The following is a 144,179-nucleotide window of genomic DNA, read 5'->3' on the forward strand; positions in this document are numbered from 1 at the left end:
AACTTTCCCGAGGTATGCGAATGAGGCATTGATTACCTTGATCCCGAAACCCGCAAAATCGCCCACTGATATCGAATCTTATAGACCAATTTCACTGTTGAATGTTGACTTAAAAATTTTAGCACGTCTTATGGCAGATAGGCTGGCGGCCCTGTTGCCCTCCATCATTGTCCCGGAGCAAGTTGGTTTTGTACGTTCCCGTCAATCGGTAATTAATGTGCGCCGGGTGCTCTTAGCTTACTCTCGAGCTCAACAGGTCAAGTCCCCGGGACTGCTGGTTGGGTTGGACGCGGCAAAAGCCTTTGATAAGGTTTTGTGGCATTATCTATTCCAGGTTTTATCCCATATGGGATTTCCGGATAGTTATATGGCGTGGCTTCGCGCGCTTTATGCTGAGCCTAAAGCATATGTATTGGTTAATGGTGTGCGTTCTACTTCTTTTCCGGTGGGCAGGGGGACGCGTCAGGGATGTCCATTGTCGCCTCTTCTTTTTTTACTGTATTTAGACCCTTTATTGCGGACGTTACAAAAGGATGATGAACTTGTAGGGCTCCCTGAGGGAACATCCCAACTGAGAGTGTTGGCATTTGCGGACGATCTTTTGTTAACGTTGGGCTCTCCTCAACGTTCTCTGCCCCGAGCCCTGGAGCTGCTAGATGAATTTCATTTATATTCTGGATTGGTGCTTAATAAACAGAAGTCCATGGCGTTGCCCACATTGCCTGTGGTACGTCTTGACTGGCAGGGGGACTTTCCTTTACAGTGGGCTTCGTCGCAGCTAACATATTTGGGGGTGGTGATTCCTCAGGACCTGGGCAGGTTGTACTCCATTAATATCACACCCCTGCTTCTTCGTACAAAGACTACGCTGGCGGGTTGGAAGAGCCTTCCATTGTCCCTCTCTGGTAGAATAGCATTATACAATATGATATTATTGCCGCAATGGCTCTATAGATTACAAATGTTACCCATTATGTTAACAAGAATGCACCTCTCGCAACTAAATTCTTACCTTTCCGCATTTTTATGGCAAGGTAAGAGGGCTAGGATAGCCTTGTCTAAATTGATGTTGCCAAAGTATCGAGGGGGGTGGGGTTTAATGGATATCTCACGATTTGCCCTTGCGTGCCAATTAAGACATATTCATGATTGGTTTTGCAGTACTACTTGGTTTTCTTTGCCTGAGATTGAATGTTTTGCATTTAAACCTTATCATTTTAGTTACCTGTTACATGTTAAGCATTTGCCTGATTTGCCCCCACTGCGTTCACACCCCTTTTTGCAGGTAATGCGCATGGCTTGGAAAAGGTTATGTAAGTTGCTTAACATCTCCTCTGAGACTACACCGTATCTCCCTGTGGTTGGCAACGGGGACTTTCCTCCCGGCTTGGACTCTGCAACTTTCAGACGTTGGAAGTCTTTGGGATTACATTACGTATCCCAGGTGGTGCAGGATACGGGTATGCCGACATCATTTGCTGAACTCCAAACACAGTTCCACGTGCCACCTGGGGACTGGTTTGCCTTTCGACAACTTTGTCACTACGTACATACTTTGACCCCGGTGTCCTTGAAAGAGGAAGTACATTCTGGCCTCCGGGAAGCGCTCGATCTTACTGCTCAAGACCATGTCCCGTTGAAATTTTTTCATAGGTGCTTACGGGACCTATCCGGAGAACTGGACTTGCTTGCTCTTGCTCAAAAATGGTCGGCTGATCTTCAAGTGCCTATCTCTGATGATGTCCTCCGTAGGGGCCTTCGGGTGGGGAACGACCCTACGCTATCCGCAATTGAGAAGGAGCGAAATTACAAATTTTTATTGAGAGCGTTTTACCCCCCCAAGAGAGCTATGACTATGGGGATTAGCGCGACTTCTGGCTGTGGAAAGTGTGCACACCCTATGGCTTCTTTCGGACATATGTTCTGGACATGCCCCTTGGTGTCTACTTTCTGGATAACCGTGGTGTCTGCAGTGGCGGAGCTTTGGGGATGCTCCTGGAGAATGCACCCCACCTTTCTCTTTACTTTACAAATTCGTTTTCATCCCCCTAAACAGGGGTGTGCGCTTTTCCTCAGAAAGACAATCCTCATGGGCAGGAAATGTATACTGATGCAATGGCTTTCGCCTCAATCTCCTTCTCTGCAACAGTGGAGGTCCTTAATGTTGCAGCAAATGTTGTTGGAACGCAGGGATATTGTGGATTTGACATCAAAAAAGGGTAGGCTGTTCCGCCAATGCTGGTACCCCTTTAGTTTAACATTTGTCTCGCCTATTCAACATCAACTTTGGGATGTATGCCCTGTATAACATTACTCTATTTTGGTATTTTTTTTTACTGTTTTGCTTTTACTGCTGCTGCTGCCCGGGTGGGGGGGGGGGTTGGGAGGGGTTAGGGAGGCTGGGAGGGTTGGGATTTGGGAATGTTTTGAGAATCATCAAAATGTGCTTGTCTTTTCTCTGTTGGATTTGACTTACTGTTTCAATAAAAACACCTTATACATAAAAAAAAAAAAAAAAAAAAAAAAAATTTAAAAAAAAAAAAAAAAAAAAAAAAAACGTGGATGGGACCCACTCTCCCATCAAATGCACGAAAATATTTGCATATCTTAAACGTGAACATACGGACATAGCATTCCTGCAGGAGACTCATTTGACTTCTTTCGAACATAGTAAGCTGCGACGGGAGTGGGTTGGGACAGGTGAGCTCTGCTTCGTTTACAGCTCGGAAATGCGGGGTAGCTATCCTTATCCACAAGAACATACCTTTTCACATTCACAGCCAAATTGCTGATCCCAATGGGAGGTATGTTATCCTGGTGGGTGAACTCTGGGGTAAACCTTTAGTATTGTGTAATGTCTATGCACCCAACACTTATACCCATGCCTTTTTTACGTCCTTGGTGGGTCACCTAGCGCCCCTCATGCCTCAACCGATTATATTGGGAGGCGATTTCAATTTTGTAGCTCACCCTCAGTGGGATCATAAGCCAGCCAAATCGGTACCAAAGGGCCACTTCAGCAAAGGGATACACTTTCTTCTAAAATAATTGGGATTATTGGACTCTTGGCGCACCCTGATGATCTTGACTTTTCCTTTTATTCTCACCCTCATTCGACTTATTCCGCATTGACTATCTTCTCATTTCTGCTTCTTTCTTCCCGTACCTGATGGACGCTCGCATCTCTGCGCCTCTAGTTTCTGACCATGCTCTTTTGGGCCTTGCCCTACAGTTCAGTTCCCAAGCAGCGGGTCGTGTGTGGCATATGTCACCTTACCTTTTCAAGAACGCTGCGTTTCGTGAGTTTTTCCGGAACCGATGGGATGAGTTTGCTCACACAAACTCTGTGGAGGACGTGGGCCCCGTTATTTACTGGGAGGCCGCTAAAGCGGTCATGCGGGGGCATATTCTAGCTTATTCCGCGTCTTTGAACAAGCGAAGGGACGGGGAACTCTTGTTTTTTCGAGGGATCTTGCTGCTTATAGGACCCTTCATATTTCTCACCTTGATGCAGCTTCCAGGCTTTCGTAACCCTGATTTTGCTTCTGGAGTGGGAGGCCTGGCGGGGTTAAGAGATCGTACAGAGCGTGACACGACCTTGGGTGCTGTGTTGGATTTGGAGGGAGGGGAGTTCCCTTCTTTCGCTCAGATGCGGACATCGTGGCACCTGCCCCCCGCTCACATTTACACTTTTCTGCAAATTCATCACTACTATCACTCCCTGGTGCGTGCTCATGGGGACCGCTGGGGTTCTGGCACTTTAGATCTGGTTTTCCTCTCCACCCCTACTGTGTCTAATAAAATATCCACTTGGTATAAAGCGGGGAGGGATAGTCTCGGGGAGAGCTGTCTCCATGTTCTGGGGGGGTGAATGGTCTGCCGAGCTTGGGTTGACTGTTTCCATCCACGATCTCCGGCTTCTCTTCCAGACGCTATACCTCAATGTGAAAGCGGCGTCCCTGCAGGAGACACAATACAAAATTTTGCATCGTTACTATCTCACCCGGGCCTGGGGCTGTGTTATGGGATTGTGGCCTGATGATATCTGTCTTAAATGTAAAACCCATAGGGGTAATTATATTCACTCCTTTTTAGCTTGCAACAAACTGCATTTCTAGGACTCCGTTAGGGCCTGTTTGGCTGCTCTCTTGAAGTGTCCAGTCCCTTGGAATGTACCTGCGCTGTTATTGGGGGATGTCACTGACTTCACCAACAAGGCCTGGACTTCCTTTCTCAGAAATTTGTCCTCCATGCGATACTTGTGGGTAAAAAGCTTATTTTGAACTACTGGACTACTGAGGAGGTGCCATCTTATAACCTGTGGATATAGTCGTTGTCTACGGCTTTTACCATTGGTTCGCAGGAGCCGGTCCCCCTCAAGTTCCATCATCGTCACTTGAAAGATGAATGCCCTTTGTTTGACCATTCTCGGCTGCGAGATGTTTGGTCTTGTGATCTTGCTGTGGACTTGCCTTCGGACATACTTCTTCAGGCTGTCCGACGTCTGCCAGCATTTCGTAAATATACCACCTTTTGGGAACAACATTTTAAATTGATTTTTCGTTTATATATCTCTCCTAAAAGGGCTCATTTGGCTCACTTTCGTTTAACTGCAGCCTGCCTTCGCTGTCAGACTCCGGAAGCCAGTTTGGGACATATGTTTTGGACTTGTTCTCAGGTGCAACATTTTTGGATTGCTATCTTTGCTTTTGTTGAGCAACTTTGGCATGTTAAAATCCGCAGCTCCCCTTTGCTTTTGTTTGGGATTGTTCCTCACTACTTTCCACGCTCCAAAGGCGTTGCAGCTTTTCTCAAGTGGTCTATCCTGATTGCTTTGAAATGCATCTTGCTGAAATGGCTTGAAGCTGAAGCTCCGGACTATTCTCTTTGGAGGAGCCGCATGATTGCTCTCTTGATGTGGGAGCAACGGGATGTGACTGATTTGTCCTCTCGCCAGGGCCGCCTTTTCCAGACTACTTGGGAACCCTTCTGGACTACTTTGACCCCTCTGGCTCGTAGCCGGATACTTAATTGATGCTTTTTGTTTTATTTTGTGTATAGTTTGTTCTTTGTTTCTTTTTGGTATTTGGAAGGAGGACCCAGGGGTGGGATTGGGAGGGGAGGGGGGGTGTATTGGGTTAGGTGTGGGGGAGGGAGGTTCTTTGGGGGGATATTTAAACTCTTGTGAGCTGGGTATTGATCTTGTGTCACTCTGTTGTTTTCTTGCTTGCTCAATAAAATATATTTGAATATAACCTGTGGATATCCATGATACGCCATCAAGCTCGTTTTGAGCTGGACACTTACATGTCTCGACCACAGCCTCACTGGAAATCCTATTGCTCCCTCTGGCAACAGACTTAGACCTGGTTGTTTAGCTGCTTAGGAAGGTTTCTGTATTAGCTAATGAGGTTCAATGCATCTATCTCTTATTCCTCTTACTTCTCTTCTTTCCTCATTGTACCCTTCCTTTACAGAGTTTGTGAGCCTGTGCGCCTATATGTGAGTGTGTGATTGCTTGATTGGGTCGTGTGCTGTTTGGGTGAGTTCCGTTTGGTTTGACTGTGTTGTGAATGACTGTGGTTGGTTTTGAATCATTTGGGGATTTTGGCTGTTTCCTTTATTAAAAATATGGACGGGGGCTGCTGGGCTGCGAGCTGCTCCCACCTATTGATTTTGCCCTTGCCGAGGTATTGCGATGTCATCTCTCTTAATGTGAACCTTACTGCTTACTGTACTGTTCTGTTATTGTATGATATTGTATGATACCCGGTACGTATTGTTGTATTGTGATCGGCTGTTGCTGTCCAGATGTTCCTTGTCTCAATAAACATGATACAGTGGTACCTCGGTTTATGAATGCACCGGTTTGCGAGTGTTTTGCAAGACGAGCAAAACATTTGCAAAATCGGTGCCTCGGAAACCGAGCATGGCTCGATTTACGAGTACCCCCCCCCCTGCAATCTGGCACCCCCCCTGCGATCCGGCACCCCCCCTGCCTCGAACCGGCACCCCCCGCCACGATCCGACCCCTCCCCCGACACGATTGGGCACCCCCCCGACATGATCTGACCCCCCCCCCCCCCGACGCTTCTTACCCTCATCTGGGCACTCTAGAAGATCGGACTCCTCGTCTGCTGGGCCTTGAGCATCTGAGCATGCTCAAGGCCTGCGAGTTCACTGAACGTGAACTCGCAGGCCTTGAGCATGCTCTAGAGTGCCCAGATGAGGGTAAGAAGCGGCGGGGGGGGGTGCCCAATTGTGTCGGGGCGGATGTCGGATTGTGTCGGGGGGGGTGCCCAATCGTGTCGGGGGGGGTGCCCTATCGTGGCGGGGGAGGGGTCGGATCGTGGCGGGGGGTGCCGGTTCGAGGCAGGGGGGGTGCCGGATCGCAGGGGGGCCTTCGAGGGGAGCAATGCTGGTTCTCGGGGGGGGGGGGGGGACGCATCAAAGCGAGTTTCCAATGTTTCCTATGTGGAAACTCGCTTTGATAAACGAGCATTTTGGATTACGAGCATGCTCCTGGAACGGATTATACTCGTAATCCAAGGTACTACTGTATTTAAAAAAAAAAAAAAAGAAAATAGTGTGTATATATGAAAAATGAATGGAAAAATGGTAGTACTATTAATGGGGCAGGGTCTGGGGCGGAGCTTTCAGCCCTCTCAACAAAAAAGCGTTCCCTGCCTATGCTTAGAATGACTATTTGAATAAAGTTGGGATTAAGCACATAAGTATTGCCTCTGCCGAGTCAGACCATAGGTCCATCATGCCCAGCAGTCCGCTTCCGTGGCAGCCCCCCAGGTCAATGACCTGCAGTGATCTATTACTCTACTGCTTTATTACTCTACAGCCTTTTGTACTGTATAGTAACTCTCTAATTGTACCCGTGGATCCCTTTTTCCTTCAGGAACTCGTCCAATCCCTTTTTGAACCCCAAAGTCGTACTCTGCTCTACCATCTCCTCTGGAAGAGCATTCCAGGTGTCCTCCACCCTCTGTGTGAAGAAGAACTTCCTAGCATTTGTTCTGAACCTATCTCCCTTCAATTTTTTGGAGTGCCCTCTAGTTTTTGTTGCCCCCGCCAGTCTGAAGAATTTGTCCCTCTCCACCTTCACTATACCCTTCATGATCTTATAAGTTTCTATCATATCCCTTCTAAGTCTCCGCTTTTACTGGGAAAAGAGCCCCAGCTTATCCAGCCTCTCAGCATGAGAGGTTTTCCATGCCCTTTATCATCTTTGTTGCTCTTCTCTGGACCCTCTCGAGTATCGCCATATCCTTCTTAAGGTATGGGGACCAGTACTGAACGCAGTACTCCAGATGCGGTCGCACCATCGCCATATACAGCGGGAGGATAACTTCCTTGGTTCTGGTAGTGATACCTTTTTTGATAATGCCCAACATTCTGTTCGCCATTTTTGAGGCCGCTGCGCACTGTGCCGCCGGTTTCATTGTTCTATCCACCAAAACCCCCAAGTCCCACTGTGCTGCCGGTTTCATTGTTCTATCCACCAAAACCCCCAAGTCCCTTTCTAGGTCACCTTTCCCCAGTACCATCCCTCCCATCGCATAGTTGTACATCGGGTTCCCTTTCCCTATGTGCATAACTTTACATTTCTCTACATTGAAGCTCATCTGCCATTTATTTGCCTACTCACTCAGTTTGTTCAGATCCCTTTGAAGTTCTTTACATTCCTCTACAGATCTAACCTTACCGGAGAGTTTTGTGTCATCCGTGAATTTTATAACTTTGCACTTAGTCCCTGTTTCCAGGTCATTGATAAATATATTGAATAGCAGTGGTCCCAGCACTGACCCTTGTGGGACCCCACTCGTGACCCCTTTCCAGTCAGAATAGTGTCCCTTTACTCCAACCCTCTGTTTTCTGTTCGCTAGCCAGTTACTGATCCATCTGTGTATGTGCCCTTCCACCCCGTGGTTCCACAATTTCCTTAGTAGGCGCTCGTGAGGTACCTTGTCGAAGGCTTTCTGGAAGTCCAGGTATACTATGTCTATGGGGTCACCTTTGTTCAAATGTTCGCTTATCCCCTCGAAGAAGTGCAGAGGTTCGTTTGGCAAGATCTTCCAGTACAGAAACCAGCTTATGGTAGTATCTATGAGGTGAAAATAACCAGGTGGATCGCTGGAAAGGTGTCTCAGGGCGAGGAAGGATCTATACTTCTATTAAGATTAAGTATCTTAATAAAAAATTTGGCCCACGACTTAACCTGTTTTTTAGATTTCAGCCCCTTATGTGATTGAGTTTGACATCCCTTATCTAGAAACTTATCTACTGGAAAAGAGCTTTCCAGGGTAAGTACCTAATAAAAACATGATGGTAGATAAAGGCCAAATAGCCCATCTAGTCTGCCCATCCACAGTAATAATTATCTCTTTCTCTCTCTGAGAAATCCCACATGCCTATCCCAGGCCCTCTTGAATTCAGACAGTCTCTGTTTCCACCACCTCTTCTGGGAGATTTCAGTTACGCTATCCTAGTAAATGTTTGTTATTTGAAAAATATTTCATTGTTCTATGTTCTCAATGCTTACTTTGAATGACTAAGAGACGTTACACTTTATATTTCTTTTAACATATATGTATATTGGATGTAATGAAATGATAAATATAAAAATAAAAAATCATCTGTAGTACCTGAAGATTGGAAGGAGGCCAATGTTAAGCTGATTTTTAAAAAGTGTTCCAGGGGGAGATCGGTAAGCCTGACTTCAGTACCGGGCAAAATGATGGAAACAATTATAAGAAATAAAATTGTGAGACACGTAAACAAACATGATTTAATGAGACAGAGTTAGCATGGGTTCAGCTGAGGGAGATCTTGCCTCACCAATTTGCTTGACTTCTTTGAAGGTGTGAATACACAAGTGGATAAAGGTGAGCTGGCTGATATAGTGTATCTAGATTTTCAGAAAGCTTTTGATAAAGTTCCTCTTAAGAGGCACCTGAGAAAATTAAAGAGTCATGAGATAGGAGGCAAAGTTCAGTTGTGGATTAGGAATTGGTTATCAGATAGAAAACAGGGTCAGTGGCGTACCAACGGGGGGCGGTCCGCCCCGGGTGCAAGCCCTGAGGGGATGCTCCCAATGTCCGGTTCTCCCCCCTGGAGTCCGGCGTCTGTTTTTTCCCCCCCTGGCCTCCCTTCTCCATTTACCTAGAGAAGCAGCCCGAAGCAAGATCGTGAGCCAGCGATCTTTGCGCTGTTTCGGTGCTGTTTCCTCCACCGCGGTCCCATCCCTCCTCTGACGGCTTACGCGGATGATATATTGCTCTATTTGAGAAATCCTGAGACAACCATTCCTTCCTTACTTGAAATGATTTGGGAAATTTTCAGGTTACAAGATTAATTGGAGTAAATCAGAAATTCTTCCACTCAATGTCCATTTTACAAAAGGTTTGTTTGATTCATTTCCCTTTCTTTGGAAGGAGGATGGAATAAAGTATTTAGGCATTTGGATTAAAAATACGATGGAAGAAACAATGAAAATAAATGAAAAATCGTTATTACAGAAGGTTACAGAAATGTGTGAGCAATGGAATCCTTTACATCTTTCATGGTGGGGGAGAGTCCAAACTATCAAGATGATGATTTTGCCTGTGGTTTGTTATCAGATGGGTATGTTGCCGGTTTATTTTCAAGGGTCCTTTTTTTTTTTAATGTTTAAATGATTTTTATTATTCCAGCAGTAAGAAGCAAATACAAACAGTAGTACCATTCAGGAAATAACATTTTCAACAATATAATCAGTTCCCCTCCCATCCCCCCCTCCCCTCCCCAAGAATCCATGGCCAGTCCAACAGCTGAGAGTGGGAATAAAATCGTAAAGATTCAAAAGTCTACTGCGAGCACTTCAAGGGTCCTTTTATAAAAAATTAAATAGCATTCTTATAAAATTTATTTGGCTGGGTAAAACTCCTAATGTTGCTTTGGTATCTTTACAAAGGCCAATTTCAGAGGGAGGGGTAAATTTTCCCAATTTTTATAGGTATCATCAAGCCTATATTTTGCGTCAGGATATGTATTGGGTCCTCCCAGAGCTCATGGAAAAATTCCCAGATTGGTTGTGGTTAGAATGGCAACTCATGTCTCCATTACGCCTTTGCCATGTGCTCAGTATCAAAATGCCTAATTACAGTAAAGATAACAGAATATTAGCTGATACATGGAAAACATTGCGTTATGTAAGTAATTTAACAACTATTCCAATTCACAAATCTACAAAATCAATCTATATGGCTGAACTCTAAGATTCAAATTGGCGGAGAAAGGCTCGCCTGGAAGCATTGGATGATAGCAGGAATACGTTTATTAGATGATGTTATCTCTAATGGTACAATGCTTGAATTTTCACAGTTGCAACACAAATATGGCCTTAATAAATCAGAAAGTTTTAGATTGTTGCAACTGAAACAGGCCATTCAGGCGGGGTTCCCTGACTGGAAAAACCTTAATAATCAATATAGTATGGAGTTCTTATGCTTTCAGGCGGACTTCTTGGGTCACCAAACCACCCAGTGGTATAAATTGCTGTCTGGATTTATTAAAAGAAACCAAACACTGGTCTGAGAGACACTTGGAGCATTGAGATTAAGCATCAAATTACTGCATCTCAATGGCCACGAATTTGGACTTGGAGGATGAAATGTCAGCATCTATGTCATAGATGAGACAAACTTGCATCTATGAGACAAACTTGTTTTTTTCTGTTACATAGAGCATTATGGACCCCTGTTCGGTTACAAAAATTGGATAGCTCTAAGTCTAATAAATGTTGGCACTGTCATCTCGAAGCAGGGACTTTAGATCATTTATTATTCTATTGTCCATTTCTTATGAATTTTTGGAAATCAATTTGGGACCAAATTAATTGTTTATTACACAACCCAGTGGCATTATCATATGATACTGTGCTGTTTGGTATGGCAATGAGAGCAAAGAGTCAGATTTCTGCAAATAATAACAAATTATTACTTATAATGACTGGGGTTGCCATTTGACAAATTACATATAATTGGAAAAATTGGAGTAGTTTAAATTATAATTTCTGGTGGAATTCCTTATGTCATGTTTATAAAATGGAGAGTTATTGCAATACAGCGGGAATGTTTCAGGAAATTTCAAGATGTGTGGGAGCCATTAACAAAGTATTGTACTGATTAGATGATATTTTTTCCCTTAAATTTACAAGTTCAATTGTGAGGGGGGGAGGGGGTAATTTTATTACATATTGTTCAAGGTATTGATTATATGATAGGAGAGGGTGGGAGATAAGAGCTTATCATTTGTACCATTGATGATTATTAAGTGATATTTATTGTTAATTTGTTTGGACACATTGTCACACTTAATTGTAAGTTTGAAAATGAATAAAGAATTGGACCCCCCCCAAAAAAAAAAAAAAAAACCCAACTAATTTTATTTTCTATTTTGTGATTACAATATGTCAGAAATGTGTATCCTGCCAGAGCTGGTGTTAGACCACAAACATGAGCTAGGATTTAACAAAGAGAGGAAAAGTCCTTTTTGTTTCTTTATTTTATTTACACCACAGCGCCAGTGTGGTTAGAAGCCAAAGGGGGGTGAAAAAGCTATAAAATAAACCCACCAGGATGTTTGAAAAATCGATGTTTGAAAATCGAATCGAAAAACCAATTTAATAGGCTGAATGGAATCGAAATATTTTTTCCTGAATCGGGCAGCTCTAGTTTGCGCTACTGTCTTAGACTTTAGGACCTGTGATTGGGGAGAGATGGCATCCTCAGTACTTTATAATGCAAGTGAAATGAGGATTTGGTCAGACTTTTGAAGGGTCTGCAGAAGAAAAATATTGTATAGGCCGGGGATACGAGATAGCAGGAAATGGGAACTTTTCTTCCTTCTATTTTTGTGAATGGCAAGGCTGAGGATGTCAGAGAGTTCAGTTAAAATATGTGCTTTATAAGAAAATATAATAATGTGTTTTATAAAGTTTATAAGCATTGCTGGACCACCCGTTGAGGTGTTCCTAGTGGTGGTGGTGGTGGCAACGTGTCAATGTGTTGAGAGAAAGAGGTGGTCTGGGAAATTCTGCTGAGCAAACTCCGGGCCCATTTCTACCCCCCAGTTAGTCCACTCCACTCAACTGGTTTACACACTTAGTGGGTGTTGTTTGTGCCTGGGTAGTTGTTTGGGATCTCTTCCAGTGGAATGGTCTAATGCCTGGCAACTAAAATTCAATGCAAAGAAATGCAGAGTAATGCATTTGGGGATTAATAATAGGAAGGAACCGTATATGCTGGGAGGAGAGAAGCTGATATGCACGGACGGGGAGAGGGACCTTGGGGTGATAGTGTCCGAAGATCTAAAGGCGAAAAAACAGTGTGACAAGGCAGTGGCTGCTGCCAGAAGGATGCTGGGCTGTATAAAGAGAGGCGTAGTCAGTAGAAGGAAGAAGGTGTTGATGCCCCTGTACAGGTCATTGGTGAGGTCCCACTTGGAGTATTGTGTTCAGTTTTGGAGACCGTATCTGGCAAAAGACGTAAGAAGACTTGAGGCGGTCCAGAGGAGGGCGACGAAAATGATAGGAGGCTTGCGCCAGAAGACGTATGAGGAGAGACTGGAAGCCCTGAATATGTATACCCTAGAGCAGGGGTGTCCAATGTCGGTCCTCGAGGGCCGCAGTCCAGTCGGGTTTTCAGGATTTCCCTAATGAATATGCATTGAAAGCAGTGGATGCACATAGATCTCATGCATATTCATTGGGGAAATCCTGAAAACCCAACTGGATTGCGGCCCTCGAGGACCGACATTGGACACCCCTGCCCTAGAGGAAAGGAGAGACAGGGGAGATATGATTCAGACGTTCAAATACTTGAAGGGTATTAACGTAGAACAAAATTTTTTCCAGAGAAAGGAAAATGGTAAAAACCAGAGGACATAATTTGAGGTTGAGGGGTGGTAGATTCAGGGGCAATGTTAGGAAATTCTACTTTACGGAGAGGGTAGTGGATGCCTGGAATGCGCTCCTGAGAGAGGTGGTGGAGAGTAAAACTGTGACTGAGTTCAAAGAAGTGTGGGATGAACACAGAAGATTTAGAATCAGAAAATAATATTAAATATTGAACTAGGCCAGTTACTGGGCAGACTTGCACGGTCTGTGTATGGCCGTTTGGTGGAGGAGGGGCAGGGGAGGGCTTCAATGGCTGGGAGGGTGTAGATGGGCTGGAGTAAGTCTTAACAGAGATTTTGGCAGTTGGAACCCAAGCACAGTACCGGGTAAAGCTTTGGATTCTTGCCCAGAAATAGCTAAGAAGAAAAAAAAAAAAAAAAAAAATTAAATTGAATCAGGTTGGGCAGACTGGATGGACCATTCGGGTCTTTATCTGCCGTCATCTACTATGTTAGGACAATCAAGCCATTGTGACATCACTGATGAGGCTGGCTCTGAGGCACTGTGGAATGAGGCATTACGATATCACAATCTCAGCTTGGGAATGTTGCTCTCTTTGTGGTTTCAGAATCTTGCTATTCTTTGAGATGCTGGAATGTTACTATTTGGGTTTTGGCTAGGTACTAATGACCTGGATTGGCTACCATGAGAACGGGCTACTGGGCTTGATGGACCATTGGGCTGATCCAGTAAGGTTATTCTTATGTTCCTATCTAATTCAGCCCTAGAGGAGAGTCCTACTTGTTTCAGGAGACTTCCCAGTGCTGGGGATCCAGCAGAGGGAGAAATAATTAACTGGCCCAGAGCAGGATTATGGCTCCCAAAGTACCTTTGCTCAGCCCCAGGAGCCCAAGTTGGCAGCTGCTGCAGGGTTTGTTGGGGGGAATCTCCTTCCTCAGTTTCCTCTTTGTAGGATTAGAACGGAATGTGGGGAGAAGCCAGGAGTTTTTATATTACAGGGATCAAAGAGTAGAAAAAGATTTGGAGCTGGAAGCTTCTGTCCAATCTTCACAAATTCCAGGGAAAAAAAAAAAAAAAAAGGCTGGTGACGTCACAAGAGAGAGGGCGGAGCTTCATACTGAAAGCTGAGAGAGACGGTCTTTTCTTCTTGCTCTGCCCCGTTTAGTGCTGATTGGTCAGAATGGCCCTGGGGCGGGAAGAGGGCTGGAAGGAATTTCAGCTCCGTCCCGTCAATCATTGCTTCAAATTTCCCTGGGGGTGGGAAGAGGAGGAGGCGGACCTCTGTTCGCCAGTAAAGGTGACGGGCCACGAAGGGCTCTGAACAAGCTTCGCCCCTTCGAAGGCGGAGACTGCTTGCAGGAGGTTGTCTAGGAAATGCGGCCAGTGGAGCCCCGCCCCCTTTGTGACGTCACCGGCATATGGCGTCCAGCTTCTGTCTCTCTCCCCGTCGCGAGAAAAGCCCTGAGGTAGAGAAAGAAGAGCCCCAAATGGCCAAAGCCGAGAGGGAAACGGCTGCAGGAGCTTCTGCTCAGGTAGGAGCGCCCCCTCCCCCGCTTTTCCTGGCAGGGGGAGGGGCCTGAGCCTGCGTGGCGGAACTCTCCCCTAGATACAGTAGATTGTTGTTGTTCCATCCCCGTAGCCCAACAGTTGATTTTCTGACCGGGCTCCTGGCAGGCCACAACTCTCCCCTTCCCCCAAAGATAAATTAAAACTAAAACAATTTTCTTCAGAGTATTCTTAAAAAAAAAACCAAAGGATAGAAATTCTCCTGACTAAAAAAAAGAAATGAAGGAAATCTCAAGCCCAATGAAGGGACCGGAGAGCCGCGTTTTTCTTCCTGAAGGAAGGCTCTAATCCGGCCTTTCTTGGCGCCAAGACTTCTCACGAGCTCAGCCCCTCTCCCTCCCACGAGATTAGCTCCTCCCCCTCCCTCAGCCGGCGTCTCTTGGCGCCAAGGCTTCTCACGACCTCAGCACCTCCCCTCCGCCGGCGTCTCGATGTCACTCAGGGCTTCTCACGAGCTCAGCTCCTCCCCGAGTTAGCTCCTCCCCCTCCCTCAGCCGGCGTCTCTTGGCGCCAAGGCTTCTCACGAGCTCAGCTCCTCCCCCTTCTCCCTCATTAGACGTCTCTTGGCTCCAAGGCTTCTCACGAGCTCAGCTCCTCCCCCTCCTCCCTCAGCCGACATCTCTTGGCTCCAATGCTTCTGACAAGCTCAGCTCCTCCCTCAGCCGGCGTCTCTTGGCGCCAAGGCTTCTCACAAGCTCAGCTCCTGCCCCTCCTGCCTCAGCCGGCGTCTCTTGGCGCCAAAGCTTCTCACGAGCTCAGCTTCAACCCCCCTCCCTCAGCCGGAGTCTCTTGGCGCCAAGGCTTCTCACGAGCTCAGCTCCTCCCCCTTCTCCCTCATTAGACGTCTCTTGGCTCTAAGGCTTCTGACAAGCTCAGCTCCTCCCCCCTCCTTCAGCCGGCGTCTCTTGGCGTCAAGGCTTCTCACGAGCTCAGCTCCTCCCCCTCCTCCCTCAGCCGGCGTCTCTTGGCGCCAAAGCTTCTCACGAGCTCAGCTTCTCCTCCCCCTCCCTCAGCCGGAGTCTCTTGGCGCCAAGGCTTCTCACGAGCTCAGCTCCTCCCCCTTCTCCCTCATTAGACGTCTCTTGGCTCTAAAGGCTTCTGACGAGCTCAGCTCCTCCCCCTCCTCCTTCAGCCGACATCTCTTGGCTCCAAGGCTTCTGACAAGCTCAGCTCCTCCCCCCTCCCTCAGCCGGCGTCTCTTGGCGTCAAGGCTTCTGACAAGCTCAGCTCCTCCCCCCTCCCTCAGCCGGCGTCTCTTGGCGTCAAGGCTTCTCACGAGCTCAGCTCCTGCCCCTCCTGCCTCAGCCGGCGTCTCTTGGCGCCAAAGCTTCTCACGAGCTCAGCTTCTCCCCCCCTCCCTCAGCCGGAGTCTCTTGGCGCCAAGGCTTCTCACGAGCTCAGCTCCTCCCCCTTCTCCCTCATTAGACAGTCTCTTGGCTCTAAGGCTTCTGACAAGCTCAGCTCCTCCCCCCTCCCTCAGCCGGCGTCTCTTGGCGTCAAGGCTTCTCACGAGCTCAGCTCCTCCCCCCTCCCTCAGCCGGCGTCTCTTGGCGTCAAGGCTTCTCACGAGCTCAGCTCCTCCCTCAGCCGGCGTCTCTTGGCGCCAAAGCTTCTCACGAGCTCAGTTTCTCCCCCCCCTCCCTCAGCCGGAGTCACTTGGCGCCAAGGCTTTCACGAGCTCAGCTCCTCCCCCTTCTCCCTCATTAGACAGTCTCTTGGCTCTAAGGCTTCTGACAAGCTCAGCTCCTCCCCCTTCCCTCAGCCGGCGTCTCTTGGCGTCAAGGCTTCTCACGAGCTCAGCTCCTCCCTCAGCCGGCGTCTCTTGGCGTCAAGGCTTCTCACGAGCTCAGCTCCTCCCTCAGCCGGCGTCTCTTGGCGCCAAAGCTTCTCACGAGCTCAGTTTCTCCCCCCCCCTCCCTCAGCCGGAGTCACTTGGCGCCAAAGCTTCTCACGGGCTCAGCTTCTCCCCCCCCCCCCCCCCTCCCTCCCTCAGCCGGAGTCTCTTGGCGCCAAGGCTTTCACGAGCTCAGCTCCTCCCCCTTCTCCCTCATTAGACGTCTCTTGGCGTCAAAGCTTCTCACGAGCTCAGCTTCTCCCCCCCCCTCCCTCAGCCGGAGTCACTTGGCGCCAAGGCTTCTCACGAGCTCAGCTCCTCCCCCCCCTCCATCTCACGAACTCAGCTCCTCCCCCCCCCTTCAGGGCGCTTCTTCCTCACCGCAGCCGTTGGACAAGAACAAAACAGCTTCCGCGGTTGAGGAGGTAAAAAGAATCAGCCAGTCGTAATTTCTGACCAATTTTGTATTTTTCTTAGCCTAATCTTTTGTTAACCCCTTCATCGTCGTCTGCTTCTTTTCAAGGGGAAACTCCAGTGAGGCCTCCTGCGGGCTCTGCTTCAACCCCCGCAGCTCAGTTTCACGTCATGAAGATTGATCCTCCAGGGTCGTTTTTTAGATTCAAACGATTTTTATTGATGCAGACCACAGAGTAAGCAAAACAAGGGCACATAAAAGGTGCTCAGCACGAACAATGATGCATCATATACACACTATATCAAGCAGTTAGAGGAAAAGAGTAACATCAACCAACCCCCCCAGCTCCAATCTACTTAGGGCAAGCAAGGCCAGAGTCGACAGAATGGCCTTCCGAGGCCCTGGACTCTGATGAGCCCCCAAGAAGCCACTCCACCTCCCTCACCTCACTCCTCCCCAAAGAACATAACTTTTTTAAATCAGTGGTTGCCAACCTTATCCTGGAGGACTACCAGGCCAATCGAGTTTTCAGGCTAACCCTAATGAATATGTATGAGGGATTTGCATATAATGGAAGTGACAGGCATGAAATTCTGCTCCATGCACATTCATTAGAGCTATGCTGAAAACCCAATTGGCCTGGTGGTCTTCCAGGACAGGGTTGGGAACCACTGTTTTAAATTATCATACCTCTACAGTCTCTAAGAAGGGGCTGTTTTCCCACCCCACTGTGTCTCGGAGTATTTCTTTCCCTAAACAGGCAGTTATTCCTCAGACAGGACCAATAGGGTACTTATTTTTGTCATTTGGATTCTATTTCGGTTAGAAAAATGCTAAAGACCTATTTATTTGACACATTTTAATGAATGTGCTTGTACAGTCTCTCGATTGTTGTTAACCACATTGAACTGAGAGGTTACTGCTATATAAGTGAATTTGTTATGTTATGTTTCCCTTTAAAAGATCTTTTTGGCTTTAATAGTCTCTTTCACTTCAGCTTTAAATCATGCTGGTTCTTGCTTTTTTCTTCTTTCCACCTTTGTTAATAAGTGAAATATGTCTGGTCTGCACTTCCACAATGGTATTTTTACATCCATGCCTGGTTTACAGACCTAACCTTTGCCACCAATCCTTTTAGCTTCTTTTTGATCATTTTCCTCATTTTATCGTAGTAACCAGTTTGAACACTGAATGCTGCTACGGTAGATTTTTTTTTAGCAATGTCACTCAGATATCAACTCAAATTTGATCACATTATCACTGCCTTCTCATTCCAGGGGACGGTAGTATAACCCTACCCATATGTTCTTGGAATTTCTATCCGAATGGATATTCCACATTGCTATCTGTCATAAAGAATGTTTATTTTGTTTTGTTCAATTCAGCACGCCCCCCCACACTTTCAATTTGATGTACTCTATCCTTCTGATATAATTTGTATCCAGGTAACACACGCCCTCTTTTACAAAGGTGCGCTTACCGATTAACAAGCGCAAACTGATTTAGCGCACACTAAACGCTAAAGTGTCCCTATGCAGCTTCTCATGTTCCAAGTCTAATCAGTTAGCGCACCTTAGTTAAAGGACCTAACAGTGTCCCATTGATGTCCTCCTTCCACTCGGTCTCTGAGATGCCTATTATATCTACCTCATCATTCAGTGCTATATACTCTTAACTCTCCATCTGCTCCTGGATTTATTAAGCAAGTCTGTGAGAGGACTTGCAAGAGCTTCTCTGAGCTTCCTTAATATCTTAGGATGGATCTTGTCCAGTCCCACAGCCTTGTCCACTTTTAGTTTTTCCAGTTGTTCATTAACACTTTCTTCTGTGAATGGTGTGATATCTACTCCATTTCCATATATACCTGCAGTTATAGCAGGAGAAGTGCAGAATTTACACCACACCCACAGAGACAGATAATAATATTAAGCCGGATATACCACATTAAGACAGAGAAACCCAGCCCGTCCTACAGACAAGCTCAGGAAATCTTGTTGACCCTCTGGGCAATTGTACAGATTGACACCAAGATGTGAGCTTAAGCTGTTATAGAAAACCAGTACAAAGTCACTGGCACGCTGTAATACAGGCATAACTACTGGTCAATGGCTGGTGATGATCAACTGATAGTAATTTCTATGAGACGTACAGGTCACTTGGAGAACTTCCACGCTCCATCCATATGTACGTCTCCCCTTGCAGTTGCACACTAAGCAACTTACGTGCACCAGGTCTACAATAATGGCTGATGGTGATGCAGAAAGCGCTGAGTGTGTTCCCGGTTTGTGTTTCAGATGCAGGTGGAGTTTGAGGACATCGCTGTCTCTTTCTCCCAGGAGGAGTGGGAATATTTAGATGAAGGGCAGAAGGAGCTTTACAGGGAGGTGATGAAGGAGAATTATGAGACTCTGATCTCCCTAGGTAAGGACTGCTTTATCTGCATCTAAAATATTCAACTAATATGAGACATTTTTCTGTACTTCCTTTGCTCCAGAAACTTCCAAGACTGATCAGAATCTCTCTGTACTAACCTCTGACAGCGTGAGGGCTCATTAGACCATCTTATGTGTCCTTCAAGTTTTCTCCTTTTGGAATCAGAGACAGATCATATTTCTTGAAGTAGACTAAAATGCAGGGTCAGAGTAGCCCAAATGGTCAGAACCTGGCTGCAGAAGATTACGTTGTACCAACAGCAGTCTTTGCGACCAGCAAAAAATAAGGTGCTGTGGTCATTGATCTATGCCCTATTGTATTGACTGTGAGCTGCTCCAAAAGCTGCAGAATTGTCTACAGGATTATAGTAACATAGTAGATGATGGCAGATAAAGACCTGGATGATCCATCCAGCCTGCCCAACCTGATTCAATTTAAATTTTTTTTAAATTTTTTTCTTCTTAGCTATTTCTGGGCAAGAATCCAAAGCTTTACCTGGTACTGTGCTTGGGTTCCAACTGCTGAAGTCTCCATCAAAGCTCACTCCAGCCATTGAAGCCCTCTCCAGCCCATCCTCAACCAAAAGGCCATATGCAGACCATGTACAGAAATTTTTTCCAGCCGGGTGGCATGAAAAAGTAGCCGGGTGGGGCGGGGAAATTTGGTAGTGGGGAAAATTTAATGTATACTATTTTTATTAGTTATTATTTTCCAATGCTGAATATGACTTCCTTTTTTAAGGTTTGACACTTGTGCCAGAATATTTTTACTAAATTTAAGAAGTATCCAATTCTAGAAGTGAATAATTAGTTATCCCAGGACAAGCAGGCAGCATATTCTCACATGTGGGTGATGTCATCTACGGAGCCCCGACGCGGACAGCTTTTCAAGCAAACTTGATTGAAGATTCAAGTTTGCTGTGCTGCACCACGCATGCGTGCCTTCCTGCTCCACTAGAGGGCGCATCCCCTCCTCGTGGTCTCCAGTTCTTTCGTTTCCGCGGAGCCAAGAAGTCCTTTTTTGGTCTCTGCCCTAACGTGCCTTCTAGCACCGCGGCTTTTCTTGTTTTTTACATTGGAGAGTCGCTATGCGCGTGTTATTTGTTGTTTTTCTCGTGTTGTTTGAGTTCGCAATCTTTTTGACTGCCCGGGGGCTCCCGGGTTGTCGCGGCTGCGTGGCCTCGTGGGACGCGGCCTACTTTTGCTTATGTCCCGGCCCTTGACCGGGTTTAAAAAGTGCACCCGGTGCGATCGTCTCCTTTCCATCACTGACCTGCATCGCTGGTGCATTCTCTGTTTGGGGGCTGATCATCCGACCGAGTCCTGCCCCAGGTGTGCCATGTTTCAGCATCGGGCCCTTCGTCGACGTAAAGCCCGCATGGCGGATCTTTTTGCGGTCGACCAGCCCTCGACTTCGGCTTCGGCCCCGGCCTTGACCTCGGCCTCGGGTGCCTCAGCCCCGCCTTGGGACTCGGCCCCGAAGACTTCGGCGGCATCCAAGACCTCTGCTCCGGGTAAGTCCCCTCTTCCTCTCGCAGGTTCTACTCCGGCGAAGAAGCCTTCCTCGGGGACGCTGGCTGAGCATGGTGTGGTTTCCCAGCCCGTTGCGTCGGCGAAGTCCTCCAAGACCTCGGGTCGTGCCTCCGCCACTAGGGAATACTCTGCATCGAGGTCGCCCTCGGTGGAGTGCACGATGGCACCGGACATGCCTTCGATGATACCCGTGCCTGTTTTCCAGGATATGCTCCAGGCAATGATTTTGTCGGAGCTGTCCGCTGCGCTGGCCCACCTCCAACCGGCCTCGACCTCGCGGGCGCCGGACCAGCCTGAGTCGCGCATCGGAGCTCCGGAGGCCAAGGTGCGGCGATCCCGCCGGTTGTCCTCATCCTCGGACTCCTCCCCATCGGCCTCGAGGCGGTCATCCCCCGCGGGGCGAAGCGTCGCTTGAAGCACGCTGCGACCTCGGTGTTTCTAAGAGGTCTAAGAGGTCGGTGTTTCTAAGAGGGCCCGAGGTTCCCCTCCGAGGCGAGGTCGCTCGCCGACTTCTCGTGCAGTGGGGCCGCTGAGGGTTACTGAGTTGTTTCTGGATAACCCTCGCCTTTTGCTCACTCCCCCTCGGTCTGGGGCTCCGGACCGAGGCTCGGGGCTTGCGCCGAGGGAGTCCGGGGACAGGTTCCCGACCCGTCATTGGTCGGTGCCCCGTACCCCGGCGTCGTCTCCGAGGGGCTCCTCGAGACGTCGCAGGTCCTCGACCCCTGCGCGCACTTTGAGTGCCTCCTGGGGTTCAGAGCACGCCACGGAGAGGGAACCTCGTTACTCTAGAGAGGCCTCCCCATCCTTTTCGGGCCCGGGGTGGTCTCGTTCGGCGTCGCCTCCCAAGGCCAGGGAAGCGTCCTGCCCGTCCTTCACCCGATTCGTTCAGGACATGGGTCGGGCCCTTGACTTGGACCTCCAGTCTGACTCCAGGTATTCGAAGGAGTATCTGGCGGAGCTGGACATGCCGTCGCCGCCTAGAGAGTCCCTTAGGCTGCCGTTGAACCCTGTGCTCCGGCAAACTTTTATAAGAAATCTGGAGACTCCCTATATGGTGACGGCTGTCCCCTCTAAGATGGAGTCGAAGTACCGCACGGTTCCCTGCCCGGGGTTCGAGCGTCCGCAATTATCTCACCAGTCCTTGCTGGTGGAATCGTCCCTGAAAAAATCTCACCCCTCCCGTGTCTCGGCGGCGGACCCCGCCAGGGTCGTGACCCTGGATAAATTTGGCCGCAGGCTTTACCAAAACTCCATGATGGCCTCCAGGGTGCTGAATTATTCCTTTATCCCAGGACAAGCAGGCAGGTATTCTCACTAGTGGGTGATGTCATCCGACAGAGCCCCGACACGGACATCTTGAAAGCATGTCTTGCTTGAAGAAACTTAGAAGTTTCGAGATGCCCGCACCGCGCATGCGCCAGTGCCTTCCCGCCCGATGTACCGGGCGTGTCTCCTCAGTTCTTTTCTTTCCGCGGAGCTGAGAAGTTTGTACTTCATTCTGCGCTGACTGAAATTCAGTTTTTGCCTTCTAATTACCCGCGTTTCTGTTTCTTTCTTTGATTTTATTTCAATTTTACTTTATTTTTCTAAAAAAAAAAAAAAAAAACTTAAAATTATTTCTTCCGGCGGTTCGGCCGGGCCGGCCTCGTGGCTGCGGCCTAGCGGCTTCGACCTTGCAGCGTCGATTTTCCGGCCTATGTCCCGACCAATCACCGGTTTTAAAAAGTGCAGCAAGTGCCAGCGTGCGATTTCGCTGACGGACCCACACCGACGCTGCCTTCAGTGTCTTGGTCCGGAACACGTTCCGAAATCGTGCCGGCCTTGTTCCACGCTCACTGCGCGCTCGTTTAAGCGGCGCTGCTTGCTCTGGGAGTCGATGTTCAAGATGGAGACTGCCAAGGACATCTCTGCTACTGCGGCTGTTGAGGTTTCGCCGGTCCGTTCGAAACCTGCATCGACGACTCCTGCATCGAGCATCGTGAAGCCCGCATCGTTCACACCGGCTTCAGCATCGTGTTCAGCATCGGCGCCTGCTTCCGTCTCCTTGGTTCAGGTACCGCCTTCCACTGTTCCTCCTGTGGTCATCAAAGTGCCTAAAGCTAGCAAGCAGAAGCACTTGGCCACGAAGGAACGCGAAGACCATACTGGAGGACCCCCTTTCGGTGCGGATCCCTCCATATCGGCTTCGCTTCGTTCCCTGCTAGAAGCTCAGTTTGTCGAGCTTATGCGCACTATGGGACCCCGGCTTATCGCCAACATTCACGGTGAGCTTCCGACCCCGGTTTCAGAGGGCGGTCCGCCCCCTCCCCCTCCTCCTCGTCGTTCGATCTCTCTACTCGACAAGGGGGATCGGCGGAGGGCGGCGGAATCCTCCAGGAGGGCTTCCCTTCCTGAGATGCCACCTTTGGAGCCCATCACACCTCCACGCCAACAGGGTGCTAGGGCGGCTCCTGATAATCGTAGTCCTGGGCATACTGCATCGCAGGAGGAGTTCTTCCGCACTCCATACCAGACATGGGTGGCGCTGCGTGACTCCGCATCTCTGCCACCTCTACGATCCACTGCATCAAGCCCTATTCATTCCTTTGAGGCTTCAAAGGACCACTCGATGCATAGAAGATCTCGTTCTCCGTCCCGTCACCGGGAGGGGCATCGATCTCGACACTCTTCTCGGCACTCCTCACATCATTCGGAGGTGTCTCCGCAGAAGAAGATACAGCGTTTGGGATACTCCTCGTCGGATTTGTCCCAACCGGAAGGGCCGGAGTATGAGGAACCATCTACCTCCTATTCTCCCTGCCGATCTCAGCTCTCCCTGGACCCGGAGGCTTCCACGTCTTCTAGCCCGTCTCGTCGGCCGGCCTTGGCGGACCAACTGTCTTTCTCATCCTTTCTCCGACAAATGGCGGATGACTTGGATATGACTTTGGACACTGGGTCCAAATATTCTAAAGAGTATTTGGACACCATGCATTTACCTCACCCTCCGGCGGAGACACTTCGGCTTCCTCTACACAAGCTGCTGGACCAGACTTTCATGCGCTGTTTTGAGACACCGTATTCCTTACCTGCAGTCCCCAGTAAACTGGATGCTCGATACCGCATCGTTCACCACAAGGGGTTTGAAGGAGCTCAACTTTCCCTTCTAGTCGAGTCCTCTCTCAAACGTTCTCATCCCTCCCAAGTCTATGCTTCCGTACCTCCAGGCAGAGAGGGGAGAACAATGGATAAGTTTGGTAGACGTATCTATCAGAACTCGATGATGGCGACTCGAGTGCTCAACTACAACTTTTTCTTTTCTTCATACTTGGATTTTTTCTTGCCGGTGCTCCGCAAGTTCATTCCTTTCATCGATGCTCAGGCTCGTTTCCAGTTTGAAGAGGTGGTGGCGACCCTGTCCCAATTACGCCTTCAACTGATGCAATCCTCCTACGATGCCTTTGAGCTCTCGGCTCGAGCGGCGGCATGTTCGGTTGCCATGCGTCGCCTAGCATGGCTTCGAACCATCGATATGGATCCGAACCTCCAAGACAGACTTGCAAATGTGCCTTGTGCAGGAGCGGATCTATTTGATGAGTCCATCGAAACTGTTACTAAAAAGCTGTCGGACCATGAAAAGTCTTTTCAGTCTATTCTACGTCCTAAACCGAAGCCTCAGCAGTCTCGTCCATCTAGACCGCCTCAAATTTACCAGCGGCGTTATCAACCAAGGCAGACTCCTCCTGCGAGACAGCCTGCGAAGAGACAACCTCCGCAAAAGTCTCAGCAGAAGCCTCAGATGCCGGCTGCACCCAAGGCTACTCAGCCTTTTTGACTCTCTACCAGGGAGCATAACCGACGTTCTGTCTTCCCCTGTTTTTCCCATAGGGGGTCGTCTCCATCATTTTTGTCATCGATGGGAGGCAATCACCACAGACCTTTGGGTCCTTACCATCGTAAGAGAGGGATACTCTCTTCATTTCCAACGGGTCCCCCCGGACCACCCTCCAAGAGAGTATCTTCCAACTTAACGCAGACCGCTCTTCTTCTCCAGGAGGCTCAGGCTTTGCTTCGGCTTCGGGCCGTCGAGCCGGTCCCGTTAGATCAGCAAAACCAAGGGTTTTACTCCAGGTATTTCCTAGTTCCGAAGAAGACGGGCGATCTGCGGCCCATTTTGGACCTTCGAGTCCTCAACAAGTTTTTGGTCAAGGAGCGGTTCCGTATGCTGACCCTTGCCTCTCTCTATCCCCTCCTCGAGCAGAACGATTGGTTATGCTCTCTGGACCTCAAGGAGGCCTACACTCACATCCCGATTCATCCGGCCTCTCGCAAGTTCCTCAGATTTCGGGTGGGACATCTACATCTGCAGTATCGAGTGCTTCCATTTGGCCTTTCCTCTTCGCCCAGAGTCTTCACGAAGTGTCTGGTGGTGGTGGCCGCTGCACTCCGGAACATGGGTCTCCAGGTGTTTCCATACCTCGACGACTGGCTCATCAAGGCCCCGTCGGCCCCAGAGGTCATTTCGGCGACCTTGACTACAATTTGTTTTCTGCAGAACTTGGGCTTCGAGATCAACTTTCCCAAGTCACATCTTCAGCCCACTCAGACTCTCCCCTTCATCGGGGCGGTCCTGGATACCATCCAACTTCGAGCGTTCCTTCCTCCTCAGTGCATGGATGCTCTTCTTCTGCTTTGCCAATCGGTGTCTTCTCGCCCATCCATCTCAGCGAGACACATGATGGTCCTCCTGGGTCACATGGCATCCACAGTTCATGTGACGCCTTTTGCCAGACTACATCTCAGAATTCCTCAATGGACCTTGGCATCTCAGTGGACTCAGGTGTCCGACCCGTTGTCCCGCCACATTGTAGTCACTCCTGCTCTACGGCAGTCTCTTCTCTGGTGGATGACCTCTTCGAATCTATCCAGAGGTTTGCTGTTTCACTCTCCTCCCCACCAGAAAGTTCTCACGACCGATTCATCGAACTATGCATGGGGAGCTCATCTGGATGGTCTTCGCACTCAGGGGTTCTGGACCAGTGCGGAACGACTCCATCAAATCAATCTTCTGGAGCTCAGAGCCATCTTCAATGCTCTTCAAGCTTTCCAACATCTGCTTCACGACATGGTGGTCCTGATTCGCACCGACAATCAGGTCGCCATGTATTATGTAAACAAGCAAGGGGGCACGGGTTCGGCCTCCCTCTGCCAGGAAGCTCTTCGAGTCTGGGATTGGGCGGTCCGCCACAACACCTTCCTCAGAGCGGTCTACATTCAGGGGAAGGACAATGTCTTGGCAGACAAATTGAGTCGTCTTCTCCAACCTCACGAATGGACGCTCAATTCCAAACCCCTTCATCAGATATTTGCACTGTGGGGGACACCTCACTGTGGGGCTCACCTCTTTGCAGCCCCCCACAACTTCAAGCTGCCTCAGTTTTGCTCCAGGATCTACACGCCTCTCCGCCTCGAGGCAGACGCTTTTCTGCTGGGTTGGGGGAATCGCTTCCTATATGCGTTTCCTCCTTTTCCTCTTATTCAGAAGACTCTGGTCAAGTTGAGATCAGACCATGCCACCATGATTCTAATTGCTCCTCGGTGGCCCAGACAACCTTGGTTCTCCCTTCTACTTCAACTCAGCAGCAGGGAACCCATACTTCTTCCAGTGTTTCCTTCACTACTCACTCAACATCAAGGTTCTCTACTTCATCCCAATCTGCAGTCCCTCCACCTGACAGCTTGGTTCCTTTCAACATAACTCCTCACCAGTTTTCTCAAGCAGTGAGGGAGGTCTTGGAGGCTTCCAGGAAGCCTGCTACTCGTCAATGCTACTCCCAAAAATGGACTAGATTCTCTTCCTGGTGTATTTCCAATGCCACGGAACCTCAGCGAGCTTCCCTTTCTTCTGTATTGGACTACCTTCTACACCTATCTCAGTCTGGTCTCAAGTCTACCTCCATACGAGTCCACCTGAGTGCTATTGCGGCTTTCCATCAGCCTCTACAGGGGAAACCTTTGTCTGCTCATCCTGTGGTTTCCAAATTTATGAAAGGGCTTTTCCATGTCAACCCTCCTATCAAACCTCCTCCTGTGGTTTGGGATCTCAATGTTGTCCTGTCTCATCTCATGAAGCCTCCGTTTGAACCTCTCAACAAGGCTCCGCTTAAGTATCTCACCTGGAAGGTGGTTTTTCTGGTGGCCCTCACGTCTGCTCGCCGCGTCAGTGAGCTTCAGGCCCTAGTGGCGGATCCACCGTTCACTGTATTCCATCATGACAAGGTGGTTCTTCGTACTCATCCGAAATTCCTGCCTAAAGTGGTCTCTGAATTTCACATCAACCAATCCATCGTGCTTCCAGTGTTCTTTCCAAAGCCTCATTCTCATCCTGGGGAAGCTGCTTTGCACACTCTGGACTGTAAACGTGCTTTAGCTTTCTACTTGGATCGCACAAAGCCTCACAGAACTGCTCCTCAACTGTTCGTCTCCTTTGATCCAAACAAGTTGGGACGACCTGTATCGAAGCGTACCATCTCGAACTGGATGGCGGCTTGTATCTCTTCCTGCTATGCCCAGGCTGGATTATCCCTTCCCTGTAAGGTCACAGCCCATAAGGTCAGAGCAATGGCAGCCTCTGTAGCCTTCCTCAGATCGACACCGATTGAGGAGATTTGTAAGGCTGCCACTTGGTCCTCGGTTCATACATTCACCTCTCATTATTGTCTGGACACTTTTTCCAGACGGGATGGACAGTTTGGCCAAACAGTGTTACAAAATTTATTCTCTTGAAATTGCCAACTCTCCCACCATCCCATTGGGGTTAGCTTGGAGGTCACCCACTAGTGAGAATACCTGCCTGCTTGTCCTGGGATAAAACTTACCGTAACAGTTGTTATCCAGGGACAGCAGGCAGCTATTCTCACGTCCCACCCACCTTCCCTGGGTTGGCTTCTCAGGCTAGCTACCTGAACTGAGGAGACACGCCCGGTACATCGGGCGGGAAGGCACTGGCGCATGCGCGGTGCGGGCATCTCGAAACTTCTAAGTTTCTTCAAGCAAGACATGCTTTCAAGATGTCCGTGTCGGGGCTCTGTCGGATGACATCACCCACTAGTGAGAATAGCTGCCTGCTGTCCCTGGATAACAACTGTTACGGTAAGTAACATTGCTTTACCTTCACGTCCTATCTCAAACACCTGATTGGATTGTTGACAGCCTTTCAGGCGGACTTGCTGGCCTCCCGCCAAGAGGCGTTTGGCCTGCTCTTTGAGGATTTCTCAAATCTGCGGCTTCATCTGTTCCATGCGGTGTATGATGGATTTGAGCTGTCGTCCAGGGTCTCCGCCTTTGCGGTGGCCTTGCGCCGGCTGGCTTGGCTGCGCCTGGTCGACATGGATCCAAATCTTCAGGATCGCTTGGCCAACCTCCCCTGCGTGGGCAAGGAGTTATTTGATGACACCATTGAGGCGGCTACGAAGCGCCTCTCGGAGCATGAGAAGTCGTTTGCTTCGTTGGTCAGACCGAAGCCGTCCTCGTCGAGGCCCTATCGGGCCCCCCCGCAGCGTTATCCGCAAAAGTCTACTCCGGCCTTCTCCCGGCCCCCGCCCAGACACTAGCAGGCACATCCTAGGGCCTTGCCCAAGTCCCAGCCGCCTGCCGTTGCGAAGCCTTCCCCGTCTTTTTGACGGGATGAGCGGATGGGGGCGGGCCACCTCCGCACCAGTGTCAGGCCTCCTTCCCATCGGGGGCCGCCTCAGAGCATTCTACCCTCGTTGGGCGACTATCACGTCGGACGCATGGATCCTGAGCGTGATTTCATCAGACTACTCTCTCAGCGTTCGGGAGCTTCCTCCCGACAGCCCCCCAAACGCGTGTCCTTCCAATCGGGCACAGTTGTCCCTCCTTCTCTCGGAGGCTCGGGCTCTTCTTCGCCTGCGGGCGATGGAAGTAGTCCCTCCTTGTCAACAGGGGCGGGGGTTTTACTCCCTTTACTTCTTAGTTCCGAAAAAGACCGGGGACATGTGCCCGATCCTGGACTTAAGACGCCTCAACAAATACCTTGTGCGGGAAAAGTTCCGGATGCTTTCCCTTCCGGTTCTTTATCCCTTGCTGGACGAGGGGGACTGGCTCTGCTCCCTCGATCTGAAGGAGGCCTACACGCACGTCCCGGTGCATCCCGCTTTTCGCCGGTTTCTGCGCTTTCAGGTGGGGGAGTTACATCTTCAGTATCGGGTCCTCCCCTTTGGTCTGGCCTCGTCCCCTCGAGTCTTCACGAAGTGTCTCATGGTGGTCGTGGCGGCCCTGCGGTCCCGGGGCTTCCAGGTGTTTCCCTACCTGGACGACTGGTTGATCAAAGCACCGTCCAGGGAGGGGGCTATCTCAGCGACCCGACAGACTATTTTCTTTCTTCAAAGTCTGGGGTTCGAGGTGAACTTTCCAAAATATCAGTTATGCCCCTCCCAATCTCTACAGTTCATCGGGGCCGTGCTGGACACGGTTCGCCTCCGTTCGTTCCTTCCTCCTCCTCGACTGGAATCACTCGTCCGTCTGAGTCAGCAAGTATCTCTGCTGCCCTCGGTCTTGGCGAAACGCATGATGATCCTTCTGGGGCATATGGCTTCTACTGTCCATATCACCCCGTTTGCCCGATTACATCTGCGGATCCCTCAATGGACGTTAGCCTCTCAGTGGCTTCAGGACCGGGACCCAATCTCCAGTCCCGTGACGGTGACTCCCTCTTTGAGACACTTGATCCGTTGGTGGGCCAACTCTTCCAATCTTTCCAGGGGTTTGCTCTTTCTCGCCCCTCAACACCACAAGGTCCTAACCACAGACTCTTCGGAGTATGCTTGGGGGGCTCATCTGGACGGGCTGCGCACTCAGGGACTTTGGTCAGCGGAGGACTGTCGCTGCCACACCAACGTCTTGGAGTTTCGGGCCATTTATCTGGCCGCTGTGGCCTTCTGCCACCTGCTTCACGATCGGGTGGTTCTAGTCCGTACGGACAACCAGGTGGCGATGTATTATGTGAACAAGCAAGGGGGCATGGGCTCCTGGTCCCTGTGTCGGGAAGCTCTTCTTCTCTGGGAGTGGGCGGTTGCCCACAACATCTTCCTTCGAGCGGTTTACATTCAAGGAGAGCAGAACTGTCTGGCGGACAAGCTCAGCCGCCTTCTTCAGCCGCATGAGTGGTCTCTTCACTCTCAGGTCTTACGTCAGGTGTTCGAGTGGTGGAGGACCCCTCAGATAGATCTGTTTGCCTCCCCCCTCAATCACAAACTGCCTTTCTTCTGTTCCTGGATGTACTCCCCGGATTGTCTCGAGGCCAATGCCTTCTTCCTCGCTTGGGAGGGGAAGTTCCTTTACGCGTTTCCGCCCTTTCCTCTGATCTTGCGGACGCTAGTACATCTCAAGTCTACGCATGCCACTCTGATCCTGGTTGCTCCTCGAAGGCCTCGGCAGCCGTGGTTCTCCCTGCTTCTTCAACTCAGTGTCAGGGAGCCTCTGCTTCTGCCTGTTTTTCCCTCTCTGCTGTCTCAGAGTCGGGGTTCACTGTTACATCCCAATCTGCAGTCTCTACATCTGACAGCTTGGTTTCTTTCCACCTAACTTCCCTCCCCCTGTCCCAATCGGTACGGGAGATTTTGGAGGCTTCTCGCAAGGTTTCGACTAGACTCTGCTATTCGCAAAAGTGGACTAGATTCTCTTCCTGGGGTTCGTCTCATCATCTGGATCCTTTGTCGGTTCTGGTGTCCTCGATCCTGGAGTATTTACTTCATTTGTCTCACTCTGGTCTTAAGACAAATTCTATTAGGGTGCATCTTAGTGTAATTGCTGCCTTTCATAGGCAGCTTGATGGGAAGTCCCTTTCTCTTCATCCTTTGGTTTCTCGTTTCATGAGGGGTCTCTTGAATGTCCATCCTCCTTCAAGCCTCCCCCAGTGGTTTGGGATCTCAGTGTAGTTTTGACTCAACTTATGAAACCTCCTTTTGAGCCCATGGATAAGTCTCATCTCAAGTTTCTCACTTGGAAGGTGATATTTCTGCTGGCGCTCACTTCTGCTCGAAGAATTAGTGAGCTGCAGGCATTGGTAGCGGACCCGCCTTTTACTGTGTTCCATCATGACAAGGTGGTTCTCCGCACTCATCCTAAGTTTTTGCCTAAGGTGGTGTCTGATTTTCATCTCAATCAGTCCATTGTTCTTCTGGTGTTTTTTCCGAAGCCCCACTCTCATCCCGGCGAAGTGGCGCTTCACACACTTGACTGTAAGCGGGCGTTGGCTTTTTATCTTCAACGCACTCAGTCTCATCGAACGGTTCCTCAATTGTTTTTGTCCATCGATCCTAATCGTTTGGGACGCCCTGTTTCCAAGCGCACCTTGTCCAACTGGTTGGCTGCCTGTATTTCCTTTTGCTACGCTCAGGCTGGTCTCGCGCTGCATGGTCGGGTCACGGGTCATAAAGTCCGAGCGATGGCGGCTTCTGTCGCTTTCCTCAGGTCAACGCCTATCGAGGAGATTTGTAAAGCTGCCACTTGGTCTTCGGTTCACACTTTCACCTCACACTACTGCCTGGATACTCTGTCCAGGAGCGACGGCTGGTTTGGCCAGTCGGTTTTGCGTAATCTGTTTTCTTAAATTGCCAACTTCCCTCCGTCCCTTTTTGATTTGCTTGGAGGTCACCCACATGTGAGAATATGCTGCCTGCTTGTCCTGGGATAAAGCACAGTTACTTACCATAACAGGTGTTATCCAGGGACAGCAGGCAGATATTCTCACAACCCTCCCACCTCCCCGAGGTTGGCTTCTTAGCTGGTTATATGAACTGTAGACCACGAGGAGGGGATGCGCCCTCTACTGGAGCAGGAAGGCACGCATGCGTGGTGCAGCACAGCAAACTTGAATCTTCAATCAAGTTTGCTTGAAAAGCTGTCCGCGTCGGGGCTCCGTAGATGACGTCACCCACATGTGAGAATATCTGCCTGCTGTCCCTGGATAATACCTGTTACGGTAAGTAACTGTGCTATATTCACCCTCTTTCAAATGGTATAGAGGTTTAAAAAAGGGAAATGCGTTAATGAAGTCATTAGGTTCAATTTATTTCTGCATGAATTTAAACAACTAAAGAAAAAAAAAAGATAAATATAGCTCATCCAGTCATACAAGAAATGGCTGTACAACACCTCTAATAATGTTTTGATCACTAGGTTCCTTCCTGAGGTCTCACTGAGGATATGAAATAGATGCTATCCCCACTTCCAGACCTCTTCCACATAATTTATGGAGAGGTGTTACTGAGCCTTGAAGGACACCTGTGTGATTGATCTTTATCTGCTTCTTTTTTATTTTGCTATAGTGCAAAATAAGAGCTAGGACAAAACAGTATAGGTAAAGATGCAGGTAATAATTAGCAATGTATTTAAAATATTTTATTTTTATTTGCTTATAATGTCTTTGAAAGCTGCTTGATGATAATACAACTTTAATTTAATTATTTATAATGTGTGTGTCTGTGTGTTGGGAGGGACAACACCTACGTCAACAGTAAAGTTAGAATAGGGTCATTAAATCCAGTGGTGTACCTAGTATATATGACAGCCAGTGCTAATCATTTTTTAACAACCCCCTCCTCTATATAAAAAAAGATATTTTTAGTAATAGTCCATGAGTCACACAATAAGGGTGAATCTAGGAAAAGGCAGCATCTTAAACACTGCAGTGAGCACTAGAACACCAACACACGACTTGTAAAACTAAACAAACCAGATCCTACACAGACAATTGATCCTGTAGTCGATGCTAACAGAAAGCCATGTCCTTTTCATACACACAGAACACAGATACACCCTCGCCCAATATGGAATAATCACAAACTAAAAATAGAAATATGTAGACAAAAGTTAAACTGAACCAAGAAACCAGACTGCATACAATGCAACACCACAGAAACAGTGACACGTCCCCTAATACTGTGCAAAATATAAAGACAGTAGATGTAAATTTGAAAAAAACTTCTACATAACAGTCATCACTTTACAAATTAACAAATAGAAATAAAATAATGAGAAATATGAAAATACCATTTTATTGGACTAATCCATTTTTCAATTAGCTTTCAGAGGCCAAATATTTCTTCAAGACAGTACAGTATACAGCTGTTATGGTATCCTGTCCTGACCTGAGGAAAGGAGTTTAGTCCCCTCCCCCCCCAAATTGCCTTATTTCCATTTCCTATTGATAAATTTTAATCAATACAGTTACAATACTACTTGATTCTACGTAAAGCAACAAAAATATTTTTTTCTACCTTTTGTCATTTCTGCTTTAGTCATCTTCTCTTCACTCTCTTCTTTCTATTCAGCATTTGTCCTCGCTCCCTTCCATGCAACATCTGTCCTCTCTCTTTGCCCCTTCCACCCAGCCTCTGCCCTCTCTCTACCCCTTCCATCTACTGTCCACCCTATCTCTGCCCCTTGCATCCACTGTCCACCCTTTCTGCCTTTTCCATCCAGTGTCTGCCCTCTCTCTGTTCCATATGTTCCATATGGTATCTTCCCTCTTTCTATGTCCCGTCAATAAACTCTATATCCTGTGCCCTTTCTCTCCTTTGTACATGATTTATTTCAGCTTCACCCCCTCTCCATTTTTTGTCTCCACCCCTCCCCCCTCCCCTATGCTCTGGCATCTCTCTCTTCTCCTTTCCTTCCTTCCCACTCCACCCATGGTCTGACATCTCTATCTCCTTCCCTTCTCTCCCCCCTCTCCAGTATCTGCCTCCTGTCTTTCCCCTTTGGTCCAGGCCTCTCTCTTTCTCTCCGTCTTTCTTCTGTGAGGAGATCATGTTGATCTTGAACACTGAATAATTCTTCCACATTCTCCATATCACTGTACTGTAGTCTGGTCCAGCTTTGGCACTATTACATGGGTAATAGTAAATTCATTATGCATCAGCTTTCCACACAGAATGCCACAAGTCTCTATTTCTTGTGCTGTGCTTACATCTGCCAGCGTCAGAAACTTGTGAGACAGATCCCTTGGCAATACTATACTTCGGAGCCCTTTGACCATCTGGTTCTGTATGGCTGCAGGCTTTAAAGCTCTGTTTACTGGAGGAGACTGTCCAGCATACATAGTTGCATCACTCTTAAGGATCTGATCAGAGATTACATTAGACAAGGTGGTATTTTTAGGCATGGAAAAACAGGACATGTTCTCCTCAATCTGCTCAGATGCCTTCAAATGCCCTTTAATGTTCATCTGATCTAGGGCTAAATCTTGCCTCCTGAGCTGATCTTCAAAGGAGAGCGGAGTGAGAGCCAAATCGGGCGCGGGCTGCAGTGAGATCCGTTTTGGGCCGCATGTTGTGCAGGGCTGGACTAAGGCAAGTTGTAAGCTTCCTTCCATTGCTGACCTATCTTCCATAAGTCAGCAACGGAGGGAAGCTTACAACTCACTTCTCTTGCTTGCTTCGGGGCTTCCTCGTTGCGGTTCCTGCCTTCACGGAAACAGAAAGTAGGCAGGACACGGCAGCGAGGAAAGCCCGAAGCAAGCAAGAGCAAGTTGTAAGCTGACCTGTCTCCTATATCAAACCCATGCTCTGGGGCGTGTGCATGCCGACTTCTCTTCTCTTCCCCCCCCCCCCCCGGGACGTGACTTCCGGTTTCGGAGAGGAGAGAAGAGAAGGGAAGCGGCATGCACATATTAGAGCCCCGGATCATGGGTTCAAGTTGCTTGCTGGCGTTAAAAACAACAAAAAAAAGTCAGGCTCCTGCGATTCAGGCTGTGCCAAGTCAGCCCGGTAAATCTCCAAGCCGGTGAGAAGGTTTTTTTAAAAAAAATGTTGAGCAGAAGGCGGCAGCAGCAGCAGGATTGCGATCGAGATTACAGCTGGGCGGTCATCTAAATTAGCTGGGCGGAGCGCCCGGCTGAAAGGCCCTGGGGAGAACACTGATGTAATAAGAGTAATACAAGAAATCCTCACCAACTTCTGTATCTATCTATTAGAGGGAACAACGTCAGGTCAGGCCCTTAAAAATTGTGCACCCCCCACCTCCCGGATCAGTCTTGGTTTCTCATCTTTTCAACCTTTTTATCTTGCTCTTCTTTAGCACCTCTCTAGACCAGTACAGCCTACTGATGGCTGTAATTCTGTGCTCAGTCTTCAGCAGGTGTGATAAGCTGTTGCCAGTCTTCCCTTGGTTAGTTGGGGGAACCAGGAGTCATCTGGTGGCACAGGAGGCGGCTCTGCTCATGGCTTGGGCAGAATCTCATCTTCTGGCCATCTCGGCTTCCCACATAGCAGAAGTGGAGAATGTTCAGGTGGACTTTTTCAGTCGTCACATGCTAGATCCTGGAGAGTGGTGTCTCGAGTTGGTTGTGCAGACTTGGGGTCAGCCAGTCATGGACCTGATGGGCACTAATATCAACACCAAAGCGCTCAGGTTCTTCAGTTGGTGCAGGGATGTTCAGGTTGAGGGGCTGAATGCTCTGGTACAGCCTTAGCCGAAGGTGGGCCTTCTGTTCGTGTTTCCTCTGTGGCCAATGGTGGGCAGAGTTATTCTTTGCATTGCTTGGCACCCCGGCCACATGTTCTTGGTGGCCCCGGACTGGCCCTGGCGCCTGTGGTACGCGGATCTGGTTCGTCATCTAGTAGCATATCTTTCTCTGCCCCTCTCACTCGACCTTATGACTCAGGATCCCATTTCAATGTTCAATCCGGGTCCCCTTTGTTTTCTGGCTTGGATCTTGAGCAGGAACGCCTAGGTAAGAAGAACTATTCAGATAAAGTGATCTCCACTCTTGGGGTCCTGGAGGCTTTCCACTTCTCAGACTTATGTGCATGTTTGGCGTATTTTTGAGGAGTAGTGGGCTGCGCATGGAGTGGTTTTCTTTTGCACCTCTTTGTCTAACATCTTGGAGATTTTGCAGGATGGCTTGGGCAGGGGCCTGGCTTGGTCTTCTCTCCGGTTTCAGTTTGCGGTTTTGTCTGCTTTTCGCGAATTGCTGCAGGGTAGAAACTTAACTTCTATTCCGGATATGGTTCGCCTTTTGAGGGTGGCCAAATTGTTTTGGCCTCCAGTGCGGCCTTCGGTTCTTTCTTGGGATCTCAATCTGGTCCTGTCGTGCTCGTGCACCCTCCTTTTGAGCCAATGGGTTGAAGGACCATACTCTTAAAGTGGTCTTTTTGGTGGCCATTACTTCTGTGAGGCTCGTTTCTGAGCTGCAGGTTTTCTCTTGTAGGCCTCCCTTCCTGGAGTTTTTTTGGGAGTGGGTTGTCCTTCCTTTCTGCCGAAGGTGGTCTCACCTTTTCATGTCAACCAGTTCGTGGTCCTCCCAGTCTTGGGTAGCCGGGAGGGCTCTTCGGAACAGAGGCAGTTGTGCAAGTTGGATGGCTAACGGGTCCTTCACTCTTATGTTAGCGGACCCAGGAGTTCCAGAAGTCGGATCATCCAGGAGTTCCGGAAGTCAGATCATCTTTTTGTTCTCTTAGCAAGTCCTCGTAAGGGTGATGGCACGTCCAAGGCTACCACTGCACGCTGGATCAAGGAGTTTATCGCTTCTGCATACCTTCTTCAGAAGTAGTCTGTTCCGGAATTTCTCAAGGCTCTTTCCACTTGGAGTCGGGCAGCATCTTGGGCTGAGTCTTCTCTTCTGTCTCCAAAGCCACGGTTTGGCCTTCTCTGCATTCCTTTGTGTGACACTACTGTGTGGACGTTCAGGCACATAAGAACTGCCATTTCCGGATCAGACCTTTGGTCCATCAAGTCTGGCGATCCACACACGTGGAGGCCCAGCCAGGTGTACACCTGGTGTAATTTTAGTCACCCATATTGGGATGCGGTGTTCGGTGAATGTGTTCTTGTGGCGACTCTCCGGAGGTCTCACCCAGGATGGGTACTGTTTTGGTATGTCCCATAAGTAGAAATTAGGTTCTTGCCTACAAATTTTCTTTCTTTTAGACTCTCCAGACTGGCACAGCCCCCACCCTATCTGTCTGTCCATTGTTCTTACGGGATTCACATGAAGAGGGTGTTTTAAATGTAGGTTCTAGTATTTTTCTAGGGTTGGAGAGATCAAAGAACAGCGGCTTTAGCGTAGCTGGCAACTGTGGGGACGTTTGATGAAGGGACTTTATCTATGCATCTTACAACAGTATTGTTCTTTGTTAGTTGTTACTCATGTTCGGAGTCTTTTTACAATGTTTATTTCTGCTTGGCTATTCGGCAGACTGAGGATGAGAGGGAAGTACAGCTATTTCTATTACAGCCAAAAAGTTTTGTCTCTGGTCATGGCACGCTATTACCCATCAATAAGCTATACCGGACTGGAGAGTATAAAAGAAAGAAAATTAGCAGGTAAGAACCTCATTTCTCCTTCTTCCATACATTTTGGAATAAAACTTCTGTATGCTCTTTGAAGGATTTACAACATTCTCTAGAGAGAAACATTGAGACCTGATTCTCTGGTCACCTGTGATGGGGCCAAAATATCTGACCCTTCCCTGGAATTGGCTGGTGTTGAACCAGGTCATTCCTTTTTCCTTCTGTCTCCTTAAATTATCCTCCCTTCTGTGAGGAGTAGGGGATTTGGCCTAACCATTCAGATAAGACACCAAATATGAATTCTAATTAGCACTCCAAGTTCTCTGAGAAAAGGACCACCTTGAGTACAACTGAGGTTCAGGGAAAGTTTATTGTGGAAATCACAACATTGCAAAAGCGACAAAGAAGACAACTTCTGGTTTCACTGTAGGCAAACGCTAACTTGGCTACAAAGCATATTTCTTAGATAATAAACAATGACACATAGCTCCCTAATACTCTGCAAAATATAAATATAGCAGATGTAAATTTGAAAATACTGACAATCACCACTTTACAAATTAACAGATAGAAATAAAACAAAAATTGATAATAATATACCATTTTATTGGATTAATCAATTTTTCAGTTAACTTTCAGAGGCCCTAGCCTGCTTCTTCAGGTCAATATAGTATACTGCTGTTACATTATACTGTCCTGACCTGAGAAACGGGGTTTTGGTCTCTAAAAGTTAGTAAAAAAATGTATTAAAATGAGTCCAATAAAAAATTACCTTATTGTCTGCATATAAAAGTTTTTTTCAATACAACTACAATTACTATTTTATTCTAAAGCAACAAAAAAATTTTCTACCTTTTGTCGTGTCTGCTTTAATCATCTTGTCTTCACTCTTCTTTCTAGCCAGCATCTGTCTGCTCTGTCTTCCATGCAGCATCAGCCCCTTCCATCCACTGTCCGGCATCTTCCCTCTTTTTATGCTCCTTCAATAAACTGTCTATCCTGTGCCCCTTCTCTTCTCCTTTGTACATGATTGATTTCAGCTCTGCCACCTCTCCATTTTTCTCTCTCTGTCACCACTCCGCCCCTAAGCTCTGGCATCTCTCTCTTCTCTTTTCTTTCCTTTGCACTCCACAGTCTGGTATCTTCCCTTCCCTAATTCTCTGGCATCTCTCTCCTTTCCTTTTCTTCCATCTCTCCCTCCCCCTCCATGCTCTGACATCTCCTCCTTTCTTTTCCCTTGGTCTGGCATACTTTCCTCCTTCTCTCCATGCCCTGGCATCTCTTCCTCCCTCCCTTCCCTCCAATCCTTGGCATCTCGTTTCATTCCTTCCCTCATCTTCTTTCTCCCTCCAGTTGGGTGCAGCAAGTCTCTCCCCCTCTGCTCTCTTTCCTCCTTCTGTCACCCAAGGCCTGGCGTCATGAACTTCTTTGAGCAGCAGCATTCACAATTCGCTGCTGTTGCCAGCTTCGGGCCTTCTTCTGTCGGGTCCTGCCTTCATGGAAACAGGAAGTAGGCAGGACCCGGCAGAGAGGAAGGCCTGAAGCTGGCAACAGCAGTAAATTGTAAATGCTGTTGCTAGCCAAAGAAGTTAATGACGCCAGGCCGAGCACCCAGGGCAGACTGCTACTCTCCCCCCCCCTCAACCCTCCTATCTCTCCCTCCCATCACGAGACTCTAAACAGCACTGCTCTACTCTAAGCAGGCTGCTTCAGGGCCGTGATTCCCTCTGGCACGTCACTGATGAGGGAAGGAGGGAGAGATAGGAGGGTCGGATAGGGTTGGGGGGGTGCCGGGATGATGATGAGGCTGCTGGCGAATCCAGCAAGGATGAGGCCCCAAAGCACAGCACTGGCGGGCCCCCTGACCATTTTGGCCCTAGGCCTGTGCCTACTGGGCCTTTCCTTTAATATGGCCCTGCTTCCCCCCCCCCCCCCCCCCCGACATCTCTCTCTTCCACTCCATGGACTGGTATCTCCTTTCCCTCCCTACCATGGTCTTTGCATCTCTTTCCTCCTTTTCCTGGTCTTCCTTCTCCCTCCTTCCCTCTCTCCCCAGTTGGGTGCAGCATTTCTCCTCCCCCTCCCCCAATTGGATACAGCAGAAGCAGCATTTCTCTTCACCCTCCCCCCTAATTGGGTGCAGCAGCATGTCTCTTCCCCCTCCCCCCATTGGGTACAGCAGCAGCATTTCTCTTAACCCCCCCCCCCAATTGGGTACAGCAGAAGCAGCAGCATTTCTCTTCCCCCTCCCCCTCTAATTGGATACAGCAGCATTTCTCCTTTCATTCACCCCCCCCCCCCCGTCTCACACACCCGGCAGATTCGCTAAAGACAAAGGCAAGTTGCAAGTTTCCCTTCGTTGCTGACCTATCTCCCAAAGGTCAGGGACAGAGGAAGGCTTACAACTTGCTGCTCTTGCTTACTTCGGGCCTTTCTAGTTGCCGGGTCCTGCCTTCGCGGAAACAGGACCCGGCAGCGAGAAAGGCCTGAAGAAAGCAAGAACAAGTAAGCTTCCCTCTGTGGCTGGCCTATCTCCCGCATGCTCCGGGGCCCTAATGGTACCACTGTCCGTGCCGACTTCTCTTCCCTACCCCCCCCCCCCCCCCGACGTAACTTCCGGTTTCGGAGGGAAGCCAGATTCGAGTCGCTTGCTGGGTTTTGTTTTGTTTAAAGTTCAGCGGGAGTTTTTCGGCGGCTCTTCAGGCTGCGCGTTAAGCAGTGGCGGCAGCAGGATTCGGCAGATGACAGCCAGGCGGGCATCTAAATTTGCTGGACGGAGCGCCCAGCTGAAAAGTGCTGGGGAGAACACTGTAATAGATAGAAGGAAAAATGGGAATGAAGGGTTTCAGAAAAAGCATCACTTTACAGGTCATGGACCTGATGGGCCGCCACGGAAGCGGGCTGCTGAGCGCGATGGACCTCTGGTCTGACCCAGCGGAGGCAACTTCTTATGTTGCAGTGTGGTTTCTTCCAAGAATTATTAAACAGAAGGCTGGGAGAGATAGGAGATGGTCAAACACTTTGAAATCATAAATGTTCAAGGGGGGAAATATAGGTCAAGAGCTCTTTCAGGATAAGTCGTACATCTGGATAGTAGAAGAAACAGCACTGCCCAGTGGATTTCTATACACAGGCTGGATTGCCAATGACTAGAAGAGGGGGGTGGGCTGTAGAGAGCCACAGTTTGCCATGTTGGAGTATTGCAACAGAAGTTAAAGGTGTATTACGAGAGGGTTTAGAGGATTAGTTGGGGGGGGTTGGATTGTATTAGTAACTTAGAGGCCTTTTTAATAAATCTTAACATCCACTAAATGCCACGTGACCCTTAGGCATAAAATATGACACTCAATATTTAGCATGTGCTAATTCTATTAGTTTTCAAAAGAGACTGAAATCTCCTGGGTTCTTTTGTAAACAAAAAAGCAACTAGCAGGGAGGAAATACTCTGCAGAATAGCACTTGGTTGCTCTTCAGTGCAGGCTCATGACAAAGTATTCAAAAGCAATGAGTTAACACTCCAAACGAAGATCAGACTTGTCCACACACTCATTTTCTCAGTGGTCAATTACGGATCACGAAATCTGGACACTGTGGAAACAAGAGCTTTGGTGCTGGAGAAGGATTTTAAGCGTGCCGTGGACTGCCAGAAAAACTAACAAATTGATTCTGGAAGAGATCAAACCAGCGATGTCACTCGGAGCCCAAATGATGAAATTACGACTGTCTTATTTTGGTCACACCACCAGAAGAGAGAGATCACTGGAGAAGGACATCGTGTTTGGGAAAATCGAAGGAACCAGGCGAGTAGTCGGATGGCTGGACACGTTGAGAACGACCATGAGGATGACGCTGGAGGACCTTTCCGGACTAGCACAAAACAGATTTTCTTTTTAGATCCACAATTTATCATGTTGCTAGGACTCAAGCACCTAACAAGAACAATAGTGGGAATTTAAGGAAGGTTGTTGCTCCTCCAGCTAAACCACAAGAGCTAAGCTGTAGGAATATTATCAGATGAAGATTGGAAGAAAGCAGAGGGTCCCGTGGATCAGGAGATCTTAAACATCCCGACCTTCCCCCTCAGCATCCCTTACAATCTTCCTATCAGGCCACTAATAAAGTTAGGAAATTGCAGTATCTGAAAACCCCAAGCGGCGGCCCACTGGACTCCTCCCACCTTCCAGGTCTGCCCATGCTCCATAAAACTTGGCCATTTGCGGCGCACGCCTCACACCACCTTGAACTGCACTAGCGCACAGAAATCACCTTTTAGTTTAATTTATATTTTACTTGTTTATTTTATATTGTCACAGCCCTAGCCTTAAGGCTAGGCGTGTGACAGTCAAATCTCCTCCAAATCCTTCCCTTAGCTTGAAAAGGGCTGATCACTGCAGCAGGTTGAACTCTGATAGACAAACAGGGTCTCTGTTTCCTTTGAAACATCAGTCTACAGAATCCCAGGGAGTAGAAGAGGAGTGGGAGAATAGCCTGTTGCAGAGGGAGGGGACTTATTCAAAAGGACAGCCTAAGAGTCAGTCTCAGAGAGCAACTAATGAGCCTCTGCTGGGGCCAATTAAGACTAAACTGAGAGGCCAGCAAATGGCTATATCTCCACAAATATTCCACAGGCAAAACTAAAACTTTACCAAAGTTCGTTTGAGACATGGTGGACTCTGCATATGAAGTTTCATCAAAATCCGTGATGGTCATGCAGTGCACTTTCCAAGAATCTGATCACTTGACATGGAATGACCCAAGTCTAAAGCAGTATCAGTGCTGGTGCCAAATAAATCCAAAGTGCTCTGGTGCTATACGATCAAATCTAATTGAGACTGTAAAGAAAGAATCTCTGAAATTCTTTGCTGGAAAGTTTTCTCTGGAGAGGGATGTGGGAAAATGATTTTGGCTTCCTGCCCTTTTTCCAAGCTCCCATCAGTCTGAGCATGCTCAGTGTGTTTGTTTTACCTTATTCCAGGGATGAAGAAGTTTGCATATATTGAAATGAGGGTGCTAATTCATTATTTAGAGTCAGAATTTGACTATAAAGATGAGTAAGGAGGGTTTATGAAGACAAAAAAGAGGACACGTGACTCCACCCACACTCCACCCATTTCCTTGGTCCCTCTTGCCATCCTCTGTACCTTTTTAGCGCTTCTTTCTTTCTGTCCCTTCTTCCAACCCTCCTCCTCTTTCACTCTATTTCCAACCTCCTCTCCTCCTATTTCTGTCTCTCCCCTCACATCCAGCACTACCCTACTCCATGCTCCTTTGTCTAGCACTACCTCCTTTCCATAATGCTTCTACAGCCCTCCCTCCCTTCATGCTGTTTCTCCAGCCCATTTCCCTCCCTCCCTCTCTTCATTCATGCTGTTTCTCAGGAGTCCCTCTATTCCAGGGGTCTCAGAGTTCCTCCTTGGGGGCTGCAATCCAGTTGAGTTTTTAGGATTTCCCCAATGAATATGCAAGAGATCTATGTGCATGCACTGCTTTCAATGCATATTCCACTCCAGGTTATTGAGGCCAGCAGCGTGCCAGATTTTAAGGCCAGATGGGATAGACATGTGGGATCTATCCGCAAAAATAAATAGGGTGGGTCATTAGAGTGGGCAGACTTGATAGGCCGTGGCCCTTATCTGCCGTCTATTTCTATGTTTCTATTCATTGGGGAAATCCTGAAAACCAGACTGGATTGCGGCCCTCAAGGAGGGACTTTGAGATCCCTGCTCTATTCCATTTCCCCAGCCCCCTTCCCTCTCTGCTTTCGAGCTCCCAACTTTTTTGAGGACTGTCTAGGATGTTTTTTTGGGGTTTTTTTTTTTTTTTTAAGATGAGGGAGTCTGTCATTCCCGACTCTCCTATTTACTTCTTTCCTGGGCCGGCTGCTGTAATCATATCTTTGGGCAGCCGGCAGCAGCAACGAAGAGAGCTTGCTGCTGCCCGCCTGCCCCAGAAGCCACCTTTCTGCAGCGACTTCATGTTCTCGCATAGGCGGGACTTGTACAGAGATGGCTTCTGGGGCAGATCAGCAGTAGCAAGCTCACCTTGCTGCTACTGCCAGCTGTACGAAGATACGATTACAGCTGCTAGCCCAGGGAAGAGCAGTGGCAGTCAGGGGTGACAGACTCCCTCATCTTCAAAAAACAGACCTGGACGTCCTCGAAAAAGAGGACATGTCTGGGTTTTCACAGATGTCTGGTAACTGTAGGTTTTCCTGAAGTATAAAATTTTTAAGAAACTTAATGCAAATTTTTTTACTCCAGCAACAGGTTCTCCGACCTTCACCCCTAAAATTATATCCTACATCGAACGAGGGGAAGAGCCATACATCAGGGGTGAGCCTGAATCAGAGGAAAGAGAATCTGGGAAAGGCAGCTGCTCAGGTGAGTGCAGTAATAAGAGGGACTGGGGTAAACACCTTCTGTAGGGGAACTGCTGGGGATGAGGATCAGTCACTTGGACTGTAAGTGAAGGTTTAACCTATGGGCCACACAGTCTTAGTTCTGGAGAGGTGGAGGAGAGGAAAGATCCAGGTTCCTTTCTGTTTATCTGTAACTTCCCTCCAGCCTTAGCCCCCCCCCCCCCATGGGTCCAAAATTTCTCTTCCCCCAGCCCATATCAGTCCATCATGGCGCAATTTTACCTGAAGGAGCGAGCTGCCCTTTACTTCAGCTCCAGCTCTGGAGCCAGCCAGCACTCTCACATGATTCCAAAAACCCCACCACCACCACAACAGGTACATGATAGCAGTGGCAATAGCCCCCCCCCCCCACCCAGGTTAGCATTTCCTCCCCATCTTCCCTTACGCCGACGTAAGGGAAGATGGGGAGCCAGCTGCACTACAATGAAAAATCTTCAGAGGCCTGTTTTGAGACCTTCCTTTTGCTGTCGAGCCCCTCCTTGATGTTACTTACACCCTGTGGTGGAGGGGGGTTGCCGCTGCCACTATCGCTGTACCAGAGGGGGGGGGTGTTGGCTGGCTCTACAGCTGGAGCTAAAGTGAAGGGCAACTGGCTCCTTCAGGTAAAACTGCACCACGATGAAAACTTTTCAGAAGCCTGTTCCCAAGACCTTCTTTCTGACGAGTCCCTCCTTGATGTAACTTCCCATTTCGCGAAACCGGAAGTTAAATCAAGAAGGGGCTCATCGTCAGAAGGAAGGCCTCGAAACGCACCCTGGAAGATTTTCATCTTATGGCAGCTGGCTGGTTCAGATAATGTAGATGTGAGGGGAGCCGCGGAGGAGATGCTGTTCTGTGGGGGTCTTACCTCTGCCGCTAACGCTATCACTGTACCCGAGTCTGACCTTGGTGCAATTATTATCCCAGGACAAGCAGGCAGCATATTCTTAACGCAGGGCTGACGTCACCGACGGAGCCCCGATACGGACCTTTTTAACTAGAAAGTTCTAGTTGGCCGCACCGCGCATGCGCGAGTGCCTTCCCGCCCGACGGAGGAGAGCGTGGTCCCCAGTTTCTTCGTTTCCGCGGAGCGAAGAAGACGCATGTGTTTTCAACGGCCATTGAAAAATCAATTCCTGCCTTCCCGCTCGCGTAATTTTTCGTTGTTTTTCTCTTTTTTCCCTTCGGGTTACTTTCCCTTTTATTTTCAAAAAAAAAAATCGTCGGATTTTCTTTATTTTTCAGGCCGGCCCCGGCGGGGCCTGTTGCCACCATACAGGCCTCCGACTTTGATTTTGCGGAGGCCGTGTTTCCCTTCATGCCCCCTCAACCGGGCTTTAAGAAGTGCCAGCGGTGTGCACGCCCGTTCTCTCTTACCGACCCGCACAATTGGTGCCTGCAGTGCTTGGGTCCAGAGCATCGGGCGGACACCTGCACCCGCTGTGCTACACTTAAAAAGCGCACCTTAAAAAATCGGCAGATCCAGCAAAATATTTTATTCGGTACCGGATCTGCCATGGAATCTGCCGCGACGTCGACGGCACCGCAAAAGTCGACACCGACTACTTCGACTCCACCGGATCCTTCTTCGGGGTCGCTGGCCCCAGGTAAGCCGGCTAAGAAGCCTTCCACTTCCCTTGAGCGCCCTCCTGCTACGGTTGCGACCCCGGCACCGCATCGACCCCGCAAACGCTCCGCTCCGATATCGGTGAGTGCCTCGTCATCGGCCTCCTCATCGCCGGAGCGTAGAGCGGCACCTATGGTACCGAAGAAGAAAAAAGCGGTACCGGTGCCTCCCCTGGACGACCGCATCGCGGCCATACTCCAAACACAGTTACAGGAGCAGCTGCAACAACAGCTGCAACAACTGTTGCCGGTGTTGCTGGCACCGCACCTTCCGGTACGGGACCGGTCCGAACCTCGCACCGATCCATCGGTGTCGACCCCCTCGGTACCGCTCAACACTTCCATGCCGGTCCTCTTGGCTGAGCCACATCTTTCCCAACCTCCAGTACAGACCCGCTCTGAGGCCGATCCTCCTCGGTACCAGGTACGGCACCGGTCTTCCTCACCCGGTACCGCCTCGGTCCGCTCTGGCAAGTCTCTCTCCAAAACCCGCCATGCCGAGCCCTCCACACCGATGTCCCGCCGTGCGCACCCCGACATCAGGGACCCAGACTTATGGGAAGAATCCCACACGGTACCGAGGAAGATGCTTCCTCTACGGACGAGGAACCTTCAGTGACTGATACCGTCTCAAAACCTGAACAGTCCTCGTTCTCCAAATTCCTTAGGGAGATGTCTGCTGCTCTTTCCATTCCCTTAGAGTCCGACTCTAAAAAGTCACAGGCCTTTCTCGATGCCTTAGACTTTGACCAACCTCCTAAGGAATTCCTCAAGTTACCTGTACATGACATCCTACGGGAAACTTTTTATAAGAACTGGGAGAACCCCCTCACTGTCCCGGGGGCCCCTCGCAAATTGGATAGCTTGTATCGGGTCATTCCCATCCCAGGGTTTGACAAGCCTCAATTGCCCCATGAATCTCTCCTGGTGGAGTCCACCTTAAAGAAAACTCAGGGCTCCAGTGTCTATGCCTCCACCCTTCCTGGCAGAGAGGGAAAAACTATGGATAAGTTTGGCAAGCGCCTTTTCCAGAATGCAATGCTGGCCAACAGGGCAAATAATTATACCTTTTACTTCTCCTTCTACATGAAGCATCTGGTGCAACAACTCTCCGCCTTACAAAAATACATCCCTGAGCGTAAGGTGCCTCTTTTTCAACAACAAATTTCCAGTCTGCTCCAACTCCGGAAATTCATGGTGCGCTCCATTTATGACTCGTTTGAGCTGACCTCTCGAGCGTCTGCCATGGCTGTTGCCATGCGGCGTCTGGCCTGGTTGAGAGTTTCTGACCTCGACATTAACCACCAAGACCGCCTGGCTAATGCACCTTGTCTTGGTGATGAACTCTTCGGGGAGTCCCTAGACTCAACAACCCAAAAATTCTCGGCTCACGAGACCAGGTGGGACACCCTGGTGAAGCCTAAAAAGAAGACCCCGCCTGCTCGCCCCTACAAACAGCAGTCTTCCTACCAACGCAGGTTCTCGGCCAGACCTCTCATCCCGCCTCAACAGCAGCCTCGCCGACCTCGTCAACAGCATCAAACTCAGGCTCGCTCACAGTCTCACCAACCTGCCAAGACTCTTCCTCCGTCAAAACCTTCTCAGCCCTTTTGACTTTTTCCTCCAGGGCATTGCCAGTCTCCCACCATCATTGCCTCTTCCTCAGCCTATCGGAGGTCGCCTCCAACTCTTCCTCAGCCGTTGGGAGGTCATCACATCAGACCAATGGGTCCTCAACATCATCCGTCACGGCTACTCTCTCAACTTCCAGACTCTTCCACCAGACAACCCTCCAGTAGAGTCTACTTCTCACTCCTCCCAAACCCCCCTCCTCCTGAGGGAGGTCCAATCCCTCCTTCTTCTCAATGCCATCGAAGAGGTGCCTCCGGACCAAAGGGGTCAGGGATTCTACTCCCGCTACTTCCTGGTTCCCAAGAAGACAGGAGACCTTCGTCCCATCCTCGATCTCAGGGACCTCAACAAGTGTCTGGTCAAGGAGAAGTTCAGAATGCTCTCCCTTGCCAAGCTTTACCCTCTTCTCTCTCAACACGACTGGCTATGTTCCCTGGACCTCAAGGAGGCCTACACTCACATCCCAATCAATCCGACTTCACGTCGCTACCTACGGTTTCAGATACAGCACCGTCACTATCAGTACAAAGTGCTACCTTTTGGCCTCGCTTCATCGCCCAGGGTGTTCACCAAGTGCCTTATTGTGGTGGCGGCCTTCCTCAGGTCTCACAACCTCCAGGTGTTCCCCTACTTGGACGATTGGTTGGTGAAAGCACCTACGTCTCCACTTGTGCTACAAGCCACTCATCACACCATCTCTTTCCTCCATCTCCTGGGGTTCGAGATCAACTACCCCAAGTCGCATCTGCTTCCCACACAGCGACTTCAGTTCATTGGAGCAGTTCTCGACACCACACTGATGAGGGCGTTTCTCCCCTCCGACCGTCAACGGACTCTGCTCCACCTCTGTCGTCAGGTGCTCCTTCATCACTCCATTCCTGCCCGACAGATGATGGTCCTCCTGGGCCACATGGCCTCGACAGTCCATGTGCTTCCTCTGGCGCGACTCCACCTCAAGACACCTCAATGGACTTTTGCCAACCAATGGTCACAGACCACGGATCTTCTTTCTCATCCCATCTCTGTGACATCGTCTCTTCAGCAATCTCTTCAATGGTGGTTGAACTCCTCAAATCTTTCCAGGGGTCTACTCTTTCATCTACCCCCTCACTCCATGATCATAACCACGGATGCCTCCCCCTATGCGTGGGGAGCTCACCTGGGAGATCTACGCACCCAGGGACTCTGGACCCCTCAGGAGCGTCAACATCACATCAATTTCCTGGAACTCAGAGCCATGTTCTATGCTCTCAAGGCCTTCCAGCACCTTCTCTGCCCTCAGGTTCTTCTCCTGTGAACAGACAATCAAGTCGCCAGGTACTACATAAACAAGCAAGGCGGCACCGGATCTCGCCTCCTTTGTCAGGAGGCTCTCAGCATCTGGACCTGGGCCACGGCCCACAATCTCTTCCTCAAGGCTGTCTATATCCAGGGCGAACAGAACTCCCTGGCCGACTATCTCAGCCGCATCCTTCAACCTCACGAGTGGACTCTGGACCCTTCAACACTCCACTCCATTTTTGCTCACTGGGGCACTCCGCAGGTGGACAGCGCCTCACAACCATCAGCTGCCCCTGTTCTGTTCCAGACTCTTCTCTCCTCATCGTCTGACCCCAGATGCATTCCTGCTCGACTGGACGGATCGGTTCCTCTATGCCTTTCCTCCACTACCTCTGATGTTGCGGATGTTATCCAAACTCCGCAGGGACAGGGCCACCATGATTCTCATCGCTCCTCGGTGGCCTCGCCAACACTGGTTCTCCCTCCTGCTTCAGCTCAGCTCCAGGGAGCCCATTCCTCTTCCTGTGTTTCCTACTCTACGCAGCAACGTCAGTCTCTACTGCATCCCAATCTGTCTTCGCTCCACCTGACAGCTTGGTTTCTCTCGGGCTGACCTCTCCAGAGAATCTGTCTCAGCCTGTCTGTCGCATTTTGGATGCCTCCAGGAAACCGGCCACCCTCCAATGTTAGCATCAGAAGTGGACCAGGTTCTCCTCTTGGTGTCTACTGCATCATCACGATCCCACCTCATTAGCGGTGGAAACTGTACTGGACTATTTGCTCTCTCTGTCCGACGCTGGCCTCAAGTCCACCTCAATCAGAGTCCACCTCAGTGCCATCACTGCGTTTCATGAGCCTATCCTCGGAAAACCTCTCACGGCTCATCCACTGGTTTCCCGGTTCATGAGAGGCCTCTTCAATGTCAAACCACCTCTGAAGCCTCCTCCTGTCGTCTGGGACCTGAATGTGGTTTTATCAGCCCTCATGAAACCCCCTTTTGAGCCTCTTGCCACAACTTCGCTCAAACTTCTAACATGGAAGGTGCTTTTCCTCATTGCCATCACCTCTGCCAGGAGGGTTAGTGAGATGCATGCACTGGTCGCCGATCCACCGTTCACTGTTTTTCACCATGACAAGGTGGTTCTGCGTACCCATCCTAAATTCCTTCCCAAGGTGGTCTCGGCTTTTCACCTTAACCAGTCCATTGTGTTGCCTGTCTTTTTCCCTAAACCTCATTCTCATCCTGGGGAACAGGCGTTGCACACGCTGGATTGTAAGCGTGCCCTTGCATACTACCTTGACCGTACCAGGGCTCACTGCTCGTCCCATCAGCTCTTTCTGACCTTCGATCCTAACCGTCTAGGTCGTCCTGTCTCTAAACGGACGCTTTCCAACTGGCTTGCTGCCTGTATTGCGTTCTGTTATGCTCGGGCCGGTCTCTCACTGGAAGGTGCTGTCACGGCCCACAGGGTCAGAGCTATGGCTGCTTCTGTGGCTTTCCTCCGTTCCACGCCCATCGAGGAAATCTGCAAGGCTGCCACTTGGTCCTCAGTTCACACGTTCACTACTCACTACTGTCTGGATGCCTTCTCCAGACGGGATGGACACTTCGGCCAATCTGTATTACAAAATTTATTTTCCTAATGGCCAACCATCCCTCCTCCCTTTCTGTTAGCTTGGAGGTCACCCATGCGTTAAGAATATGCTGCCTGCTTGTCCTGGGATAAAGCACAATTACTTACCGTAACAGGTGTTATCCAGAGACAGCAGGCAGATATTCTTACGTCCCACCCTCCTCCCCGGGTTGGCTTCTTAGCTGGCTTATCTTAACTGGGGACCACACTCTCCTCCGTCGGGCGGGAAGGCACTCGCGCATGCGCGGTGCGGCCAACTAGAACTTTCTAGTTAAAAAGGTCCGTACCGGGGCTCCGTCGGTGACGTCACCCATGCGTTAAGAATATCTGCCTGCTGTCCCTGGATAACACCTGTTAGTGTAAGTAACTGTGCTTTTTGTTTGCCGCTCCCTACTGTGCTCTCTCCCCCCTTTCTTATCCTTTCCATCTCTCCTTCCTCACCTCTGTTCAAGTCGGTTCTTTTCTCAAATTTTTAATTTTTTTCTATTAAATGACATTGTATGTTTTTATTTTTTAAGCATATTATATACTGTTGTAAACCGTGATAAATGGTATATCAAGTGACAAATAAACTTGGTAAAAGGCCTTTCTCCCATTCCTGTGGTAAACCAGCAACAATTTTTCCTGTTCCTACGGACTTACTGCAGTTTGCCATGGGATCCCGTCCCCGTGTCATCCTCTAGCATAGTCAAGCTGGGATAAAATGAGCATTTTTACCATAACAGCAAAATGACATTCATCATACAAAGGTCTGATTAATCTGTCGCTTCTTGTTGTAGAGCAGTGGTTCCCAACCCTGGAGGACCACCAGGCCAATCGGGTTTTCATGCTAGCCCTAATGAATATGTATGGAGCAGATTTGCATGCCTGTCACTTCCATTCTATGCAAATCTCTCTCATGCATATTCATTAGGACTAGCCTGAAAACCCGATTGGCCTGGTGGTCCTCCAGGATAGGGTTGGGAACCACTGCTGTAGAGTGTCTTCTTCCAGAGGTTGGAGATTGGTGGCGTATATGAAAGTGTGGGATCTAGCATGACACCTAGTACTTTAGTTGATTTGTGTACTTTGAGGATGGTTCTGGATGGCAGAGATAGCGAGTTAGGGATAGCATGTTGGACAGTGTGAACCCAGAGTAGCTTGGTGTGAAAGAGTAAGGAATTCTCTTTCATTAATGCTACCATTCTGCCTCCAGACAGCAGAGGCCGCTATCCCAAGACTGAGCAGACTACATGTCCCAGAATGCACTGGGCTCTATAGCTCAGTGCTAAGCCAGCTTAACAAGGCAACCCTCCTGAGTCAGGCGTTTATATGCCACAAAGTAGAATCATTCAGAGAGGTCCCTGTGAAAAAGGAGGTCCTGCTCAGGAAGAGGCTTCCACAAGAAACTTCCCTAGTTAAGGGTTGATAGACTATAGCACTAGAACGGGGGTCGGCAACCTGCGGCTCCAGAGCCGCATGCGGCTCTTTTCCACCTTTGCTGCGGCTCCGGTAGTGTGTCACGCAGGCATGCAGATTAAGTCCGGCGTCGCGGCGGGAAATAGCCATGCTGAGCAGTGAGCTCAGCACATACACAGATGAAAGCCTTGCTTGCTGATTGGTCCGGCGGCCCCGCCCCGCCGTGCCGCCGGACCAATCAGCAAGCAAGGCTTTCATCTGTGTAGTGCTGAGCTCACTGCTCAGCATGGCTATTTCCCCCGCGACGCTGGACTTGTAAGGTGCCTGAAAAAGAAATCATCCTGGCCGGGGTCGGTGTCATGCTCCGGAGATCTACAGCCTTCCTATCTCCCTCTCCCTTCTACCTGCTTCCGGCCACATCCCCTGCTCCGCGGCTCTCTTCGGCAACTCAGCAGCAGCTTCTGACGTCGGGGCCTACCCTCTGCGAGTCCCGCTTGTTTCAACTTCCTTTTTCCACAAAGGCGGGACTCGTAGAGGGAAGGCCTCGATGTCAGCAGCTTGTCTTGATCACCGCTGCTGATGAGTTGCTGAAGAGAGCCGCGGAGCAGGGGGGTGTTGCCAGGTGCAGGTAGAAGGGAGAGGGCCAGATGCAGGACTCGTGGGTGAGGGAGGAGAAGAGAGAGAGAAAGAGAGAGGGGAGGAAACAAAATGAAATATTTCATACTGGGCTGGGCCGGAGTGGAGGGAGGGTGGAAAGATTCTAGCTACAGGGTGCAGTAACAAAGGAAAAGGGGGGGAAAGCTGAAAATGGAGATAGTGACACAAAGAAGAGAAAGGGTAAGCAGGACCTACTGAATAAGGATAGAGATACAGAGGGGACATGAAGAGGAGGTGAAATAGAGACATAGAAGTAATGCTGAAAAAGTGTGTGGGGGGGAGATAAAGACATTGAAAGGGCAAATGGTGAACATGGGGTAAAGATAAGGACAGAGACAAATGAAGATTCTGAAAAAGTGGTGAGATAGGGATATAGGTGAGATGGACACAAAGAAGGGTGATGCTGGAAAATAGGTGGAATGGTAATTCTGACAGACACAGAAGGGAAATGCTGGATCAAGGAGAGATGGGGCTCAGGCTGGATGGAATGAGGAGAAATGCCTTGTTGGCCCGGAACTTCCTCTCCTACGTCAGAATTGACGTCAGGGAGCGGAATGCTGGTCAGCGCAACACTTCTGCAGGGAAAGCTTGGGACGGCGGTGGCTGGGGGCTGTTCCCCGATTGCGGTGGCAGCAAACCGAGTGGCTTGGGGGACGGCACGGAGACAGAAAGAAGGGGGAACAGGGAGACAGAAAGAAAAAGTTGGGGGAGAGAATGAGGTCTGGAGGAGAGGAAACATACAGGAGGCTGAAAGAAAGGAAGAAAGATTGGATGCACAGTCAGAAGAAGAAAGTGCAACCAGAGACTCATGAAATCACCAAATAGCAAAGGTAGGAAAAATGATTTTATTTTCAATTTAGTGATCCTGTATATAGCATTAAGATAAGAAACAATATATGCAGTGTTAGATTTGTTTTATAATGGTTTTGCGGCTCCAAGTTTTTTTTTCTTTTCGAAAACGGGTCCAAGTGGCTCTTTATGTCTTAAAGGTTGCAGACCCCTGCACTAGAATATACTCTCATGAATACCACCACCACCACCACAGCAACACCTTCAACATTGTACAACTCACTACTGTATCCCGAATGTATTATTATTCATCACAGTAACCTAATATATACTTACTCTTTGCTTTGTAACGCTCCTGGAAATGTCCAGACTACTAATTTGTAATCCGCTTAGAACCTCAAGGCACAAGCGGAATAGAAATCACTAATGTAATGTAATGTAATAGACCTGGGAAATTGTGGACTTAGGAGAGAGAGACTGTTCAGGAGAGGAGGCTCCTGGTAGTTTAGCTAAGGAAAGTCAAAACCTTTGTTGAATAATATGTGAATTATAGCAAAGACTGACCATAAAAGAAGTGGAGAGCATTTATGTTACAATCCCTGAGTCTGTGAGGAAACAGGTTCAGGTTATGTAAAAGAATCAACATTTTTTTTCACCTTTTAAAGTGCTGCCATTTAAACATTTGCCTCAACGTTCCTTAGTATTGACTCTGATTGATATTCATTGTCCAGATTACTCAAAGACAAGTTTAACATTTAATATAACTGACATGTTTGAATAAGTTAAAAGCGTCACCTGAGTGTGTTTTGTAGCATGGAGGTTTTTATGACCAGCTCGTATGGTAACTTAACCGAGCAAGCGTTTATATTGAGGTCTTTTTGTCCACATAGAAAATGTGGTTCTTTGTGCATCCTCACCACATAAGAGGGGTTGAGTTCGATTTCTGGGTGGTGCATCCTTTTATTTTGTATCTTGATTTTGTATGCTTTTCCTGAACCATATAGAACAGTCATATGTCGCCAATGGCCCCAAATCTTTTTAAACTTATTATAATTACCTTGTTGTAGAGCCAATACCCTTTCCATCTTATAATTATGGCACACTGAATTCCACCAAAAAGTATAATTTAATTTAGTATAATCTTTCCAATTCCCTGTAATCTGCTGAATGGCAACCCCTGTTAAAATTAATAAAAGTTTATTATTATTAGCTGAAATTTGGCTTTTAAATCTCATTGAAGTACCATTACATTACATTACATTACATAAGTGATTTCTATTCCGCTTGTGCCTTGCGGTTCTAAGCGGATTACATGTTAGAAGACTGGACATTTCCAGTAGCATTGCAGTACATATAAACAAGAATGCGTTAAGTTACAATTGTTGTTCTGGACTTTTCCAGGATAAATTGGTAGTAGATAGTAGATAGTGATAGGTTGTTTAGACGAATAGAGATAATATTGTCCGGATTCTGTTGTTTAGACGAGTAGAGATAATACTGTTCGGATTCGGGTGTTGCTGGTGGTGGTGTTTGGGTAGTCATGAGAGCATTATCTTAAACTTTTGTGAGGTTATGATGATGGGAAGTGTTTTTTGAAGAGATGAGTTTTGATTTCTTTTCGGAATGCTTTAATGTCTATTGATTTGGTCAGTAGATTGGTGATGGTAGTATCGATCTTTGCTGCCTGTGTCGCTAAAAGGCTGTCATATAGTTTCTTTCGTCGTGTTCCTTTGAGAGGGGGGTGAGTGAATAGGCTCTGGGTTCTCCTTGATCTGTGTGAGAGGTTACGGTGTAGTCTGTTGTTTAGGAGCTGGGTGCTGTTCCATGTATTACCTTGTATAGTAGACAGTAGAATTTGAACTGAGATCTTGCTTTTATTGGTAGCCAGTGTGAGTCTAAGTATGCTTTGGTGATGTGGTCGTATTTGCCTAGTGAGTAGATGATTCTGAGGGCTGTGTTCTGAACTGTCTGTAATTGTTTTATCATGTAATTTGGGCATGATAGGTATAGGCTGTTACAGTAGTCTACAATACTCAGTACTAGGGATTGTACTAATATCTTGTATTGATCTTTGTTGAAGAATTTTCTTATTTTTCTTAGGTTACGTATTGTGAAGAATGCTCTTTGGATGATTTTGTGGATTTGAGACTGCATTGTGCAATTTCTGTCTAGTAGGATTCCCAGGATTTTGAGTGTGCTTTGCATTGGGTACTTGATTGTGTTTACTTCTAGTTCTGTGAGAGAAGGTTTTTTTTCCCTTTCCAGTAGTAGGAATTTAGTTTTTTCCGAGTTCAGTTTTAGTTTATGACTTGACATCCATTTTTCTACCGTTTCCATTATCATTTTCAGGTAGTTTGTGGATAAGGGGTCTTGAATATTAAAGGGGAGGAGGATAGTTATATCATCTGCGTAGCTGAATGATACTGTGTTTAGGGCGTCTAGGGTTATGCCTAGGGATGCTATGAAGAGGTTAAATAATATGGGTGATAATGGTGATCCTTGTGGTACTCCACATGGGTTTGACCATGGGTCGGATATGTGCTCTTTTGATTTGACTTTGTATGTTCGTGTTTTGAGGAAGCTTTGGAACCATTTGTGAACATTACCTGAAATTCCTATTGCGTCTAATATCTGGAGTAGTGTGTGATGGTCAACTAGGTCGAATGCCGCAGAGAGATCGAGTTGAATGAGAAGCAGCTTGTTTCCTTTGCTGAGGTGTTGTCGGGCAATGTCTAATAGTGATACCAATAGAGTTTCTGTGCTGTGGTTGGATCTGAATCCAGATTGTGATGGATGTAGTATGTGATGGTCTTCAAGGTAGTTGGAGAGGTGTTGTGCGACAAGGCCTTCTGTTATTTTAATGTATAGAGGGATTGAAGCGATTGGTCTATAGTTTGCAGGATTATCTATAGGACCTTTGGGATCTTTTAGGATAGGTGTAATTATGATTTCTCCTAATTCCGGTGGGAAATGACCTTCACTTAGTGTTGTTTGAAGCCATAGTGTGAGGCTAGCTTTAAATTTGGTGGAAGCTGTTGCTAGTAAGTATGAGGGACAGTTGTTCAAGTCACATGAGGATTTGCTGTATTTTTTGTAAAGCCTGTTCAAGTCTGACCATTGTATCTTTGGGAAGTTTGTCCATATCCTGTCTGCTGGGATTGCTTCATCTGTTTTGGGATTAATTCGTATTTCTTCTATGTTGATTCTTGAATTGTTGAATGTGGATCTGGTTGTGATGATTTTGCGTTTGAAGTGATCCGCTAATTGGGTGGCTGTGGGGGTTTGGTTTCCTTGGGTGGCGAGAAATGGTTTGGTATCGGTGAGATTTCTTAAGATGTCAAAAAGTATTCTTGTGTCTGGTTTTTCTGTGCTGATGAGTTTGGAGTAGTAGTTTTTTCGTTTTTCCTTCAGTTTGGTATTGTATTGTTTGATTAGGATTTTCCATTCATCTTTGATGTTGTTGTGTTTTTGTTTTTTCCATGACCTTTCTAATTGTCTGCATTTTCTTTTTAGTTGTAGAAGTTCGTTGTCGAACCATTTATTAGATGGTCTGTCTATTTTGTTTTTGTTTTTTATTGGAGCAAGTTCGTTTAGTGTGGATTCACTGAGGGTCCTCCAGCTGTTTATGAATTCTTTGGGGTTGTTGGGGTCGATTTCGGGGTCGACTGTGTTCCAGAATGTGTGAGGTTCGATTTTCGGTCTGAATTTGATGAGTGTTTTCTTTGGGGTGGGTTTGTTGTTATTTTGAGCCCAATTGATAGTGAATGAATATTTGAAATGGTCTGACCATAGAGTAGGGTGCCAGGACCCGTTTGAGATGTAGATGTTTTGTGTGTTTTGATTTGGAGATGAGTAAGCTGCTATATCAAGTTGATGACCTTTTTCGTGTGTGGGTTCTGGGTTGAGAATTTGATAGGATAAAGTGTTGAGGTATGAGAGTATATCTGTTGTTTGTTTGGATGATTGATCTTCTAAGTGGAGATTTAAGTCTCCGAGGATCAAGTTATGTGTGGAGGAGAGTGAGTTCTGGAAGATGAATTCTTCAAGTTCTTGTTTTGAAGTATTCCATTTACCTGGTGTAATGTAGCAAATAAGACAGTTCAGATTTCCATTGAGTGATTTGTCAGATATTTGGCAGGCTAGCAGATCAAGATAAGGGGTGGAGTGCTTGGTTAGTACGTCGATGTTGAGATTGTTTTTTGTTATGATTGCTAGACCTCCTCCTCTTCTGTTTTCTCGACATACTACTTCAAGTTTATATCCTTTGGGGCAGAATTCTGTGATGCTTGGATCTGACTCAGAGGTGAGCCATGTTTCGGTTAGGAAGAGACAGCCTAGATTGTCTTTGGTCAGCCAATCTTTGATTAATTCTGCCTTTGGGCTTACGGATCTGATGTTCATATATGCGCAAGCAATTGTAGTGTATTTTGTGGTTGGTGTAGTGGTTGTATTGATGATAGTTCTTGGTGAGGTTTGGTATTTTTGTGTGTTTGAGTTAGGTTTTGGTGGGGGTCTTTTTCCCCAGATGGTGGGGATGCTGGCTTGGCTGGATAGTGGGCATGGAGTTAGTGTTCTAGTGGTATGCAGTTTTCTGGTATGTTGAACAGGTCTGTGTGTTGTTGTTAGGATAGGGATGGTTTGTATTTGGTAGCCTGTGGTTTTCCATTTTGCTATAAATGTGGCAATTAGTATGAGGGCAAGAATGAGGTTGTGTGTACGCAGTGCCATTTTTTTTTTTTTTTTTTTTTAAATTTGTGAGGATTGCGGTTTGGTAGTTATTTGAGTTGGTTGTGAGAGTGGATGTATGGGTTGTGTTCAGAATTCGCTGGAGAGGTGGTTTGAGAGGCAGGGGCTCTAATAGAGAGCAGAGTCCTCCTGTTTGCACGGCGTCAGACGGAGGAAGGAGGGACAAGATGGCAGAGACCTCCTCCTTCCTCTGCCTAGGAAGTCGCTGGGTGGGGGAGGCTTTCGGTCGCCCTCAAGGGCTGAAGAAAAAGTCCGACTCAGAAGTCGGTCTGCGTTCGGTGATCCGCGGTTGCTGGAGCGGCAGGGGCTCTAAGGGAGAGCAGAGTCCTCCTGCTTGCACGGCGTCGGGCGGAGGAAGGAGGGACAAGATGGCAGAAACTTCCTCCTTCCTCTGCCTGGGAAGTCGCTGGGTGGGGGAGGCTTTCGGTGGCCCTCAAGGGCTGAAGAAAAAGTCCGACTCAGAAGTCGGTCTGCGTTCGGTGATCCGCGGTTGCTGGAGCGGCAGGGGCTCTAAGGGAGAGCAGAGTCCTCCTGCTTGCACGGCGTCGGGCGGAGGAAGGAGGGACAAGATGGCAGAAACTTCCTCCTTCCTCTGCCTGGGAAGTCGCTGGGTGGGGGAGGCTTTCGGTGGCCCTCAAGGGCTGAAGAAAAAGTCCGACTCAGAAGTCGGTCTGCGTTCGGTGATCCGCGGTTGCTGGAGCGGCAGGGGCTCTAAGGGAGAGCAGAGTCCTCCTGCTTGCACGGCGTCGGGCGGAGGAAGGAGGGACAAGATGGCAGAAACTTCCTCCTTCCTCTGCCTGGGAAGTCGCTGGGTGGGGGAGGCTTTCGGTGGCCCTCAAGGGCTGAAGAAAAAGTCCGACTCAGAAGTCGGTCTGCGTTCGGTGATCCGCGGTTGCTGGAGCGGCAAGGGCTCTAAGGGAGAGCAGAGTCCTCCTGCTTGCACGGCGTCGGGCGGAGGAAGGAGGGACAAGATGGCAGAAACTTCCTCCTTCCTCTGCCTGGGAAGTCGCTGGGTGGGGGAGGCTTTCGGTGGCCCTCAAGGGCTGAAGAAAAAGTCCGACTCAGAAGTCGGTCTGCGTTCGGTGATCCGCGGTTGCTGGAGCGGCAGGGGCTCTAAGGGAGAGCAGAGTCCTCCTGCTTGCACGGCGTCGGGCGGAGGAAGGAGGGACAAGATGGCAGAAACTTCCTCCTTCCTCTGCCTGGGAAGTCGCTGGGTGGGGGAGGCTTTCGGTGGCCCTCAAGGGCTGAAGAAAAAGTCCGACTCAGAAGTCGGTCTGCGTTCGGTGATCCGCGGTTGCTGGAGCGGCAGGGGCTCTAAGGGAGAGCAGAGTCCTCCTGCTTGCACGGCGTCGGGCGGAGGAAGGAGGGACAAGATGGCAGAAACTTCCTCCTTCCTCTGCCTGGGAAGTCGCTGGGTGGGGGAGGCTTTCGGTGGCCCTCAAGGGCTGAAGAAAAAGTCCGACTCAGAAGTCGGTCTGCGTTCGGTGATCCGCGGTTGCTGGAGCGGCAGGGGCTCTAAGGGAGAGCAGAGTCCTCCTGCTTGCACGGCGTCGGGCGGAGGAAGGAGGGACAAGATGGCAGAAACTTCCTCCTTCCTCTGCCTGGGAAGTCGCTGGGTGGGGGAGGCTTTCGGTGGCCCTCAAGGGCTGAAGAAAAAGTCCGACTCAGAAGTCGGTCTGCGTTCGGTGATCCGCGGTTGCTGGAGCGGCAGGGGCTCTAAGGGAGAGCAGAGTCCTCCTGCTTGCACGGCGTCGGGCGGAGGAAGGAGGGACAAGATGGCAGAAACTTCCTCCTTCCTCTGCCTAGGAAGTCGCTGCGGGGAGAGGCTTTCGGTGGCCCTCAAGGGCTGAAGAAGAAAAATCCGACTCAAAAGTCGGGCTGCGTCGGCGATCCCCGGTGGCTGGAGAGGCAGGGGCTCTAAGAGAGAGCTGAGTCCTCCTGCTTGCACGGCGTCGGGCGGAGGAAGGAGGGACAAGATGGCAGAAACTTCCTCCTTCCTCTGCCTGGGAAGTCGCCGGGTGGGGGAGGCTTTCGGTGGCCCTCAAGGGCTGAAGAAAAAGTCCGACTCAGAAGTCGGTCTGCGTTCGGTGATCCGCGGTTGCTGGAGCGGCAGGGGCTCTAAGGGAGAGCAGAGTCCTCCTGCTTGCACGGCGTCGGGCGGAGGAAGGAGGGACAAGATGGCAGAAACTTCCTCCTTCCTCTGCCTAGGAAGTCGCTGCGGGGAGAGGCTTTCGGTGGCCCTCAAGGGCTGAAGAAGAAAAATCCGACTCAAAAGTCGGGCTGCGTCGGCGATCCCCGGTGGCTGGAGAGGCAGGGGCTCTAAGAGAGAGCTGAGTCCTCCTGCTTGCACGGCGTCGGGCGGAGGAAGGAGGGACAAGATGGCAGAAACTTCCTCCTTCCTCTGCCTGGGAAGTCGCTGGGTGGGGGAGGCTTTCGGTGGCCCTCAAGGGCTGAAGAAAAAGTCCGACTCAGAAGTCGGTCTGCGTTCGGTGATCCGCGGTTGCTGGAGCGGCAGGGGCTCTAAGGGAGAGCAGAGTCCTCCTGCTTGCACGGCGTCGGGCGGAGGAAGGAGGGACAAGATGGCAGAAACTTCCTCCTTCCTCTGCCTAGGAAGTCGCTGCGGGGAGAGGCTTTCGGTGGCCCTCAAGGGCTGAAGAAGAAAAATCCGACTCAAAAGTCGGGCTGCGTCGGCGATCCCCGGTGGCTGGAGAGGCAGGGGCTCTAAGAGAGAGCTGAGTCCTCCTGCTTGCACGGCGTCGGGCGGAGGATATAGTGTCATATGAAAGGGCCACATGATTTTCTAACAGTGAATTAATTTGGGGCCAAATTAGTTTCCAAAAGGCATTTATATAGGGACAGAAAAATATCAAATGATCCAATGTTCCAACTTCTAAACCACAATGCCAACATCTATTAGATCTGGAACTATCTAACTTCTGTAACCGAACTGGGGTCCATAAAACTCTATGCAACAAAAAAAATCAAGTCTGTCTCATAGATGCTGCCCATGTAGTTTTTATTCTCCAAGACCAAAAACGTGGCCATTGAGAGGCAGAAATTTGATACCCAAGCTCAATGCTCCAAATGTCTCTAAGACCAGTACTTTGTTTTTTATTTAAATATCCATATAACAATTTATACCACTGTGCGGCTTGGTGACCCAAGAAATCCGCCTGAAAGCACAGGAATTCCAAACTATACTGAGAATTAAGAATTTTCCATTCAGGGAACCCTTCCTGGATGGCCTGTTTCAACTTCAACCATTTAAAACTGTGATTTATTCAAACCAAATTTATGTTGCAATTGTGAAAAACTAAGCAATGCTCCATTTGTAATCGCATCATTTAAAGTCCGTATACCTGCAATAATCCAATGCTTCCAAACGATTTTAAATCCGCCAATTTTGATTGATTCAATGATTTTTAAATTGGGTCTGGTGATAAGTTACTAACATAACGTAGGGTTTTCCAAGTATCCAACAAAATTCTATTATTTTTATATTTCCTGGGCAAATTTATACTAATAAGATGAGATAAATGTAAAGGAAACAGGAGCCGCCATTCCAAATATAACCAGTCTGGTACATTTTCCATGAGATCTGGGAGGACCCAATACATACCCTGTCTTAAAATATAGGCTTGATGGTACCTATAAAAATTTGGAAAATTTACCCCTCCCTCCAAAATTATTTTTTGTAGAGATACCAAAGCAATTCTAGGTCTTTTACCCAACCAAACAAATTTAGTAAGAATACCATTTAACCTTTTATAAAATGACACCTGAAAAAAAATTGGTATCATACTCATTTGATAACAAACCACAGGCAACATCATCATTTTGATCGTTTGAACTCTTCCCCACCAAGAAAGATGTAAAGGATTCCATTGCTCACACATCTCTGTTAACTTTTTAATAAAAGTTTTTCATTCTCCTTCACTGTCTCTTCTACTGTGTTTTTAATAGTAATACCTAAGTATTTTAAACCCTCTTCCTTCCATATAAATGAGAAACGATCTAATAAACCTTTGGTACAGTGAACATTAAGCGGGAGAATTTCTGACTTACTACAATTAATCTTATAACCAGAAAACTTTCCAAACATTTCTATTAATTCAAGTAAACATGGAATTGTAATTTCTGGTTCTCTCAAATAAAGCAGAATATCATCTGCATAAGCAGAGAGTTTAAATTCCCAATTCGAATAAGGAATACCTCGTATCCCCTTTGCCTGATTGATGGCTATTAATAAAGGTTCCAGAACAACATCAAAAAGCAAAGGAGATAAAGGACAACCTTGTCTAACTCCCCTTAACAAGTTGAATCTATCTGACATACTATTATTAATATATAACCTTGCAGCAGGAGAGCTATACAATGTCTGAATCATTCGAATAAAACCAGAACCTATACCAAACCATTCTAAAGCCTGATACATAAAAGACCATTCAACTCTAGCAAAAGCTTTCTCTGCATCCAAAGATATCAGAAAAGCCGGATCTTTCATACTTTTGTTAAATTTAGAGAATGGAAAGCTAATCTAGTATTATTTGAAGAATGTCTCTTAGCAACGAATCCTGTTTGGTGAGTATCAATAATAAAAGGAAGAGCTTTAGCCAATCTTAGAGCTAATACTTTTGCTATAAGTTTTCCATCCACATTTATTAACGATATAGGCCTGTAGTTTGAAACCAAAGTTGAATCTCTGTTTGGTTTTGGCAAAACAATAATTAAAGAATCAGCCATAGTACCTTTAATACAATCTTTAGTCAGTTGATCTTGATATAAATTTAATAGATAAGGTAATAGAGTACTTTGAAATGATTTATAAAATTCAACAGTATATCCATCCCCACCTGGACCGGATCCAACTCTAAGAGATTTCAATGCTATTTCTAATTCTTTCAAAGATATAGGATCTTCTAAACTTATTTTTATATGATCAGGAACCTTCGGTCCATTAATCAAATTTAAAAATTCCGAACCATCCAATTCTTTGTCTTCATAAGATTCAGAAGAATACAAATCCTTATAAAAAGAAAGAAACTGTTTCAAAATAAGATCATTTTTAGTATGTGAACCTCCCCGCATATCCTTAATTGCAATAATTTTAGTTTTCCTTTTTTTTGCTTTAAGAAAATTAGCTAATAGTTTCCCTGCTTTGTTTGAGTTTCCATAAAATTTAACTTGCTGAGAAAACAAGTCTTTCCTAACAAATTGGGAAGCAATCTCATTTAATAATTTTTGTAAAGTATATTGTTCCCATCTATTAAGTAATTTACTTTATCCCAGGACAAGCAGGCAGCATATTCTTGACTGATGGGTGATGGCACCGACGGAGCCCCGGTACGGACACTTTTAGAGTGATTGCACTCTAAGAACTTAGAAAGTTCTAGAGGCCGCACTGCGCATGCGCGAGTTCCTTCCCGCCCGACACAGGCGCGCGGTCCCCAGTTTCTTAGTTTACGCGGAGCTAAGAAGACGTGTTTTTCAACGGCCGTTGAAAATTTTTCTCTTCGCCTTCCCGCTCGCGTAAACCCCTTTGGCTCTATTGCCTTTTTTCTTTTAATTTATTTTTGTAAAAAAAAACCTTGTAATTTTTCTTCACATTGATTTTTCCCTGGCGGGGCCTTCTGCCACCATCGAGGCCTCGGCCTTCGATTTGGCGGAAGCCGTTTTTCCTTTCATGCCCCCTCAGCCAGGGTTCAAGAAGTGCCAGCGGTGTGCACGGCCTATCTCCCTTACGGACCCGCACAACTGGTGCCTACAGTGCCTGGGTCCGGAGCATCAGGCTTCCACCTGCACCCGCTGTGCCACGTTGAAAAAACGTACATTGAAAAATCGCGAAATTCAACAGCGATTACTTTTCGGTACCGATATGTCCGATCCCGCGACATCGACACCGGTATCGGCTCCTGTACAATCGGCACCCACCTCATCGACACCGCGTGACACCGCGCCGGCGTCGCAACACCCAGGTAAGCCGGCTAAGAAGCCTTCCCCGCTGGAGCGTCCTCCGGTCTCGATTGCAGCGAGTCCAGTCCTGCCGACCGTGAGGCGCCAGCGGAAGCGCTCCGCCCCTATTGAGGTGAGTCCCTCGACATCGGGCTCCTCATCTCTGGGGTGTAGAGCGGCACCGCAGGTACCGCAAAAGAAAAAGGCGGTACCGGTGCCTTCATTAGATGATCGCATAGCGGCCATCCTCCAAGTACAGCTTAAGGAGCAGTTACAACAACTCCTTCCAGCTATCTTGACTCCGAATCTCCCGGTGCCGGTCCGCACTGAGCCGCCGGTACTGGCAGTGGAACAGCCTGTATTGTCTGCATCCACTGTTTCGGTACCAGTACACTCGGCCTCATCGGTGTCGATGCCAGTCCTCGCACCGGAGCCGACAGCCCACCACCAGCCGGTACAGACTTCGGCACCGATGCGACCGGTAACTTCTCCCGGTACCGCATCGATGAGGTCGGGTAAGTCAATTCGCAAGTCCAGACACTTGGAACCATCCACCCCTGATGCACCGGGCTAATGCACCGTGCTTGGGCGATGAGCTGTTTGGAGAATCTATGGACTCAACCACCCAAAAGCTCTCCGCCCATGAAACACGCTGGGATACTCTCCTCAAGACGAAGAAGAAACCTCCACTGGCACGGCCTTTCAGACAGCAATCGGCCTATCAACGCCGTTATGTGGCTCGTCCTTTACTGTCAGCTCCACAACAACCTAGGCGGCAACGTCAGCAACAATGGCAGACACCTAGACCACAGCAGCAGCAGCCTGTCAAGCCGCCTCCTCAACAAAAATCCACGCAGCCCTTTTGACTTACTTCTCCAGGGCATAGCCAGCGTCCAACCATCTTCCCTTCTACCTCAACCTATAGGAGGTCGTCTTTCTTTTTTCCTAAGCCGGTGGGAAGTTATCACTTCGGACCAATGGGTCCTCAACATCATCCACCACGGCTACTCTCTCAACTTTCAGAACCTCCCGGTCCCAAGTCTACCAAAAGAGTCTGCTTTGAACTCTCCTCAGTCTTCCCTCCTTCTCCAGGAGGTTCAATCCCTCCTCCTTCTGAACGCTATAGAGGAAGTTCCTCCAGAACAAAAGGGGCAGGGATTCTACTCCCGTTACTTTCTAGTTCCCAAAAAGACAGGAGATCTCAGACCAATTCTAGATCTTCGCGATCTCAACAAATGCTTGGTCAAAGAGAAATTCAAGATGCTATCTTTAGCCACGCTTTATCCTCTTCTCAATCAAAACGAATGGCTATGCTCCCTCGATCTCAAAGAGGCATACACTCACATACCGGTCAATCCGACCTCCAGACAATACCTCCGCTTCATGATCAATCGCTGTCATTACCAATACAAGGTGCTCCCCTTCGGTCTTGCCTCTTCTCCAAGAGTGTTCACCAAATGTCTGATTGTGGTAGCTGCCTTTCTACGCTCTCACCACCTTCAAGTCTTTCCTTACTTGGACGATTGGTTAATCAAGGCCAATTCATCTCAGACAGTGCTCCTGGCCACCAACCAAACCATCCTGTTTCTACAACTTCTGGGGTTCGAGATCAATCTTCCCAAATCTCATCTCATCCCCACTCAGAGACTTCAATTCATTGGAGCGGTGCTAGACACAGTCCTCATGAGAGCATTTCTGCCGGCCAACCGTCTTCAGACTATCCAATTTCTCTGTCAGCAGGTACTTCTTCAAAGTTCCATCTCTGCCAAACAGATGATGATACTCTTAGGTCACATGGCTTCCACAGTTCATGTAACACCCTTAGCACGTCTTCACCTGCGCACTCCTCAATGGACCCTTGCTACCCAGTGGTCCCAAGCGACGGATCCTTGCTCACGACACATATCTGTGACATCGTCTCTTCGTCAATCTCTTCAATGGTGGTTGATATCCTCAAATCTCTCCAGAGGTCTTCTGCTCCATCTACCTCCTCATCAACTAGTCATCACCACCGACGCCTCCCCTTATGCCTGGGGAGCTCATTTGAACGAATTCCAAACTCAAGGCCTTTGGATAGCCCAGGAAAGGAAGCATCACATCAATTTCCTGGAACTCAGAGCGATGTTTTACGCCCTCAAGGCCTTCCAACACCTTCTCTTTCCTCAAGTCCTCCTGCTGTGCACAGACAATCAGGTTGCGATGTACTATATCAACAAACAGGGTGGAAGAGGCTCTCGCCTCTTGTGTCAGGAATCTCAGAAAATCTGGACTTGGGCCACAGCTCGCAGCCTATTCCTGAAGGCAATCTACATCCAAGGAGAGCAGAATTCATTAGCGGACAAGCTCAGCAGAATTCTCCAACCTCACGAATGGACTCTCGATCCTTCAACCCTACAGTCCATCTTCGATCAATGGGGCACTCCTCAAGTGGACCTCTTTGCAGCTCCTCACAATCACCAACTGCCCCAATTCTGCTCTAGACACTATACTCCTCTCCGTCTAGCAGTGGATGCATTTCTACTGGATTGGTCCAATCGATTCCTGTATGCTTTTCCTCCTCTGCCGCTCATGCTGCGGACCTTGTTCAAACTCAAGAGGGAACGAGCCACCATGATTCTGATTGCTCCACGGTGGCCCAGACAACATTGGTTCTCCCTTCTCCTTCAACTCAGTTCCAGAGAGCCTTTGCTACTTCCTCTGTTTCCTTCTCTACTTTCGCAGCATCAGGAGACCCTTCTGCATCCCAACCTCCAGTCTCTACACCTGACAGCTTGGTATCTCTCGGGCTGACTTCACACAACTCTCTTCTATCTCAGCCCGTTCGTTCTATTCTAGATGCTTCCAGAAAGCCCACCACTCTGCAGTGTTATCATCAAAAGTGGACTAGGTTTTCTTCTTGGTGTCTTCTTCATCATCATGATCCCACATCCCTTCCAGTGGAGACCTTGTTGGATTATCTGCTTTCTTTGTCTGACTCTGGCCTCAAATCTACCTCCATCAGAGTCCATCTCAGTGCTATTGCTGCTTTTCATGAGCCAGTCCATGGGAAACTCCTTACAGCTCATCCCCTGGTCTCCAGATTCATGCGAGGTCTTTTCAATGTTAAACCACCTCTTAAAGCACCTCCTGTGATCTGGGATCTTAATGTGGTTCTCTCCGCTTTGATGAAGCCTCCATTTGAACCTTTGGCGACTGCCACTTTCAAGTTTCTCACTTGGAAGGTACTTTTCCTTATTGCTCTTACCTCTGCCAGGAGGGTCAGTGAGCTCCATGCACTAGTTTCTGATCCACCTTTCACGGTCTTTCATCATGATAAGGTGGTTCTACGTACACATCCAAAGTTTCTCCCTAAGGTTGTTTCTGAATTCCATCTCAACCAATCTATTGTTCTGCCTGTCTTCTTCCCGAAACCTCACTCTCATTCTGGAGAACAAGCCCTTCATACTTTGGACTGTAAGCGGGCTTTAGCTTACTATTTGGATCGTACTAAGCCCCACAGATCATCGCCACAACTCTTTTTGTCCTTTGATCCTAATAAATTGGGTCATCCTGTTTCTAAACGTATGCTGTCGAATTGGTTGGCAGCGTGCATTTCTTTCTGCTCTGCTCAGTCCGGACTGACACTGGAAGGTTCCGTCACGGCCCATAGAGTTAGAGCTATGGCAACATCTGAAGCTTTCCTCCGTTCTACGCCTATTGAGGAAATCTGCAAGGCTGCCACTTGGTCCTCAGTTCATACTTTTACATCACATTATTGTCTGGATGCATTTTCCAGACGGGATGGTCACTTCGGCCAATCTGTTTTGCAAAATTTGTTTTCCTAATGGCCAACCTTCCCTCCATCCCGCTTTTTGTTAGCTTGGAGGTCACCCATCAGTGAAGAATATGCTGCCTGCTTGTCCTGGGATAAAACACAGTTACTTACCGTAACAGGTGTTATCCAGGGACAGCAGGCAGATATTCTTGCGTCCCACCCACCTCCCCGGGTTGGCTTCTTAGCTGGCTTATCATAACTGGGGACCGCGCGCCTGTGTCGGGCGGGAAGGCACTCGCGCATGCGCGGTGCGGCCTCTAGAACTTTCTAAGTTCTTAGAGTGCAATCACTCTAAAAGTGTCCGTACCGGGGCTCCGTCGGTGCCGTCACCCATCAGTCAAGAATATCTGCCTGCTGTCCCTGGATAACACCTGTTACGGTAAGTAACTGTGCTTTTCAGCTCCGTCCCGTAATCATTGCATCAGAGGAGGAGGCGGAGCTCTGTTTCCTAGTAAAGAAGACGGGCCACAAAGGGCTCTGAACAAGCTCCGCCTCTTCGAAGGCGGAGACTCTGCTTGCAGGGGGTTGTCTAGGAAATGCGGCCAGTGGAGCCCCGCCCCCTTTGTGACATCACTGGCATATGGCGTCCAGCTTCTGTATCTCTCCCCGTCGCGAGAAAAGCCCTGAGGTAGAGAAAGAAGAGCCCCAAATGGCCAAAGCCAAGAGGGAAACGGCTGCAGGAGCTTCTGCTCAGGTAGGAACTCCCCCTCCCCCGCTTTTCCTGGCAGGGGGAGGGGCCTGAGCCTGCGTGGCGGAACTCTCCCCTAGATACAGTAGATTGTTGTTCCACCCCAACAGTTGATTTTCTGGCCGGGCTCCTGGCAGGCCACAACTCTCCCCTTCTCCTCCCCTCTTGACAAAAAAAGAACACCCCACCCCCACCCAAGATTAATTAAAACTGAAACAATTTTCTTCAGAGTATTCTTAAAAAAAACCCAAAGGAAAAAAATTCTGACTAAAAAAGAAATGAAACGTCAAGAGACCAATGAAGTTTTTCCTTTCAAATAAGGCCCCGGAGCACAGGACAAGCAGGACGATATTCTCACGAACGGGTGACGTCACCACGGAGCCCTCGCTACGGAACTCTAAGAACGTATAAAGTTCTTGATGCCCACACTGCGCATGCGTGAGTGCCTTCCCGCTCGACGGAGGCGCGCGGTCCGACAGTTATTTCGTTTCGGCAGAGCTAGTCAGTTGCTCTTTTTTGACGTGCGTCTTTTTCACTGCCTTCTCACTCACACGGAACTTATTTTTTCTTAGGATTTAATCCTATTTCTTTTTCTTTTATTTAAAGTAAAAAAAAATAAAAATTTTTGCTTTTACACTTTTATACACGCAGCCCAGCGGGGCCTCTTTTCAGCCTCGACCTTCGACTTTGCTGAGGCCGTTTTCCCTTCGTTAATGCGGCGGAGTTTCCATAAGGCTCCGCTATGGGCGGCAGCTCTAATCTGGTGTCGTTTCGCGCCAACGCTTCTCACGAACTCAAGTTTTAAAGTTTTATTTTAATTTGATGAGTTGCTCAATTTAATTTATACTAAGCGAGTTACAACATTGGAAAAAAACCCCAAAAACATTTATTTTAACATAACGTTTAAAAGTTTTAAATAATAGTTAAGACCAACAGACTTACAGACCAACCGATACACTAGGTAAAAAAAAAGGGCAGAACTGCAATTCAATATTTTTAGAGTGCAGGAGAGAACCTCGGGGCGCTTCTTCCTCACTGCAGCCGTTCGACAAGAGCAAAACAGCTTCAGCGGTTGAGGAGGAAAAAAGAAACAGCCGGTCGTAATTTCTGACCAATTCTTTGGAACATTTTTTGTATTTTTCATAGCCTAATCTTTTGTTAGCTGCATTGAACTTATGAGCAGTTCTTCCCCTCCGTCGGCGTCTGCTTCTTTTCAAGGGGAAACTCCAGTGAGGCCTCCTGCGAGCTCTGCTTTAACCCCACAGTCCTCTCATGTCATGAAGATTGACCCTCCAGGGTCGTTTTTTAGGTTCAAACAATTTTTATTGATGCAGATGACAGAGTAAGCAAAACAAGGGCACACAAAAGGTGCACAGCACAAACTATGATGCATCATATACACACTATATCAAGCAGTTACAGGAAAAGAGTAACATCAACCAACCCCCACCTCCAATCTACTGAGGGCAAGCAAGGCCAGAGTTGACGGAATGGCCCTCTGAGGCCCTGGACTCTGATGAGTCCCCAAGAAGCCGCTCCCCCACTTCCCCCACTCCTCCCCAAAGAACATAACTTTTTTAAATCAATGGTTGCCACGAGGCCAATCGAGTTTTCAGGCTAGCCCTAATGAACATGTATGAGAGGGATTTGCATGTAATGGAAGTGACAGGTGGTTCTTCAGGAAAGGGTTTGGAACCACTGTGTTAAATGATCATACCTCTACAGTCACTAAGAAGGGACCGTTTCTCACCCCACTGTGTCTTGGAGCATTTCTTTCCCTAAACAGGCAGTTATGCCTCAGACAGCACCAATAGGAACTTCTTATGGGTACTTATTTTTGTTATTTGGATTCTATTTCCGTTAGAGAAATGCTAAAGACCTATTTATTTGACACATTTTAATGAATGTGCTTGTACAGTCTCTTGATTGTTGTTAACCACATTGAACTGAGAGGTTACTGCGGTATATACCGTATTTTCACGCATATAACGCGCGCGTTATACGTGTTTTTACAAACCGTGCATACCCTTGGGCGGTATACGCGTGAGCGCGTTGTACAAATTTTTTTTTACATAGTTCCCCTCCCCTGACGTCCAATTCACCCCCCACAGAACCGCTCGCATGTACCCACCCCCCCCACCCCGAAGGACCGCCAACTCCCCGACTCCCCGACACGATCGGGGCAAGAGGAAGCTCAAGCCCTCTTGCCCTAGCCAACCGCGGCACCCCCGACACGATCGAGGCAAGAGGGAGCTCAAGCCCTCTTGCCCCTCCGACTCCCCGACATGATCGGGGTAAAAAGGAGTCCAAGCCCTCTTGCCCCGCCGATTCCCCAACTCCCCGACAATATCGGGCCAGGAGGGAGCCCAAGTCCTCCTGGCCCTGGCGACCCCCCCCCCCCGCTAATTGTTCGGGCCAGGAGGGAGCCCAAACCCTCCTGGCCACGGCGACCCCCTACACCCACCCCGCACTACATTACGAGCAGGAGGGATCCCAGGCCCTCCTGCCCTCGACGCAAACCCCCCTCCCCCCAACGACCGCCCCACCGAAGAACCTCCGACCGCCCCCCAGCCGACCCGCGACCCCCCTGGCCGACCCCCACGACACCCTCCACCCCCCTTCCCCGTACCTTTCTGTAGTTGGCCGGACAGACGGGAGCCAAACCCGCCTGTCTGGCAGGCAGCCAACGACGGAATGAGGCCGGATTGGCCCATCCGTCCCAAAGCTCCGGCTACTGGTGGGGCCTAAGGCGCCTGGGCCAATCAGAATAGGCCCGGGAGCCTTAGGTCCCTCCTGGGGGCGGGGCCTGAGGCACATGGGCCCAACCCGACCATGTGCCTCATGCCCCGCCCCCCAGGAGGGACCTAAGGCTCCCGGGCCTATTCTGATTGGCCCAGGCGCCTTAGGCCCCACCAGTAGGCGGAGCTTTGGGACGGATGGGCCAATCCGGCCTCATTCCGTCGTTGGCTGCCTGCCGGACAGGCGGGTTTGGCTCCCGTCTGTCTGGCCAACTACAGAAAGGTACGGGGAAGGGGGGTGGGGGTGTCGTGGGGGTCGGCCAGGGGGGTCGCGGGTCGGCTGGGGGGGCGGTCGGAGGTTCTTGGGGGGGGCGGTCGTTGGGTGGAGGGAGGTTTGCGTCGAGGGCAGGAGGGCCTGGGATCCCTCCTGCCCGTAATGTAGTGCGGGGTGGGGGTAGGGGGTCGCCGTGGCCAGGAGGGTTTGGGCTCCCTCCTGGCCCGAACAACTAGGGGGGGGGGGTCGCCAGGGCCAGGAGGACTTGGGCTCCCTCCTGGCCCGATATTGTCGGGGAGTTGGGGAGTCGGCGGGGCAAGAGGGCTTGGGCTCCCTTTTGCCCCGATCGTGTCGGGGGGGGGCAAGAGGGCTTGAGCTCCCTCTTGCCCCGATCGTGTCGGGGGTGCCGCGGTTGGCTGGGGCAAGAGGGCTTGAGCTCCCTCTTGCCCCGATCGTGTCGGGGAGTCGGCGGGGCAAGAGGGGAAGCAGCAGGACACCGGTAGGAGCTTCTATATGATGGGGGGGGGTCAGGAGGCTGTGGGGGTGCGAGCGGTCCTGCGGGGGGGGGATGAATCGGACGTCGGGGGGGCATCCGGTTTTCAGGGTGGGGACAGGACTTCAAGGGGGAGAGGAGAGTCGGGGCGGGCGACTGGAGAGTCGGGCAGCATGTGCGGTATACGGGTGTGCGCGGTATACAAAAATTTCTGTACATAATTTTGTGTTTTCCGCGCGCTATACCCGTGTGCGCGTTTTACACGGGTGCGCGTTATCTACGTGAAAATACGGTAAGTGAATTTGTTATGTTATGTTTCCCTTTAAAGGATCTTTTTGGCTCTAATAGTCTCTTTCACTTCAGCTTTAAATCATGCTGGTTCTTGTTTTTTTTTCTTCTTTCCACCTTTGTTAATACATGAAATATGTCTGGTCTGCACTTCCACAATGGTATTTTTAAATAACATCCATGCCTGTTTTACAGTCCTAACCTTTGCCACCGATCCTTTTAGCTTCTTTTTAACCATTTTCCTCATTTTATCGTAGTAACCCGTTTGAACACTGAATGCTGCTACGGTAGATTTTTTTTAGCAATGTCACTCAGATATCAACTCAAATTTGATCACATTATTATCACTGCCTTCTCTTTCCAGGGGACAGTAGTATAACCCTACCTATACCCCCGGCCTTGACCTCGGCCTCGGGTCCTTCGACCTCGCCGCGGACACCGGCTTCATCCAAGCCTACTACCTCGAAGCCTGCCCAGGGTAAGTCCTCGCTTCCTTCCTCGACTCCAGGGTCTGCGACGAAGCCATCCTCGGGCTCCTCGACAGTGGGTGGGTCGTCCTCGGCCGCGCCCCGAGCGTCGAAGTCGGGTGCCCCGAGGGAATACTTGAGACCGAGGTCGCCCTCCAGGGAGCACCCGCCGGCCCCGGACCTACCGGCCATGATGGCGGTTCCGGTCTTCCAGAACTTGCTCCGAGCGCTTATTGCCTCGGAGCTGTCTGGGGCCCTTGCGCACCTGCAACCGGCTTCGGCCTCGACTGCCCCGGCGTCGACCTCGACTGCCCCGGCGTCGGCGGCCTCGGTCTCGGTACCCTCGGCTTCGGCCCCCGGAGCCCTCCCGGCCTCGACCCCGACCTTGCCCTCGACCTCGGTCTCGTTTGACCAGCCTGAGCGGAGCGTGCGGCCTCGGGACAAGGTGCGTCGGGTTAGAAGGATCTCTTCCACTTCCTCTTCGTCGAGGTCCTCCCGGGGCTCCTCCCCCTCGGGCTGGCCTCGGGCGAGGCGTCGGCCAAGGAAACCCAAGCGTTCTCGGGGTTCTCCTCGGAGACGCGGTCGCTCCTCGCCGACCGGGGTTGAGACGTTACGTGTCTCGGAGCTCCGCCTCGACAATCCGAGGCTTTTCCGTTCCTCCGAGGGAGGGGGTTTGAGAGACTCCTCGCCCAGACGGAGGGGGCAGGCCTCGGTGCCTCGTACCCCGGGGACTTCCCACAGGGGCTCCTCGGGGCAAAGGCGGTCCCCGACCACCTCGAAGTCACTAGGTGTGGCCTCGTGGGGATCGGGGTCTGGTACTGGTAGGGAGCCTCGGTATTCCCTCGAGGCTTCCCCTTCTTTTTTGGCGGCTCGGGCTTCTCGAATTCCTTCCCCGCCTTCCAAGCCCTCATCCTTTTCAAAATTCGTGCTGGATATGGGACGTGCTTTGGACCTGGACTTAGTCTCCGGTTCTCAGTATACGAAGGAGTTTTTGGAGGAGCAAGACTTGCCCTCTCCCCCGAGAGAAACTCCTCGTTTGCCTCTCAATAAGGTCCTCCATCAGACCTTCCTGAGAAATTTGGAATCCCCTCTTACAGTCACAGCGGTGCCGTCTAAGATGAAATCCAAGTACCGGACCATCCCATGTAAGGGCTTCGATAAAGCACAACTGTCTCACCAGTCGTTGCTCGTCGAGTCGGCGCTAAAGAAATCACAGCCCTCGAGGGTCTCGGCGGCAGTTCCTCCCGGACGGGAAGGGCGGACCCTGGACAAGTTTGGTCGCCGCCTCTATTCCAATTCATTGATGGCTATCAGGGTCCTCAATTATGCTTTCACATATTTGTCCTATCTTCGACACATGGTGAAAGACTTGCCCCGTTATCATGGGGTCATGCCAGATTCCCATAAGGAAAGTTTTGGTACTTTTGTGGCCAAGTTGTCCCAATTGCGTCTGTACCTGTTTCACGCAGTTTACGACGCATTTGAGTTGGCCTCGAGGGTCTCCGCCTTTGCAGTGGCGATGCGCCGGCTGGCATGGCTCCGTACGGTTGATATGGACCCGAACTTGCAGGAGCGTCTGGCCAATCTACCGTGTGTTGGATCGGAATTGTTCGACGAGTCCCTGGAGGCGGCGACCAAACGACTGTCGGAACATGAGCGCTCCATCGCCTCCTTGGTCCGTCCTAAACCTCGGGCCCCGCCGCAGAAACCATTCAGACCTCCCCCGTGGCGATATCCGCAAAAGTCCACGCCAGCATTCTCTAGGCCTCCGCCCCGGCGCCCCCCGCAACAGGGTAGAGCGGGCCAACCAAAACCTCAGGCACAGGGGGCGTCCAAGCCGGCGCTGTCTTTTTGACGTGATGTGCGGATGGGGGCGGGCCCACTCCGCACTCTCGCCGGACCCCCTTCCCATCGGGGGTCGGCTGCGGGCCTTTCATGCGGCCTGGACCGGGATCACCTCAGATGCTTGGGTGCTCCGGATCATCTCCGAGGGCTACTCGCTAAATTTCTCAGCCATGCCGCCGGAACATCCGCCGGGGGCTTCTCCGTGCAATCGAGCCCAGCTTCCTCTTCTCCTCGCGGAAGCCAGGGCCTTGTTGAGCCTTCGGGCGGTGGAGCCGATACCCCCCGACCAGCGGGGGTGGGGGTTTTACTCCCGTTACTTTTTGGTCCCAAAGAAGACCGGGGACTTACGCCCCATTTTGGACCTCCGGAAGCTCAACAAGTTCCTGGTCCGGGAGAAATTCCGTATGTTGTCGCTTCCGGTTTTATACCCTCTTTTGGAGGAAGGGGACTGGATGTGCTCCCTGGACTTGAAGGAAGCATATACTCATGTTCCGGTGCATCCCGCCTTCGGCAAGTTCTTACGGTTTCAGGTGGGGGAGTCGCACCTTCAATATCGGGTCCTCCCCTTTGGACTGGCTTCGTCCCCTTGAGTCTTCACGAAGTGTATGGTGGTAGTCGCTGCAGCCCTGAGATCTCAGGGGCTACAGGTCTTTCCCTACCTGGACGATTGGCTGATCAAGGCATCGACCAGGGAGGGGGGTTATCTCAGCGACTCAACAGACTATCATCTTCCTTCAACGTCTGGGGTTCGAAGTGAACTTTCCCAAGTTTCAGTTGTGCCCGGCTCAATCCCTTCAGTTTATCGGAGCCGTGCTGGACACGGTTCGCCTCCGTTCATTCCTCCCCCCCCTCGGTTGGAGGCCTTGCTTCGATTGAGTCGCCAGGTTTCGCTGATGCCCGTAGTATTGGCTCAGCGCATGATGACAAATCGACCAGAGCCACTATGATTCTCATTGCGCCTTGTTGGCCGCGGCAGCACTGGTTCTCCCTGCTCCTTCAACTCAGTGTCAGGGAGCCTCTGCTTCTGCCTGTTTTTCCCTCTCTGCTGTCTCAGAGTCGGGGTTCGCTGTTACATCCTAATCTTCAGTCTTTACATCTGACCGCTTGGTTCCTTTCCCCTTGACTTCGGTTCCTGTTTCTCAGTCTGTGAGGGAGATTTTGGAAGCCTCGCGCAAGGTCTCGACTAGGCTTTGTTATTCCCAGAAGTGGACCAGATTTTCATCCTGGTGTTCCTCGAACCATCTGGACCCGAGTTCGGTTCCAGTGTCTTCGGTGCTGGAATATTTGTTGCATCTGTCTAAGTCTGGGCTGAAGACGACTTCCATTCGGGTGCATCTCAGTGCCATTGCGGCATTCCATCGGCATCTCGAGGGTCGGTTTCTTTCTCTTCATCCTCTGGTAACTCATTTCATCCTCCTCTGAAACCTCCTCCTGTAGTTTGGGATCTTAATGTGGTCTTAGCTCAACTGATGAAGCCTCCTTTTGAGCCTATCGACAAATCTCATCTTAAGTTTCTCACTTGGAAGGTGGTCTTTTTGCTTGCGCTCACGTCCGCTCGTCGGATTAGTGAGCTGCAGGCTTTGGTTGCGGATCCACCTTTTACTGTGTTTCATCATGACAAGGTGGTTCTTCGCACCCATCCTAAATTTTTGCCTAAGGTTGTGTCTGATTTCCACCTCAATCAGTCCATTGTTCTTCCGGTGTTCTTCCCGAAGCCCCACTCTCATCCTGGTGAGGCGGCGCTTCACACGCTTGACTGTAAGAGGGCGTTGGCCTTTTATCTCCAACGTACCAAGTCTCATCGGAAGGTTCCTCAATTGTTTTTGTCCTTTGATCCTAATCGGTTGGGACATCCTGTTTCCAAGCGCACCTTGTCCAACTGGTTGGCTGCTTGTATTTCTTTTTGCTACGCTCAGGCTGGTCTCACGCTCCATGGTTGAGTCACGGGGCATAAGGTCCGGGCTATGGCAGCTTCTGCTGCTTTCCTCCGGTCTACTCCTGTGGAGGACATATGTAAAGCTGCCACTTGGTCTTCGGTTCATACGTTCACCTCCCACTACTGTCTGGACACTTTGTCCAGAAGCGACGGCCGGTTTGGCCAGTCGGTGTTACGTAACCTGTTTTCCTAAATTGCCATCCTCCCACCTGCCCTTTTTTGGTTGGCTTGGAGGTCACCCACATGTGAGAATATCATGCCTGCTTGTCCTGGGATAAAGCACAGTTACTTACCGTAACGGGTGTTATCCAGGGACAGCAGGCATATATTCTCACAACCCGCCCTCCTCCCCGGGGATGGCTTCTTTGCTGGTTATGGAACTGAGGACCACGAGGTGGGGATGCGCCCTCTAGTGGGCAAGAAGGCATGCACATGCGTGGTGCAGTGTAGCAAACTTGAAACTTCAATCAAGTTTGCTTGAAAAGCTGTCCGCGCTGGGGCTCCGTAGATGACATCACCCACATGTGAGAATATATGCCTGCTGTCCCTGGATAACACCTGTTACGGTAAGTAACTGTGCTTTCCATTACCTTAATGTCTTTTTCCAAATCAATAAATTGTTTTTTAAGTTGTTATTTGATGTATGCCGAATATGAAATAATATTTCCTCTTATAGTTGCTTTAAAAGCATCCCATAATGTTTCAATACTGATATCATCAGCAGTATTAATTTGAAAAAATTCACTTGTTTTTGATTTCAACTCCTCAATAAATTTTACATCAGCAAGTAAACCATTATCAAATCTCCATAATGGTTTAGGACATTCTTGTTCATCCAAATGCAAATCAATCCACACACCACCATGATCAGATAAAATTATAGGATCAATAACCGCTTTCCCAACCTTTTGAACTACACTATTGGAAACAAAGATATAATCAATTTTCGAAAATGAATTATGGACCTGTGAACAAAATGAAAATTCTCGATCATTAAAATGAAGAATACGCCATATATCAACTAAATCACATGACTGTATTAAATTTTCTAACCCTAATGACTTAATAATTCTACTTGGTCTTTTATCTATAATTGGATCCATTACAGCATTGAAATCTCCAGCTAAATTAGTAGTAGCCAGTGGTAGTAACAACTGTTGAATATTTTTAAAAAATTCAACTTGATTCACATTTGGAGCGTACACATTAAATAAGTCCAGGGCAGTATTTCCCATTATCCCAGGACAAGCAGGCAGCTATTCTTGACTGATGGGTGACGGCACCGACGGAGCCCCGGTACGGACAATTTTAGAGTGATTGCACTCTAAGAACTTAGAAAGTTCTGGTAGGCCGCACCGCGCACGCGCGAGTGCCTTCCCGCCCGACAGAGGCGCGCGGTCCCCAGTTTCTTAGTTTCCGCGGAGCTAAGAAGACGCGTCTCTCTCAACGGCTGTTGTGAGAGGATTTTTTATAATTTCCCGCTCGCGAAAACTTTTTGAGGAAATCTTATTTCCTTTCCTTTTTTCTTTATTTTCTTTCTTTAAAAAAAAAAAAAAAACATTTTGTTTTTTTGCCTGTTTTTCGGTTTTGCCCCGGCGGGGCCTTTAGCCACCATCGAGGCCTCGGCCTTCGATTTGGCTGAAGCCGTTTTTAAAATCATGCCCCCCCAACCCGGCTTTAAAAAGTGCCAGCGGTGTGCACGACCAATTTCACTAACTGATCCTCATAATTGGTGTCTCCAGTGTCTTGGTCCCGACCATCGAGCGTCAACCTGCACCCGCTGTGCAACTTTAAAAAAGAGAACTCTTAAAAATCGAGAGATTCAACAAAAATTATTGTTTGGTGCCGAAATGTCTGATTCTACACCGGCACCGACATCGGCACCGGCGCAGTCGGCACCCACATCATCGACACCACGCGATACCGCGGCGGTGTCGACTCCAGGTAAGCCGGCTAAGAAGCCTTCCCCGTTGGAGCGTCCTCCGGTCTCGATGGCAGCGAGTCCAATCCTGCCGACCTCGAGGCGCCTACGGAAGCGCTCCGCTCCAATAGAGGTGAGCCCCTCGACATCGGGATCCTCATCCTCGGAGCGTAGAGCGGCACCGCAGGTACCATTAAAGAAAAAGACGGTACCGGTGCCTTCCCTTGAGGAGCGTATAGCTGCTGTTCTGAAGGCACAACTTAAAGAACAGCTACAGCACCTCCTACCTCCAGCCCTGGCATCGAATTTACTGGTACCAGTCCGGTCTGAGCCACCGGTACCGATAGTGGACTGTCCTATTTTATCGACGTCCACTCTATCGGTACCGGTACAGTCGGTTTCCTCGGTCTCCATGCCGATTCTGGCGCCGGAGCCGAGAGCTCACCATCAAGCTGTACAGACTTTGGCTCCGGTGCGTACTGTGACATCTCCCGGTACCGAATCAGGCAGGTCGGGGAAGTCTCTTCGCAAGTCCCGGCATTTAGAGCCTTCCACTCCAGAATCTCGAGACCGGAGTTTTCAGGTTCGAGACCCTGACTTATGGGGTGACTCGGAGGATCCTATTCTTTCGGAGGGAGAATGTTCTTCTGGTGATGAGGACCCGTCTGTTTTAGGAGCCTCCTCAAGACCAGAAGTGTCTTCTTTTTCTTCATTTTTGAAGGAAATGTGTGACTCTCTCTCCATTCCTTTGGAGGCTGAGTCAAAGAAATCCAAGGCTTTCCTTGATGCCTTGGACTTTGACCAGCCTCCAAAGGAATACCTTAAGTTACCTCTCCATGATATTTTGAGAGAGACATTTTATAAGAATCTGGAATCCCCTTTAACTATTCCTGGAGCTCCTAGAAAGTTGGATTCCTTGTATAAGGTCATTCCTATCCCTGGGTTTGACAAGCCCCAACTACCTCATGAGTCCCTTTTAGTTGAGTCCACTTTAAAAAAGTCCAAAGGGGCTAGTGTATATGCCTCAGTCCCTCCTGACAGAGAGGGCAAATCTATGGACAAGTTTGGTAAAAGGCTATACCAAAATGCTATGTTAGCAAATCGATCAGGAAATTATGCATTCCATTTCTCTTTCTATCTTAATCAGCTAATACAAACTCTCACTGCTTTTGAGAAATATCTTCCTGATCGGAAAAAGTCTGCTTTTCACCACACTTGTACATCTCTTTTACAGCTCAGAAAATTCATGGTAAGATCCATCTATGATACTTTCGAGCTGACCTCCAGAGCCACAGCCATGTCAGTGGCCATGCGAAGGCTAGCCTGGCTTCGTGTTTCAGAACTGGACGTTAATCACCAGGATAGGCTAGCCAATGCACCTTGCTTAGGGGATGAGCTGTTTGGAGATTCCATGGACTCCACTACTCAGAAACTATCGGCTCATGAGACCAGATGGGACACGCTTCTTAAAACTAAGAAGCCTCCACCAACCAGGCCCTTTCGTCCACAATCAACCTACCAATGTAGATTTGTGGCTCGTCCTCTGCCTCAAACTGCACAACAACCTAGACGTCAGAGGCAACAGCGACCAGCTGCTAGACAACCTCAGCAACAACAGCAGGTAAAACCTACCCCTGCACAAAAGTCTACACAACCCTTTTGACTTGGTTCTCCAGAACATAGCCAGTCTTCTTCCTTCTACCCAACTTCCACAGCCTATAGGAGGACGCCTTTCTTATTTCATAAGCCGTTGGGAACTTATCACGTCAGATCAGTGGGTTCTGAACATCATCCACCACGGCTACTCTCAACTTTCAGACTCTACCTCCTCCAAGTCAACCAAAAGAGTCTGCTTCGCACACTCAGTCTTTCCTTCTTCTCCAGGAGGTTCAATCCCTTCTACTTTTGAACGCCATAGAGGAGGTTCCTCTAGATCAAAAGGGACAGGGATTCTACTCCCGTTACTTTTTAGTCCCCAAAAAAACAGGAGATCTCAGACCCATTCTAGATCTCCGCGATCTCAACAAATGTTTGGTCAAAGAAAAGTTCAAAATGCTTTCTCTAGCCACTCTTTATCCTCTTCTAAATCAAGGCGACTGGCTATGTTCTCTCGATCTCAAAGAAGCATACACTCATATTCCGGTCAATCTGGCCTCCAGACAATACCTACGCTTCATGATCAATCGTTGTCATTACCAATACAAGGTGCTACCCTTCGGTCTTGCCTCCTCTCCGAGAGTATTAACCAAATGTCTGATTGTGGTGGCTGCCTTTCTACGCTCTCACCACCTTCAGGTCTTTCCTTACCTGGACGACTGGTTAATCAAGGCCAATACATCTCAGACTGTTCTCCTGGCCACCAACCAAACCATCAGGTTTCTTCAACTTTTGGGGTTCGAGATCAATCTACCCAAATCTCATCTCATCCCCACTCAGAGACTTCAATTCATAGGAGCTGTCTTGGACACAATCCTCATGAGAGCGTTCCTGCCGTCCAACCGTCTTCAAACGCTTCAATCTCTATGTCAGCAGGTGCTTCCACAGCGTTCCATCACAGCAAAGCAAATGATGATTCTCTTGGGTCACATGGCCTCCACAGTTCATGTCACACCCCTTGCACGTCTTCATCTGCGCACTCCTCAATGGACACTAGCTACCCAGTGGTCCCAAGCGACGGATCCTTGCTCACGTCACATATCTGTGACATCATCTCTTCGTCAGTCTCTACAATGGTGGTTGGTATCCTCAAATCTATCCAGAGGTCTTCTGTTCCATCAACCTCCTCATCAACTCGTCATCACCACCGATGCATCTCCTTATGCATGGGGAGCTCATTTGAACGAGTTCCAAACTCAAGGACTTTGGACTGCCCAGGAAAAGAAGCGTCACATCAATTTCCTGGAACTCAGAGCGATGTTTTATGCCCTCAAGGCCTTCCAGCATCTTCTCTTTCCTCAAGTTGTCCTGTTGTGCACGGACAATCAGGTTGCGATGTACTACATCAACAAGCAGGGTGGGACGGGCTCTCGCCTCTTATGCCAGGAAGCCCAGAAGATCTGGACTTGGGCCATAAATCACCATCTATTCCTGAAAGCTATTTACATTCAGGGAGAGGAGAATTCCTTAGCGGACAAGCTCAGCAGAATTCTCCAGCCTCACGAATGGACAATCGATCCTGTAACTCTACAATCCATCTTCGCTCAATGGGGCACTCCTCAGATAGACCTCTTTGCAGCTCCTCACAATCATCAGCTGCCCCTATTCTGCTCCAGACTCTACTCTCCTCACCGTCTGGCAGCGGATGCTTTTCTCCTCGATTGGTCCAATCTGTTCCTGTACGCTTTCCTTCCTCTGCCTCTCATGTTGAGAACCTTATTCAAACTCAAGAGGGATCAAGCAACCATGATTCTGATTGCTCCGAGGTGGCCCAGGCAACATTGGTTCTCCCTTCTTCTTCAACTCAGTTCCAGGGAACCTTTTCTTCTGCCTCTGTATCCTTCTCTGCTTACTCAGCATCAGGAATCCCTTCTACATCCCAACCTACAGTCTCTGCACCTGACAGCTTGGTATCTCTCGGGCTGACTTCTCATGATACACTCTTGTCTCAGCCTGTTCGTTCAATTCTGGATGCCTCCAGGAAACCGGCCACTCTTCAATGTTACCATCAGAAGTGGACACGGTTTTCTTCATGGTGTCTTCGTCATCATTATGATCCCACTTCCCTTGCAGTGGAGACCTTGTTGGATTATCTCCTTTCTTTGTCAGACTCTGGCCTCAAGTCCACGTCAATCAGAGTCCATCTTAGTGCTATAGCAGCTTTTCATGAGCCAGTCCATGGAAAACTCCTCTCAGCTCATCCCTTGGTGTCCAGGTTCATGCAGGGTCTTTTTAATCTGAAACCACCTCTTAAAGCCCCTCCTGTTGTCTGGGATCTTAATGTAGTTCTTTCCGCTTTAATGAAGCCTCCATTTGAACCCTTGGCTACTGCTTCTTTCAAGTTTCTCACTTGGAAGGTGCTTTTCCTTATTGCTCTAACCTCTGCCAGGAGGGTCAATGAGCTACATGCACTAGTGTCGGATCCACCTTTTACGGTCTTTCATCATGACAAGGTGGTTCTGCGTACACATCCAAAGTTTCTCCCGAAGGTTGTCTCTGAATTCCATCTCAACCAATTCATAGTTCTGCCTGTCTTCTTTCCGAAACCTCACTCTCATTCTGGAGAACAGGCTCTACATACTTTGGACTGTAAGAGGGCTCTGGCTTACTATTTAGACCGTACTAAGCCCCATAGATCATTCCCTCAACTCTTTCTGTCCTTTGATCCGAATAAATTGGGAAGAACGCATCCAACGTACCAACGAGTGGCTTCGCAACTGGTGCATAGAGATGAACTTTGGATTCCTGGACCATGGAAAGACACTCCAGGGACTGCAGGGACCGGACGGACTTCACCTGACCAGAAGAGGTAAAAACGTACTTGGACACCGTCTAGCCCGCCTACTTCGCAGGGCTTTAAACTAGGTAAGTTGGGGGAGGGTATCCACTTACATTCCAGAGCAGTAAGGAATCATCCGGTGGAGGCGAGACACAACCACCCTTCTGAATCCAAGGTAAGCACCCATAATACGCATGACAGCCCTAGCAAACACAAGGGATGGAGGGCCATGTATGTCAATGCACACAGTTTAGGCAATAAAATTCTGCAATTGGAGACCGAGATAGTGAATGCCGACCTAGATGTGGTTGCGATATCCGAGACCTGGTTCACGGACTCTCATGGGTGGGATATGGCCATACCGGGTTACAATTTACTTCGTCGAGACAGAGAGGGCAGGTTAGGCGGAGGGGTAGCGCTATACATTAAAGAAGGCATCAAAACTACCAGAATCACCGGGGAATCCCTCTGGGTGAACCTGGCCAGAGGGAGAGAAAAATGCCTGTATCTTGGTGTGGTATATAGACCTCCAAGACAACCAGAAGACAAAGACATGGAACTAATCGAAGACATAGAAAATATCGCTCTACGGGGGGACGTTGTACTAATGGGAGACTTCAATATGCCGGACGTAGACTGGAGCACACCTTCAGCAACAACCAGCGGCAGCAAGAGGCTATTAGCCTCCATAAGAGGAGCACGCCTCAATCAAATGGTAATGGAGCCCACTAGGGCCCAAACGATCCTTGACCTAGTACTCACCAATGGGGAAAGCGTCTCAGAAGTCTTCGTGGGAGATAAGCTAGCCTCCAGCGATCATAACATGGTATGGTTCCACCTGAGGAAAGGTTTCCATAGATCAAACACTAAAACAAAGGTACTCAACTTCCGAGGAACGGACTTTGCACGCATGGGAGTCTTCGTCCATCAGGCGCTCCAGGTCCAAACTGAGACAGGGAATGTGGAGGATATGTGGTCATCCCTGAAATCTGTCATACACGAGGCAACCGGCCGTTACATAAAATCATCACACAAACGGCGAAGAAAAGACAAACCCCAGTGGTTCACCACAGAGATCTCACGTCTCGTTAAGGAGAAGAAAAACACATTTGCTTCCTTCAAACGCACGGGGAAAAGCGAAGATCAACTGCTACACAGGATCAAGTCCACAGAGGTCAAAACGGCAGTCAGGGAGGCCAAACTTCGAGTGGAAGAAACTCTAGCAAACAACATTAAGAAAGGGGACAAATCCTTTTTCCGGTATATCAGTGACAGGAAAAAAAACACAAACGGGATAGTACGCCTGAAAAAAAACGGACGGGAATTACGCAGAATCGGATCCCGAAAAGGCCGAACTACTAAACGAATACTTCTGCTCGGTCTTCACCTGCGAGGCGCCAGGGTCCGGCCCTCAATTGAAGCCACAGTCAAACACAAAAGATCTGTTTCGGAATTTTAAATTCACACCCAGCGGGGTTTACCTTGAGCTAACAAAACTCAAGGTGGACAAAGCCATGGGACCGGACAATCTGCACCCCAGAGTGCTCAGGGAGTTAGGTGATGTCCTGGCAGAACCGTTAGCCGTGCTCTTCAATCTCTCACTGAGTACAGGGACAGTCCCCTTGGACTGGAAAACAGCTAACGTCGTTCCTCTACACAAAAAGGGTTGCAGGACAGAGGCTGCAAATTACAGACCGGTGAGTCTGACATCGATAGTATGCAAACTCATGGAAACACTGATCAAACGCCAATTGGACACGGTCTTGGACGAAGGGAATCTACGGGACCCCAATCAACATGGATTCACCAGGGGTAGGTCCTGCCAATCAAACCTCATCAACTTCTTTGACTGGGTAACAAAAAGACTGGACGAAGGAGATTCACTAGACATAGTGTACCTGGACTTCAGTAAAGCTTTTGACAGCGTCCCACACCGCAGACTGTTAAACAAGATGAAATCGATGGGGTTAGGAGAGACTCTGACGGCATGGGTCAATGATTGGCTGAGTGGCAGACTTCAGAGGGTGATGGTTAACGGTACTTTCTCTGAGACATCGGAGGTGACCAGCGGGGTGCCGCAGGGCTCGGTCTTGGGTCCACTCCTCTTCAACATATTCATAGGAGATCTGACTCAAGGGCTTCAAGGTAAAGTAACATTATTCGCCGACGACGCCAAACTATGTAATATGGTAAGCGAGGACAATCTACAAGATATGATGGCGCAGGACCTGCGTACATTGGAATGCTGGTCCTCAACCTGGCAGCTGGGCTTCAATGCTGGAAAGTGTAAGGTCATGCACCTGGGTAGCAGAAACCCATGCAGAACTTATACCTTGAACGGGGAGACCTTGACCAGCACTACAGCAGAACGAGATTTAGGAGTAATCATTAGTGCAGACATGAAATCTGCCAATCAGGTGGAGAAGGCTTCCTCAAGGGCAAGACAGATGCTGGGTTGCATCCGTAGAAGTTTCGTCAGCAGAAAGCCTGCAGTCATAATGCCATTATACAGGACCATGGTGAGACCTCATCTGGAATACTGCGTGCAATTCTGGAGGCCACATTATCGCAAAGACGTGCAGAGGGTCGAGTCGGTCCAGAGGATGGCCACCAGAATGGTCTCAGGGCTTAAAGGTCTCTCGTACGAGGCAAGACTAAACAATTTGCAGCTCTACACTCTCGAGGAACGCAGGGAGAGGGGAGACATGATTGAGAAGTTTAAATACGTCACCGGACGTATAGAAGTGGAAGATAACATTTTCCTTCTCAGAGGCCCCTCAACCACAAGGGGGCACCCGCTCAAACTCAAGGGCGGAAAATTTCACGGCGACACCAGAAAGTATTTCTTCACGGAGCGAGTGATTGATCAATGGAACAAGCTTCCAGTACAGGTGATCGAGGCCAGCAGCGTGCCAGATTTTAAGAATAAATGGGACACCCATGTGGGATCCCTAAGTGGGTCAGGGTAAAACATTGTATAGTATTAAGGGGAGGGTCTATAGAGTGGGCAGACTTGATGGGCCTTGGCCCTTTTCTGCCGTCATCTTTCTATGTTTCTATGTCCTGTTTCTAAACGTACGTTGTCTAATTGGCTGGCAGCGTGCATTTCATTCTGTTATGCTCAGACCGGTCTGACACTGGAAGGTTCTGTCACAGCCTATAAAGTCCGAGCTATGGCAGCATCTGTAGCTTTCCTCCGGTCCACGCCCATTGAGGAAATCTGCAAAGCTGCCACTTGGTCCTCAGTTCATACTTTTACATCTCATTATTGTCTGGACACATTTTCCAGACGGGATGGACACTTCGGCCAATCTGTTTTGCAAAATTTGTTTTCATAATGGCCAACCTTCCCTCCATCCCTCTTTTTGTTAGCTTGGAGGTCACCCATCAGTCAAGAATAGCTGCCTGCTTGTCCTGGGATAAAGCACAGTTACTTACCGTAACAGGTGTTATCCAGGGACAGCAGGCAGATATTCTTGCGTCCCTCCCACCTCCCCGGGTTGGCTTCTTAGCTGGCTTATCATAACTGGGGACCGCGCGCCTCTGTCGGGCGGGAAGGCACGTGCGCGGTGCGGCCTACCAGAACTTTCTAAGTTCTTAGAGTGCAATCACTCTAAAATTGTCCGTACCGGGGCTCCATCGGTGCCGTCACCCATCAGTCAAGAATATCTGCCTGCTGTCCCTGGATAACACCTGTTACGGTAAGTAACTGTGCTTTATCATTTTGATATGTACCCATCTTCCTAAAGGATCCGCATCTACTAAATGAAAATTGGCTAAACATTTCCTACTTATTAAAATAGCAACCCCAGCCTTCTTACCTACTGCTGGGGCAAAAAAACATTTTGAAACCCAACCCCCTATTAGTTTTTTAGATTCATAGAAACATAGAAATTTGCGGACGATACAAAAATATTTAGTGGAGCTGGAACTAAAGAGGAATGCGAAGAATTGCAAAGGGACTTGAACAAACTGGGGGAATGGGCAGCGAGATGGCAGATGAAGTTCAACGTTGAGAAATGTAAAGTATTGCATGTGGGAAGCAGAAACCCAAGGTACAACTATACGATGGGAGGGATGTTATTGAATGAGAATACCCAAGAAAGGGACTTGGGGGTAATTGTGGACATGACAATGAAGCCGACGGCACAGTGCGCAGCGGCCACTAAGAAAGCAAATAGAATGCTAGGTATAATCAAGAAAGGTATTACAACCAGGACAAAAGAAGTTATCCTGCCGTTGTATCGGGCGATGGTGCGCCCGCATCTGGAATACTGCGTCCAATATTGGTCGCCGTACCTTAAGAAGGATATGGCGTTACTCGAGAGGGTTCAGAGGAGAGCGACACGTCTGATAAAAGGGATGGAAAACCTTTCATACGCTGAGAGATTGGAGAAACTGGGTCTCTTTTCCCTGGAGAAGAGGAGACTTAGAGGGGATATGATAGAGACTTATAAGATCATGAAGGGCATAGAGAGAGTAGAGAGGGACAGATTCTTCAAACTTTCTAAAAATAACAAGAGGGCACTCGGAAAAGTTGAAAGGGGACAGATTCAAAACGAATGCTAGGAAGTTCTTCTTTACCCAACGAGTGGTGGACAACTGGAATGCGCTTCCAGAGGGCGTAATAGGGCAGAGTACAGTACTGGGGTTTAAGAAAGGATTGGACAATTTCCTGCTGGAAAAGGGGATAGAAGGGTATAAATAGAAGATTACTGCACAGGTCCTGGACCTGTTGGGCCGCCGCGTGAGCGGACTTCTGGGCATGATGGACTTCAGGTCTGACCCAGGAGAGGCATTGCTTATGTTCTTATATGTTCTTATGTAGAAAGATGACGGCAGATAAGGGCTACAACCCATCAAGTCTGCCCATACCATTAACCCCCTTTTAAGTCTACTGGCCCCCTTAACTCTACTGACCTGCTCTATTAAGTCTATATCCTAGCGACCCTATTCATTGGTATGACTCTCGCAGTGATCCCACATAGGTATCCCATTTATTCTTGAAGTCTGGGATACTGCGGGCTTCGATCACCTGTACTGGAAGCTTGTTCCAATGCTCTATCACTCGTTCCGTGAAGAAGTACTTCCTGACATCTCCACGAAACTTCCCTCCCCTGAGTTTGAGCGGATGTCCTCTTGTGTTCGAGGGTCCTTTGAGAAGAAAGATATCATCTTCCACCTCGACCCGTCCCGTGATGTACTTAAATGTCTCAATCATGTCTCCCCTCTCCCTACGCTCCTCGAGGGTATAGAGCTGCAATTTGTTCAGTCTTTCTTCGTACGAGAGACCCTTTAGCCCCGAGACCATCCTGGTGGCCATCCGCTGAACCGACTCAATTCTGAGCACATCTTTACGGTAATGTGGCCTCCAAAATTGCACACAGTATTCTAGATGAGGTCTCACCATGGCTCTGTACAATGGCATCATGACCTCAGGCTTCCTCCAATGACAAATGTGACTCTTGGATAAAATATATATCCGCATTTTGTTTCTGTAAAAAATTTAAAATTTTCTTTTTCTTTATTGGATGATTTAGACCATTGACGTTGAGAGAATAAAATTTAATATCCATTCAACATACTATTTAAAAACATAACCCTCAATTTGATACAATTAAAATGATCAGGCACCATCACATCCAAAATATATATGTTCCTTCCTTTTACAAATAACACCTCATCCTATATTCCACCAAATCCCCTCCCCCTATCCCAAATTCCCCCCACTCCCACCCCACCCAATTAATTAATAATAGTGTATACTTGATGTCACGCATATTAGATTAGATAATAACAACCTCCCCAAAGACCTTCTTAAAACAACATTTTATAAAAAGTCATGTACTAAAATAATCTCAATTCATCTAAGACATATTGTCAATTAAGTTATTTATGGAATAAACAATATATAGAAAGAATATAATAACCCATTCATTAAAATGACAAAAATAAAAATCAATTACATTACTTTACCATCTTTAACATATATCATCTAATCAATTTATTATTAGATGAAAGAAGAAGTTACAGCAACATCGAAGGGAGAGCAAGAAACAGAAGACCACAAAGAAGACACCGACGGAGAAAAAACGCAAGAAGGCGAGAAATTGACCAGTCGATGCCCAGAGGAAGAAAGAGAGAAACATACCGAGGACATCAACCTGAGACCGAAGCGAACATTGAAGAAGGGAAGGTCAGCGATCCTAGTGGGGGACTCGATCCTGAGGCAGGTGGACAGCCACATAGCAGGAGGGAGAGAGGACCGACTGGTGACCTGCCTCCCGGGAGCGAGAGCCAAGGACATCGTGGACAAAATTGGAAAGATCCTGGAAGGAGCGGAGATGGAAGAGACTACAGTAATGATCCACATCGGGACAAACGATGTCAGCAGGAGGGACTATAGAAGAAACACACTGATAGAACAGTTCAAGATTCTGGGAATGAAGCTGAAGATGAGGACCCAGAAGATAGCGTTCTCAGAGATCCTACCGGTGCCGAGGGCAGATGTGAAAAGGCAAGAGGAACTACAATCAATAAATGCATGGATGAGGAGATGGTGTAAGGAAGAAGGATTCCACTTCGTGAGGAACTGGACGACGTTCTGGGGCAAGAGCAAGCTCTACAGGAGAGATGGACTGCACCTGAGCGCAGCGGGAACTAGACTTCTAGCAAACAACATCAAGAGAGGAATAGAACAGGCTTTAAACTAACAAGAAGGGGAAAGCCGACAGTCGACCAAGCGTCGATGATTCGGAAAAAGGTATCTTGTGAAGATACTAAGGAGAAAAAAGGCTGGGATGAAACAAGGGACAAATTACAGGAGTCGACTAACAAAGGAGAGGAGATTAGAAAGATCATAACCAAAGAGAAGAATCTAATGACCAAAGCACAGGGAAAGGAAATGAAGGCAACAAAATTCCAGGAGCTAAATTGCATATATACTAATGCAAGGAGCCTAAGAAACAAAATGGGAGAATTAGAAGCCATGGCCATTGCAGAGAACATAGACATCATTGGAATCTCCGAAACATGGTGGAATGAGGAAAGCAGATGGGATACAGCACTGCCGGGGTACAAACTCTATCGCCAAGACAGATTAGGACAGAAAGGCGGAGGAATAGCACTATACATAAAAGAAAACATACAATCGACAAGAATGGACATAGCAGAGACGGCCAACAAGCTAGAATCGCTATGGGTTAAAATACCAGGAAGGAAAGGGCCTGAAATAAAGATAGGTCTATACTATCGTCCACCCGGACAAACCGGAGAAATCGATGAAGAAATGGAAGCCGAGATGAAGCGAGAATGCAAAAGCGGTAACACAGTTATTATGGGAGACTTCAACTACCCTGGGATAGACTGGAGTCTTGGAAGCTCAAGATGCGCCAGGGAGGCAGACGTTCTGGAGGCTGTACAAGATTGCTTCATGGAGCAGCTTGTTAGAGAACCGACGAGAGGAAATGCCACTCTCGATCTAATCCTAAATGGGCTAAGGGGACCTGCAAAGGAAGTGGAAGTAGTGGGACTGTTGGGAAACAGCGATCATAATATGATCAAGTTCAAGGTGGAAATAGGAATACTGAAAGGAAAGAGAACCATAACAACAACTTTTAACTTCAAGAAGGGAAACTACGAAGCAATGAGAGGAATGGTAAAGAAGAAACTTAGGAACACTTCCAAAAAATGGCATACGGTAGAACATGCCTGGTCCTTTTTCAAGAATACAGTGAGCGAGGCGCAAAATCTGTATATCCCCAAATTCAGAAAAGGGTGCAACAAGAGTCGAACAAAAGACCCGGCGTGGATAACTAAAATAGTGAAGGAAGCGATAGGCAATAAGAAAAACTCATTCAGAAAATGGAAGAAGGACAAATCTGAGGGAAACTGGAAAGATCACAGAAAGTATCAAAAAGAATGTCATCGTGTGGTTCGAAAAGCCAAAAAAGAGTATGAAGAGAGGCTAGCCAGGGAAGCACGAAATTTCAAGCCGTTCTTTAGATATATTAAAGGGAAACAGCCGGCTAGGGAAGAGGTGGGACCACTGGACGACGGAGACCAGAAGGGAGCGGTGAAGGAAGAGAAAGAGGTCGCAGAAAGACTTAACATGTTCTTTTCATCGGTATTTACAAGCGAAGACACAACCAACATACCGGAACCTGAACAAATCTTCAAGGGAAATCAAGCACAAAAGTTAACATCCATGGAAGTGAGCCTTGATGAGGTGCGCAGGCAGATAGAAAAACTAAAAACTGACAAATCGCCGGGTCCGGATGGAATCCATCCAAGGGTTCTGAAGGAACTAAAGGAGGAAATAGCAGAACTACTGCAGCAAATTTGCAACCTATCTCTGAAAACAGGTGTGATTCCGGAGGATTGGAAGATAGCCAACGTAACGCCCATCTTTAAAAAGGGATCAAGAGGGGACCCGGGAAACTACAGACCGGTGAGTCTGACCTCGGTTCCGGGGAAAATGGCGGAAGCACTGATAAAAGAAAACATCGATAAACATTTTGAAAGAAACGAACTTCTGAAAACCAGCCAACATGGTTTCTGCAGGGGAAGATCGTGCCTGACTAACTTACTGCACTTCTTCGAAGGAATTAACAAACAAATGGACAGAGGAGACCCCATAGACATCATATACCTAGATTTCCAGAAAGCCTTTGACAAGGTGCCTCATGAATGTCTACTCCGGAAACTGAAGAACCATGGGGTGGACGGAGACGTTCATAGATGGATCAGAAACTGGTTAGAAGGTAGGAAACAGAGGGTAGGGGTGAAGGGCCACTACTCAGACTGGAGAAAGGTCACGAGTGGTGTTCCTCAGGGCTCGGTGCTCGGGCCACTGCTTTTTAACATATTCATAAATGATCTAGAAACAGGGACGAAGTGTGAGATAATAAAATTTGTGGACGACACCAAACTATTTAGTTGAGCTCGGACAAAGGAGGACTGCGAAGAATTGCAAAGAGACTTGGACAAACTAGGGGAATGGGCAGAGAGATGGCAGATGAAATTCAATGTTGGGAAGTGTAAAGTATTGCATGTGGGAAGCAAAAACTCGAGGTATAATTATGTGATGGGAGGGAAGTTTTTGAATGAGAGTGCACAAGAAAGGGACTTGGGGGTGATGGTGGACATGACAATGAAGCCGACAGCACAGTGCGCAGCTGCCGCTAAGAGAGCGAATAGAATGCTAGGTATAATCAAGAAAGGTATTACAACCAGAACGAAAGAAGTTATCCTGCCGCTGTATCGGGCAATGGTGCGTCCACATCTTGAGTACTGCGTCCAGTATTGGTCACCGTACCTTAAAAAGGATATGGCATTGCTCGAGAGAGTTCAGAGGAGAGCAACACGACTTATTAAGGGGATGGAAAGCCTTTCATATGCTGAGAGATTGGAAAAACTGGGACTCTTTTCCCTAGAAAAGAGAAGATTAAGAGGGGATATGATAGAGACTTACAAGATCATGAAGGGCATAGAGAGAGTAGAGAGGGACAGATTCTTCAAACTTTCAGAAAATAAAAAAACAAGAGGGCATTCGGAAAAGTTGAAAGGAGGCAAATTCAAAACTAATGCTAGGAAGTTCTTTACACAACGTGTGGTGGACACCTGGAATACAATTCCAGAGGAAGTTATAGGGCAGAGTACAGTACTGGGGTTTAAGAAAGGTTTGGACAAATTCCTGCTGGAAAAGGGGATAGAGGGGTATAGATAGAAATTTACTGCACAGGTCCTGGACCTGTTGGGCCGCCGCGTGAGCGGACTGCTGGGCGCGATGGACCTCGGGTCTGACCCAGCGGAGGCATTTCTTATGTTCTTATGTATTAATACATCCTTCCCTAAATCAAATGAAAGGTCCATATATTTAAAAACACTGTTTTCTAAATCCCCATCCATCAACAATTTATTGAATAAAATTTCATTAAATTAATTCCTTTCCCAAATCAATACCTACAACCTAAAATGATAGTTTCATTGTATCATACCTCATTATAATTCATCAAAATACCAAAATTCCATATTGCATCTTTAAAGAAGTAAATTAACTTTCAGCTAAAATAATAAATACTCCATAAACAGCTGCCCTTAATGATAAAATGTTTACTAAATATATTAGTACCATTCTGGAGTTCAATCAATATTCATTACTATTCAGAATTTCAACCAGTATTTTACCATATAAGATTGCCCCATTAATCAAAACCAAATATCTCCTATAATAAAATTTTACATAACGGAGTGAAGGCAACATACTCAAGCCCAAACTCATGCAAAATAACTATATGCATATATAGAAAGGACAGGCTTCTTTAGATTTCCAAGGAGTCTGTTTCTTCGATGAAGCCACCATTCTCAGGGTCCATTCTTAGCCGGTGCTGAAGAGGCATCCAAGGGATGCTGATGCATGACATTGCTCAAAGCTGAACCTTCAGTGGATCTATTGCAGAAATGGAGATAGAGTTCACAGACATCTAAGCAACTGAAATTTCCCATGGTTTTGTATATGGTAGTGTCCTTGAGTATCTTCCCCCTCTCCGACAAGCTCCAATATCTTTGTTGATCCCTTAATGTTTTGAAAGGACCATAATATACCCATAGAAGGTCGGACTTCGCACACTGCTGAGACCCTTTCCAATACGATCCAAAGGGGAACAGCTTTGTTTGTACCTCCCGCACAGGTTTTCTAAACACTGATGCAACACTGGAGCATCCACACCATCCTGGAGGCTACACTCACTCAGGGTTGACCGCAGGCAATGCTGTCCATAGGAGGATGTTAAGACCTACTACAGTGTTGAGGTTCTTGCCAGTCATCATATCCTTATAAATGACTGCAGCATTCTCCAAGAAATCCGAGTAATAAAACTGGATCTTCATTTATTTTCCAATGTTTCTGAAGTATTTCCAAAAATTCCTCACATTGCGCCCAGACTCCAATCCTCCTGCTGAGTCTCTTCACCTGCCTCTACACAGACGTTCATGCGCTGTTTCGAAACACCGTACTCCATTTTTGCAATTCTGGGCAAACTGGATGCCCGATATCGCACGGTGCACCATAAAGGATTTGAGGGATCCCAACTCTCTCACCAATCCCTGTTGGTCGAGTCCTCCCTCAAGCGCTCTCATCCGTCCTAAGTATATGCCTCCATTCCTCCGGGTCGAGAGGGGAGGACAATGGATAAGTTCGAGAGGCGCATCTACCAGAACTCGATGATGGCTTCCCGAGTTCTCAATTACACCTTCCATTTTGCCACTTATTTGGAGTTCTTCCTCCCAGTGCTTCGGAAGTTCCTGCGGTACATCGACTCACAGGCTCGTTTTGAATACGAGGAGGTCGTCGCCTCGCTGTCCCAGCTGCATCTTCAATTGATGCAATCCTCATATGACGCTTTTGACCTCTCGGCACGGGCTGCCGCCTGTTCCTTGGCCATGCGTCACCTGGCATGGCTTCGGACCATTGATATGGACCCGAACCTGCAGGACAGGCTTGCCAACGTCCCGTGTGCTGGTGCGGATTTGTTTGATGAGTTCATTGAGACGGTGACGAAGAAGCTGTCGGACCATGAGAAATCATTCCAGTCCATCCTTCGTCCGAAACCTAAACCTGTACAGTCTCGACCTTCTCAACCGCCCTTGATCTACCAACGGCGTTACACTCCCAGGCAGGCCCCTGCAGTGCGGCAGCCGGCGAAGAGACAGCCTCCACAGAAGTCTCAACAGAAACATCAGCCTTCTGCTATTCCCAAGGCTCCTCAGCCTTTTTGACTCTCTTGTCGAGAGCATAACCAACACCGTTCTGCTATCCCCTCTTTTTCCAATTGGGGGTCGCCTCCATCATTTTTACCATCGGTGGATGGCTGTTACCACCGACTTCTGGGTCCTTACCATCATCAGGGAAGGATATTCTCTTCAGTTCCATCGGGTCCCTCCGGACCATCCTCCAAGAGAGTATCCTTCCAACTTGACCCAGACCGCCCTTCTTCTTCAGGAAGCGCAGGCTTTGCTCCGGCTTCGAGCCGTCGAGCCGGTTCCTGTGGACCAATACAACCGGGGGTTTTATTCCCGGTACTTCCTTGTTTCGAAGAAGACGGGCGATCTTCGTCCTATTCTGGACCTCAGGGTGCTAAACAAGTTCCTGGTCAAAGAGAGATTTCGCATGCTGACCCTAGCTTCTCTCTACCCCCTCCTCGAGCAGAACGACTGGTTATGCTCTCTGGATCTCAAGGAGGCCTACACTCACATTCCCATTCATCCTGCCTCTCGCAAATTCCTCAGATTTCGGGTGGGACATCTTCATCTGCAGTATCGAGTGCTACCTTTCAGCCTGTCCTCGTCTCCCAGAGTATTCACCAAGTGTCTGGTGGTGGTGACCGCTGCACTCCGGAACCATGGTCTTCAGGTGTTTCCCTACCTCGATGACTGGCTCATCAAAGCTGCCTCGGCTTCAGGGGTCCTTTCGGTGACCGAGAGGACTATCTGGTTCCTGCAGAGTCTGGGGTTCGAGATCAACTTCCCAAAATCTCATCTGCAACCTACCCAGTCTCTTCCCTTCATAGGAGCTGTTCTGGATACGGTCCGCCTCAGAGCGTTCCTTCCTCCGCAGCGCCTGGAAGCTCTTCTTCATCTCTGTCAGTCTGTGTCTTCTCGCCAGTCCATCTCAGCGAGACACATGATGGTTCTCCTGGGCCACATGGCCTCCACGGTTCATGCGACTCCTTTTGCCAGACTTCACCTCAGAATTCCTCAGTGGACCCTGGCTTCTCAATGGACACAGGTGTCAGATCCTTTGACTCGTCACATCCAGGTCACTCCTGCTCTGCAGCAGTCTCTAAGCTGGTGGATGATCTCTTCCAATCTATCCAGAGGTTTGCTGTTTCACACTCCTCCCCACCAGAAGGTTCTCACGACCGACTCCTCGACCTATGCATGGGGGGCTCATCTGGACGGTCTTCGCACTCAAGGCTTCTGGACCAGTGCGGACCGGCTGTGCCATATCAATTTTCTAGAACTCAGGGCGATTTTCAATGCTCTACAAGCTTTTCAACATCTGCTTCACGACCTGGTGGTCCTCATTCGCACGGACAATCAGGTCGCCATGTATTATGTCAACAAACAGGGGCGCACGGGATCGGCCTCCCTCTGCCAGGAAGCTCTCAGTTTGGGATTGGGCGATTCGCCACAACACCTTCCTCAAAGCTGTCTACATTCAGGGGGCGGATAATGCCTTGGCGGACAACTTGAGTCGTCTCCTCCAGCCTCTCGAATGGACCCTCCATTCCAAGCCCCTTCATCAGATCTTCGCTCAGTGGGGGACGCCTCAGATAGACCTCTTTGCGGCTCCCCACAACTTCAAACTGCCTCAATTCTGCTCCAGGATCTACACTCCTCATCGCCTCGAGGCAGATGCCTTTCTTCTGGACTGGAGGAATCTCTTTCTATATGCGTTTCCTCTCATTCAAAAGACTCTGGTCAAGCTGAAGTCTGGCCATGCCACCATGATTCTGATAGCTCCTCGGTGGCCCAGACAGCCTTGGTACTCCCTTCTACTTCAACTCAGCAGCAGGGAGCCATTCCTTCTTCCAGTGTTTCCGTCGCTGCTTACTCAGCAACAAGGATCTCTGCTTCATCCCAACCTGCAGTCTCTCCACCTGACAGCTTGGTTCCTCTCCACATAGCTTCCCTCCAGTTTTCCCAAGCTGTACGGGATGTGTTGGAAGCTTCCCAGAAGCCTGCTACTAGGCAATGCTACTCCCATAAATGGACTAGATTTTCTTCTTGGTGCGTTTCTCATCATATGGAGCCTCAACGTGCCTCCCTGTCTTCTGTTTTTGATTATCTCCTGCACCTGTCTCATTCTGGTCTCAAGTCTACTTCGATCAGAGTCCATCTGAGTGCTATTGCTGCTTTCCATCAGCCTCTTCAAGGGAAATCTCTGTCTGCTCATCCTGTGGTTTCCAAATTCATGAAAGGACTTTTCCATGTCAGTCCTCCTCTCAAACCTCCTGTGGTTTGGGATCTCAATGTGGTCCTTTCTCTCCTTATGAAGCCTCCTTTTGAGCCTCTCAGCAAGGCTCCACTGAAGTTTCTTACATGGAAAGTGGTTTTTCTTGTTGCCCTCACTTCTGCTCGCCGAGTCAGTGAGCTTCAGGCCTTGGTGGTGGACCCGCCTTTCACAGTATTCCATCATGACAAGGTGGTCCTCCGCACTCATCCGAAATTTCTGCCTAAAGTGGTCTCTGAATTTCATCTCAACCAATCCATAGTTCTTCCTGTGTTTTTTCCAAAGCCTCATTCTCATCCTGGAGAATCAGCTCTTCATACTCTGGACTGTAAATGTGCTTTGACTTTCTACCAGGATCGCACCAAGCCACATAGAACTGCTCCTCAACTTTTCATCTCCTTTGATCTGAACAAGTTGGGACGCCCTGTCTCGAAGCGTACCATCTCCAACTGGATGGTGGCTTGTATCTCTTTCTGCTATGCCCAGGCTGGATTACCCCTTCCCTGTAAATTCACAGCCCATAAGGTCAGAGCAATGGCGGCCTCTGTGGCATTCCTCAGATCGACACCGATTGAGGAGATCTGTAAGGCTGCCACTTGGTCCTCGGTTCATACCTTCACTTCTCATTATTGTCTGGATACTTTCTCCAGACGGGATGGACAGTTTGGCCAAACAGTATTGCAATATTTGTTCTCCTAAGTTGCCAACTCTCCCACCATCCCATTGGGGTTAGCTTGGAGATCACCCACTAGTGAGAAAGACATGAAAGTCAGTTAGAATCTTCATAATTTCAAAGTCAAGAGGATAGAAAGCAATGTTACTTACCGTAACAGTTGTTATCCAGGGACAGCAGGCAGCTATTCTCACTAGTGGGTGATGTCATCCGACAGAGCCCCAATGCAGACATCTCACAAGCTTGCTTGAAGAAACTTCAGATGTTTTTTTTTTTTTTTTTTTTTTTTTTTTTTTTTTTTTTTCCTTTATTTATTGGATTATTCATTACAATATCTCTGTAACAAACATACATGAATGAACACAGAAAAAAAAATACAAAATACAAAATGTAAATTCCCAAATGGGAATTAACATAATATAAGAAAACTAATTCAACCGTATCCTAGTCCACATTAAAGCTGATCGCCAGTACAAATAAAACATCAAAGCAAATCTTTCTATCTACTTTCTAGGAACAGGCAAATGGCTATTATATATATTATACATCATCCTCCAAAAGTAAACCAAAATAAGGAATTAAACTTTCAACAAAGGTTTCTCTTTGATAAAATCTTCCACCTGGGCTGGATCAAAAAACACATATTTATCATTTCCATATGATATTAGGCATTTACATGGAAATTTTAAGAAGAAAGTGGCTCCAACTGCCAAAACCTTAGGCTTTAGCTGAAGGAACTGTTTCCTCTTAAACTGAGTTTGTCTAGAGACATCTGGAAAAATTATCACCCGTTGACCACAAAACATCTCTTGCTTTTTCAGGAAATATAATTTCAAAATATCTTGTTTCTCAAGTTCTGTCTTGAAGGTCACGAGAAGAGTTGCTCGTTTCTCAATTATGTCTTTAGAAGACTCCAAAAACTGTGATACATTCAAACTCTCTGGTGATACTATTCTATCCATTCCACCTTCCTCTACCTTTTCTTTGGAATCTCTTGAAATGTAATATAAATTATCGACCTCAAAGGTCTCCACTTTGTTATAATGTAATATCTCCCTCAAATACATTTTCAAAAGTTCCATTGCAGAAAGGTAATGTGTGGTAGGAAAATTTAGCAAGCGAAGATTTTTAACTCTAATAGCATTTTCCATTTTTTCTAACTTAGCATGTAACATCATACTGTCCTTTATATTAGAAACAGCACTAGCTTGTAAATTGCCTACTGCCTGATCTAACTTTTCAACCTTTACAGCTGTTTCTCCAATTTTATTATTTTGTTCTTTAATTTTCACAGTTACATCAGATGAAAATTGACATAAGTTCAAAACGGTTTTTTGTAGGGATGACTCTATTCTGTTAATACTATGCCAAACATCATTTAGAGTGATCACTTTATCCCTGGGGAGAGCATCTGAGCTTTGCCCAGTACTCATCTGCACTGGGGTTAGTTCTTTAGCTTGCCCCAGGGAGTGTCCTGAAACCTCCAGACCAGATACTGACAATGATTGAAGGGAAGAAGAAATTATTCCTTCCTTAAAAGGGGAAGGAGATTCTTCTAACCGTAAGGAATATGATGGTTGAGGAGGTGGTGTTGGTTCCCCAGAGGATAAGGAGACAGCTTGAATATTAAAAGTTACCTGTTCCTCAACCGGAGGCAAGATGGGAACCACAAGATGGCGATCCATCGGGCCTGTTGTTACAGCAGATGGTATTGCCTTAGCTTTCCTCTTACCCATGCTGAAGAGATGGTAGTCCTGCTCCCTGCTCCTCTTAGGCTCTGAAGGGGCTCAAAAGGGGCAAGCCCTTTAGCCACGCCCCTTCAGCTCGCGACCCGAGGCTCGCGACCGCGGGCCGCGTACCGCGGCTGCACCGAATTTAAGGCTCCCCGGAGGACCCTCTCAGCTGGCTGGGTCGGGGCTGCTGCGGGACTGCCTGTCCCGATGAAGACAGTGCTAACCAGCACTAACGACAGGCTCCCTCGGCGGCTGCACCGAATTCGGTGCAGCCGCCGAGGGAGCCTGTCGTTAGTGCTGGTTAGCACTGTCTTCATCGGGACAGGCAGTCCCGCAGCAGCCCCGACCCAGCCAGCTGAGAGGGTCCTCCGGGGAGCCTTAAATTCGGTGCAGCCGCCGAGGGAGCCTGTCGTTAGTGCTGGTTAGCACTGTCTTCATCGGGACAGGCAGTCCCGCAGCAGCCCCGACCCAGCCAGCTGAGAGGGTCCTCCGGGGAGCCTTAAATTCAATTTAGAAACTTCAGATGTTTCGAGATGCCCGCATCATACATGCGCGAGTGCCTTCCCGCCCGATGCACTGGGCGTGTCTCCTCAGTTCAGATAGCTAGCAGAGAAGCCAACCCAGGGGAGGTGGGTGGGACGTGAGAATAGCTGCCTGCTGTCTCTGGATAACAACTGTTACGGTAAGTAACATTGCTTTATCCCAGGACAAACAGGCAGGTATTCTGTAATTCTTACATTCACCCTTCCTCTTACAAAACAGGCAGGTATTCTGTAATTCTTACATTCACCCTTCCTCTTACATTGTCATTGGCTGTTCATGTCTGTTAATAAACTCACTCAGCTTTTCCGGACTATCAAATGTTGTTTTATTTTCCATAGTGACTTTCATTAACGCCGGATAGAGCAAGCCATACTTAGCCCCCATAGCTCTTAATTGGGGTCTAAACTCCAAAAAAGCCTTTCTTCTAACAGCAGTACTTTTGGCAAAATCCGGAACTATATGGATCCTGGCATCTTGACATTTTAAATTCCTGTTCTGTTTTGCCAGTTGAATAATTTCTAAAACCTGCTGATACCTGAGGAGCTTAAATATCAATGGACATGGACCTTTTTGTTTTTCATCCCTCTTAGCAGGTATTCTATGTGCTCTCTCGATCTCAATCGGGAACTTAGATTTCACAGGCAGCATTTTGGACAGCAAATTCTCCAAAAAGGAAATAGGGCTCCCTTTCTCTAGGACCCGCAAGTTACATCGCCTTTCGCAGTTCGACAGATCCTCCAACTCTCGGGTGAGAAAATCAATTTGCTTTTGTTCCACCGTTTTCCTTGCTGCCACTGCTTCCACTGCTTCTAATCTCTCTTCTATATTCGCCGATTTATTTTCCATTTGTTCCAACCTTTTAGTAATTGCAGCCACTTCTTCTGTGATCGCATTAACCTTTTTTGCTGTGTCTGTCACAATTTCTTTAATTGCTTTTAGTTCCTTGCCAACATCCACTTCAGCAGATTTAGCCGTTGCTTTTAATGGCGTCTCTGGCTCCGGCTTTGCCCTTTTTACACTGCTTGTTGATGCGAAAGCCGATTCACCCTTATTTTGTTTCCCGGACGCCATAACCTATCTCCAGCACTCTCAATCACTTTGAGCCAAAAAAAATTAATTCTATTAGACTTTTAAATCGCTTTCACGGTCTGAACTTGTTTGAGGAGCTCACTCACTATCCAACCGTCCTCATGTGCGCTCAAGCCAATGATCAGACATCTTAAACACTAAAATATTGAATAAGATAGAGGGGGGATTCTGAAGGATAATAATTGATATTTGTTACTTATTGAGTATGGGCAGGAGGGGTGGGTTTCTTATATATTTATTTGGAGTAATACAAATTGGTAGGTGGGAGGGAGGAATGGGTTTCCTATATAATTATTTGTGTGGAGTAATACAAATAAGAATGTCAAGTGATGAATTAAGGTATTTCTGAATGAATATTTGTACACTTGTAATTTTTGAAAATGAATAAAGATTTAAAAAAAAAAAAAAAAAGAACAGTCATATGTGTCCCTATTCCATTCACAGGCTGTTCTCCCATCTGTAAGTCAGAGTAGAGACAAAAATTACCCAAAGTTCATGATTGTAGAAGAAATTCCCCAATAAGCACAAATTATAATATATTCTAATTCTTCAGAGCTCTTCCCAAATGTTAAGTCCCCCTTTGGTGTGTAACTTTCATGCTAAAATAGCAGTTACGTGCCACAATAGAGGTGACATGGCAGGAGTGCTCATAAATGCATTTGGTCAGTATCTTAGAGAATAACACCTAAGAGCTATTGCACGTAAGTACGAGGGGCTGGTGTGCAAATAGGGAGGGCACGAGTTGGCTACAGGTGATTCCTATACCTACGCGCAAAACCTATAGATTACGCCCTTTAAAGAATTGACTCTTAACTCTACACAATGCCATTTCCAAGGACCAGCTCACAAACTGGCACTGTCTAGAGATAAATGCTTGAAAAAATGCTCTGCAAATAGGAAACTGACCAATTCTAAAGCCACACATGGAAATTCCTATTGCAACATAACCTAGCGTTCCTCTCATTATAGACAAGTTCTATCTTAGAAACTACTGCTGTTTTCTAACTCATGAGAAATACCTTCTGTTTTTATCCAGGAGATCATCAGAACCAGCACGAATGGAAGAGAGTAAAGAATGAAGAAGAAGAAGATCCACTTGAAATGGAACAAATCCAAACACAGGCAGAAAATGTCTGTGAGAATATTTCCCAGGGAACTGAGAAGATTAACACAAAGAATTATAAGCAGGAATCAAAGAACCAGAGAGACCCTACAGAGGTGTCAAGGGAAGGAGTCAGGAAGTGTGAGAGAAATAACAGGGATCTGAGTTACATCTCTGAGGACCAGAGACGCCTACCGGAGGGACCCTTCCAAATTAAAAACAGTGATAAAGTCACTTCTAAATTCCACCATGGTAAGAGGAAAGAACTTCAACTGCACAAAAGGGATCACAAAAATGTGAAACCATCTACCTCTACCGAGTGTAATAAAAGCTTCACACGGCTTTCAGATCTAAAAAGTCATGTAATGATCCACACAGGAGACAAACCATATACATGTACTGAGTGTAATAAAAGCTTGACTTGGGTTTCAAATCTAAAAAGACACAAAATGATCCACACAGGGCACAAACCATATACATGTACTGAGTGTAATAAAAGCTTCACTTGGCTTTCACAACTAAAAAGCCACCAAGTAAGCCACACAGGATACAAACCTTATACATGTACTGAGTGTAATAAAAGCTTCCTTCGGCTTTCATCTCTAAAAAAACACAAAATGATCCATATAAGGTACAAATTTTATACATGTATTGAGTATAATAAAAGCTTTACTGAACATTCAAGTCTAAAAAGTCACAAAATGATCCACACAGGGCACAAACCATATACATGTACTGAGTGTAATAAAAGCTTCAATGACCTTTCACATCTAAATAGACACAAAAAGATCCACACAGAATACAAACCATATACATGTGCTGAGTATAATAAAAGCTTCAATGACCTTTCAAATCTAAAAATTCACAAAATGATCCACACAGGAGACAAACCATATACATGTACTGAGTGTAATAAAAGTTTCACTCAGCTTTCACATTTAAAAAGTCACCAAGTGACCCACACAGGGGACAACCATATACATGTACTGAGTGTAATAAAAGATTCACTGGGCTCATATCTAAAAAGACACCAAGTGATTCACACATATACATATACCACGTGTAATAAAAGCTTCACTCTAGAAACAAAGCTACCACCTTCCTCCACATCTGTAATGGCTGCCAACAAGCTGCCACCTACCTAAACATCTTTGGAGTAATGGATGTGTTCCAATTCAGAGAAAACAAGATTTGAACTAGTGAATAGGCCTTGCCAGATGAAATGTATTACCATCCTGATAAAGTATGCACTCTGTGATTTGGGATTTATTCCAGTTGACAATTGTACAGGGTTTGCCTTAACTTTGTTGGTTTCTCGCCTAAAATAGGGTGACAGCTGTGTGTATTAGTTTGGAAAATTTTATTTTCTTCCTTTTACTGGCCCTTCAGTTGGTGTCCAGTACTATTTTTGTTGGCATAGAGGAAGTTGGGAGTCTCCAGGTTTAGTCCAGACATTAGAAGGGATCATTTAGCTCTACAACATGGTAATTATAAGAATTTTATTAAAATTTGGGAGCCATTAACAAATTATTGTAATGATTAAATACCATTTTTTTTCTATTGTAAGATACCATCTAATGCTGGGAGTGGGGAGGGTTATATTTTATTGTTTATCTCAGAAAAGAATAATGGGTAGGGGGGATGGGAGGAGGGTTAATTATAACTATACATATTATAAGATACAGTAATAAGAGTTGCAAGTGTTGTACTTGAATGCTGTTTATTTAATGCCTGTACACTTGATGAAAGTTTGAAAATGAATAAAGAAATTAAAAAAAAAAAAAAGAAATTAAAAAAAAAGAAGGGTCTTCTAATTTAAATACCTTTTTCAGTGCAATAGGTGTGACATTCTCCTTCGCTGAATAGCAAAGAACTCTTCAGAAGAGTCAATTCCTTATTTGATATTAGCCTACATAAACGCTCTCACACTGATCTCCCACCCCCTACAGCAAACCTTGCCGACCACTTCGCCACAAAAATTTGTAACTTGAAAACGTCTCTTGTAGATACTAGAACAGACCTATCAATCAATCTACTTGCTCTAGGAAATGCAGACTCAAACTGCTGACATGATCTGGAATCATTTTGAAAACCCAGACTGGAACCAATTCCTCAAGCTCTAAACTAAACTAAACCTTAAGTTTATATACCGCATCCTCTCCATGAATATAGAGCTCGGCACGGTTTACAAGAGCTTAATATAGGAAGAGAATAGCACATTGAGTTTGGATTGAGAATAGGGGGGGGGGGGGGAGAGCGTTCATTTTTGTGAAAAGACTGGTTTTCAGGTGCTTACGGAATAGTTGGAAGGAGACCTGAGTTTGCAGTGGGGTAGTAAGGTTATTCCAAAGCCCTGTAAGTCTAAAGAAGAGATTTTCCCACATAGAGGATACCTTTTAGTGAGGGGAAGGAAAGTTTAAGTTTTTGGGTGGGCCTGGTATTGTCGGGACTCGGGGAGTTCCAAGATAAAGGGATTATCCCAGGACAAGCAGGCAGGTATTCTCACAAGTGAGTGACGTGATCCAACGGAGCCCCGATGCGGACGCCTCACAAGCAGTCTTACTTGAAGAAACTCGAGGTTTCGAGTCACCTGCACCGCGGATGCGCGAGTGCCTTCCCGCTCAGCGCAGGGCGCGTCTCCTCAGTTCTTACTTTTCTGCGGAGCCGAGAAGTCCGTCTTCGACTCCTTGCGTGAAGTATTTTCACTTGGGCCTTCTAAAGTCCGTGGTTTTGGGTTCTTTTTCTCTTAATCGCTGATTTTCATCGTACTTTTCTTGTTTTTCAAAAAAAAATTTTCTTCCATCCGTTCGACCGGGCAGGCCACATGGCTGCAGCCCTGCGGCTTCGATCTTGCGACGGAGCTTTTCCGGCCTATGTCCCGGCCTGCTACCGGCTTTAAAAAGTGTTCCAAGTGCCAGCGCGCGATTTCACTGACGGACCCTCATCGACGCTGTCTTCGGTGTCTCGGGCCTCAACACCTCCCGAAAACATGCTGGTCTTGCGCAACACTTACAGCCTGTGCTTTCATGCATCGTTGCATCTTGTGGGAGCAGCTTATCAGCATGGAGTCTTCGATGGAGCTTTCGTCATTGAAAGGTGCTTCACCTTCGACTTCATCCGAGGCTCTCCAGGCTTCCACATCTTCTGCTCCGAGCCTCATCAAACCTGCCTCGTTTGTACCGGCTCCGTCTTCGACGCAGGCTGCGGTGCCTTCCTCTGTCTCTTCAGGTCAGATAGCGCAGCAGTCCATTCCCCTGGTAGTGCTTAAAGTGCCCAAGGCTTCTAAGTCTAAGCACTCTCACACTGCCTCGAGGGAGCACGAAGCCCGCGCAGGTGGTCCCATTGGTGACGCGGATCCATCCTTGCCGGCTTCGTTCCAGACCTTACTTGAGAAGCAATTCATTCAGCTCTTTACCACAATGGGGCCGAAGCTTCTCTCTCAGATCCAGCCTGGGCATGCGGAGGTCTCCCGCGAGGTCGAGCCGCCTCCAGTGCCTCAGCAGTACGCACACTCTCTGCAAGGAGCAGAGTCTTTGCCCATGCCTCCATTGGAACCGATTCACTCGATGCAAGGAGTAGAGTCTTTGCGAGTGCCTCCATTGGAACCTATCCACTCGATGCAAGGGCTCTAGTCTTTGCGAGTGCCTCGTGTTTCTTCCAGTCACCACCTCTGTTTCGATCCACCACTTCCAGCCCTATCCACTCACTGGGGGCCTCAGCGAACACACAATCACCTCGTTTGTCGAGGCCTGCTTCGAGGCACAGCTCGCATCATCGATCGAGGCATTCTTCGAAGCACTCATCTAGGCATGCCTCGCCTCATCAGAAGCAGCCTTTTCTTCAGTATTCCCCACCGGCTACTTTGCCTCCTCCACTCCCGGATCTCGAGGACACGGTGGGGTCTTTTTCTCCATCTAGATCCCCATCCTCATTGGATCAAGAGGTCTCGATGTCCTTGAGTCCCTTTCGAGGCACTGCTTTGGCTGACCAGCTGTCTTTTTCTTCTTTTCTCCGTCAGATGGCAGCTGATTTGGACATTCACCTGGACGCTGGGTCCAAATTTTCAAAGGAGTATCTCGAGACCATGCATCTCCCTCAACCTCCTGCTGAATCCCTCAGGCTTCCTCTTCATAAGCTGCTGGATCAGACCTTTGTCCGCTGTCTGGAGACCCCCTTTTCCATCCCCGCTGTTCCGGGAAAATTGGATTCCAGATACCGCACGGTTCATCATAAGGGGTTTGACGATGCCCAGCTATCCCATCAATCCCTTTTGGTGGAATCTTCATTGAAGCGGTCTCATCTCTCCCAGGTATATGCCACTGTTCCACCTGGCAGGGAGGGCAAGACGATGGACAGGTTTGGCAGGCGCATTTACCAGAACTCTATGATGACATCCAGAGTTCTTAACTACAATTTTCATTTTATTACATATTTTGAATTTTTCCTGTCTGTCCTTCCCAAGTTCATGGCCTGCTTGGATCCTCGGGCACATTTTGAATTCCAGGAAGTTCTGGCCTCATTGTCCCAACTCCGGTTGCAACTGATGCAGTCCTCATACAATGCCTTTGAGTTGTCTGCTCGGGCTACTGCTTGCTCAGTAGCTATACGACGGCTTGCGTGGCTATGGACCATCGACATGGACCCCAATCTGCAGGATAGGCTGGCTAATGTCCCGTGCGCTGGTACTGACCTCTTCGATGAGTCCATCGAGGCAGCGACCAAGAAGCTGTCGGACCACAAGAAGTTTTTCCAATCTATTCTCCGTTCGAAGCCCAAGCCAGCTCCTCGTCCTTAACGCCCGCCTTTGATTTACCAGCGGCGTTTTCACCTAAGCAGGCTCCTGCCATCCATCAGCCTCTTAAGAGGCAGCATCCACAGAAGCAACAACAGAAGCCTCAGCCGTCTGCTGTACCCAAGGCTCCTCAGCCTTTTTGACTGTCTCTTTCGAAGCATAACGTCAGTCGTTCTGCCTTTCCCCATTTTTCCCCCTATCGGAGGTCATCTCCATCATTTTTACCACCGATGGATGACTATCACCTCCGACTTCTGGGTCCTTTCCATCGTAAGGGAGGGATACTCTCTTCAGTTCCATCAAGTTCCTCCGGAACATCCTCCAAGAGAGTATCCTTCCTCCTCTGCCCAGACCGCCCTTCTTCTTCAGGAAGCTCAGGCTTTGCTGCAGCTCCGGGCTGTCAAGCCGGTTCCTTTGGCTTAACAAAACAAGGGTTTTTACTCCCGGTACTTCCTTGTTCCGAAGAAGATGGGCGATCTGCGTCCTATTTTGGATCTCAGAGTGCTCAACAAATATCTGGTCAAAGAGAAGTTTTGCATACTGACCCTGGCATCTCTGTATCCCCTCCTCGAGCAGAACGACTGGATCTCAAGGAGCCTATACTCACATTCCCATTCATCCGGCCTCCCGTCAATATCTCAGATTTCGGGTGGGACATCTTCATCTTCAATACCGAGTGCTCCCTTTCGGCCTGACATCTTCACCAAGTATCTGGTTGTGGTGGCCGCAGCGCTCAGGAACCATGGTCTTCAGGTGTTTCCCTACCTGGACGACTGGCTCAAAGGATTCCACGTCTCAGGAAGTCATCCTGGCAACTCATCGCACTATCTGGTTCCTGCAGAGTCTGGGGTTCGAGATCAACTTTCCAAAATCACATCTGCAACCTTCCCAGACTCTTCTCTTCATTGGAGCTGTTCTGGATACTATCCAACTCAGAGCGTTCCTCCCCTCTCAACGTCTGGAAGCTCTTCTCCGCCTTTGTCATTCAGTGTCCTCTCGCCTGTCAATCTTGGCGAGACACATGATGGTGCTTCTGGGTCACATGGCTTCTACAGTACACGTGACTCCTTTTGCCAGACTTCACCTCAGAATTCCTTAGTGGACCCTGGCATCTCAATGGACGCAGGTTTCCGACCCTCTGACTCTACACATCCAGGTCACTCCTGCTCTGACACAGTCTCTTCGCTGGTGGATGCTCTCTTCCAATCTATCCAGAGGCTTGCTTTTTCACACGCCCCCCCATCAGAAGGTGCTCTCGACCGACTCTTCGACTTACGCTTGGGGGGCTCATCTAGATGGTCTCCTTACTCAAGGGTATTGGACCAGTACGGATCGACAGTGTCACATCAATCTCCTGGAAGTCAGGGCGATCTACAATGCTCTCAATGCTTTTCAACATCTGCTTCACGACCGTGTAGTCCTCATTTGCACGGACAACCAAGTCGCCATATATTATGTCAACAAACAGGGAGGCACGGGATCGGCCTCCCTCTGTCAAGAAGCTCTGAAAGTTTGGGATTGGGCGATTCGTCACAACACCTTCCTCAAAGCTGTCTACATTCAGGGGGTGGACAATGCCTTGGCAGACAACTTGAGTCGTCTTCTCCAACCTCACGAATGGACTCTCCATTCCATGCCCCTTCATCACATTTTCTCTCTGGGGAACGCCTCAGATAAACCTCTTCGCAGCCCCCCACAACTTCAAGCTGCCTCAGTTCTGCTCCAGGATCTACACTCCTCATTGCCTCGAGGCAGATGCTTTTCTTCTGGACTGGACAAATCTCTTTCAGTATGCGTTTCCTCTATTTCCTCTCATTCAAAAGACTGGTCAAGCTGAGGTCCGACCATGCCAGCATTATTCTGATTGCTCCTCGGTGGCCCAGGCAACCTTGGTACTCCCTTCTTCTTCAACTCAGCAGCAGGGAGCCATTCCTTCTACCAGTGTTTCCATCGCTGCTTACACAGCATCAAGGATCTCTGCTTCATCCCAACCTGCAGTCTCTCCACCTGACAGCTTGGTTCCTCTCAACGTAACTCCTCTCCAGTTTTCACAAGCTGTGAGGGATGTTTTGGAAGCTTCACGGAAGCCTGCTACTAGACAATGCTATCACCAAAAATGGACTAGATTTTCTACTTGGTGTTTTTCTCATCATCAGGAGCCTCAACACTCCTCCTTATCTTCAATTTTGGACTATCTGTTGCACCTTTCTCATTCTGGCCTCAAGTCTACATCGATATGAGTCCGTCTTAGTGCAATTGCTGCTTTCCATCAGCCGCTTCAAGGGAAACCTCTATCTGCTCATCCTGTGGTTTTCAGATTCATGAAAGGACTTTTCCATGTCAATCCTCCTCTCAAACTGCCTCCAGTGGTTTGTGACCTCAATATTGTTTTCTCAGCTTATGAAACCTCCATTTGAACCTATTGACAAGGCTCATCTGAAGTATCTCACTTGGAAAGTTGTGTTTCTCATTGGCCTAAGTTCTGCTCGTCGAGTTAATGAGCTTCAAGCGTTGGTTGCGGATACACCTTTTACTGTGTTCCATCATGACAAGGTGGTTCTCCGCACTCATCCAAAATTTCTTCCTGAAGTTGTCTCGGAATTTCATCTCAATCCATTGTTCTTCCAGTGTTTTTTCCAAAGCCTCATTCTCATCCAGGAGAATCAGCTCTTCATACTCTGGACTGTAAGCGAGCTTTGGCTTTCTATCTGGAACGCACCAAACCGCACAGAACTGCTCCTCAACTTTTCATCTCCTTTGATCCGAACAAGTTGGGACGTCCTATCTCTAAGCGTACCATTTCCAACTGGATGGCGGCTTGTATCTCTGCTATGCCCAGGCTGGATTACCCCTTCCCAGTAAAGTCACAGCCCATAAGATCAGAGGAACGGCAGCTTCTGTAGCTTTCCTCAGATCGACACCGATTGAGGAGATTTGTAAAGCTGCCACTTGGTCCTCGGTTCATACCTTCACTTCTCATTATTGTCTGGATACTTTCTCCAGACGGGATAGATAGTTTGGCCAAACAGTATTGCAAAATTTATTCTCCTAAGTGGCCAACTCTCCCACCATCCCACTTTGGTTAGCTTGGAGGTCACCCACTTGTGAGAATACCTGCCTGCTTGTCTTGGGATAAAGCACAGTTACTTACCGTAACAGTTGTTATCCAGGGACAGCAGGCAGCTATTCTCATATCCCACCCACCTCCCCTGGGTTGGCTTCTCTGCTAGCTATCTGAACTGAAGAGATGGGTGGGAAGGCACTCGCACATGCGCGGTGTGGGCGACTCGAAACTTCGAATTTCTTCAAGCAAGACTGCTTGTGAGGCGTCCGCATCGGGGCTCCGTTGGATCACGTCACCCACTTGTAAAAATAGCTGCCTGCTGTCCCTGGATAACAACTGTTACGGTAAGTAACTGTGCTTTAGAGGAGGGAGGATGCCGTGTAGGATATTAAAAGCTAGGCAGGAGGATTTAAAATGAACCCTGGCGATTATTGGGAGCCAGTGGAGTTTACTCTAAATATGCAAAATCCAACTGCCTACTAGACAATTGTCCTCTGATTATCATGAAAACAGCCCCCTTTGCATTCAAACCTGAATTCTTTACCTGGGTCCCTCTTTGCCTGTCCACTGGCTACTTCCCGTCGGAACTCAGCCACATTCTTGTGACTCCTATTTTCCAAAACTCCAAGGAATCAGTCTCTTCGGTTTCCAATTACAGACCCATCGCCAACATACCTCTTTTCCTTAAACTAATGGAAGGTCTAGTTAATCTTGATCTCATGAAACATTTAGAGAAGTTCAACATTCTTCACTACTCTCAGTCAGGATTTTGTACAAACTACAGTATGGAAACCGTCATAGCGTTGCTGACCAATCATCTCTTCCACCTGTTTTCTCTGAGACAAAGCGCATTGATTCTCCAGTTTGACTTAAGCAGTGCCTTTGACCTTGTCGACCATGACATTGTGCTCAGATGCCTGGATTCTATTGGCATTTCTGGACAGGTACTAACCTGGTTCACAGGTTTTTTTAAAAACCGCACCTACCAGGTCCACAGCGATGGAACCTTCTCCCAATCTTGGTGCAATCCCAGCGGAGTTCCACAGGGCTCCCTCTCTCTCCTTCTCTATTCAACATCTACATGGCATCATTGGGACACATGTTATCTGACTTAAAACTGAAATCATTCATATATGCAAATGACATTACAATTATCCCCATAACCTCACTGACACAAGAAACTGAACAATTCACCTCATCTGTTCTCACTAGGGTTGAGCAATGGACCACACAATTCAAACTAAAATTGAACCCTGAAAAAAACAAGCTCTTCCTGGCAAGTCCTAACCACAAGCTAACGAATACCTCTCTGAAATTAAACGGGCTAATTTACCCAATCAATCCTTCCATCAAAATCCTTGGTGTCATCCTGGACCGATGCCTGACTTTTGAAGACCACACCAACGCTCAGGTTAAAAAATGCTTTAGCACCCTCTGGAAACTCTGTACCATCAAACACTATTTTGACTTCCTCTCTTTTCGCTTGCTGGTTCAATCTCTAATCTTAAGCACCTTAGATTACTGCAATATCATATACCTGGGATCCTTTAAGAAGACCATGAAACGCCTGAGAATCTTACAGAATATTGCAGTCTGCCTCATTTATGGCCTCAAAAAGTCAGATCATGTAAGCCCGTTCTACAGAAAACTTCACTGGTTGCCAATGGAGGCAAGGGTCATCTTCAAGTTTGCCTGCCTTTGCTTCAAAACCATAACGGCTTATACACAATCTACATGTCACACCACTTTGTATTCCCAAGCACCACTCGCACACACAATGCCTATCTGTTTACCTTCCCCTCCCTGAAGGGCTGTATCTACAAGAGATTCCTCGATAGAACACTGTCATTCCAAGCAGGCAAATGGAATAAATGCCTAACCACCCTCATTTCAAATACATCTTCCTACCAATCCTTTAGGAAATCAATTAAAACCTATCTCTTTGATAAATTTCTCTGACTCCTTCCTGTCTTGTCGTACCTCTGAAATACTTGTTGTATCCCTGATATTCTTCTGGATATACCTAGCCTCTCTTGACTTACCAATGTAATTTGAAAATATTTTCTGTAACATTGCTGTCTGTGTACAGTCTCTTCCTCTGTAAACCGCTCTGAACCGCTTGTGGTACTTGCGGTATACAAAAATAAAGTTTTTATTATTATTCTAGACCAGCGATGGCGAACCTATGGCACGCGTGCCAGCTGTGACACGCGAAGGCCTTGCAGCTGGCACGCGGGAAGGTCCGCAATAGAGAGCTGCACGGGAACAGGACTGGATGTACTAAGTCGCGCGGCTTTTCTCCATACCTGCTCTGCTTGCAGCACAGAGCCGAACGGAAGTCTTCCCGACGTCAGCGCTGACGTCGGGAAGACTTCCGTTCGGCTCTGTACTGCAGGGAGGGTAGGTAAGGAGGAGTAGCCTCGCGGCTCGAGTGGCTACCAAGGGAGGGGGGCGGTCCGCCCCGCCCCGTGTGCAGCACAGCCGGCCAGGTCCCCTTTTGTGGCGCTAACCCGACCGACCGACAACAGCCCTAGTCCGACAAACCTCCCTGCCCTTAACCGCGAATCTAAATTATCTTCTTACAGCAGCTGTAAAAAGGAAATTTAGATTTGCGGTTAAGGGCAGGGAGGTTTGTCAGACCGGGGCTGTTGTCGGTCTGTCGGTCGGGGAAGCGCCACAAAAGTAAGGGGACCTGGCCGGCTGTGCTGCACCCAGGGCGGGAGAGGAGGGGGAAAAGGACGCTGAAAGCACTGGGAAAGACAAAGGGGTGGAGAAGGACGCTGAAAGGCCATGGGAACGACGGGGTGGGGGGGAAGGACACAAAGCATTTGTGGAAGACAGAAGGGGGAGAAGGACGCTGACAGGACATGGGGAAGACGGGGGGGGAGAAGGATGCTGAAAGCACATGGGGAAGACAAAGGGGTGGAGAAGGACGCTGAAAGGACATGGGGAAGATGGGGGGGTGGAGAAGGATGCTGAAAGGCCATGGGGAAGACAGAGGGGGGAGAAGGACGCTGACAGGACATGGGGAAGATGGGGGGGAGAAGGACGCTGAAAGGAAATGGGGAAGAGAAAGTGGGGAGAAGACGCTGGCAGGGAAGAAGACAGAGATGCCAGACTATGGGGGGAGCGGAGGGAAGAAGATGGGTGCCAGACCAATTTGGAAGGGGGGAGAAAGGGAGAGGCACAGTAACAGAGCAAATGGAAGACACAGAAGGAAGAGAGACAGTAGATGGAAGGAACTGAATGAGAACATGAGGAAAGCAGAAACCAGGCAACAAAGGTAGGAAAAGAATTCTTTTTTTTTTTTTTTTTTTTTTGCTTCAGGATAAAGTAGTATATTAGTTGTGTTGATAAAAAATTTATAAACAAAAGAGGCTCTGGTAGAAACCCGTTTACAAAGTGTGTATTCTTCCAATAAAGTCTTTTTGCTTATTTGTAAATGGGTTTCTACCAGAGCCTTTAATTCAGTAGCATAACTAAATGAAATAACTATTTCTGAAGTTTATGGGGACGGGCGGGGACGGAGGACATTCCTCGTGGGGACGGGTGGGATTCCTCGTGGGGACGGGTGAGACTTTGGCGGGGATGGGTGGGATTTCTGTCCCCGTGCAACTCTCTAGTCCGCAATTAAGATATGCGGCGCGGCGGGAGGCGAGTGTGCCGGTGTCTGCTTTGCAGCTCACCTGGCAACAGGGCCGAACTGGCCATTGGGAGGGCTGGGCTTTGTCCCGGTGGGCTGCGGCCCATCCTCTTGTGCTGGCTGAAGTCCTGTGAGTGGATGTTTAGCCTGCCTGTCTTCCCTTTAGTATCCTATGAGCCAGGCAGTGTGTGAGGGGGAAGTGGGGGGAGGAAGAGAAGCTTCACACTGAGTCTGTCACAGGAACTCAGTGAGGCTGTAGTGTGACTCCACATGTGACATCTGTAATCAGGAACAGTTCCTAGTGCTCCCATGCTAGAGAGGTGAGGATATGGGGGGATGTTAATGTGTCTAATAATGTGCTCCTCTGTAAAAACCTCTGTATCTTCCATGGGGACATGCTAAATTCGAGGAAATAAAAAAGCTGCTTATGATGATTGCATAGAGAAGTTCAGTAAGCTGAGAGGAGGGCTGGGCTCTCTGTGAACAACCAACACACTAATCCTCTGCGCTGTACCTTATGGAAAACTCAATATAGCAAAAAGTGTATATGTGGCCCTTCACATATACACTTTTGTAAACATCATAATAAAATAACAAAGGCTCCAATAATGAAAAATAAAAGTCCTTTTCCCATACACTCAGGTTGTACAAGTCCGGTTTTCACCCGGACAGTATATTTTTTGACCAAAACGGATGTCTACAATTAGTAAAATTCCCAATCACATATTTTTTTATGGGGATGGATTTGTATACAGCACTTAATTAGATTTTTTTTATTATACAAATTTTATCTTTTTGTAGACTTTAAGTCTTGAACAAAGAAAATGAGTACAGCAAAAAAAGCAAAACCAGATAGTGGAAGACCATTCCAAGAGGCCTGGACAGAGACATATGGAGTGATTGAACGCAGTGGGAAAGCATTGTGTATTATGTGTAATGAAAGTGTTGTGTCTCGCACATCAAGTGTCAAACGTCACTTTGAGACCAACCATAACAGTGTTGCTGAACTTGGTTTAGCTCAAAGAAAAGAGTTCCTTGTAGGAAAATTAAAGAAATATCACTCCCAGTCTCTTAGTTTTAGCAACTATCTTTCAAAAACTAATCATCTTACAGTTGCCAGCTTTCAAATTTCACTGTGCATGGCAAAACATGGTAAGCCCCTCTCTGATGGAGATTTTATCAAAAAGGCAATTTTGGCTAGGAGTAATTCACTCTTCCATGATTTCCAAAACAAAGGATAAAATTGTGCAGCGCATCTCTGAGATGCCGCTAAGCAGAAATACTGCAAAAGATAGGATTCTGCGAATGGCTGCTGATGTTAGTCAACAGCTTACTTGCGACTTACAAAAAGCACCCTTCTACTCCATGTGTTTGGATGAAAGTACAGATATTACTAACCATGCAAGACTAGCGCTCATTTTGCGTTATGCTACTGGTGACATCATGAAAGAAGAGCTGGTAAAACTGCTGTCTTTGCCTGGAAGAACACAAGGGATAGATATCCACAATGCTGTGATGGAGGCTTTTTCATCACTAGACATAAGTCCAGAAAAAGTGGTTTCAGTTACTAGCGATGGAGCACCTAGCATGGTGGGGACAACATCAGGATTCATTCATTTCTTTGCTAAGGAAGCAAAACATCCACTGATTCAATTTCACTGCATAATACATCAAGAGGCTCTCTGCGCCAAAGAAAGCAGCAAAAAACTTGACGATGTCCTCAAAGATGTAACAAAAATGGTGAACTTCATCATGGCGCGTGCTCTTAATTTTCGACAATTTCAAGCCCTTGATGAGGTTCAGGCACAATATAACATTTTAATGATGTACAATAATGTCCGGTGGCTGAGCAGAGGACGAGTGTTAGAGAGATTTGTGGCCTGCTTGGAAGAAGTTAGGCTATTTATGAACGAAAGGGGGAAGACTATCCTCAACTCACCAACATGGCCTGGCTTACCAACCTCATGTTCTTTACAGATTTTACTAACCACTTTAATGTACTAAACAAAAAATTACAAGGCATGGGAAAAACAGCAGAAAGCATGTTTAGTGACATCAAAGCTTTTGAGAGAAAATTGCATGTTTTTGAAAAAGACCTTGAGAGTGGACAACTAAAATATTTTCCCAACCTAAAAATACATTTGGATAATTCTACAACATTTGTGGACAGTCATAAAAAACACCAGGAAATCCACAAAGCATATTCCACCATTGTAGCCGAAGCAAAGGAGAATTTTAGTAAAAGATTTTCTCAGTTCCGTAAGATGGAGACAACCCTTTCATTTATAACTTCCCCAGAAAAGTCCACATTTGAAGATCTTGATCTTTCCTGCTTACAGTGGTTGGATATTCAAAATTTAGAAATGGAGCTACTGGAATTTCAAGAAAGCTCTATCTGGAAAAGTAAATTCAATGACCTGCGTGCGGCTCTTGAACGTATTGAGTGTGAAAGGGTGACAAATGAAATCACTGCTAGCAGTTCTGAAAAATGAAATCCTAAAAGCGTGGAGTTCTCTGCCAGACAATTTTAAGTCCATGAAAGCACTTGGAATTGCTCTTCTTACTTTGTTTGGGTCATCCTATGCTTGTGAGCAGCTGTTTTCGGCTTTGAATCATATAAAATCTGATGCTAGAAACAGATTAACGGATGACATGAGTGCTGCATGTGTTGCTCTGAAATTAACGCACTATGAGCCAAGGATTGACAAGTTATCAGCCTGCATGCAACAACAAAAATCACAATTTTTTTCAGAGTATGCTCAATGCATATGTTTACATGAAACAGTGTTTTCAGTTTGCAGTTAAGACACTTTCTAAGTTATTTAAATATTATTTAAAGATGTTATTTAAAAAAGGGACTTTACATGGCTCTGTTGTATTCCAATCTGGAATTTCCAATAAAAACGGTTGGTTTAATTGAAAGCTCTTTTGTTTGCTTTACATCATATTATTAGAAATGTAATGATTTAACTATTTTCTAATTTGATTGTAAATTTTACAAAAAAACATGTATAGACTCTTTGGGAATACACACCGAGTCTTGACACAGTTAACAGTTTTAAGAAGTTTATCTTTTTTTTTACTCAGGATACATTTGACATGTTATGTGAATAATACATTTAAAATATATTGTGTAACTGAATCAAATTATTCCTAAATTCATTAAATTGAATGAAATCATTAAAACATTATAAATTGCCAATAAATTGAAATGAAAACCAAAGGATTGTGAATCAAATTGATTCTCTGACAATACAAAGATTCCAACCTTTAAAAATGATGTTACATAGTTCAGGCAACTTTATAAAGAGTTTTTAGATACTAAAATCTTGTTATTAAGGTTTAATTGACGTGCTGGCACTTTGAGGAAATTCTTTGGTTTTGTGTGGCAGTTTGGGCACTCGGGCTCAAAAAGGTTAGCCATCACTGTTCTAGACGGTTGGGTTATATTCCTATGACTGCATGCCTGTGCAGAAGAAATCCACTCTGGATTTTCTTTCTGTGTGTCATCTGTACTTCACTGGGCTCCCTAGCTCCACTTACAGTTTTTTCTGCTGCACATGTGCCTCCAGTAGTGTGGTGTTCTTCTTTCCCAATTTTATTATTTTATTCGATGTATTTTTCTTGTCCTCTCTTTGGGATTTCTGGGGCTTGGAGCAATTCTTCAGCTCTGCCTGCATTGAGATCACACAGAGTTCGGTTTCACAGGTTGCTGGCTCCATCTTTTCACCTCCGCTCATCCCTGAGCATGTCCATCTGTCCGCAGGGGTAAAGTTGCAGTTGGGAACACGGCCAGACTGGGAGCCCAAAGATCACCTTCAAAGAGGCATTCCCAACAAGGGCACCGAAACGCTGATCCAGCTACTGTAAGAGAGCTGAGACAGGTCACAGTGAGTACACAGGTTGTCACAGCCTGTGAGGTGAATTGGGGAGGTGAGGTGAATTGGGGAGGTTTAAAAATCCATGTTTTCAGGGTTTCTGCATGCTCCCTTGTGTTTCCCCACCTGAAAAATCCTAAAATTACAGTTTTTAAACTTCTATCTGTGAAAAATATTGTGATTTTGGCGCAAATTTCTTAGCGGCGGCTATCTTGCATTTTTAGCTATCTTTTTTTTTTTTTTTCAAAAGCTCCCTGCTTCTCCAAAACTGCAGGTTTTGTCTCAGAACTTGTGATGGAGTCCTTGTGCTCTAATGTGAATTAATTCCAGGATTGCACAAATTGGGTGCATTTGGAGTGTTTTTGCACCACATGGTGCAGCTGGGAGTAGCAGCAGCGCAAAGCTTTCCCCCCCACTTAGCTAGCCTGGTGGGATGGCATATTTTGTTTTCCTGGCAAGGCTGCTGGTTCAGTGTGGAGGGCTGCAGACCCTCTGCAGTCTCAAGAACACAATTTTCAGTCATTTCTGGGTGACTTTACACTTCAGACTTTATGGCATTTCTGTGGAATGAGTTTTGCTGCAGGTGTTATTTCCTGCACAGTCCCTGTCCCGCATCTATTCTGTCTCTAAAACAGCATTGCCTTTAAGGGCACTTATTTCTCTCATTCCGCCGCTGTTCTAGCGCTGCCTGCTCCTGATCTGAGTGATCTTTGGATGTTGGCCAATGGCTCCGTAGAGCGATTTCTTTAACAAACATTCTTTCCGGGAAACAGTCTCCTGTTTCTGTCAAGGCACATTCTTCTGGAAGTATGGCTTCTTTGTAGGCCAAAGCTAGTCCGGGAAACAGTCTCCCGTTTCTGTCAAGGTACATTCTACTGGAAGTATGGCTTCTTTGTGGGCCAAAGCTAGAGCTGTCTCCTCTGAGGAGCTATGCATGGTAGCAACGTGGTCCTCTCTTCACATGTCTACCAAGTTCTACAGAGTGGATATGGCAGCGAGACAGGACTCTGCCTTTGGGTCCTCCATTATATGCAAATTTCTTTCATGCATATTCATTACGGATATCCTGAAAACCTGACTGGCAAAGGGGTATTCCAGAACAGGGGTGCCCGCACTTTTTTGGCTTGCGAACTACTTTTAAAATGACCAAGTCAAAATGATCTACCAACAACAAAATTTTTAAAAAACACAAAGCACACTGTACGCAGAGAAAATGTTAATTATCATTTATATTCGGCTTTTTTTCATAGAGGTCAAGGCAGATGACTTTAAAATATGCAATGTCACCTAAGTAACAACTAAACAAAAATAGTCAACTATACCTCCTCCCCTTTTACTAAACTGTGATAGTGGTTTTTAGTACAGGGAGCTGTGCTGAATGCCCCGGCTTCTCCTGACGCTCATAGATTCCCTGCTCTAAAAAACGCTATTGCAGTTTAATAAAAGGGGCCATAGTGCAAAATTTAGACAGCAGACATAAATTCTCAAAATGGATACATTTTAATCACTAAATTGAAAATAAAATCATTTTTCCTACCTTTGGTGATTTCATGAGTCTCTGGTTGCACTTCCTCTGACTGTGCATCCAATATTTATTTCTTTTTCTTTCTTCCTACCTCCTGCATGCTTCCTATCCTCCAAACCTCATTCAATTCCCCAACCAACATCTCTCTCTGTCCCTCCATGAGTCCAACTTTTTCTTCCTCTCTCTCCCTGCTCCCCCCTTTCTTCCTTTATCTCTCTCCCAGCCCCGCTTCTTTCTGTCTTTCTTTCTCTCTCCCTGCTCCCCCTTCCTTTCTTTCTCTGTCTGTCTCCCGGCCCCGCTTCTTTCTGTCTTTCTTTCTCTCTCCCTGCCCCCTTTCTGTCTTTCTCTCTGCCTGCCCTCCCCCTTTTTCTTTCTTTCTCTTTCTATCTCCCTGCCCCCCTCTTTCTGTCTTTCTTTTTCTCTCCCTACCCCCTTTCTTTCTCTTTCCCTGCCCCTCCTTTCTTTCTGTCTTTCTCTCTCCCTGCCTACCCTTTCTTTCTCTCTTTCTCCCTTCCCATCCTTTCTCTCCCTGCCCAACCTTTCTTTTTTTCTCCCTACCCAACCTTTCTGTCTTTCTCTCTCCCTGCCCCCCAATCCACCGCCACCAATTTTTCCCTGCTTCCCTGTCACCACAAAAGCCAGGCCCACGCCGGACCTACAAGCCTACCCTCTCGTGTTGAAGAGGAAGTTATGGGCGAGCCTGGAGCTTCCTCTCTGACATCAGAATTTACATCGGGGGGGGGGAGGCTTGTGGGCCAGGAGCAGGCCTGGCTTTTGCGGCATCCATGAAGCAGGGAGAACGCAAAGGCAACACGAGTCTATTGGGCTCTGCGGTCGACTCGCGTTGCCCTTGCGATCTACTGGTCAATCGCGTTCGACCTTTTGGCCACCCCTGGTCTAGAATGTCTCGCTTATTGCACTGGAAAAGGAGATTATGTAAGCTCTTTTTCAGTAGATAGGTGAGCTATTCTAGATTCCCGCCCAGTTCTTCCTGCGCCTGCTTACTGTTTTAGTCTGTTTATGCTTCTCCAAATTCTTTCTTGGATGCCTGTCAGCCCTTGTGGGCTGGGGGAATTCTGTATATATGTTGCCTTGTTCTGCATGATTAGTTTCAGAGCTTCTTTGTGGCATTTGTTGGCTGTTTGCCATTGATATTTTCATGAGATGCTTTCTTTCCTTCCATATCTCGGGTGTCTTTACTTCACGTTTATTTGGTGGCTGTCAGTGCTTGGGTACTAAACTGTAGGTGGAGCTAGGGAGCCCAGTGAAGTACAGGGCAGACACAGAGAGAAAATGTGGAATGGATAACATCTGCACAGGCATGCAGACATAGGAATATAACCCAACTGTCTAGACTGGTGGTATTCAACCCAGTCCTCAAGGACCACCTGGCCAGTCAGGTTTTCAGAAGGAGTGTATGGTGCAGTGGTTGGAGCTACAACCTCGGCACCCTGGGGTTGTGGGCTCAAACCCTGTGCTGCTCCTTGTGACCCTGGGCAAGTCACTCAGTCCTCCATAGCCTCAGGTACGTTAGATAGATTGTGAGCCCACCGGGACAGGTAGGGAAACATACTTGAGTACCTGATTGTAAAACCGCTTAGATAATCTTGATAGGCGGTATATAAAAACCTAATAAACTTGAAACTTGAAATCCACGATTAATATGAATTATAGATATTTTGAAAACCTGAGTAGCCAGGTGGTCCCTGAGGACTGGGTTGAATACCACTAGTCTAGAATACGTGTCAAACACAAGGCCCATGGGTTGAATCTGGCCCGCTTGGCCATTTATACGGCCTGCAATGACTTTGCACCTGACACTACACACTCCGGGAACCTCCTTGAGTCCCGACTTCCCCACCACTGAAATTTAAAATCTTTGGGCAGCCAACGCAAAGCCAGCCTTCCACCACTGGCCTGCCCCGGAATTGTTCTTTCTGCAGCATCCTGACAACATGGGAAGAGGAAGTGCTGCAGAAAGAACACTTCCAAGACAGGCGGACTGCAGGAGCCTGGCTTTGTGTTGGCTGCCTGAAGATTTTAATTTTCAGCAGCAGGGAGGTGGTAGGTGGGGGAGTTGGAATCTGGGGACTGTCATACCATAGGATTTAGCTGAGAGGGGAGGGCTGGGATTGAGAATGATGGAAGGACATGCTGCATGGGCTGAGGGAGGGGGTTGGTAAGTATTACATTACATTACATTACATTAGTGATTTCTATTCCGCTTGTGCCTTGCGGTTCTAAGCGGATTACAAGTTAGAAGACTGGACATTTCCAGTAGCATTGCAGTACATATAATCAAGAATGCGTTAAGTTACAATTGTTGTTCTGGACTTTTCCAGGATAAATTGGTAGTAGATAGTAGATAGTGATAGGTTGTTTAGACGAATAGAGATAATATTGTCCGGATTCTGTTGTTTAGACGAGTAGAGATAATACTGTCCGGATTCGGGTGTTGCTGGTGGTGGTGTTAGGGTAGTCATGAGAGCATTTTCTAATACTTTTGTGAGGTTATGATGATGGGAAGTGTTTTTTGAAGAGATGAGTTTTGATTTCTTTTCGGAATGCTTTAATGTCTATTGATTTGGTCAGTAGATTGGTGATGGTAGTATCGATCTTTGCTGCCTGTGTCGCTAAAAGGCTGTCATATAGTTTCTTTCGTCGTGTTCCTTTGAGAGGGGGGTGAGTGAATAGGCTCTGAGTTCTCCTTAATCTGTGTGAGAGGTTACGGTGTAGTCTGTTGTTTAGGTAGCTGGGTGCTGTTCCATGTATTACTTTGTATAGTAGACAGTAGAATTTGAACTGGGATCTTGCTTTTATTGGTAGCCAGTGTGAGTCTAGGTATGCTTTGGTGATGTGGTCATATTTGCCTAGTGAGTAGATGATTCTGAGGGCTGTGTTCTGAACTGTCTGTAATTGTTTTATCATGTAATTTGGGCATGATAGGTATAGGCTGTTACAGTAATCTACAATACTCAGTACTAGGGATTGTACTAATATCTTGTATTGATCTTTGTTGAAGAATTTTCTTATTTTTCTTAGGTTACGTATTGTGAAGAATGCTCTTTGGATGATTTTGTGGATTTGAGACTGCATTGTGCAGTTTCTGTCTAGTAGAATTCCCAGGATCTTGAGTGTGCTTTGCATTGGGTACTTGATTGTATTTACTTCTAGTTCTGTGAGAGATGGGTTTTTTTCCCTTTCCAGTAGTAGGAATTTAGTTTTTTCCGAGTTCAGTTTTAGTTTATGATTTGACATCCATTTTTCTACCGTTTCCATTATCATTTTCAGGTGGTTTGTGGATAAGGGGTCTTGAATATTAAAGGGGAGGAGGATAGTTATATCATCTGCGTAGCTGAATGATACTGTGTTTAGGGCGTCTAGGGTTATGCCTAGGGATGCTATGAAGAGGTTAAATAATATGGGTGACAATGGTGATCCTTGTGGTACTCCACATGGGTTTGACCATGGGTCGGATATGTGCTCTTTTGATTTGACTTTGTATGTTCGTGTTTTGAGGAAGCTTTGGAACCATTTGTGAACATTACCTGAGATTCCTATTGCGTCTAATATCTGGAGTAGTGTGTGATGGTCAACTAGGTCGAATGCCGCAGAAAGATCGAGTTGAATGAGAAGCAGCTTGTTTCCTTTGCTGAGGTGTTGTCGGGCAATGTCTAATAGTGATACCAGTAGAGTTTCTGTGCTATGGTTGGATCTGAATCCAGATTGTGATGGATGTAGTATGTGATGGTCTTCAAGGTAGTTGGAGAGGTGTTGTGCGACAAGGCCTTCTGTTATTTTAATGTATAGAGGGATTGAAGCGATTGGTCTATAGTTTGCAGGATTATCTATAGGACCTTTGGGATCTTTTAGGATAGGTGTAATTATGATTTCTCCTAATTCCGGTGGGAAATGACCTTCACTTAGTGTTGTTTGAAGCCATAGTGTGAGGCTAGCTTTAAATTTGGTGGAAGCTGTTGCTAGTAAGTATGAGGGACAGTTGTTCAAGTCACATGAGGATTTGCTGTATTTTTTGTAAAGCCTGTTCAAGTCTGACCATTGTATCTTTGGGAAGTTTGTCCATATCCTGTCTGCTGGGATTGCTTCATCTGTTTTGGGATGCACAGGCTGGGGGTTCAGAAGAGAGGGAAAGAGATGCTGCCGGTGTGTGACAGAAGAGAAAAAGAAAATTCTTGCACATAGGAGTGTGGAATGGGAGGGAAAGAGAGATGATATACATAGGGAAAAGGGAGAATTGTTGGATATGATAGTGGTTATATGATAGTGGTGGAGGGGAGGGAGGAGAGATGACTCAAAGAAGGGAGAGATGTCAGATTACAGAGAAGGGTGATGGAAGGAGGGAAGACAGATATATCAGACCACTGGAATGGATGGGAAGGAAGGAGAGAGAGATGCCAGACCGCATAAAGGAGAGAAATATTAGACCTCGGGAAGAGAGAGAGAAGTGCCAGACCATGAGAGAGGAGCGAGATTCCAGGCTCTGGGAAGGAAAGATGAAAGATGCCAGACCATATGAGGGGGAAAGGGGGAAGACAGAGATGTCTGGCCATGGGAGAGGGATGAGATGGTGCACAGGGATTGGGGGTAAGGGGAAACGATGATGCACAGCAATGGTGTGGCGGGGAAGTGAAGAAATTCTTCTTATGGATCGAAGGGGAATAGGGGAGGAGATGGTACACATGGATAGATGGGAAGAGAAGGCATGGAAAAGTAGATTTTCAGTAGAAAGCAGAAAAATGAAAGAAAGTTGAATGTTAAAAGTTAATGCTAAAGATGGATGTATATAAACTGACCTCACTTCAAAATAGTAACCTGTCTGTGGAATGTGATCAAAAATATTAAGTTACTCAGAGACGTGAAACTCTACAAGGAAGATATGCACCCTCCTAGGATTGATACAGAGTTTACCTTCCAGTCATTGCAACTGTTTCAATAATGATCACGCTCCAAGACAGAATGAAATCTTTTGTATCGACAGCGTTTACACATCACTCATTTCAGAATAATCATTGAAAGCTTTAAAGGACTTTTATTATATTTATGACTGAGTCTCCTGAAGAAGAAAACGAAACGGGGCCATGTTGGGACCCCAAACCCTTCATAAAGCTAAGTTATCGCATTACAACTCGTTCATTTCAGGTGGTGTTTATTTGACAAAGCATATTACATTACATTACATTATGTTTTGAAACATTTGAAAGATTGTGACATTTTTATTCTTTTGTATCCTATATTGGAGCATGATCATTATTGAAACAGTTGCAATGACTGGAAGGTAAACTCTGTATCAATCCTAGGAGGGTGCATATCTTCCTTGTAGAGTTTCACGTCTCTGAGTAACTTAATATTTTTGATCACATTCCACAGACAGGTTACTATTTTGAAGTGAGGTCAGTTTATATATATTTTTTGACTCAAGCATTTTCTGACTTCCCCTAGTTTTCAACTAGTATTATCCCTGTGATTTCTTTTTTTTTTTTTTTTAGTTCAATAATTTTATTGAATATTATAAATAATATACAGAAAGCATTTCAAATACTTAGAAACTGAATAAGAAGCAATGGTGTAGAAACAAGAGAAACCATAATTACAATCATTTGCATATAACCAGACTAGTAACAAGGGTCCAGAGTATTTAGAACTGCTAAGAAAAGAAATAGAAAAGGCAGAGAAGCAGGAAGAGTGAAGTAGAGGAAAAAAGAGAGAAAGAAAAAGAGCCTGTGATTTCTAAAAGATGGATGTATGGCAGAAAGTGAAGGAGAGAAAAACAGCAAATGGATAAGGTGGCCCTGCATACACAGTTAAGAGCACAGACAGAAGGAAGTGCAGCCAGAGACTGGGAAAGATGGTTTGAAAACCAAAATCACCAGGCAACAAAGATAGGGGAAATTATTTTATTTTCAATTTAGTGATTGAATCGTGTCTATATTTTGCACTGTTTCTATTTCTTTGGGGGTTGTACTGCAAGCAGAGTCTTGAATCTTAGAGTTTTGTTTGTATATATTAGTACTTTTATTTTTTGATCCTGTATTTGCATAGGGGTTATCTGTGTTCTGGTAGGATTGAATGTTGAGAAGCTTTGTGTGCTTTGTGTAGTTTAATTTTGTGGTAAACCATTATGTGTTGTTAACCTGACTCCAGAGATAAAAAAAATCATTTATCCTTTATTTTAAATCAGATTGAATTGTGGATGACTGAATTTAAATTGAAACTTAATCCTGAAAAAAAACTCAAATTCTTTCTGGCGAGCCCTAATGACAAAATTAAACATACATCAATATTTTTGAATGGTTAGGATTTTCCTATAGACTATTCCATAAAAATTTTGGGAGTGACATTGGGCCTTAGAAGAACATACGGATTTGTTATTCAGAAAATGTTTCTCGGTCTTATGGAAACTCCAAACCATTAAAAAATATTTTGATGTAGTATTATTTTGTCTGCTAGTTCAGTCTTCCATCTTAAGTATGCGTGACTATTGCAATATTATTTATTTGGAAACATACAAGAAAACCTTGAAAAGACTTTGGGTTATTCAAAATTCAGCTGATTTTTGGTTTGAAAAAAATGGAAACATGTTATTCCCTATTATCAAAAACAACATTGGTTACCGATGGAGGCAAGAGTTTTCTTTAAATTTTCCTGTATCTGTTTTAAATCAATATTTGGTATGGCTCCTGTATACCTGCGGCCTCTTTTACAAAGCCGCGCAGCAACAGCCCCGAAGCCCTTTAAATGTCTATGGGCTTCGGGGCCATTAGCGCAGTGCAGCTGCTAGCACGGTTTTGTAAAAGAGGCCGCCGGTCTCTCACTTTTTTCTAGACCGTTTTAACATGCAGAATCCATATGTTTGCTTACCCAACAGTAAATGCTTGTCATTAGAGAATGACACGGTGACAAAATTCATCACCATTCCTGTCTAGAGAATGACACGGTGGCGGTTTACCCGCGGCCACCGCGTTTAGCCGCGGGTGACCCGCCGAAATGGGGAACGAAAACTAGCAGTCGCTGCGGCGACGGGGACAAGGCCATTCACCGCCCCGTGGAGCGGTGAATGGTCTTGTCCCCGCAGTGAGGCATGAAGGATCGCGCGGTCCCCGCAGCCCACATCTGCCTGCCCAATCGATCCTAGTGATTAGCCAGCTCTCTCCCTTCTCCTCACCTTAGTTTGTAGGTTTTCTTTTTCGGTGACCCGCACACTATCAAAGAGCCGCGCACCCACTGCTGCTCAGTTTCGATCTTCTGCTCTGACGCAACCGGAAACAGGAAGTTGCAGCAGAGCAGAAGATTGAACACTGAGCAGCCGCGCATGCGCGGCTCTTTGGGAAAGCATGCAGGTCGCCGAAAAAGAAAGCCTGCAAACTAAGGTGAGGAGAAGGGAGAGAGCTGGCTAAACACTAGGATCGATTGGGCAGGCGGGTGGGGGCTGCGGGGACCGTGCCATCGCGCGTGTTCCCGGCTCAAACTGGAAGGAGTGAAAACTGGAAGGAGTGAAAGGGAAAAGGATTCTGGGCCAAGGGGATGAAGACGGAAAGAAAAACCCACAGCAGGAAAGAAAGGGAAGGACAGGCAGGTGAGCCAGATGCTAGAAGCAGGGGGGGGGGGGTAGAAAGAGGGAAAAAAGCTAGATGGGGTTGAAAAGAAGAGACACACTGGTATGGAAGAGGAAGATAGGGGAAATCTGGACACAGGAAGGTAACAGAGACATAAAGGGGACATGCCATGGGGATGGTATATGGACACGGGGGGGGGGGGGCAATGGCAGATACATAGGAGAGATATTAGAAATGAAGAAAATAGGAGCACAGAAGCAAGATGGTTTGTGGGGATGGGACAGGGACCAAGCTCGCAGGCTCCAGTGGCTTACACAAATTACATTGTAACGTGCCATGAAAATAAGAGGGAGGAAGGTAGATAGATAGGCCACATGAGAGGAGCTGAAGGGTGGTAGAAAGGAACAGATGGTAAAGGAGGGAGGGAAGGGTAATGGTGGAAAGGAATAGGACAGACATTGAAGGAGGGTGGAGAGAAACAGACCCCGAAGGGAAATGTGGAAGACAGAGTGGGAAGAAGACAGATGCCAGACTATGGGGGAGCGGAGGGATGAAGATGGGTGCTAGACCAATTGGGGGGAGGGTGAAGGGAGAGGCACAGTAACAGCAAATGGAAGACGCAGAGAGAAGACACACAGTGGATGGAAGGAATTGAATGAGAAGATGTACAAGTACAAGGGGGCACTCGGAGAAAGTACAAGGGGGCACTCGGAGAAATTAAAAGGGGATAGGTTTAAAACAAATGCCAGAAAGTTCTTTTTCACCCAGAGGGTAGTGGACACATGGAACGCGCTTCCGGAGGCTGTGATAGGCCGGAGCACGTTACAAGGCTTCAAAGAAGGTTTGGATAGGTTCCTAGAGGATAAAGGAATTGAGGGGTACAGATAGGAGTAGCGGTAGGTTATAGGGATAGTCTGGGACCATTGCTCAGGCAATGGGCCGCCGCGGGCCACTGGGCGAGATGGACTTCTGGTCTGCCTCAGCGGAGGCAACTTCTTATGTGGAAAGCAGAAACCAGACAACAAAGGTAGAAAAAAAAAATTCTATTTATTTATTTTTTGCTTTAGGATAAAGTAGTATATTAGTTGTGTTGATAAAAATTTATAAACAAAGCCCTGCCAGCTGAACATCTCTTTCTCTAGTTCAGCAGCAGGAACTTTGATTTATAAGAAATGAATAAGCTAAATATTACAGTACTAAGGCTTATATGGATGCAGCGGGGACGGTGACGGGGCGGTGAATGGGATGGCAGTGGCGGTGAAAGGGATGGCGGTGACGGGGCGGTGAAGGGAACGGCGGTGATGGGGCGGTGCAGAGGATGGTGGGCCGGTGACGGGGACAGATTTTTTCCCCGTGTCATTCTCTATTCCCGTCCTCGCGGATAACCACGGGAAATAATCCCATGTCATTTTCTAGTGTCTATTTCAACCTTGGTCCTTCTACACCAGCAGGGCCGCCATCAGAAATTTCTGGGCCCCTTACTGAGCAATCCTATTGGGCCCCCCATGCACCCCCTTCCCCCCCCCCCCCCGACTCCCCCTTCTTCCATGGGCCAAATACACTTTTCTCTGTCACTGCACTCTTTGACCAAAAGATTTGTAAGCCTGCAACCACGTCAAGGTAGACTCTTTCAGCAGGGCCCTAACCTAACCTAAACTAAATTAATCTATACCTATCTATTCTAAACTAACATATATCTAATGTGGACTATGATCATTGTGCTGGAATTTATGTCTTGATAATAATTTCCTGAAAGTATTTTGTTGCCTGTATCAAAGTTTTCTCTTTTTGATCTTTGATGTGAAAATGAATAAAATATAAAATTATAAACTAACATATGTCTAATACTGAACTAATAACAAACTAACAAACATCTGCATAATAAATAACTAATAAATAATAGTGCTAGTAGCTATAATTCACTTTTGAATGTAAAATCTCAGTTAAGGATTTCTTTTGACCTTTGTAGGCCAGAAGTAGATCACAATTGCACAATATTTTTTGTAACAAGTATTAAATGTGTTTTTATAAATACTGTAAGCTTAATAAATATCAGAAAAAAATACACATCTGAGCGCATATCTAAACATACACATCTGAGCGCATATCTAAACTAAACTAAAACTAAACTAAACCTTGGGTTTATATACCGCACCATCTCCACGGATGCAGAGCTCGGCACGGTTTACAGGAAGTAGGATGAGAGAGGAACTACAGTGGAGAGATTAAGAGTTAGGTGTAAAAGGGTGGGGGAAGGGGGAGAGGCCTAAGAGGGGGGAAGTGTTACAGTTTTGAGAATAGCCAGGTTTTTAGGTGTTTACGGAAAAGTTGGAGGGAGCTTGAGGTTCGGAGCGGGGAGGTGAGGTTATTCCAGATCTTAGTGATTCTAAAGGGGAGGGATGAACCAAGTTTGCCTGCATGGGAGATACCTTTTGTGGAAGGGAAGGATAGTTTAAAAATTTGGGACGATCTGGAGGAGGTAGGGGTTGGGGAGTTCCAGGATAGAGGGATTACGGCAGGAAGGATGCCATGTAGGATCTTGTAGGCTAGGCACACACATTTGAAGTGGATCCTGGGGATCACTGTGAGCCAATGGAGCTTAGACAGGAGTGGTGAGACATGATCGAATTTGCCTTTTGCGAAAATAAGCTTAGCTGCGGCGTTCTGAATCCGCTGAAGTCTATGGAGGCTTTTCTTGGTTAGGCTGAGGTAGATAGAATTGCAATAGTCCAATCTAGAGAGGATGATGGATTGTACTAGGACTGCGAAGTGTTTTTGGTGAAAATAGGGTCTGACTTTCCTTAGCATGTGAAGGCTAAAGAAGCATTTTTTTACCAAGGATTGGAGATGGTCGTTGAAGGATAGAGAAGAGTCTAAGGTGACACCCAGGACTTTGTATGATCCATCCTCCTCAGCTTGCCTATAGCTGCATCATGTATGTTAAAAATGTACGATAATGTTGATATGTGCACCTTCCTTCCTTCCCATCCATCCTCCTCAGCCTGTCCTTACACATCCACAGCTGCATGTTAATGATGATGTATATGTTATGATGATAAATAAGTGCATATGAGCACATCATTAACATGCAGCTATGGATGAATATATAATGATGTTATGAGTGTGCACCTCTTCCTTCCCATCCTCTTTAGTATGTCACATACAGCATGTTACATTACACAGACTTTGTGTAATGTAACATGCTGTATGTGACATGATAAGGAGGATGGGAAGGAAGAGGTGCACACTCATAACATCATTATATATTCATGAATCAATCTGATAATCATCACCACCAGACTGTGTGTGTTATGGGATGGAGGAAGAAAGGTGCATGGGATGGAGGAAGAAAGGTGCATGTTTAAATTGATCACTGCCTTACTAGTTCTGCAGCTCCTCGTGCTGCTCCTCTCGTCCTGTCCTCCTAGAGATGTGGTGACCTCATCCGGCCAACCCGCTCTTGCAGATTCAGTGGCAGGCAAGTGATGTGTCTCCTGATTGGCTAGGCACCCTAAGCCCAAGCCAATCGGAGTGGAGACAGGGCGGGCCTTGGTGAAGGAGTCAGGAGACGAGAGACACGCACCTAGTATATCGCCGGCTACGGCCACGGGCCAGGTAGACAGATCCACTTTTGTCTGGGGGGGGGGGTGCTATCAGGAAATCAGCAGGGGACAAAAAAAAGTATGACAGCAGTGTTTATTGTTGTGCACAGCAGAAGCATAATACATGAATTTGTGCTATGGTGGCCTAGGACCCTGGGGTAGAGAGTTGCGCGGGGACAGAAATCCCACCCGTCCCCGCCAAAGTCCCACCCGTCCCCATCAGTCCCCGTGAAGACTCCTACCCATCCCCACCCGTCCCCGCGAGGAATCCCCTCCGTCCCCGCCCGTCCCTATAAACTACAGAAATAGTTACTTCATTTAATTATGCTACTGAATTAAAGGCTCTGGTAGTAACCCATTTAAAAATAAGCAAAAGACTTTATTAATTTGGAAATATTAATTGGGAATAATACATACTTTGTAAACGGGTTTCTACCAGAGCCTCTAATGTTTATAAATTTTTATCAACACAACTAATATACTACTTTATCCTGAAGCAAAAAAAAAAAAAAAGAATTTTTTTCCTACCTTTGTTGCCTGGTTTCTGCTTTCCTCATGTTCTCATGTAATTCCTTCCATCCACTGTCTCTCTTCTTTCTGCGTCTTCCATTTGCTCTTACTGTGCCTCTCCCTTTCTCCCCCCCCCCCTCCCAAATTGGTCTGGCACCCATTTTCTTCCCTCCGCTCCCCCCATAGTCTGGCATCTCTGTCTTCTTCCCTGCCAGTGTCTTCTCCCCATTCTCTCTTCCCCATTTCCTTTCAGCGTCCTTCTCCCCCCCATCTTCCCCATGTCCTGTCAGCATCCTTCTCCCCCCTCTGTCTTCCCCATGCCCTTTCAGCGTCCTTCTCCCCCATCTTCCCATGTCCTTTCAGCGTCCTTCTCCACCCCTTTGTCTTCCCCATGTCCTTTCAGGGTCCTTCTCCCCCCTCTGTCTTCCCCATGTGCTTTCAGCGTCCTTCTCCCCCCCCCTCCCGTCTTCCCCATGTCCTTTCAGCGTCCTTCTCCACCCCTTTGTCTTCCCCAGTGCTTTCAGCGGCCTTATCCCCCCTCAGTTTTACCCATTTCCCTTAAGCGTCTTTTCTTCTCCACTCCACCTTTCCTCCCTTTCTCCCTCCCTGCCCCTTACCTTTGTGGCGCTTCCCCACCCAACCGATAACAGAACAGGCCCGTTCGGACAAACCTCCCTGCCCTGTAGCCGCAAATCTAAATTACCTTCTTACAGCAGCTGGAGTATTGAAGCTGCTGTAAGAAGGTAATTTAGATTCGCTGCTACAGGGCAGAGAGGTTTGTCGGCCGGGCCTGTTGTCGGTCGGTCGGGGGAAGCGCCACAAGGCTAAGGGGACCTGACCGGCTGTGCACACTCCCCCCCATGTCTGCACCCGGGGCGGACCGCCCTCCCCCCTTCGATACACAACTGCCTTTTCCCTACCTGCCCTGCCGCAATCAGCCGACAGGAAGTCTTCCCGATGTCAGTTCTGACGTCGGAGGAAGGGAGGGCTTTGCTTAAGCCCTCCCTCCGACGTCAGCGCTGACATCAGGAAGACTTCCGTTCGGCTGTGTGCTGCGGCAGGGCAGGTAAGGAGAAGGAGAGGAGACTATGCTTGCGACTCGAGTGCCATCCAACCCCGCAGGAACCCCGCGACCCTAGGGGGCGTCCCCACGGGATCCCTGCAACCCTAGGGGGCGTCCCCACAGGATTCCCGTGACCCTAGGGGGCGTCCCCACGGGATCCCTGTGACCCAAAGGGGGAACCCGCGGGTCCCGTGGGATTCCCGTCATCCCTGTTCCCGTGCAGCTCTCTACCCTGGGGGGAGCCCGGGCCCCCTGTCAACTCCGGGCCCTTGAATGCAGGACTGGTAGTACTGCCCTGATGGCGGCCCTGTACACCAGCATTCTTCAAAACAAAGCTTGCGGGTCAGTGGTTGTGGCCATTCATATTCTAATTCTTATGTGAGCCAAGGATAATGAAGATGTGATTGGCTCTTAGGCACTGATGGAATGAGGCATTATGACATCACAGTATCTGCTCTGGATACCAGAGACTGCCATTCTGTAGTGTCTGTTTCAACCTCAGTCCTTCTACACCAGCATTCTTCAAAGCAAAGCTTGCGGGTCAGTGTTTGTGCCCAATTATACTCTGATTCTTCCCTATCTCCTTAAAGAATGACATGAAGATGGTTTCCTGTGGTTATCTGCTGGGATGGGAACGGTGATGAATTTTGTCACCGTGTCATTCTCTACTTGTCATTTTAAAAGATTTCTGGATAGAACTCTTGCATTTCGGGCCAGAAAAATTAATGACTGGCTGGGTAATATTATTATATGTGCTCCATCTTATTTTATTTTAAGAAAATTAGTAAAAACACAGTTGTTTGATCAATTTGTAATTTAATGATTCACTGTTTTAATTTTTTATCTTGTACAGTATGTATTTCTGATGATTTGTATTGTATTTTTTTCACTGATTGTCCAGTACTTCTTGTTGTAAGCCACCTCGAACTATTATTGCTTTGGCAGTATACAAGAATAAAATTATCATTATTATTAATAAGAAAATATTGTGTGTATATATGAAAAAGTATTGGAAAAATGGTAGTACTATTATCGGGGCAGGGTCTGGGGCGGAGCTTTCAGCCCTCCCAACAAAAAAGCGTTCCACTGCCTATGCTTAGAACAGGGGTCTCAAAGTCCCTCCTTGAGGGCTGCAATCCAGTCGGGTTTTCAGGATTTCCTCAGTGAATATGCATGAGATCTATGTGCATGCACTGCTTTCAATGCATATTCATTGGGGAAATCCTGAAAACCCGACTGGATTGCGGCCCTCAAGGAGGGACTTTGAGATCCCTGGCTTAGAATGACTATTTGAATAAAGTTGAGATTAAGCACATAAGCATTGCCTCTGCCGAGTCAGACCATAGGTCCATCAAGCCCAGCAGTCCGTTCCCACGGCGGCCCCCCAGGTTAATGACCCGCAGTGATCTATTACTCTACTACTCTATTACTCTACAGCCTTGTGTACTGTATAGTAACCCTCTAATTGTACCCTTGGATCCCCTTTTCCTTCAGGAACTCGTCCAATCCCTTTTTGAACCCCAAAGTTGTACTCTGCTCTACCATCTCCTCTGGAAGAGCATTCCAGGTGTCCTCCACCCTCTGTGTGAAGAAGAACTTCCTAGCATTTGTTCTGAATCTATCTCCCTTCAATTTTTTGGAATGACCTTTAGTTTTTGTTGCCCCTGCCAGTCTGAAGAATCTGTCCCTCTCCACCTTCACTATACCCAAATAGCCCATCTAGTCTGCCCATCCACAGTAATAATTATCTCTTTCTCTCTCTGAGAAATCCCACATGCCTATCCCAGGCCCTCTTGAATTCAGACAGTCTCTGTTTCCACCACCTCTTCTGGGAGATTTCAGTTACGCTATCCTAGTAAATGTTTATGATTTTGAAAAATATCTAATTGTTCTATGTTCTCAATGCTTACTTTGAATGACTAAGAGACGTTACACTTTATATTTCTTTTAACATATATGTATATTGGATGTAATGAAATGATAAATATAAAAATAAAAAATCATCTGTAGTACCTGAAGATTGGAAGGGGGGCCATTGTTACGCTGATTTTTAAAAAGGGTTCCAGGGGGAGATCGGTAAGCCTGACTTCAGTACCGGGCAAAATGATGGAAACAATTATAAGAAATAAAATTGTGAGACGTAGACAAACATGATTTAATGAGAGAGTCAGCATGGGTTCAGCTGAGGGAGATCTTGCCTCACCAATTTGCTTAACTTCTTTGAAGGTGTGAATACACAAGTGGATAAAGGTGAGCTGGTTGATAGAGTGTATCTAGATTTTCAGAAAGCTTTTGACAAAGTTCCTCTTGAGAGGCTCCTGAGAAAATTAAAGAGTCATGAGATAGGAGGCAAAGTTCAGTTGTGGATTAGGAATTGGTTATCAGATAGAAAACAGAGGGTCAGTGGCCAACATCACGCCCATCTTTAAAAAGGGATCAAGAGGTGACTCGGGAAACTACAGACCGGTGAGTCTGACCTCGGTTCCCGGAAAAATGACGGAAGCACTGAAAAAAGAAAACATCGATCACTTGGAAAGAAACAAACTTCTGATAACCAGCCAACATGGTTTCTGCAGGGGGAGATCGTGCCTAACCAACTTACTACACTTCTTCGAAGGAATTAACAAACAGATGGACAGAGGTGACCCCATAGACATCATATACCTTGATTTCCAAAAAGCCTTTGACAAGGTGCCTCATGAACGATTACTCCGGAAACTGAAGAACCATGGGGTGGATGGAGACGTACATAGATGGATCAGAAACTGGTTGGCAGGTAGGAAACAAAGAGTAGGGTTGAAGGGCCACTACTCTGACTGGAGGAGGGTCACGAGTGGTGTTCCGCAGGGCTTGGTGCTTGGGCCGCTGTTATTTAATATATTCATAAATGATCTAGAAACAGGGACGAAGTGTGAGATAATAAAATTTGCAGATGACACCAAACTATTTAGGGGAGCTCGGACTAAAGAGGACTGTGAGGAATTGCAAAGGGACTTGAACAAACTAGGGGAATGGGCGACAAAATGGCAAATGAAGTTCAACGTTGAGAAATGTAAAGTATTGCATGTGGGAAGCAGAAACCCAAGGTACAACTATACGATGGGAGGGATGTTATTGAATGAGGGTACCCAAGAGAGGGACTTGGGGGTAATGGTGGACAGGTCAATGAAGCCTACGGCACAGTGCGCAGCGGCCGCTAAGAGAGTGAATAGAATGCTAGGTATAATCAAGAAGGGTATTACAACCAGGACGAAAGAAGTTATCCTGCCGCTGTATCGGGCGATGGTGCGCCCACACCTGGAATACTGCGTCCAGTTTTGGTCGCCATACCTTAAGAAGGATATGGCGTTACTCGAGAGAGTTCAGAGAAGAGCGACACGTCTGATAAAAGGGATGGAAAACCTTTCATACGCTGAGAGATTGGAGAAATGGGTCTCTTTTCCCTGGAGAAGAGGAGACTTAGAGGGGATATGATAGAGACTTATAAGATCATAAGGGGCATAGAGAGAGTAGAGAGGGACAGATTCTTCAAACTTTCAAAAAATAAAAGAACAAGAGGGCATTCGGAAAAGTTGAAAGGCGACAGATTCAATACAAATGCCAGAAAGTTCTTCTTTACCCAACGTGTGGTGGACACTTGGAATGCGCTTCCAGAGGACGTTATAGGGCAGAATACAGTACTGGGATTTAAGAGAGGATTGGACATTTTCCTGCTGGAAAAGGGAATAGAAGGGTATAAATAGAGGATTACTGCTCAGGTCCTGGACCTGTTGGGCCGCCGTGTGAGCGGACTGCTGGGCAAGATGGACCTCAGGTCTGACCCAGCAGAGGCATTGCTTATGTTCTTATGTACCGGCAGGGGGCGGTCCACCCCGGGTGCAAGCCCTGAGGGGGTGCTCCCGATGTCCGGTTCTCCCCCCTGGAGTCTGGCGTCCGGATTTCCCCCCCCCCCCTGTTCTCCCCGCACCATTTACCTAGAGAAGCAGCCCAAAGCAAGATTGCGAGCCAGCGATCTTTGCGCTGCTTCGGTGCTGTTTTCTCCGCCGCGGTCCCGCCCCTCCTCTGACGGCTTACTTGAAATGATTGAGAAATTTGGGAAATTTTCAGGTTACAAGATTAATTGGAGTAAATCAGAAATTCTTCCACTCAATGTCCATTGTACAAAAGGTTTGTTTGATTCATTTCCCTTTCTTTGGAAGGAGGATGGAATAAAGTATTTAGGCATTTGGATTAAAAATACGATGGAAGAAACAATGAAAATAAATGAAAAATCGTTATTATAGAAGGTTACAGAAATGTGTGAGCAATGGAATCCTTTACATCTTTCATGGTGGGGGAGAGTCCAAACTATCAAGATGATGATTTTGCCTGTGGTTTGTTATCAGATGGGTATGTTGCCGGTTTATTTTCAAGGATCCTTTTATAAAAAGTTAACTAGCATTCTTATAAAATTTATTTGGCTGGGTAAAACTCCTAGAGTTGCTTTGGTATCTTTACAAAGGCCAATTTCAGAGGGAGGGGTAAATTTTCCCAATTTTTATAGGTATCATCAAGCCTATATTTTGCGTCAGGGTATGTATTGGGTCCTCCCAGAGCTCATGGAAAAACTCCCAGATTGGTTGTGGTTAGAATGGCAACTCATGTCTCCATTACGCTTTTGCCATGTGCTCAGTATCAAAATGTCTAATTACAGTAAAGATAACAGAATATTAGCTGATACATGGAAAACATTGCGTTATGTAAGTAATTTAACAACTATTCCAATTCACAAATATACAAATCAATCAATATGGCTGAACTGTAAGATTCAAATTGGCAGAGAAAGGCTCGCCTGGAAGCATTGGATGATAGCAGGATTATGTTTATTAGATGATGTTATCTGTAATGGTACAATGCTTGAATTTTCACAGTTGCAACACAAATATGGCCTTAATAAATCAGAAAGTTTTAGATGGTTGCAACTGAAACAGGCCATTCAGGCGGGGTTCCCTGACTGGAAAAACCTTAATAATCAATATAGTATGGAGTTCTTATGCTTTCAGGCAGACTTCTTAAGTCACCAAGCCACCCAGTGGTATAAATTGCTGTCTGGATTTATTAAAAAGAAACCAAACACTGGTCTGAGAGACATTTGGAGCATTGAGCATCAAATTACTGCATCTCAATGGCCACGAATTTGGACTTGGAGGATGAGATGTACAGTGTCGGCATCTATGAGACAAACTTGTTTTTTTCTGATACATAGAGCATTATGGACCCCTGTTCGGTTACAAAAATTGGATAGCTCTAAGTCTAATAAATGTTGGCACTGTCATCTCGAAGCAGGGACTTTAGATCATTTATTATTCTATTGTCCATTTATTATGAATTTTTGGAAATCAATTTGGGACCAAATTAATTGTTTATTAATTAGACAACCCAGTGGCATTATCATATTATTATCCCAGGACAAGCAGGCAGCATATTCTTAACGCATGGGTGACGTCACCGACGGAGCCCCGGTATGGACACTTTTAACTAGAAAGTTCTAGTTGGCCGCATGCGCGAATGCCTTCCCGCCCGACGGAGGAGTGCGTGGTCCCCAGTTTCTTCGTTTCCGCGGAGCGAAGAAGACGCATGTGTTTTCAACGGCCGTTGAAAAACTAATTTTTGCCTTCCTGCTCGCGTATTTTCTCATTTTTTTCTATTTTTCTCCTTCGGATTACCTTTATTTTTGATTTAAAAAAAAAAAAAAACTCATCGAGTTTTCCTTATTTTTTCAGGCCGGCCCCAGCGGGGCCTGTTGCCACCATACAGGCCTCTGGCTTCGATTTTGCGGAGGCCGTCTTTCCCTTCATGCCCCCTCAACCGGGCTTTAAGAAGTGCCAGCGGTGTGCACACCCGATCTCTCTCACCGACCCGCACAATTGGTGCCTGCAGTGCTTGGGTCCGGAGCATCGGGCTGACACCTGCACCCGCTGTGCTACTCTTAAAAAGCGCACATTGAAAAATAGGCAGATCCAGCAAAATATTCTTTTCGGCACCGGATCTGCCATGGAATCTGCCGCGACGTCAACGGCACCCCAAAAGTCGGCACCGACTACTTCGACGCCACCGGATCCTTCTTCGGGGTCGCTGGCCCCAGGTAAGCCGGCTAAGAAGCCTTACACTTCCCTTGAGCGCCCTCCTGCCACGGTTGCGACGCCGGTCCTCCCGGCACCGCACCGACCCCGCAAACGCTCCACTCCGATATCGGTGAGTGCCTCGTCATCAGCCTCCTCATCGCCGGAGCGTAGAGCGGCACATGGTACCGAAAAAGAAAAAAGCGGTACCGGTGCCTCCCCTGGACGACCGCATCGCGGCCATACTCCAAACCCAATTACAAGAGCAGCTGCAGCAGCAACTCCAACAATTGTTGCCGGCGATGCTGGCCCCATACCTTCCGGTACAGGACCGGTCCGAGCCTCGCACGATCCCATCGGTGTCGACCCCCTCGGTACCGCTTAACACTTCCATGCCGGTACTTTCAGCTGAACCACACCGTTCCCAACCTACGGTGCAGGCCCGCTCTGATACCGACCCCTCCCGGTACCAGGAACGGCACCGATCTTCCTCTCCCAGTACCGCCTCGGTACGCTCCGGCAAGTCTCTCTCCAAGACCCGCCATGCCGAGCCCTCCACACCCATGTCCCACCGTGCGCACCCCGATATAAGGGACCCGGACTTATGGGAAGAATCCCCGCACGGTACCGAGGAAGACGCTTCGTCGACGGACGAGGAACCCTCGGTGGCTGATACCGTTTCAAAACCTGAACAATCTTCTTTCACCAAATTCCTCAGGGAAATGTCAACAGCTCTTTCCATTCCCTTAGAGTCCGACTCTAAAAAGTCCCAGGCCTTTCTCGATGCCCTAGACTTTGAACAACCTCCCAAAGAATTCCTTAAGTTACCCGTCCACGACATCCTATGGGAAACTTTTTATAAAAACTGGGAGAACCCCCTCACTGTCCCTGGGGCCCCTCGCAAATTGGATAGCTTGTACCGGGTCATTCCCATCCCAGGGTTTGACAAACCTCAATTGCCCCATGAATCTCTCCTGGTGGAGTCCACCTTAAAGAAAACTCAGGGCTCCAGTGTCTATGCCTCCACCCCTCCTGGCAGAGAGGGAAAAACTATGGATAAATTTGACAAGCGCCTTTTTAAGAATGCAATGCTGGCCAACAGGGCAAATAATTACACCTTTCACTTCTCCTTCTACATGAAGCAACTGGTGCAACAACTCTCCTCCTTACAAAAATACAAAAATACGTAAGGTCCCTCTTTTTCAACAACAAATTTCCAGTCTGCTCCAACTCTGGAAATTCATGGTGCGCTCCATTTATGATTCATTTGAGCTGACCTCTCAAGCATCTGCCATGGCTGTTGCCATGCGGCGTCTAGCCTGGCTAAGAGTTTCTGACCTCAACATTAACCACCAAGACAGCCTGGCTAACGCACCTTGTCTTGGTGACGAACTCTTCGGGGAGTCCCTGGACTCAACAACCCAAAAACTCTCAGCACACGAGGCCAGGTGGGATACTCTGGTGAAACCTAAAAAGAAGACTCCGCCTGCTCGCCCCTACAGACAGCAGTCCTCCTACCAGCGCAGGTTCTCGGCCAGACCTCTCAACCCGCCTCAACAGCAGCCTCGCCGTCCTCGTCACCAGCATCAAACTCAGGCTCGCTCCCAGTCTCATCAACCTGCCAAGCCTCTCCCTCCGTCAAAACCATCTCAACCCTTTTGACTCTTGTCTCCAGGGCACAGCCAGTCTCCCTCCATCATTGCCTCTTCCTCAGCCCATCGGAAGACGTCTCCAACTCTTCCTCAACCGTTGGGAGGTCATCACATCAGACCAATGGGTCCTCAACATCATTCATCACGGCTACTCTCTGAATTTTCAGACTCTTCCACCAGACAATCCTCCCATAGAGTCTGCTTCCCACTCCTCCCAAACCCCCCTCCTCCTGAGGGAAGTCCACTCCCTCCTTCTTCTCAATGCCATCGAAGAGGTACCCTCAGACCAAAGGGGTCAGGGATTCTACTCCCGCTACTTCCTGGTTCCCAAGAAGACAGGAGACCTCCGTCCCATCCTCGATCTCCGGGACCTCAACAAGTGTCTGGTCAAGGAAAAATTCAGAATGCTCTCCTTTGCCACGCTTTACCCTCTTCTCTCTCAACACGACTGGCTATGTTCCCTAGACCTCAAAGAGGCCTACACTCACATTCAAATCAATCTGACTTCGTGTTGCTACCTCCGATTTCAGATACAGCACCGTCACTATCAGTACAAAGTGCTACCCTTTGGCCTTGCATCATCGCCCAGGGTGTTCACCAAGTGCCTTATTGTGGTGGCAGCTTTTCTCAGGTCTCACAACCTCCAGGTGTTCCCCTACTTGGACAATTGGTTGGTGAAAGCACCTACGTCTCCACTTGTGCTACAAGCCACTCAACACACCATCTCCTTCCTCCATCTCTTGGGGTTCGAGATCAACTACCCCAAGTCGCATCTACTTCCTACACAGCGACTTCAGTTCATTGGAGTCGTTCTCGACACCACTCTAATGAGGGCGTTTCTCCCCTCCGACCGCCAACGAACCCTGCTCCACCTCTGCCGTCAGGTGCTCCTTCATCACTCCATTCCAGCTCGGCATATGATGGTCCTCCTGAGCCACATGGCCTCGACGGTCCATGTGCTTCCTCTGGCGCGACTCCACCTCAGGACACCTCAGTGGACTCTAGCCAACCAATGGTCACAGACCACGGACCCTCTTTCTCATCCCATCTCTGTGACATCGTCTCTTCAGCAATCTCTTCAATGGTGGTTGAACTCCTCCAATCTTTCCAGGGGTCTACTCTTTCATCTACCCCCTCACTCCATGATCATAACCACAGATGCCTCCCCCTATGCATGGGGAGCTCACCTGGGAGATCTTCGCACCCAGGGACTCTGGACACCCCAGGAGCGTCAACATCACATCAATTTCCTGGAACTCAGGGCCATGTTCTATGCCCTCAAGGCCTTCCAGCACCTTCTCTACCCTCAGGTTCTTCTCCTGTGCACAGACAACCAAGTCTACATAAACAAGCAAGGCGGCACCGGATCTCCCCTCCTCTGTCAGGAGGCCATCCGCATCTGGACCTGGGCCACGGCCCACAGTCTCTTCCTCAAAGCTGTCTATATCCAGGGCGAACAGAACTCCCTGGCCGACAATCTCAGCCACATCCTTCAACCTCACGAGTGGACTCTGGATCCTCCCACACTCCGCTCCATCTTCGCTCGGTGGGGCACTCTTCAGGTGGACCTCTTTGCAGCTCCTCACAACCATCAGCTGCCCCAGTTCTGTTCCAGACTCTTCTCTCCTCATCGTCTGGGCCCGGATGCATTCCTGCTCAACTGGACGGATCGGTTCCTCTATGCCTTTCCTCCACTGCCTCTGATGTTGCGGACGTTATTCAAACTCCGCAGGGACAGAGCCACCATGATTCTCATCGCCCCTCGGTGGCCTCGCCCAACACTGGTTCTCCCTCCTGCTCCAGCTCAGCTCCAAAGAGCCCATTCCTCTTCCTGTGTTTCCTACTCTACTTACACAGCAGCATCAGTCTCTACTGCATCCCAATCTGTCCTCGCTCCACCTGACAGCTTGGTTTCTCTCGGGCTGACCTCTCCAGAGAATCTGTCTCAGCCTGTCCGTCGTATTTTGAATGCCTCCAGGAAACCGGCCACCCTCCAATGTTACCATCAGAAGTGGACCCAGTTCTCCTCTTGGTGTCTCCTACATCACCACGATCCCACTTCTTTGACGGTGGAAACTGTACTGGACTATTTGCTCTCTCTGTCCGACGCTGGCCTCAAGTCTACCTCAATCAGAGTCCACCTCAGTGCCATCACTGTGTTTCATGAGCCTATCCTCGGAAAACCTCTCACGGCTCATCCCCTGGTTTCCCGATTCATGAGAGGCCTCTTCAATGTCAAACCACCTCTGAAGCCTCCTCCAGTCGTCTGGGACCTGAATGTGGTTTTATCAGCCCTCATGAAACCTCCTTTTGAGCCTCTTGCCACAACTTCGCTCAAATTTCTAACCTGGAAGGTGCTTTTCCTCATTGCCATCACCTCTGCCAGGAGGGTTAGTGAGCTGCATGCACTGGTTGCCGACCCACCTTTCACTGTTTTTCACCATGACAAGGTGGTTCTGCGTACCCATCCTAAATTCCTTCCCAAGGTGGTCTCGGAATTTCACCTCAGCCAGTCCATTGTGTTGCCTGTCTTTTTCCCTAAGCCCCATTCTCATCCTGGGGAACAGGCGTTGCACACGCTGGACTGTAAGCGTGCCCTTGCATACTACCTTGACCGTACCAGGGCTCACCGCTCGTCCCCTCAGCTCTTTTTGTCCTTCGACCCTAACCGTCTAGGTCGCTTTCCAAAACGGCTTGCTGCCTGCATTGCGTTCTGTTATGCTCGGGCCGGTCTCTCACTGGAAGGTGCTGTCACGGCCCACAGGGTCAGAGCTATGGCTGCTTCTGTGGCTTTCCTCCGTTCCACTCCCATCGAGGAAATCTGCAAGGCTGCCACTTGGTCCTCAGTTCACACGTTCATTACTCACTACTGACTGGATACCTCTCCAGACGGGATGGACACTTCAGCCAATCTGTGTTACATAATTTATTTTCCTAATGGCCAACCATCCCTCCTCCCTCTCTGTTAGCTTGGAGGTCACCCATGCGTTAAGAATATGCTGCCTGCTTGTCCTGGGATAAAGCACAGTTTCTTACCGTAACAGGTGTTATCCAGGGACAGCAGGCAGATATTCTTACATCCCAACCTCCTCCCCGGGTTGGCTTCTTAGCTGGCTTATCTTAACTGGGGACCATGCACTCCTCCGTCGGGCGGGAAGGCACTCGCGCATGCGCGGTGCGGCCAACTAGAACTTTCTAGTTAAAAGTGTCCGTACCGGGGCTCCGTCGGTGACGTCACTCATGCGTTAAGAATATCTGCCTGCTGTCCCTGGATAACACCTGTTACGGTAAGTAACTGTGCTTACTGTGCTGTTTGGTATGGCAATGAGAGCAAAGAGTCAGATTTCTGCAAATAATAACAAATTATTACTGGGGTTGCCATTCGACAAATTACGTATAATTGGAAAAATTGGAGTAGTTTAAATTATAATTTCTGGTAGAATTCTTTATGTCATGTTTATAAAATGGAGAGATTTATTGCAATACAGTGGGGATGTTTCAGGAAATTTCAAGATGTGTGGGAGCCATTAACAAAGTATTGTACTGATTAGATGACATTTTTTCCCTTAAATTTACAAGTTCAATTGTGAGGGGGGGAGGGGGTAATTTTATTACATATTGTTCAAGGTATTGATTATATGATAGGAGAGGGTGGGAGATAAGAGCATATCATTTGTACCATTGATGATTATTAAGTGATATTTATTGTTAATTTGTTTGGACACATTGTCACACTTAATTGTAAGTTTGAAAATGAATGAAGAATTGGAACCCCCCCCCAAAAAAAAAAAGACCAACTAATTTTATTTTCTGTTTTGTGATTACAATATGTCAGATTTGAAATGTGTATCCTCTCAGATGGTGTTAGACCGCAAACGTGAGCTAGGATTTAACAGAGAGAGGAAAAGTCCTTTTTGTTTATTTTATTTACACCACACTACCACAGAAGCCAAAGAGGGGTGAAAAAGCTATAAAATAAACCCACCAGGATGTTTGAAAAAAACACCCAATTGGGCAGGAAAATCGAATCGAAAAACCAATTCAATAGGCTGAATCGAATCAAAATTTTTTTTCCTGAATCAGGCAGCACTAGTTTGTGCTACTGTCTTAGACTTTAGGACCTGGGATTGGGGAGAGATGGCATCTTCAGTACTTTATAATGCAAGATAAATGAGGATTTGGTCAGACTTTTGAAGGGTCTGCAGAAGAAAAATATTGTATAGGCCGGGGATACGAGATAGCAGGAAATGGGAACTTTTCTTCCTTCTATTTTTGTGAATGGCAAGGCTGAGGATGTCAGAGAGTTCAGTTAAAATATGTGCTTTATAAGAAAATATAATAATGTGTTTTCTAAAGTTTATAAGCATTGCTGGCCTACCCGGTGAAGTGTTCCTAGTGGTGGTGGTGGCAGCGTGTCAGTGTGTTAAGAGGAAGAGGTGGTCTGGGAAATTCTGCTGAGCAAATTCCGGGCCCATTTCCACTCCCCAGTTAGTCCACTCCACTCAACTGGTTCACACACTGAGTGGGTCTTTGGGTGTTGTGCCTGGGTAGCTGTTTGGGATCTCTTCCAGTGGTTTGTCAGTATCTCCTTGTGGTCCAAGGAAGGAAACTTTGTTAACCTTAGCATTGACCTTCAGAATTTGTTTGTAACAGCGCTGCTTGTGTGGCATTAGGCTATGTAGTGATCGAAAGAAAAAACCAGACCTTTGCACATTTTTGCACTATATGGTATGGTATGGTATGAGGAGATTCACATTTCCTGCACAGCTAAATCCGTGTGAAGTTACCTTGTGCTGTATTTGACATCTAGCAAGGACTCTGTTTGGAAGGAACGATCTAAGCTTAAAAATGAAGTGGCCAGAAGTTATGATAAAAGCAGACAGCATAGCTGGTTTTAAGAAAAATTTGGACAAATTCCTGGAGGAAAAGTCCATAGTCTGTTATTAAGACATGGGGGAAGTGTCTACTTGCCCTGGATCGGTAGCATGGAATGTTGCTACTCTTTGTGTTTTGACCAGGTACTAGTGACCTGGATTGGCTACCATGAAAATGGGCTACTGGGCATGATAGACCATTGGTTTGACCCAGTTAGGCTATTCTTATGTTATGTTCTCATCTGTAGGGGCCTTTGTTTTCACTTCTTGTTTTAATGTATTTTTTTCTGGGAACTTATCAGTGTTTTTTATAATGGGAACAAAAATGGAAGAGAATTAATGTGTGTGGAATGGGGGGGTAACTAATTTCTTCCGCTAAATAATTCAATCCACCTCAACCAGACATAGGAGAACTCACGCACCATTCACATACCCTCCAACCAAAAACATCAAAAGAAAAAAATTGTTCGACAACCTCCTAGCCATTCGAGTTGCAACACTCGACCTCCAACTCTACAACCTATTGACCTCGACCATAGACTACAAAACCTTCAAAAAATAAATAAAAATCCTTTTATTCAAAAAACACATAAAGCCAAACTAACACAATATCCCAGGACAAGCAGGCAGCATATTCTCACACATGGGTGACATCACCGACGGAGCCCCGCAGCGGACAGCCTCGAAAGCAGACTTGCTTGAAGATCTTTATAAGAGCTTCCGAGTGCTGCATGCGCGTGTGCCTTCCCG

At 47.5% G+C, this 144,179-nt stretch overlaps 1 protein-coding gene across 6 annotated transcripts; it reads left to right on the top strand.

The window, feature by feature from the left end:
- Positions 1-13,995: 13,995 nt before the first annotated feature.
- On the top strand, positions 13,996-102,880 carry LOC117354629 (zinc finger protein 184-like). Of its 6 annotated transcripts, none has more exons than XM_033932444.1 (5): positions 14,186-14,442; positions 19,020-19,146; positions 43,247-43,366; positions 71,758-71,871; positions 101,086-102,880. In XM_033932444.1, exons 1-5 carry the CDS (start codon positions 14,329-14,331, stop codon positions 102,294-102,296), a joined length of 1,686 nt encoding a protein of 561 aa, XP_033788335.1. In that variant the 5' UTR covers positions 14,186-14,328; the 3' UTR covers positions 102,297-102,880. The 6 variants fall into 6 exon arrangements, with proteins under 6 accessions (XP_033788331.1, XP_033788330.1, XP_033788335.1 ...); XM_033932442.1 differs by lacking the exons at positions 14,186-14,442; positions 101,086-102,880 and adding exons at positions 16,508-16,735; positions 16,834-16,960 and having other exon boundaries at positions 71,758-73,829; XM_033932440.1 differs by lacking the exon at positions 101,086-102,880 and having other exon boundaries at positions 13,996-14,442; positions 43,253-43,366; positions 71,758-73,829.
- Positions 102,881-144,179: the final 41,299 nt, after the last annotated feature.

The sequence above is a fragment of the Geotrypetes seraphini genome, chromosome 2 (genome assembly GCF_902459505.1).
Source record: "Geotrypetes seraphini chromosome 2, aGeoSer1.1, whole genome shotgun sequence".
Taxonomy (NCBI): domain Eukaryota; kingdom Metazoa; phylum Chordata; class Amphibia; order Gymnophiona; family Dermophiidae; genus Geotrypetes; species Geotrypetes seraphini.

Bases quoted from the DNA above. Each gene is read 5' to 3' on its own strand.
- LOC117354629 (XM_033932439.1), top strand. From the start codon at position 14,329: ATGGCGTCCAGCTTCTGTCTCTCTCCCCGTCGCGAGAAAAGCCCTGAG. The intron at 19,147-43,246 runs GTAAGGACTGCT...TTTTTACTCCAG, and splicing joins TGAGACTCTGATCTCCCTAG to CAACAGGTTCTCCGACCTTC. The intron at 43,367-71,757 runs GTGAGTGCAGTA...TTCTCTTTCCAG, and splicing joins TGGGAAAGGCAGCTGCTCAG to GGGACAGTAGTATAACCCTA.